The 144,179-nt window shown below is 39.6% G+C and overlaps 1 protein-coding gene and 1 long non-coding RNA gene across 2 annotated transcripts; one reads left to right on the top strand and one right to left on the bottom strand.

Annotated features, from left to right (window-relative positions):
• Window positions 1-61,679: 61,679 nt before the first annotated feature.
• ADRA1A (adrenoceptor alpha 1A) lies at window positions 61,680-105,231 on the bottom strand. Its single transcript, XM_063310870.1, has 4 exons — window positions 105,075-105,231; window positions 104,897-104,982; window positions 99,924-101,617; window positions 61,680-65,623 (listed from the first exon to the last, which is right to left on the bottom strand). Exons 3-4 carry the CDS (start codon window positions 100,810-100,812, stop codon window positions 65,112-65,114), a joined length of 1,401 nt encoding a protein of 466 aa, XP_063166940.1. The 5' UTR covers window positions 100,813-101,617; window positions 104,897-104,982; window positions 105,075-105,231; the 3' UTR covers window positions 61,680-65,111.
• Window positions 105,232-105,385: 154 nt separating this feature from the next.
• On the top strand, window positions 105,386-130,617 carry LOC134502660 (uncharacterized). Its single transcript, XR_010068474.1, has 3 exons — window positions 105,386-105,473; window positions 127,526-127,624; window positions 130,417-130,617. It is a non-coding gene; the product is annotated as an uncharacterized LOC134502660 (long non-coding RNA).
• Window positions 130,618-144,179: the final 13,562 nt, after the last annotated feature.

Raw genomic sequence — 144,179 nt, 5'->3', positions numbered from 1 at the left:
AAAACTGATTTGATTCCATTTAAAGAAAACAGAGTAAAATTAGGTGCACGCGAAACAATCGCACCTCTCATCTGTCACGTTACATGTTACAATTCAGTTGCAACTGCAACTTTCAGGGTGGTTCTGGGGGCCATCCAGGTTTTGGGGATCACTTGTATCAATTGATCCATTGGTTGTGCAAAGGTGGCTGAGAGAGATCAAGGTTGAAGATCTTCCCACAGCCTCTACAATTTCTTGGCCACACAAAAGCTTGAGGCTGCAGAAAGAGACAAGGGCCCTTTAACTCCAGTCTCAGTCGTGATCAGGGGCGGGACTAAAGAATCACCCGATCCTTCTATGCTATTTAAGGCTTTCTTTGATCACAAACAGATGTGGAATGGTAGCTTTTCTATTAATAGTTAAGTTAGCCTTCAAACTGCATTGAAATCTCCTGGGTCCTGATCATGCATCGTTTTTCTGTGAGTAATCCACACTTTATTGGTTCTTCAGTCTGGGCAGGACATTTACTTGGTGATGCACAGAAAGGTTTTTTTTTCTTCATATAGCAAGTGGCTGGATTGGTTTGTTTTAATAAGTATACCCCTGTTCTCCTCATAAGGTACTCAGGACAACCCACATTCAAAAATAAAACATAATTGAAACCAGTAGAAGTAGCTAAAGTGAATATTAATCCAACTCAAGCCTGACCGAAGAGGAAGATCATCTCTTGTTTCCTGAAAGCAGGACCGAGTATAATTGTTGTGTGAGTGTATTTTATAAGGTCTGTCTAACAGCATCCAGTCACATACATTGGATGATGGGAAAGTTATTGTTCGCTTCATTGTTCTACTGGTTCAACACACAGGGTAGCTGTGGTGAACCTTCAGCTCTCTTTGATGTCTATGTACTTCTCCAGGAGTTTCTCCTCTCCCCCAACCTCAGTTTCTCCATAATATGGGACTAACTTTGAATAAGCAAGATACGGTGGAAGAACACACCACCCAAGGGATGTGGATAATTTGAAAGGCTGATCGGTTTTGGGAGTTTTGCTAAGCTGGAGATGGCTTTCTAGGAGCAAAAAAGTTGTGAGAAGCTTGCCTGGTTTTTGTTGGACTGGCGGTGGATGTTAGAAGAAATGGGAAGGAAAAGTGGCTTTCTGAAGGAGGAGGGGATTTTGTGGGGGAAGGCTCAGTAAAAGCAGAAAAGGGGACTGTTGGATGGAAGAGATGGGAAACCAGGGCCCCAGGATGGTGAGGAAAGGCAGCTGAAGATAGTGTGGTCCAGCCCTTGGTATAAAGACATGAAGGAAAAATTAGCCTCATGAAAATGGCAAGATGGGTTAAACAAGCAGTGGGAGACCCTTTTCAGGCTCAGGAAGGGCAGTGAGAAGACCCACTTCGGAATGCAACATGCAGAGAAAATTTGAAAGTTGAAACTCAGAGAAAGGTGAAGGTGGTGTGTTATTTACTGAGATTTATAATGGAAAAGGTAACAGAGTTCTATTAGATGTCTCTGTAGCTCATAGCTCATCCTTGGGGGAAGATAAGGCAATTGAAGTGAATCTCTGTAGCTCAGGGTTGAATTGTGGAGTCCTTGGTGCTCTCTGAGCCTTGTTGTTTTCTTGCAGACGTTTCATTGCCAGACTAGGCAACATCTTCAGTGTGAAGAGAGAGTGGGCCTTGCTCTCAGTTTATATACAGTGGCTTGCCGTGCTTGTGTTGGTGTGGGTGTTGCTCTCCCCTTGGGAGTTCTTTGGGCTGTTGTTTGCTGCTTGGTTGATTAACTGAGTTAATAGTTCCTTGATTTGGGTGTATTGTGCTGTTTGATGGTTCATCTGGTGTTAATCCTAGTGTTGATTTTTGCATATCTGGGTGTTGATTGCTGGCCAGGGAGTGTACTGGTCTTTAGGCTTTTCTATTGTCTCTTTTGAATGGTATGTAGCTGTTGTTTACCTCTATGTGTCTGTTGATGGCTGCTTTGTCTGAGTGCCAGGCTTCCAGGAATCCTCTGGTGGTTTTGGATTTGGCTTGGTCTAGGATGCTCCCCATTTTCTCAGTTGAAACTGTGGTTGAGTCTGTCCATGTGTTAGATTAAGGAGTTCCCATCGTGTCTTCTGACTGCTAGCTGGTGTTCGTGGATGCGCTCTGCTAGTCTTCTGCCTGTCTGTCCTACATTGTGGCGGTCACAGTCTTTGCATTGTATGTTGTAAATAACTCCTGTTTTTTCGTCTTGGGCTATTGGGTCTCGAAGATAAGGCAATCACAGATAAAGGGTGGTTGGATTGGAGAAGTGGAGAATGGTCTCTCTCCATTGCCGAGCAATTTACCATTCAGGGTTGTAGGTAAGCAGAAGGTCTCCAGGAGGCAAACTGCTTACATTTCCACCATTAACCCCCGACCCCTCCATCATGGCACTAAATTCAGTGCCAATGTGAGGCTTAAGCTAGTTAGGCTTCACACAGGATTGTGATTGGAACATGGTGCAAGGTGCCTTCCACATCCAGGGCTGAGAAATGAGCAGTCTGTAGCCACTTAAAGGCAGGAGAAAGAGATGGAATAATAAAACTGCAGGGCTGTTGTAAATAGAGGTCTTGATGGTTGGATTTTGCAGCAGTTTTCCTTTGTTATTAGACTTCCTATACCTGCAATAAAAACAGCTTAACCATCCAACCCATATCATTGATTCTTTGCTGCTAGCTCTTCAGCTTCTAGAGTCAAAGATTTATTGCTGGTGAAGCTCTGACAGCCAGTATATTTTGGGGTTCTTCTTTTAAGAGGGAGAAAGATGAAAATAGGAGCATCGCCAATTTTGGGCCTGCAGCTGAGGGAGGAAATGGAGATGTTGGATTAGAGGGGGGAGACTTCACTTTTGGTATAGCCTCAACCACAGAAGCTGGATGGGTGGTTCTGGGTCAGTCTCAGCCCAACCTACTAGATAGGGTTGTAGTGGTTGGGAAAACAGGAGAGAGTTTTGGAATGAGAGGCACAAACTGATAAATAAAATTGCCCTGCTGAGAATCAGTCATTTGCCCCCAAATTTTAATGGTGCAAGCTTAGAGTCTTAGAGGCTTAAGGGCTGTAGTTGGGGTACTGGGGAACGATCTGTAACATCTGGGCTATAAGTTGTCCTCTCCCCCTTTATCACAGAATCACTGGACCAGAAACTTCCTCTTCATTAGAAATATTGGACAGATACATTCTTGATTGATTGATTGATTTGTGGCGGCTTCAACCAATTTCCTCCAACCACTCTCCTGTAGGCCCTTCAGCTTCACATAGCTCATTAGATTTGTTTCCTGTAAGAGTGTAGATCAGCTGTTCCCAACCTTTTTGGCACCAGGGACTGGTTTCGTGGAAGACAATTTTTCCACGGACCAGGGGGAGATGGTTTCAGGATGATTCAAGTGCTTCCTCTTTTTCCTGACCTTTTTTTTTGTGCCGTTTGGAGATAGCAGCCAATGGGCTTGCTTTCTCTGACAGAAGGCGGAGCTCAGGTAATGTGAGCGATGGGGAGCAGCTGTAAATACTCAGGTTGTAAATTCACTCACTTGTCCACTGCTCACCTCCTGCTGTGCGGCCCAGTTCTGAGTAGGCCACGGACTGGTGCTGGTCCGCAGCCCGGGGGTTGGGGACCCCTGCTGTAAATCAGATGTGGAGCGCTCTCTCCAACCAAGTGATTCATTTAGCTTGATGTAAATAACTCATTTAGCTGCTCTCCAAAAATAATCATTATTCTCGGTCCTGTTCAAATTCTGTGATCTGGAGCAACTCAGCAGTTGTTTTTTGGCCAGCATTCATACCTTGAGCAAATTCATTTCTGTCATTTCCATCTTTCCTGTCTTAAAGCAGTGGCTCTTCTCACTTCTGTTCTTAACCTGTACATGTAATCTCTTATAAATGCTGCTGTGCTCCTGTCAGGCTATTTTTATATTTTTAAGAGCATATGTCATCTTCCATTCTGCAAGGAAGACATATAGGATTTCTTGACTCTTTTGGGATAGGAAGAGGCCAGTGAAACTGGCTTAAGTGAAATATGAAATTGGGACATCTTATAAAAAGTCCACTTAAAAAAACCATACACCTTTTTTTCTGCAGCTCAGGTCAACATCTAAAATAGAGAAGAATTCCCACTGATTCCTTCAAATGCTCTATGTTCTCTGCCCCCATCCAGCAACAAAAGAAGGAAAAAGTAAACCGATGAAGCACAATATAATTCCACAATTACTTCAATGTGTGGGATTTATTTATTTAGAAGATTTGTATGGCCACCCATCTTGTGGCACGCAGCTCCAGGTTTCAGCTGTACTTTCCCAATGCCTGGGGGGAAAGCCAGCTCTTCACAGCTTTCTGGAAGGTTAAGAGGGTGGGGGCCTGATGGATCTCAAGGGGGAGGGTGTTCCATATATTTCCCCATATAGAATCTAATCAGCAAGGTCAATGGGGAAAAGGTTGAGTGTCCATAGCTGCAGCATTCTATCTTTGGCTGTTGTAGAAATTAAAAATACCACATGCTCAAGTTCTATGACCTGGTTGGTATAATGCCAACCATCATATGATTATTTAGTTGGGTCTTGTGTGGTTTAAACTATGGTTTAGAGTTTAGCAAGATCTTGAGATCCCAGCCCATTCATGTGCATTTGTCCGGATAAATTAGCTCTCCCAAACCACCAGACAAGTCTTGTTTGGAATAAACCCTTAGAATGAGACAATAATTGTTTTGGATCAGCCCATTTGATAGTAAATTGCCAAAAATTTCAGTAGTTGATGGTGACTGGAAATATATTTAAGAAGTGTATACACCATCCCAGAGCAGTTGGGCTCTAGACTGTACATGAATTTATTATTCATTTAAAATATATGGTTATAGGCCAAAAAAAAGACAAACATTTGAGAATGGAATACAGAATACAAATACCAGATTAAAAAAACCCCTATTCATACCTAAGACTAAGCATGACTAGAGTATGGTCAGGTCTTGTAGCTTTTAACTGTCATTGCTATGCACACAATGTGGCCACCATTCTGGAGACATCCTGGTTCTGATTATTTAGAAGATAGTGCCCACTTGCCATGTCAGATTGATCTGGGTAGTTTATAATAGGAGTGGAGATTAACTCTATCCTCCGAGGGTGGTAAATAGGACATTTCTGAAGTACATGTGCAACTGTCTCAATTTCAGAATCTGAACAGATGCGTAGGTGGTCTTTGGGAAGAATGCCATTAAATCTTCCCAATGATACCACTGATAAGGAGAACATCCAAACTTGCCAGTGTGAATAGCATCCTTTGTGATGGGACAAGTAGGCAGTAAAAATATTTGGGGATAGTGTGTGTGTGTTCATTCTATCAGAGACATAAAATATTCTGTCTGTTCATATACTGAAGTCAAAAGTTCTCTGTTTTCAGATCTCCCCAGGCTTCGCCCAGGCTTAGTGTAGATATGCAATATATAATAAAAAGAATACAGTAATAATGATACAAAACAACGGGTTCAACATTTTGTTAGCCTTTGACCAATATTAGATAGAAATAGCACAACCAGAGAAAATAAGAATAATGTTTAGAATAGAATATACAAATACTAGGTTTAACAGAAAGCCTTCACATAAAAAAAAGAAAAATTAATAAAATGTATAACTGTCAACAGCTGTACAACAAAAAAATGTTTTGACAGCAGCTAAAAAAATGCAGTCAAGTTTAGTGTCTCTATCCCAACAGGGAGATTATTGTCTGGTAGTGCCCTGCAAATCTTCCATGCTGCTGCACACAATTTTGCAATGCTATACTTTATGGAGGAGTTGCTGTCAGAAAGTAAGAAAAACAAATATAATTGGGTTGAGGCATTTTCATCAAAGTTGGGAGAACAAAAGCACTGCAAATATCTCTCTAGAACTGCTAGTGCAGAGGCTCATATGGTATGTGGTTGTCTCAATCTGTCTATCACAAGCATTCTAAGAGGGACCTTTTGTTATATCTTCCCTTTAAGACAGCCTTTCTCAACCTTTTGACCCTGGAGGAACCCTTGAAATATTTTTCAAGCTTTAGGGAACCCTTGCACATTCAGGCTCAAATATAGACCAGAAGTTACAAAATTACTATATTTGTTTCATGTGTAGGCCTGTATATATGCATCAACCATGTTTTTAAATTAAAAATAAGGAATGAAACCTACCTCTTTAATGTGAAGTTGCCTGAATTTGAAATAATTTTTTAAATAAATCATGATCTCCCAGGGAACCGCCCGGAGTCCCCCGTTGGGGGAGATGGGCGGTGATATAAATTTAAATAAATAAAAAAATAAAACCCCTAGTGTCCTCTTGTGGAACCCTAGGGTCTCATGAAACCCTGATCTATATGTTATACTTTTGGATAAGGGAAGATTAAGGGGCCTACTTATTCTCTGTTCATAGTATAGACACATATTACAGTCATTCAATGAGTTGCCGTGGTTGAAGGCATTGACCACCACCCCATATTGGTTCTCAACACACCTATATATAGGTACAGTGACCCTATTTTCTTGGAAAATACAGAGGACATACTTGAAAAGGGGGCAAATCTGAAAGGTTCATAAGGATATATATATATATCCTTATGAAAATATATATATAAATATATATATATTTTTAAAGTTTATAACTTTGCTTTAGCCTCATGTGGCGCAGAGTGGTAGGCGGCAGTATTGCAACTGAAACTCTCCCCACGACCTGAGTTTGATCCCAGCAGAAGCTGGATTCTTGGGTAGCCGGCTCAGGTCAACTCAGCCTTCCATCCTTCTGAGATCAGTAAAATGAGTACCCAGCTTGCTGGGGAAGGTGACAACTGGGGAAGGCAATGGCAAACCACCCTGCTACAGTCGTGACAGAGGCATCCCGCACAAGGGCCAGACCTTTCACCTTTCACACAACTTTGCTTTACAAAGGAAAATTCAAGAGCAAACCCAAGAAAAACTTTACAAAAATGCATATTCTAATAAAAAAATAGCTAAGATCCAGCAGGATGTGTAAATGTGTTTAAAGAAGACAATTCAATTGCCATGTTTCACATGATTTTGAAAGCCTATGCATTAAGTGGCACCATTTTTATTGTGAAAGTTAAATGGCCAAAATAAAAGACAAAAGAGGTTTTGAAGAATAAATCTAAAGGACAGCTTTCTGAAATAAAGGACTGTCCTTTATAATAAAGGACTCATGGTCACTGTATATATAGGTCCAAAAACCTGCTAGATCCTCTAAGCCAGTGTTTCTCAAGCTTGGCAGCTTGAGGATGTATGGACATCAACTCCCAGAATTCCCAGCCAGCATTGCTGGCTGAAGAATTCTGGGAGTTGACATCTACACATCTTCAGGCTGTCAAGGTTGAGAAATGCTGCTCTAAGCATTCAGTGCAAAAAGACATACTGTCCCACCATCAGTGCTGAAATAAGCAAGGAGCAATTGGCCAATCCATCAGCAGCTGACTCCTATAGAAATGAGATGGGGTATGTGTGTCTGTGCTTGAGCACACCTACACACCCACACCACCCTGTCCTTTTCATTGATCCTCAAATGGTTTTAGGCCATCTCAAATTGTACAGGAGGCCAGAGATGGCCTTGGAGAATGTATGCGGCAACTGTTGGTAAAAGAGAAACTCTGTCAGACTTTCAAGATTCTCTTGCGATACCCCTTATCAATAGGCTGACCATAAGTCCCATTCTGAATATAGTCAGCCTACTTACCAAAATATAGTCAACCTACTTATCAATAAAGTAGAGTTCTAGAATTTCTAGTGATGTCTGTTTCCTGATCTGGCCTCCCTTGGAAGGTTGACTCAAACACCCTTTTTAAAAAGAGTTGTGCCAGTTTGGTATTACGCTGCTTCTTGTCAGTGAAGTACAAGTGGTGGTGCTCAGAAGATTGTGTGTATTGCCTAAACAAGTAACAAGAAATTTCAGACCAGAGAAACCATGGAATAGTATAACCTCTACACTTTGGTAGGCTTTAGAGACAATACACATGAACTTTACTCAACCAGTTTTACTGACCCAAACTCAAAAGAATGACCCTCCCCCAGGAAAAAAAATGAATTGCAACCCTAGTGGTGCCTCAATAGTTAAAAGCAATGAAACTGGGAATAAATGAAAATAGAATTGATTCCATAAACAAACAACTATTAATAGACGCTAATGAATGTTTAAAGCAAGGGTGCAGTACAAAGTTCACTCACAAGAGGGCTCCAGAGCACACAAGTTTACAAGCGCTTTGGGCTACTTGAAGGCTGACATTCAAAAGGAGAGAACTGTTGCCTTGCTAAGCAAAGACTGGATGAAACTTGAGAACTATGGTTAGGTGTATATAGATGTATAAGTGTAACTGTTACCACAAATAAGGGAGATTAGATAGAACAGTTCTATTTGCCTGTTCTGAACAGCTCTTCCAGCTGCAAATAGAAGAGAGTATCTGTAGCTCAGGGTTGAACTGTGGAGTCCTTGGTGCTCTCTGAGCTTAGTTGTTTGCTTGCCGATGTTTTGTTGCCGGACTGGGCAACATCTTCAGTGCTAGAAGGGAGTGGGCCTTGCTCTCTCTTTATATACAGTAGCTTGCCCTGCCTATGTTCATGGGGGTGTTGTTCTCTCCTTGGTAGTCCCTTGATTGGGCTGTTTACTGCTTGATTGTTTGTCTGAGTTGGTAGTCCCCTGATCTGGGTATTGCTTGCTGCTTGATTGTTTGTCTGGTGTTAATCCTGCTCTTAATCTTTGCTTATTTGGGTGTTGATTGCTCGCAAGGAGGTGTCTTGGTCTTTTTGTTTTCTTTTTAGCTTTTTTTTTGTCTCTTTTGAATGATATGTAAAAGTTGTTAACCTGTATGTGCCTGTTAATGGCTGACTTTTCTGAGTGCCAAGCTTCTAGGGATTCCTTAGCATTTTTGGATTTAGCTTGGTCTAGGATGCTCAGTTTCCCAGTTGAAAGTATGGTTCTTCCAGCTGCTTTCCTATGCATGAGGCCCCAGTTGAATCCTACCTTACATGGTAATTGTCATGTTCATCGTTTCAATGTTCTGTATACATCGTAACGTTTCGCATGTCACTTTTCTAACCCGTGTTTGCGGGTTGGAAATTTCCAGCCGTGCCAGGCTGTAATCTTCTTACTGCAACTGTGGAATGTATGTTTGGGTTATTGCCTCTGTCCAAGGTTACTTTCCCAGGCCGATGTGGGTAACGGTTGCTAACACCTGGGAGGGGGTGGTTGCTAGGAGGGAGGAAGGGCAGGGCTGGTTTTGAAGCGAGGGTTTTTAGTTTGTATTTGGCGCGCTTTTGCTCATTCTCAGCTTTCTTCGTATTTGCATACTATTCTTTCAATAAATCAGTTTTCATTAAGAACCTGCTTGTGAGGCTGAGTATGTCAGAATAGGCAATCATTACAGTAATCTTCTGATGTTTTAGGTGACTATTGCAGTTTTTGATCTTTGGCCAGTCTATCAGTTTTATTGTTCTCTGTTTCTAATTTTTCCAGTTATGTTTGAAAACATCCATTTCAGATGGAGAGTATTTTCAAAGAAAGGAAGGAAACCTGCATGAAAATATATGTACATGTTTTTAGTACATCTCTCCTAATTTACACATATTTTGCCAGCAATATCCATTGCTTTAAAGAGGACTGTGCTGCAACATTTAGAGAACTGCTGATTCTAAGGATGAACTTTTCTAGTTTAAGCAGTGGTTCAAAAGTATGAAATTAGGTAAATGTGAGACAGATTAACTTCTTTCTGAAGTTGGGATTGATGTGCAAACTTCAGTTCCTCTAGATTTTGTGTACTTATATCTACTCCAGCTTCAGACAAATCTTCTATATTTGAACCACAAAAATCCAGATGACCACTAGATGGCAAAATTGTGATACAGAAAACTCTAATTTGATAGTCAACTAGACTTTTGCAGCTTGAATATGGTAGGCCTATCTAGAGAAAAAATTCAAACTAAAACAATTTGAGTGAGTTATATAGAGAGCTGTCTTAGACAGTTGAGGAAGTAATATAACATATAGCCAGTGTCCTGTATTACCAGGTTCTTGTTAGCAATCTATTATACCAACATTTCACCAGCCATATTGACTTCTAGTCCGTTTCTGAGTTCAGTTCAAAGTTGTGTTTAATCTTTTAAATTCTTTTTGTTTGGGACTTCTCGTAGATCGCTTCTGCCCCTCTGAATGTTACATTCCCAAAGGAATCAAGGCTTTTTTGGGGCTATGTTGCAATCTGAAGGATCTTCTCTGTAGAATGGTGTTGTGGACTTGCCTGATGATGGTAATGATAATGGCTGATTTTTTTTTATGGTATTCCAAACACTTTAGTATATTTCTGAGCATTTCTGTGTGCTGTTTTAAATAAAATGGTAAGTGCAAGAGTGGGGGTGAACCTGTAAGGTGAAGGGTTTGAGATCTCAAACCTTGTCTCCCAGAAGCTCTCTGGTCTACACACCCTAGCTCTGCCTCCTTCTGTGGAGTAAGGTCTGGTAGTTCTTGCTACTATCATGCATCTCCTGAGGAGTTGTGACCTGATGTCTTCCACCCAATCATGGCATGTATGTGAGAGAGGGTTTCTATATCCTGTGTAACTCCTTCTCTTGACCCTATAGCACTGAGATGTGTGGCTAGAGAAATTGCCTCCTCTTTCTCCTCTCATTTTGTGGATAGACCCATCTCACAAGAGATACATAAAATCAAAGCTTATTTTTAATATAAAAAAGCAAGGAAAAGATGGATATATAAATCACTTTTTTGGCTTTATTTATTTTATTTTATTTTCTATCCCACCTTTATTATTTTTATAAATAACTCAAGGCAGTGAACATACCTAATACTCCTTCCTCCTCCTGTTTTCCCCACAACAACAACCCTGTGAGGTGGTTTGGGATGAGAGAGAGGGACTGGCCCATGGTCACCCAGCTGGCATTCATGTCTAAGGTGGGACTAGAATTCACAGCCTCCTGGTTTCTAGCCCAGTACCTTAACCACTAGACCAACTGGCTTTATGTAAGTACATGCAAAACAATCAGAGGCAAAGGAGATAAAAATATGGAGCTGGATCATGACTAATCCTATGGAAAAATACAAAGGAAAATTTGTGGTTTGAGACAGATCACAAGATGATACCTTTATAACCTTCTGTAAAGAGCTTCCAAGTTGCATTAAAACACACAGGTACTGAGCTTGTACAGAGAACATAAAGACCAGAGACAAAATATTAGATCTTCAACAGAATCAAATGAAAAATAGTTTACGATCTGATTAAGCATTTTATATTTTAAAGAGAGCCATTTTCCTGAAATAGATCTCCATCTGTTTCAGTTCTTTATGGATTTCTCCTCTAGATCCCTGAAGATTCCAGTCAATTAACTCTCAGGCTGCTGGGAGATGGGTTGGACTCCAATTTTCTTAATCTTACTTTCCTCCTCTTCCTCTTCCTCTTTGTAGCAGAAATGGATGGGGGGGGGAGCATTAATTTCCATGCCTATGAGATCTAAAGCCAGTTTCAGTCTGAGATAGAGGAATTCGTATTGAAGCTCAGATGTTGCTGGCAGGTAGTGAGTGTGGGGTGGGGGCTTACCTTCTTTTTCATTACAGTAAGCCTGGGGATTTCATTGAAAGATGGGGTATCAATCCTCCAATAATAGAACAATTATTTTCCTGTTTGAGGAGAAATGAGACAAAGGAAAGGATGATGGCCACATACTTATCACATACATCTTACATGCCAGCTTTGTTTAACCAAGCAGCCCCAGACATGGAAGAACTGCAACTCCCAGAAATCGGAGCATTCCTTTTGACCATTGCCTCAAGGAATTCTGGGAGTTGCGGTCCCAGAATCCAGAGAGCATCAGGTTGGGAAGGCTGCATAGAAGGATGTGCTGCTGGTAGAATGATGGGGTGACTATTATTCTCTTGCAAGATGATGAATTTTGTTCAAAAGATGGATGGTTTAATGTCAAAAAAGTTGTTGACTAGCATTCTGAGTAATTCCCGTGGCAAGTTTATGGGCAAATTTATTTACTGAGATCTAAACGGAGCTGGTGTTTTGTGGGGTCCTGAAATCACTGGGTAATTGAGCCGTTTGGGAAGGAGAACACTTTCTTGATTGATGACATGGAGAGTTAAAGATGTCAGCCAATCCTCCTGGAATGGTTCCTGGGCTTCTGTTTCTCATAACTTATATCTTCTGTACCATATCACTTTGATGAGAATCTCCTTGTTGCAGTAAATCAGGCGTGCCTCAGTGAAAAAATAGGAAACTTTTCTTCTACCCTGCTTTTACAGCTAGAGAGACGCATTTCCCACCTGCTTTCTATTCTGCATATTCAAATTCTATACATGCTATGCAAATAATGATTGCTGGAAATATTTAAAATAATATAGATAGTAGAAGAAGTGTAGTAGAAGCAAGACTTGATCGTTGTTAGTAAAGTTTAATTGTAATTAAAGAGACCTAAGGCTAGCTCATCTTCCTGCTGGCTGTTGTCATATTAAGAATCATAATAATTTTAATATTACAATGGTCTTTCCTAATTACAAGTTTCAGTGGGACTTAAGGCTAGCATATAATCTACAAAAGCCCAAAGCATGTATGACACAAGATTGAAATGACATCCCAGGAAAGTTTGGGCAAGATGTAATTTTTATTTTCTTAACTCAGGAGAGTTGGAAGCGTTCTTAAATGAGGTCAGGAAAGGCTTCCATTGTTGCAAAGCTGGTGATTTTTCTGATTTTGCATCCATTTATCTGAAACTGGAAAGAATGCATTTTTTTTTTTTTGCAAAGATGAGGGTTGTGAGTTGTGTGTAAGCTTTGCCCTTGTTTTGCCATGCTGCCCACTCCCTTTTGCAGACAAATGGTGCCACAAACATTTCCCTGTTAGCCCAGCCTGTGGATAATGTGGGAATAAACTTTTCATGTATATGTGATTGGGCATAAAAACCTGCTTGTATAGAGCTATTTTTCTCCTTTAGCAAATGATGTTCCTACAGATCATTCTGGAGTAATAAAATAGCATTCAGGAAGACTAACAGGCTGATTTAAAAAGTGGTATTTTTATATAACACAGATCGCTATTTCTTTCTTTTTTTCTCTTTCTGATCCTAACTGAACAAATTTCTTTGCGGCTTCTGGAGTAGAGAATTGCCTTGCACCAGAATCCAGGACCACTCCCAAAAAGACCTACATGGAAGGGAAAAAAAAATCCTTTTTGTCTAGCAACTGCTTATGCTCGGATCAAGAGCTTGTACTGTTTGATTACTTGAGAAGGTGGAGAGCCAGTTTGGTCTAGTGGTTAAGGTGCTGGGCTAGAAACCAGGAGTCTGTGAGTTCTAGTCCCGCCTTAGGCATGAAAGCCGGCTGGGTGACCTTGGGCCAGTCACACTCTCTCAGCCCAAGAGCCAATCAGGCGTAATAGAGTTCTAGTCCTGCCTCAGGCATGAAAGCCGGCTGGGTGACCTTGGGCCAGTCCCTCTGTCTCAGCCCAAGAGCCAATCAGGCGTAATAGAGTTCTAGTCCTGCCTCAGGCATGAAAGCCGGCTGGGTGACCTTGGGCCAGTCCCCCTCTCTCAGCCCAAGAGCCAATCAGGCGTGGTAGGAGAGTTCTAGTCCTGCCTTAGGCATGAAAGCTGGCTGGGTGACCTTGAGCCAGTCCCTCCCTCTCAGCCCAACTCTGTGCAATGGAGACGAGCCTCCTCGTGGTGCACCCCGGACAACGTGACTTGCCATGGCTGAATAGTCTACGCATCTGGCTGCTGGACCTCACAAGGATTTCCGAGCAAGAAAAAGCAGCATGAACACCGAACTGCTATGCCATACGATTAAAAAAAAACAAAACTTGAGAAGGTAGATGTGGAAAATCATTACCTTACCTTTACTGTAGCAGAGATTGAGCATGTCTAGACCATGTACAAGATTGTTACCAGTTATGGTGCTGAGAAACTGAAGCCAACCCTCTCTTCTCGCCTGCCTGCCTTCCTTCTCCAAGAGGTTAAAGAAGAAGGGTTATCCACCAATCAGGGACCATGATAAGTGTGGTCTGGGTAGAACATAACTGTGGTCAAAGCAGTGAAACAGGTTGAAATCTGGGGAGGAATCTTTGAAGCAGGTTTCATTTCCAGTGTATTTATGCATGAAAACCAAGTACTTCATTTTTTTTCATCCTCCAACGTGATTCAGCATTATAGGAAATATTCAGGAAGTGTAAATTTATTTCTACATAGCAGCCCTGTAAATGAGTCAGTTCCTGACTTTCTTTATTCCCATTCAGCGTGGAGCAGAATCATTAGCCTCTCACATATCAGTAGACTCAAGTTGATTTATCTTCTCTTCATTACAGTTAGAAGCTAGCTTTAAGCATCTTCATGCTCTTTGAAATTTCAGGCAAATAGACTTTTTCAAATCCCTCAGAGACCAGAGGAATCATTTTGGCTGCTTTGAATTCAGTCGCTTATATTTCTATCTCACTGGAGAAGGAAAAAAAAGAAACCAAGAACCAGTTGGGGGGAGAATTGGGATTGTGGGTCAGGCAACCAGGATAATAAACCAGAACTGTGGTTGTTTTCTGTAATACAACTTTCCATCTCTTTGAAGCTTCCTGGTCTGCCAACACTTCTTCATCTCAAAGTCCTAGGAAGTCACTTTCTTCATGATGTCTTCCTTTGAGATTTAATGACAGTATGACAAACTGGGCAGGGGGCTACAGACCACAAGAGAGAAGCTTGTCCGATGAAACTCTACTGTGGTCTAAGCTCAGTAAAACAAAACGTATCCACGTTATTTTATATAAGATACATTTCATTATGCTTTAAGATGTCTATACAGGTAGTCCTCACTTAACAACCATCCGTTTAGTGTTGGTTCGGACTTACAACAGTGTTGAAAAAGAAGACTACTCGTTCTCATGCTTATGACCGTTGCGGCGTCCCCATGGTCACGTGATCACAATTTGGGCATTTGGCAACTGGTTTGCATTTACGACCATTGCAGTGTCCTATGGTCACCCGATCACCATTTTCAACCTTCCCAGCTGGCTTATGGCAAGGAAAGTCAATGGGGAACCACATGATTCCCTTAATGACCATATGGTTTGCTCAACGCCCATGGTGATTCACTTAATGGCTGCTGCAAACAAGGTTGTAAAATTGGGTCAGATTTGCTTAACGACAGCTTTGCTTAGCAACCAAAATTCCAGTCTCAATTGTGGTCATTAAGTGAGGACTACCTGCATCCTCTCATCACCATTGCCTTGCAGAAGCTTTAATGCAGAACTTTAATACAACTTCTATTCTCTCAGGGCTTCCTTGGTTTTGCAGTTGTTTCCTTCTTTGAAAACCAATTCCAAATGGGTATCTTTTCCTTCAAATGTTTTAAAAGGTAGAAAATAGGTTGGTTTGAATAGCATGCTGAAGTTCTAGGTGCACAATCCTGGGTGAGGGTTTATTCAACCAAGAATGAAAATCCTAACAAGTTAATCAGAGTTGGAAGGAGCCATTTAGATCAACTTCAAACTTCAGCTGAAACCTTTGTGATAGATTGTTATCCAGCCTCTGCTCAAATTTATCCAATAAAGATGAGCTTATCACCTCCCTTGGTGATAAGATGGTTCCACCGTCTAACTTTTCTTGTCATCAGGGCTTTCCCACTAACCTTCTGGGTTCTTCACTTTGGACATGGATATTTTATTTTTGGGGCAAGGTAGGTGAAGCTATCTACCTGCAAAAGAAAAAAAAAAAGCATATCAGTTGCATCTTCATTAATGGAACTGGGCTGGGAAAGCAGGGGGGAGAAATCTAGAACCCAATCAGGAGAAGAGAACCTGAATGCAATAGGACTAGTCTATTGCAGTTTGAAGTAAAAGAAGGAACACTTGTTCCCATCACAACTGCAGTTTTATAACATCCTTAGGTCCAGATTCTAAAATTATTAAGGGATATCACTGTGGCAATATTTCCATCAGAGAGCTTAGAAATCAATATTCTTCAGTCAACAATAGAACTTCATGTGGCGCAGAGTGGTAGGCGGCAGTATTGCAACCGAAACTCTCCCCACAACCCGAGTTTGATCCCAGAAGAAGCTGGATTCTCAGGTAGCCAGCTCAGGTCAACTCAGCCTCCCATCCTTCCGAGGTCGGTGAAATGAGCACCCAGCTTGCTGGGGAAGGTGACAACTGGGGAAGGCAATGGCAAACCACCCCGCTATAGTCTGCCAAGAAAACGTGAAACTGGCATCCCCCCAAGGGTCAGACATGACTTGGTGCTTGCACAGGGGACCTTTCACCTTTTTCAGTCAACAATATCAGTCTTCAGAGACTGTTAGTCTAGCTTAGTAGGAGAGTTTCACATGTTCCACTGGAAGTTTGCTTTATAAAATTGAATGATGACAATGGGGTAGTTTAAAAGGCTCATATTCCAGAAACAGGTTAGTTGTCCAGTCATCTGCATTATTCCAGGCTTCCCCAGCTGGATGCCTTTTAAATATGTTCACCTTTCTTATTCTATCATTTCCTTTCTGTTGTGACAACTGGATTTTTGAAGGTGATCCAATAACTCTTCTGCTGGGGCAGCCAGTTGCATTTCCAAGAACATCACACCTTTCTTGAATGCTCAGCAAAGTTTATTATTTGCTGATTGTAATGAATATTTAATGTTTCTTCTGGTCTGAAAAAGCTCCCAGAATGTCAAATGTTCCACCCGTTGGAATCAGCTGATTAGAATACAGAAGCATGCACATCTTTTCAGGGAATAACTTGTATCAGAGCAGTTGTTTTATGAATGAGGAAAAGCTAGATGAAACAAATGCGTTAGCTTTTACTTAGCTGAATACTATTGCGTGGTCCTGCAATAGGGTAACTTATTTATATCAGCCTGTTCCACTGATCACAAGCTGATTTGGTCAAATATGGAAATAGCAGAACAGAACAGGTGTTGTGAGCTGGAAATAGATAATTTTTTTTAGTGGTTTAACTAGTCAACTCTTCCTTTTATGAATGGATTTCTCGGCTGCTCCCCAGCATCAGTTCCCAGAACAGCTTGCAGATATACACTGCATATAGACACTACAATGCAAAAAAAAAAAGTGAAAAAAATCCCAAACAACAATAAACAAAAAATTAAATGCATATTTTTATTTAATTTAATTCAACCAATTTACACATCTGAATCAAGTGCACATGAAAAAGCCTGGGAAATTTCCTTTTCCTTTTTTTAAATAGTGGTCAGGTTTTTGTTTTTTGCTTTAAAGTTGAATTTAAAATCTTTTTCAACCTACTTTAGTGCTCACTCTACCAATGTTGTAAAATTTCCAAATCATGCTGAATGGAAAGCAGATTATTGGTCTTTGGCCTTGGTGCCCAGTTCAGTTTATTACCGTCATAGACCAATTCAGCAGCTCAGCTGGAGAAAGTTACAGGAGTTTATAGCCTTGGGTTAAATTGCCCATTTCCACTGTGAATTTTACTGTATGATGTTGTATCTTGTAGTAAGTGCAACCCACCAGTAGAGGGCACACCTCTCCGATTCATTCTTAGCGTGTCAAATCAACTACTGCAGCTTTCTGCCACATTTTCATTGACCACAGGCAGTTGGGACTTAGCTTATTCTTACAGTTCTTTAATGAAAAAACCCCCCACAAAAAACTCTGCTCTGCTGTGTGTAAATTTAGAACTTAGGTTTTTCTTCTTTGTAAACAGAAAGGATTTGAAATGTATACAAGGAAAGCTTAGCTACAGCATGTCTCTTGATTTTTTTTTTAAAGTGCTTTTCAGATGAAATGTTTGGAACACAACTTTTTATTTTAGTTTTTGCTAAGGTCAAGCCCTAAGAAATTACTGCCATAACCTACAACTGTTTTTTTTAGTTTGTTTAAAGAACGGATGTGAAAAAGTCTGCTCAATTTTTTTTTTCCTTTGTAGTAAAGGGTCTAGTTCAAAGTGGAACAGAATCAGAGGATGCTGTGACTAATGGGGCATCTGGCAACACAAACAGTTTGTGATTGAGTTGTTTTGACCGCAGGGAACTTCCATAGACTAAGAAAATATGGTGTCTCTGTGATTGCTTGAAATGCCATGATGTCAGAGAGGTAGATAAATTTAGGGCTGAAACGCTGAGTCCTGGGTGAAAGTTCCAAATACCAAAAACTCTTAAAGTAAACCATATATGTTTTTCTTATATTTTTGGGAGGGTGGTGGCATTAATACATGGTTTTTTTAAAGCGACCTAGGGATCCTTCTAAATTGGACATTAACTGTCCAATGACTCAAAACTATTGAATTTTATGGGGTGTGTATCTAGATGAGATCATTTTCCTTTTGTTTATTGCCATCACCTCTTCCTTGTTCTGTCCATGCCACCTCCATCAAACTGAAAAAGAGGAAAGAGAATGTCCATTAGTTTGTGGCTGGCTGTGTTCAGAACTCTCCATTCAAGAACCCATGGAGAAAATGCCAACAGAAAGCCACTGACAAGTTATTAGACCAGCCTTGCTACTTAAGATATATGGAAAGTGTCACAAGAAAAGAAACCCAAATGGGATGCATGATTTGGAATTTTGCAAAGGAGAAGTGCTGAGGATTCCATTTTGGTAGTTTTCGCTCCTTGGTTGGGCATTTTATTTTGAACGTTTCTTTGAGTTCTTGATTTGTTCCAGAAGGTCTGTATTTGTTTTCAACTCTGTCCCTGAATGCTCAAGGGATTGGGGAAAATAAACTTCAGCAGGTTCTCTACATCTTTTGTGAATCCAGCGTTTGCTTTTTGTTATTTGCTAGACAGCTCCCCACCTCTCTGTCCACAAAGGGTCTCTGCCACAAATACCGATGTTGATGCATTCCATATTACAGGTAGTACTTGACTTACAACCATTTGTTTAGTGACTGTTTGAAGTTATGATAGCCCTGATAAAAGTGACTTATGACCAGTCCTCGCACTTATGACCATCACAGTGTCCCCTTGATCACATGATTGAAATTCGGGCACTTGGCAACTGGCATGTATTTACGACAGTTGCAGTGTCCCAGGGTCATGTGATAGCCATTTGCGAGCTTCCCAGCCAGCTTCTGACAAAATCAAATGGGGAACTGTGTGATTGACTTAACGCCTGCAGGATTTGCTTAATGATCATGTGATTCACTTAGCAACCACCACAAAAATGTCATAAAATTGAGTGTGGTCACATGATGCCTCACTTAACAACCACACCACTTAATGACAAATTTTCAAGTCCCTATTTTGGTTGTAAGTCAAGGACTACCTGAAGCAAGTTCCTACTGTAGTATGGCCAGAAGATTAATTCTGGATCAATCTCTTGAATTTACTGCTGATTTTTTAAAAGTCATTTAAACTTTGCCCAAAGTGGTGCTTACAAATTTATTTTGTTAGAGGTAAATATTCCTTCTCTCTCTCTTTTTTTTCCCTGTTGCCTTCCCTCTGTTGAGTGAGATCCACATTCCATTTTTTCATTCTAGTTTATGTTGAAGGATGGCTAAATTTAAGACTGGAATTAAAGCATGGACTGCTGATTACAGAATTCAGTTTATCTTCCTATTCCCCTCCTGTTGTGTCAAGGATGGGCAACACATGGCTCTTCAGACTTGAATTTTAGCCCCATAATCCTGGCTACTCTGTCCACCCACCCACCCACCCATCCATCATACCATGAAAACTTCAGGGGCAGCCTTGCCATTACTTGGAGTGATGCACTAACTCAGGCAGCTGATTTTGGGAATTACAAAAGAGCAGCAAAATGTTAGTTGCTTAAAAACAACCTTCATTTGTAAAATTTTGGGAAAAAAAGGAAGGATATGGATAGAAACTGATCCAGGCTGATTGTCAGGAGCATGTGTCCCCTATTGCAGCAACTCCATTGGATATTAATCAAAGCCAACTTCAAAGAGTTGGATGTAACCTACAACTTGTGGCCACACGAATTGAAAGAGTGCATTTTCCATTTGAGCTGTGTAGTATTTTACAATACTTTGGAAACATTCTCCCACCACTATCTCTGGATTACATGAAGTGCTTCATACAAGGTCAGATCACTGTTCCATTTAGCCATTATTGCTGTCATTAATAGCTAATGATTCCTCAGTTCAAGAGAGGAGATCTTCCAGCTGTATCTGGAGATGTCAGGGATTGAACTAGGCACGTGTTCTATTTTCCCTAAACATTTCTTGGGAATGTTTAGGAAGAAACTAAAGAAAAATCCTACTCAGTGGCTTCTCTCAGGAGCCCCCTGCCCCAGGATGCTTTAGAAGGAGCATCGGAGAGTAGTTGAACATCTAAATTTAGAATGGAGGTTGCAGCCAACTCCTGCATCCCACCCGACAACTGAGTGAACAAAGAACAATGGCTTGAACATCAACAAAGGGTTGTGGGGGTGGGGTTGCCTCCCCCTCCACTTTTACTTCGTTTACCACCTTGCCCAATGAGAGTTGCCCTTGTTTTGTGACCTGAGTCAGTTTTTAAAAGGTACTGCTTTAGTTAGTATAGATTTTAAACTGGTCTACAAAGCAGGTCTTCAGCAAAGGATCGTTACCTTGTCGTGGTGCTGGAGCTTGAGCACCTCAACGATGCCATGAGCTAAACCGTGAAGGGCCACCCAAGACGGGAAGGTCATGACAGAGAGGTCAGACTAAATGCGATCCCTGGGGAAGGTAATGGCAACCCACCCCAGTATTCTTGCCGTGAAAACTAAATGGATCAGTACAACCAGAGATATGTCGGTATACCATCGGAAGATGAGACCCCCAGGTCAGAAGATGGTCAAAATGCTACTGGGGAGGAACAGAGGATGAGCTCAACTAGCCCCAGACGTGATGACGCAGCTAGCTCAAAGCCGAAAGGACGGCTAGCGGCCGACGGTGCTGGTGGTGAACGGCGAATCCGATGTTCTAAGGATCAACACACCACTGGAACCTGGAATGTAAGATCTATGAGCCAGGGCAAATTGGATGTGGTTATTGGTGAGATGTCAAGATTAAAGATAGACATTCTGGGCGTCAGTGAACTGAAATGGACTGGAATGGGCCACTTCACATCAAATGACCACCAGATCTACTACTGTGGACAAGAGGACCACAGAAGAAATGGAGTAGCCTTCATAATTAATAGTAAAGTGGCTAAAGCAGTGCTTGGATACAACCCAAAAAATGACAGAATGATCTCAATTCGAATTCAGGGCAAGCCATCTAACATCACAGTGATCCAAATATACGCCCCAACTGCAAATGCTGAAGAAGCTGAAGTAGAGCAGTTCTATGAGGATCTGCAGCACCTACTGGACAACACGCTTAAAAGAGATGTTATTTTCATCACAGGAGACTGGAATGCTAAGGTGGGCAGTCAAATGACACCTCAAATTACAGGTAAGTATGGCCTGGGAGAACAAAATGAAGCAGGACATAGGCTGATAGAATTTTGCCAAGACAATTCACTCTGCATAACAAACACTCTCTTCCAACAACCTAAGAGACGGCTTTATACATGGACTTCACCAGATGGACAACACCGAAATCAGATTGATTACATCCTTTGCAGCCAAAGGTGGCGGACATCTGTACAGTCAGTAAAAACAAGGCCTGGAGCTGACTGTAGTTCAGATCACGAACTTCTTCTTGCACAATTTAGGATCAGACTAAAGAGATTAGGGAAGACCCACAGATCAGCTAGATATGAGCTCACTAATATTCCTAAGGAATATGCAGTGGAGGTGAAGAATAGATTTAAGGGACTGGACTTAGTAGATAGGGTCCCGGAAGAACTATGGACAGAGGTTCGCAGCATTGTTCAGGAGGCGGCAACAAAATACATCCCAAAGAAAGAGAAAACCAAGAAGGCAAAATGGCTGTCTGCTGAGACACTAGAAGTAGCCCAAGAAAGAAGGAAAGCAAAAGGCAACAGTGATAGGGGGAGATATGCCCAATTAAATGCAAAATTCCAGAGGTTAGCCAGAAGAGATAAGGAATTATTTTTAAACAAACAATGCGCGGAAGTGGAAGAAGACAATAGAATAGGAAGGACAAGAGACCTCTTCCAGAAAATTAGAAACATTGGAGGTAAATTCCAGGCCAAAATGGGTATGATCAAAAACAAAGATGGCAAGGGCCTAACAGAAGAAGAAGAGATCAAGAAAAGGTGGCAAGAATATACAGAAGACCTGTATAGGAAGGATAACAATATCGGGGATAGCTTTGATGGTGTGGTCAGTGAGCTAGAGCCAGACATCCTGAAGAGTGAGGTTGAGTGGGCCTTAAGAAGCATTGCTAATAAGGCAGCAGGAGACGACGGCATCCCAGCTGAACTGTTCAAAATCTTGCAAGATGATGCTGTCAAGGTAATGCATGCTATATGCCAGCAAATTTGGAAAACACAAGAATGGCCATCAGATTGGAAAAAAATCAACTTATATCCCCATACCAAAAAAGGGAAACACTAAAGAATGTTCAAACTATCGAACAGTGGCACTCATTTCACATGCCAGTAAGGTAATGCTCAAGATCCTGCAAGGTAGACTTCAGCAGTTCATGGAGCAAGAACTGCCCGATGTACAAGCTGGGTTTAGAAAAGGCAGAGGAACTAGAGACCAAATTGCCAATATCCGCCGGATAATGGAAAAAGCCAGGGAGTTTCAGAAAAACATCAATTTCTGTTTTATTGACTATTCTAAAGCCTTTGACTGTGTGGACCATAACAAATTGTGGCAAGTTCTTAGTGGTATGGGGATACCAAGTCATCTTGTCTGCCTCCTGAAGAATCTGTATAACAACCAAGTAGCAACAGTAAGAACAGACCATGGAACAACGGACTGGTTTAAGATTGGGAAAGGAGTACGGCAGGGCTGTATACTCTCACCCTACCTATTCAACTTGTATGCAGAACACATCATGCGACAAGCTGGGCTTGAGGAATCCAAGGCTGGAGTTAAAATCGCTGGAAGAAACATTAACAATCTCAGATATGCAGATGATACCACTTTGATGGCTGAAAGCGAAGAACTGAGAAGCCTTATGATGAAGGTGAAAGAAGAAAGTGCAAAAGCTGGTTTGCAGCTAAACCTCAAAAAAACCAAGATTATGGCAACCAGCTTGATTGATAACTGGCAAATAGAGGGAGAAAATGTAGAAGCAGTGAAAGACTTTGTATTCCTAGGTGCAAAGATTACTGCAGATGCTGACTGCAGTCAGGAAATCAGAAGACGCTTAATCCTTGGGAGAAGAGCAATGACAAATCTCGATAAAATAGTTAAGAGCAGAGACATCACACTGACAACAAAGGCCCGCATAGTTAAAGCAATGGTGTTCCTTGTAGTAACATATGACTGCGAGAGCTGGACCATAAGGAAGGCTGAGAGAAGGACGATCGATGCTTTTGAACTGTGGTGTTGGAGGAAAATTCTGAGAGTGCCTTGGACTGCAAGAAGATCAAACCAGTCCATCCTCCAGGAAATAAAGCCAGACTGCTCACTTGGAATGATATTAAAGGCAAAACTGAAATACTTTGGCCACATAATGAGAAGACAGGACACCCTGGAGAAGATGCTGATGCTAGGGAGAGTGGAAGGCAAAAGGAAGAGGGGCCGACCAAGGGCAAGGTGGATGGATGATATTCTAGAGGTGACGGACTCGTCCCTGGGGGAGCTGGGGGTGTTGACGACCGACAAGAAGCTCTGGCGTGGGCTGGTCCATGAAGTCACGAAGAGTCGGAAGCGACTAAACGAATAAACAACAACAAACAAAGCAGGTATTTATCAAAGGCATTGTAATTCTCGAATAGTAACTGAAGCATATTTGTCATGTATAGTTCAATGCAACCTTATTTTTAAACACTGAAATGCCACTCAGAGGGTATTTTAACAGAGCCATGAAGCTCCTTACTTCATCCTGAGTAATAAGTTCGTTTTGTTTTTCCTAGAAATACTTGTGCATGAGAAGTGTGCAGTTCCCATATACTGTATGCGCTTTAAATAATCTCCCTGAGCTAAAAGGAATTCTAGGTATCCTAAGTATTTAGCTTTAGAAGAAGTAAATCTTAAACAGATGAGATGAAGGAGCCAGTGTTAATCTGCACGCATACGGTATTTGCGATTTTTGAACCCCCTTTTAGAGAGTTTTCAGGCAAAAAGTACTTTGCACAGGGACAAAGAAGTATCTTTCTGAGAGCCTGTTTGGTTAGAGGCTAAGGCACTGGGCTAGATGCTGGGTGATCATGTGAGTTCCAGTCCTGCCTTAGGCTTGAAGCCAGCTGGGTGACTTTGGGCCCGTCCCTTTCTTTCAGCACTAGGAAGAAGGCGGCAATGGCAAACCACTTCTAAAAATGTTGCATAGATAGATAGATAGATAGATAGATAGATAGATAGATAGATAGTATTTATTTTGGTCAGGGACCAGATAAAACTGAACATATATTTAGGTTATTAAATATAGCAAAGGAAAAAGAAAAACACAAAACAAAAAAACCATCCACATAGCAATAAAAAATTGAAAAGCTGAATATTTGTATGTACTCTGAGTTCTAATAGTCCGAAGTATTAAAGTAATTATTAAATGTATGATAGTAATGGGAGTCAGTCTTTCAATCCTACATAACAGAAGATAAGTGAATTAGGAATGAGGTTGTCAGTCATGTGCAATAGTCGTTTGTGCGCATTCACAGCAGACAAAACACTGTTATGGGAGATAACACTTTTCTTCTCTGATAAGAGGAAATTGACGTGAAGTTCCTCAGGATAATTTGGTGCCATAGCAAGAACGTTGCCAAGAAAAGTCCATGGACATGTCCAGGCAGTTGCAGGAGTCAAGACTGACTTGAAGGCACCAAATAAATAAATAAATAAATAAATAAATAAATGCTTTTTAAAAAATAAAAAAGCATAGCACATTTTTTATTTTAGTGTGCTACTAATTTTTGGAGACATTATGAAAAATGAGTGTAAACGTGGGGGAATGTGGCCATCACTGGCCATCAAAATAGTACTTATTTTGCCTAAGGAGGACCCTACTTTGCCTACTCCTGGTCCACTGATGCTAATGCTCTTTTGCTTAAGTAGAAACAAATATATCTGATCACTTGCTAAGTGTGATTTATCCCCAGACCAAAGTAGGCTATCGTGCATGGCTGGTATATTGCATTTGGTTTGGTGGGTCTGATGTTGATTTTGACTGGAGTACTCAAGAGTCATTGACGAAGATGCTGATGCTTGGAAAAACGAAAGGCAGTAAAAATGGAGGCTGACAGAAGAAAAGGTAGGTAGATACTTCACCGATGACAGAAGCAGGAGCTTATCAAAACTCAAAGAACAACTGAGAAACAATCCTGGCAACTTGATGTCCATTGGGTCATGAAGAAAGAAGTGACTGAACAACAAAAGTCAATCTGTGGCCACAAGGTTAATTTAAAATAACATGCTATCTGCCTTTTTCATCAGCCTACTTCATAAGGAGTGGAGAGAGAAGATGAGGGTCAAAATGTGAGAGCAGTATGTGAACTCTGGGCTTGCTTGAGCCTCACTGTTGAGGAAGTTTACAGTCCTCAAAAAAGAAATATTTGCCATCTCTGATTTAGAAGAAGGGTGGGGATCTCCCAAATCTTTGCAACTTGCTTCCTCTTTCTAGAAGCTGCTCCCCACCACCACTGTAGTCATATTCTAGGTCGGTGTTTTTCGAACTTGGCAACTTTAAGACTTCAACTCCCAGAATTCCCCAGCCAACATGCTTGAAGTCTACACATCTTAAAGTTGCCAAGTTCGAAAAACACTGACCTAGATTAATGCTTCTATTGGGTCTTGCTCTGTCCCTTGCTACATAAATGATGGAGCCAACCTTCCAGAAGTTGGGAAGGGAATGTGTCTGGATGCAGTTTTTTTTTTAAATTGTATCCTGAAACCCCTTTTAGCTCTTGTCCCATCTGCTGTGGCCCATGTCAGGCTGTGAGAGAGGTAATGCAAACTTTGACAAGAAGAAGAAGACATTCCCAAGCCCTGATTTAAACTGTAGGTCATAACAGTATTAAAATAGCAAGTACACAGAGTTTGAAATATTGCCACAAATAATGCAGACGGAATAAGGAGAGAGGTGAAATGTATTACATACTTGAATGGTAGGCTTACAGTGCACTCTTTTAATTGGCTACTGTAAATCCTTGCATTCCTTTATACAATAATAGTAATAACTGAAATAAAGGAAATTATAGTTATTGGCATTCATGCAGAAACTATAATTTCTGAGTTTCCCAAATGTGGTTTGATCACAACATTGAAAAAGTTGTTGAGAGGGATGTTAAAATTTTATGAGGTTTTCACATACAAATTGATGGCCATATAGAATGGAACACACCAGATATAACAATAGTTGAAAATAGTTATTTTTGGAGATGTGCTAAACCTAGGGACAGCAAAATGGATGGAAAAGAATGAGAGAAAAAAATTAAACTATAGAGATCTAACAGTTGAAATAGGTAGATTATGGAAATGATCTTGCAAAGTGACCTCATAGTTATTGGTGCCCATGGAATAACAAACAGATTAAACCAATTTTATGAGAACTAAGTCTTTCCGCTATATCAGCTGTGATTTTGTCAAAAACTCCACTTTGCTGGGCCCATGTTATAGCTTATGCCATGACTTCCTAGGTTCCTGGCTGGAACTTGAATTTCCAAACACTAGTCAAATGTGTGATTCTTTTCCTTTGTTCCTTGTACTATGTTATTCCTTGATGATTAAAAACAGATAATAAAAGTTAGCACAACTCAGTCAGATTTATTAATTCCTTTATGGTAGTTTATGAAAAGCATCATTCTGTTTACTTTAAGGCCAAGAGTAATTCATGACTGAAAGGTTGCCCAGTCATGCTTCCTGATGCAGAGAAATACATTATTAGTGTTCACTTTGATCCCATCATCTGTTCATGATGACTGGATGATCATAAATTCCTATTAGAAACCTATGTGAGTTGAGTTTCTACATCAATAACTTTTTTCTAAGAGCCCCGTGTTACATTTTCCCCACTCTCAGTATGCAGTAATTTGTCTCACGGAGCTTCCCTATCTGGGCTGTGGACAATTTAAAACCATACCCTTTTCCAGAGACTTCCTTTCCTAAGACTTCCAACCCAGCCTGTTTCTTCTCCCAAGGCCTGGCTTCTCTTTCCTTTCTTACCATGGATTTCTCTCACAGCTCTGATCTGCAGAGGAAACTGTAAAGCCCTTCTCACTCCAGTTAGCAGCTGAGCTAAGAACTTGTTTATTCTTACAGTGGTTTGAAATCAATTCCCTAGTGGTTTTTGGAGGATATTTTGAACTTACTGTTGCGTGTCTATATGGCATGTGCAGTGTTGTGTGCAGGGGTCACTCCTGGGAAGATCTGACACAGCATCCAAAGATGGGCCAGATACATCTCTATTTTTCATCTTGCTTGTTTCTGCTTAATTCCTCTGTGCTAATCTAGAGTCATGTTGTTTTTCAAAAAAACAAACTTTATTCAATATTGGATGTAAACTGCCTTTATCATTTGTCTTATGTGATTACACACTTACAGGACTGCTTTTCCCAGCTAGATTGAATCAGCCCCAATAAGTGGCACTAAGGGTCATCACCCCACATGAAATGAAGTAGGGGATCAGAGATGGCTTCCTCCATGGCTTTCCCCTCTCTGTGGAACTGCATGCTCCTTAATGTGCATGGAGCATCCAACCATATATCTTTTCAGAAGGCTTTGAAGACCATCCTCTTCCAACAAGCTTTAAACAAATAAGGGTGTGACTCTGGGTTGTCTTTATAATGGGATTTATTTTTAATTAGATTTGATTTACATGTTCTAAGTGGATTCTTGATAGTTTATGTGGGGATTATTTTAACATACATGGTTTTATATTATAAATGGTTTGAGTTTTGGAAGTGAATGGGATATGGATTGTTGTATAATAGATAATGTATAATGAAACAACGGAGAACAAAATAGATCTCATTGTGTTCAACTTACGTATTAGTGTATCTAACTTCATTAAGAGGATGCCTCTAGCTGTTGAGCCCATTTAATTCAGTCCATTTGGCACAATCCAATGACTCTAAAATATATATTAAAAAAAATCTTCAAATTAAGAACATTGGAAGATAATATTAGTGCCTCTCCCAGTTTGGAAGTGAAGTCTGATGTCTAACATTAAGGAATGGGAACTCCTATTTTGAGACAAGCTGATTGGCCGTCTGCCTAGTCTATGGGTCTGATTTAGAAATAAGGAAAACTCCAGATGCTGCAGTGGTTCATCTTGTTACCCCCTAGCCTGGCAATTATCCATATAATGCTTAGTCTGTCTTCTCTTGTCCATGAATGTTCTTGCTCCAAAAATATGGTTTGTTAGCCTTGAAGAGTCACAAGACTTTTGGAGGGCATTTCTTTCCTTGCAGAAAGCTAAACAGTACAGATCAGCTGAACGTGACAACCCAGCATTTTTTGGATCTTCCTTAAGTTCTCTGGAAAGGCTGTTTTACATGGCATTTTCTTTTTGGCCTATTGTATAAAAGAAAAGACATGTTATAATTTGTAGCAAGGGGAAAAAAAAGGGCCAAGCCCAGGGCAGATAGATAGATGTTTATGTTTCCATCAAAAATAGATAATTTGCTGTTTGTAATGAATGCAGTTCTCCATGGGCTTGGTGGTACTGCTGGAGGGAGGAGACAAAAGCAAAATTCCCCTTTTAAAAACCGCTATCCAGATTGGTATGAATGGAAAACTGTATAGATTAAGCAATTAAATCAGATACAGCTGCCATCCAGGGGCTAGTTTTGATAGTCGTCTTACGTTAATCTATGTAGCATTTTAAATCATGTCATTTGTATTGTGTTGACTCTGACCTTGCCATTTACTAAAGGACGGCTTTCATCTAAATGCAGGTCAGCCGGTCATCAGCTCTACAGAAAAGAATTCATAACTCTAAGAATGAAAGTAATTATCCATTGACCTCAATGCCTGGAAGATCATTGCAAATGATCCTCCATTGTTTAATATATGAAAACTATTTTGGAAGAAAGTGTTGGTTTAGGGATGGGGTAATTTTAAATAAATGTCATTTGTGACATGGGATTAGCAGTTGGGGTCTTCAAAGCTACAGCTAATATAAGAAGAAAGAGAAAGGTTAAGTCCTGGGTATGTATGAGAGCATCAATATCTTTTATGAACATTCACATATTCTGTAACATGTATTGTGACTTTTTATTTTGGATATGCATTACCAATCGAAGCGAATATTTGTAGCTCAGGATTGAACTGTGGAGTCCTTGGTGCTCTCTGAGCCTGGTTGTTTTCTTGCAGACATTTCATTGCCAGGCTAGGCAACATCTTCAGTGCTGAAGATGTTGCCTAGTCTGGCAATGAAACGTCTGCAAGAAGACAACAAGGCTCAGAGAGCACCATGGATATGTATTGTTTATTAGTGAACCATATCTTGAGGAAGTTAAGCAGTGTTGGAGGTGGCCAGGAATTAATGGGAGACCAACTGGAAATCACTGGATGGTAGGCTGGACTGGGAAGTTGAGAAACCTCCCTGGACTGGTGAAGAACTTTTCCCTTGTTGCCATTGAAACTATATAGATGTGTGATGTAATCACCAGGAATCCACCTGGACAAGAGGAAGACTTTATTGTTTCAATTTTAAATTCTCCAAAGGCTAGGAAAAAGAGCAAAGAAAAGAATCATAAGAGCAGCAGATTAGATGGCTGGAAACTGAAAAATAAACAGTGTTAGCCAATTGTTGATTTTTATTCAATCCATTTATTGTCTCAAAAGCAAATGCGACTCTAGGTGGCACACAAAATAATAAATATTGGGACAGTCACTCTTTCTCAGCCCTAGGAAGGAGGCAATGGCAAACCACTTCTGAAAAGCCTTGCCAAGAAAAAACTGCAGGGACTTGTCCAGGCAGTCTCTGAGAATAATTGGACACGATTGAATGGATAAAAATAAAATTATCTATCTATCTGACCATACCCTATGACAAGGAACAAACAATACCAGATATTTAATTATTTGAATTATGTTGACCCCATTCTTTGGTCAGAAAAGAATAAGTACATAAAAATCTCCAAAGCTGCTTACAGTTTAATTAAAAATAAAGCAATTGTAACCCTCAGGCTTAAGATATTAAAAGTACGGCCTCCAAGGGAAAAAGGATTAGGGACAGGCGGAAAAAAGACAGAGGTGTTGCCGCACCAGTGAAGTAAGTAAATTATGGAGTGCTAAGAGTCCTAAGTGTCTGCAGATAACTTGGGTGTGAATATTCTGAATGCGGATAAAAGGGAGGGATTATCTGAGAGCCGTGCTGCTGACTCAAGCACATCCTGTACTCTTTCTTGAAGGGACACTCTGCTTTCTCAACTGTCTTTCAGCCCCGTTTCGTTTCATATGTGGTCAATAAGGATAGCTGAACTGGCCAGGCAGTTACTGATGGATGGCAAACGTGTGCTGCATTGCAACATTATGAATCCGAATTCGTAGCGTGGAAGCATTTGTTCAGATAACACAGCAGTATTGATTTTATCCAGGCAGGCAACGATCTTTTAAACATTTGACTGTGACTTAGATGAAATTAGGAACTTAAGTATAATTAGATGTTCTGCTATTCAAAGCAGTTTCTAGGAAAATGGCCATTTGGTGGCAAATCGTTTTTTTGGCCACAAAAATGGGCCTGACTTGCTCACCACGTGCTGGCTTGAGGCTGTAGACTGGAAGACAAATTCTCTACTCATTGATAGGGGAGTATAGAAGGCTAATAGACTTCACATACATCAAAGGAATGGTATGCCTGTATCTTCCTTGGTATGCAAGTTAATTGCTCATGAGCATTGCTTCCTGAAAACTAAGGCAAAAATAGCTTTGTGATTCAAACATTGCTCCTGCATCTATTTATATTTTGCTATGCAGTTTTGTTATCTGCCCTGAGTGCTTGCTAGGGTAGAAAGTTATAGATCAAAGAAATAATGATGGAATCAATAAATAAAAAGGCTGGGAAATGTGAATCGGAGGGACAGTCCATGTGTGGAAATAGAAGTTCCCAGGTTCAGTTCTCTGTATCTTCAGGTAATCTTGCCTGAGATCCTGGAGGGTTGTTACCAAATTCTCAGCCTCCTTTGGGGTGGGGAAAATTTCCAGCAATTCCTTTTCCACCAAAATGAAAGCATATAGTTAAAATAATGCAGAGGAAATGCTTGGGGTGAAACAGAAGAGTAAAGATCTTGGTGGATTTTATATTTCTCTTGGGCTAAATGGTGAACAAGGGTATGGTGAAATACAAAATGGTTCATATGCAAACCATGCCTTGCATATTGCAGCAGATTTGCTTTCTTCAACCACAGGGAAGAATCAGGATTTAGAATGTGATTCTTATGAGGCTTCTGGAATCCAATTAATGCTCCCAAGGGCATCAATGACAATACATTTTCAAGAGATTTATAGCTAAGTATTCCCTTGATAATGTCTGAAGGCATGCTATAAATGAAAGAACAGATGCTTAAGCCTTATACTTCCTTTTAACTGCATGAATTTTGAGTTGTATGTCAGGTAAATATGCTGTAGCATACTCTCAGATAGTAAACTGAGTGCAAAATTGTTGAAAAATTATAAAGTAGCACTACTAATAAAATGTTTCTGGCAAAGCCCCCTTTTTTGTATCTTGAATTAGTGTTCATGTGCGGTGCTATCATTTCTTATGTTCTTTTTAGCTGGCACATTTGGGGCTTTCATAAGCTTCCCATGAAGTTTATGAGCTGTTAAGTAACTGTTCTGATTGCTTCCCCACTATTCATACATATATTGATTCTTTGGATACTTTATGAGGTCTTCATTGGGTATCTTGGTATCTTGATTATCTTCCTAACAAACTTCTTTGCAATGAGCTAGGCACATAGCAGGGCAATACAGTATGAAGAGGTCACTCTTTACTGTATTTTTTTCCTTGTCCAGTGGTAGCAGGGCCAGGCAACTTGGTGCCCTCTAAAAATTTTGGATTTCAAACATTGGCTCCAGCTGGCATAGCCAATGGGAAGGAATTATGGGATATGCAGTCCCATCTGGAAAGAACCCCTCCCCTGAATAACAGCATAGGGATTAAGGAAGATGGTCAAGTCATTGCTGCTGGACTGAACAGGAGGATTCTGACTTGAGCCAAAGGCATAGGCCATACAGAGATCTTATTACACTTTCGTCTTCGTCTTCGTCTTCGTCTTCTTCTGAAAAAGGAGATTTCAGGTCCTCACAGTGAAATCCAAAATGTAAAAACCCAAGATGTGTTCTTGATTTGTTTGCTTGCTTCATGCTGACTTCTTTTCTAGAAGCACCAATTGCTTTCATTTCATTTCTACCTTTTCATTTGTTCTAGCTTAATGTTCGCTTGTTTCCATACCTATCTCATTTTTGTATCAATTACAGTAGAGACCCAGCAATTTTTTTTCTGATGCTTGTAATGGCATTTTCCACCTAAATGTTTAGCTAGCTCCAATAAAGCAGCTGAGCTGGCATGTTTCAGACATGCCTGACAAAAGATGTTCTCACGGCTTTATGATTGGAGTTAAATAGTATCCATCTATCCATTCTAGTAATGCTTTTGGTTCCACTACTGTGTAATTTCAAAAGAGGGCTACCTATTCCAGTCACTGCATTTGAAGCTTAAATAAGCAAATCAATCAATGAAATGGAAGTTGCAATGGATGCCAATACTAAGAAGGGCTACAGAAATTATGAAGAAGCACCTTCTGCTCTGCAGGCGGGCAAATCTATCGTGATTTTGAAAATTGCGCTAGAAATGTCAAGTGCCTGCCAGGTTCCCAATCTGTGGCTATTAGAACAAGAGTTTATGAAGCCTTTATGAAGTGCCAAAGGTTTTAGCAAAAAGCCAAAGAGGTGACCAAGTATACATGTGCGCGCATACACACACACACACACATGGAGAATTGGAAAGTTATCTTATACCCAAAGGGAAGACAACCCCGAATTCCAGACAACCTCCCACCCACCCAGTAGAAAGAGTAGGAAGAAAAAAAAAGTTATAAACACAGACACACATCTACTATAATGCCCACATTTCTTACCTTGTCAACCTAGGGTTGCCATCTCCAGCTGAAATCAGTCCTGGGCATTTCCTCTTCTAAATAAATGGGTGCAAGTGACACAGGTGTGAATAGGTGTATGCACAGTATGTGTTTATACTAAGTCATACTCCAAAAAAAGGGCAGGTTTTGCCCCCCCCCCCAAAAAAACTAGAGTTCATTTGTGTTTGATCTTTACTTAATAAAATAGAACAAAAATAGCAAAAAAGGAGGAAAAGAAAAAAGGAAAGGAAGGGAAAGGGAAAGCAGCACAAACCCATATATGTAAAGCTTTGTCATGGATATATGTATATAAATTTCTTTACAGAATAGTTGCAGTAAAGGATGACCATATTTAATTGTAATCATTTGTATATACTCTACATCTGTAAGTACCTTGTTCATAAATTGCAAGTAACATCAGGTCTTCAATCCCCTGAATAATTGGAGACATACATTCATATTCCCAACATTGAAGCCATTCAGTGTTGGGAATATAAATTCAAATTTATATTGCCAACATTGAAGACAGTCTTAGCAATAAGAATGGCACAGAGGATCCATTTCTGTTATCTGGCCATCAATTTCCATGTAACATGCTCAAAAGAATATGAGAACACTCCAAACATTAAACCTTGTCTCAAAGTCAAATATACAGATTAAAGCTGCCGGTAAAACAAGATATCCTAGTTAGAAAAATAATCTCAATCTGTATATACTGTTGGCAGAGTGCTAGGAAAGCATTTGGCTCAGGAGAGATCATAAAAGTCACACACCAGGCATTTGTATAAAAATAATTTTATTTACAGAAAGCAAACATATTTAAAAGCTTCTGCATTCTTACAGGCTCTCAGTGAGAGCTGCTTAACTCTCTACATGCCTACACAGAAGGGAAACTGAAACTAAAACAAGTCCAGGCAAGTTCTTCTCTTAGGCAATGCAACCATTAACACGTGAAAAGGGGACAATTAAATTCGACCTCTTCACCCGGCCAATGTGATTAATTACCATAGTAACCTTAATCTGTAGTAGAAAACATATTAACATATACTAACCATCCTTTCTCCACATACATGACAATCTCACACAAAAGCATACAGGTATGAACACACAAACTACTCCTTCCTTCCCATTCTAATAGCAATTCTGCCCCTCCACCCCCAGCAGCAACGGAGACTGGATAAAGTCAGGGATAACTGCTTTGGAAAAAGAAATGAAAGATGGGAATAAAACAGAATGGGAATGAGATGAGAGGAAGACTAACTGGATAGGGAAAGAAGGAAAAGATTAGGCATTCTAAAAAGAGTTAAATTCACCAGGCAGACAGCAGCAGTTTCTAAAGAGGTCCATGCTGTTCAACAGCTTGTCTGCAACCATTTGTGCATCATATCATCCCTTTTTTTAAACATCATCTATTCTTGCCAGCAACATATGAAACGTATAGGGCTGCCCAATGTATAGAAATGTGAATGTGAATCTGAGTAGTGCACAGCAATAAATATTGTGGTGCCTGGCCCCTGGTATGAGGTTCTCCCTGAGATCTATGTGGGTCCCTCCCTGATGGCATTCTGGAAAGCTTTAAAGACCTGGCTGCTGTCCTGGGCCTTGGGCCATGCTGTTGAGGCCGCTGTTGGATATGTTTGTGTGGGTGGGTGCTGAAACTAAATGTGCCATCTTGCACTCCATTTTTTCCACCTATTTTTTAAATCTATATTGTATTTTTTACTTTTATTGTGAGCCGGGCAGTGTCTAAATGGAATAAAATAAAATAAATAAACTGTAGTAGGAGAGCCATGTTAGTCTATGGTAGCCAAAATTTAAAAGTCTGATAGCACATTTCAGAATAACAAATGTTATTAAAAGACATAAGCTTTTATGTGCTACCGCTATAATCAGACTCTTTCTCCTTTCATTATCTTTCAATTACATGTCCTTACTCACTAATGATAAAGTCCCAAATTCTGTAAAGTTGGGGAAATGATATTTTGGAAAGATTTAATCATCCTACCTTTTAATTTGACCTACTATGACTAGTAGTCAAATTCGAATCCGCATGATGGGGTGAGCTCCCATTGCTAGTCCCAGCTCCTGCCAACCTAGCAGTTCAAAAACATGCAAATGTGAGTAGATTAATAGGTACCGCTTTGGCGGGCAGGTGACGGTGTTCCGTGTAGTCATGCCGGCCCCATGACCATGGAAGTGTCTACGGACAAACGCCGGCTCTTTGGCTTTGAAACGGAGATGAGCCCCCTAGAGTCGGATACGACTGGACTTAATGTCAAGGGAAACTTTTACCTTTACCTATGACTAGTAGATCTACTCTTTCATTGACATATTTAAGAGAAATTTCTCTTAAATCAAAGGGGATTGTGTTGGATTTCCTTAGCAATTTTCCATTTCCATAAAACTTACTTTAATAGCGTTATGATAATTTTCCAGCAGCATTAACACCTTACAGGCATAGGCATCATTTAAGATTATGTCCAGAGTTTGTTTGTTTATCACTTTTGTACAGCTGCCCATCTCACATAGAGACTCTAGGTGCATACATAATATATTACGTTTAATATGCTTGGTTCCATGATGGAGTGCTCTAGAGCATAGCTGTCAATCCACTTAACTTGGTTGGTGATGACTACAGTTCTACACCCCCACTTTAAACTATAAGGAGCAAGAAAAAAACCTTTATTGGACAGCCACTTTGTTCTTCTTACAATTAACTGACCCAACTATTTGTCTGATGCATTATAAAAACAAGTGGAATGGCAGTTGCTGGTTAACCTGTAGCCATAAAATCCTTATCTCCCAGGACCAAACAACTGAAGATTCAGTAGATACCCAATGATGCTGGGTGGATGTGTTGACAAGTTTCTTAATAAAGTCTTACATTTCATGGAGCTTTAATTCTTATTTCTGTTTTTGTTCTAGTTTGCAATTACTGGTTTGAAAGTTGTTTTGTGCTGATGGCAAAAAAAAAAAAGAACAATCAGCATGGATATCTAAACAAAAAGATATTGCAAAATGAAAAAGCTCTGTAAACTTGTTCAACCATGGAAAAGAATCTATATTCTTTCAAGTTATGTTCCTGAATTTCTGCGCAGATACTATATACATTATCTGATGTTCTTCTTCTGAATTCATTGTACATGCTTATTTCTTCTTTAGTAGCTTTTATTGTCTTGAGACTATGCAGTGTGGTCCTGGGATTAAAGATTATTGCTTTTATTACTGAGTGTAAATCAGGAATAAATAACCTTAAAATTGTTCAGTGAAATCAGACCAATATGATAATTAACTATGACTGCTAAATGAATATATACTGTATTCAAAATGCATTAAATTTCCCATACTCTTATACTTCACACAGAATAGAAACTAATATGGTTTGAGTAAATGGAAATCTTCTTGATCCTTCCATGCAAATATATCTGAATTTGTAGCTGAGTAAGCCTTTTCCCAGGAAGGAGGCGGTGGCGCTGTGGGTAAAACCGCTGAGCTGCTGAGCTTGCCGATAGGAAGGTCGGCAGTTTGAATCCGTGTGACAGGGTGAGCTCCCATTGCTAGTCCCAGCTCCTCCCAACCTAGCAGTTTGAAAACATGCAAATGTGAGTAGATTAATAGGCACCGCTTTGGTGGGCAGGTGACGGCGTTCCATGTAGTCATGCCGGCTACATGACCATGGAAGTGTCTATGGACAAACGCTGGCTCTTCAGCTTTGAAATGGAGATGAGCACTGCCCCCTAGAGTTGGACACAACTGGACTTAATGTCAAGGGAAACCTTTATCTTTACCTAAGCGTTTTCCCACATGATTCTGTATATAGATCATTGCTGGGTTGCCTTATACGTTGTACTACTAAAAGAACTGATGGGACGGTGGCAATGGATTCTCTTTACCCAAAAGTGAAGATATTTCTACCCTTTAAATATGTTTAAATAGAGAAAAAACATGTATAATTATAAAATAGAAGGTTCTGGTTGAGTTCCTTAGTTATTTTAAGACCGCCTGTTGTTGGGTTTGATGATAATTCAATTGGCTTGTTCTGTTCCATATCAGCTTCATAGGGGGAAATTTATAGCTAAAAATACCATTAAAAATAATTAAGTAATATGAAATAAATGCTGTTTGATGGTTCATACTTTCAAAGACTTTAAATCTTTACAAAATTAAAAATAATATTGGGAAGACAAGAAATGGTGGTTACAGAGGTTTGAAATAGTTTATTTGTTCTATTTCTCTAGAAAAACACAGAAAGCAAATCTTTTGACTCATATCCTACTAAATTCAAGAAATTGGGACCTATCTTCTGCCTCTCACCCATATGGAGGATAAAAAGAGACAGAACCACTGTTCTCTCTGCTAATCTGGCATGTTTGGCTCTTATATGAGGGAAAGGATAGTATTTCTTTTTTTTTCAAACTTTATTAATTTTCAAGGTATAAATAAAAACTAAAAGCATGAAACATAAATCTACAAAGAAAGAAGAAAAAACTAAAAAGGTGTGAAAATCTAAGAGAAACTACATAGAGAGAGACTTTTGACTTTCTACAACAAAGATATACCAAAAAACCCATATCAATCGCTTACTCCCAGTTAAACCATAATAAACATTTCTATAGATTATTTCAATTTATAACAAAAACTCATCAAACTAATTTTTTCCTCCCCCACTTTTTAAAAAGAAAAGTCATAAAACAACCCCTTCCAACCTAGTTTCCCCCCACAAATGAGTAAATAATGTCTCTCCTCCATTTAACTTTACGCCTTTCTGTCTACTGTAATAAAAAAATGAAAATAAAGTACATTAACGTAAACTGTCTACATTTTAATCTTAATATACATGCAGAAAAGTAACTTTGTTAATATCTCTTTAACAAACATAAGAATAGTGTCCAAAAAAGCCAAAAACATCAATCTAAATCCTTAAAAGACTATCCAAGCAAAGATACTTAACCATTAATCCCACTTCAAAGTCGACCAGAGCATTTACATCTCTCCACACAATACAGAGAGCTTTGGAAAGGACAGTATTTTAACATATTGAAATAAGTCACATTTGAATTGCCCATTTCACTTAATGCATGCTGTTCAAAGTGGCTGAAATCAGGAGCAACATGCTACATTTGTAAAAAGAAGGGGTGGGGCTACGTTTGTATAGTTGTCACTGTGATCTTGTGTTTTTTTTGCCTCCCCTCCCAACAGATCCCCCCCCCCCGCTTTGACCAGTGTAGATTTATTTTTGGTGAGGTAAACATATTTGTATTGTGCATATATATATTGTATCATTTCCTTATTGTGCTGAGGGAGGAATAAAGTGGAGCACTGGATTGTAGTGTTAATTCTAAGTCCATTGAGTGATGGGCTGTGCTAAGATCTATTTTCTGGAACAGGTCTTCAGACATATTTTAAATGGAGAAATGTCCAGAGATGTCTTATATGATGTATTGGTGAATTCCGATGCATTCCCCTAATTCCCATAGGACCGTTGCTGATTTGGCTTGACACTGTTCACGCTGAATTCTCTGTGGTGGTCCTTGTTTTACAGATTTCATCTGCCCAACTCATAGTAACATGGAAAGCCTGTTCGGTGTAGTGGTTAGGGTACCAGGGTAAAACCCGGGAAATCTGAGTTCTTAGGTATGAAAGTCAGCTGGGTGACTTTGGGCAAATTCCTCTCTCTCAGCCCTAGGAAGAAGGCAGTGGCAAACCACTTTCAAAAACATTGCCAAGAAAACAGCAGGGCAGTCATCTGGAGAAACACACAGCGAAGAAATGCTGCTGCTTTGGATTCAAAGGGTTGCTTGAGCTGTCATTCCCCACTGGACTGTAGAACGGTGCGCAGAATTGCTGTATATACTGTACTTCTCTGAAGAAACTCTCTGTATTTCCAAGTCTGTCTTAACTCTGTATAAAGAGGACTTCATGTGAATGGAGGCTGCCTGATGACCAAAAATCCTTCAAGTTGATAAGTATTATTGCCGATCCCAGTTCAAGGGTGCCTGACTTTTGAATCATAACTCCATTGAATTATTCCTTCGAATTGCTCCCTCCCAGAGAAACTCTTTTAATAAAAGGAGAAATGGATCCCCATCGGCAGCTTGCCTTTTAATAGGAATTTATCGCATGCTGTGAAGTAAACAATTCATGCAATTTATTTAGTGAAATAGCTTTATTAATGCTTCCCAAGGCACTTTAAATGATAGGAAGAAGAATGGCAAATGCTTGGCATTTATGATAAAGCAGAGGCCCATTTAGCTACTTATCTTAGAAACCAAGATCAACTAGAAATATTTGCAGAAAAGTAATCCACAAAGTAGAAAGGCAAAATTAATGTTTTGGGCTGAATTGAAGGTATTCACTTCTCTGTGGTTTGTCTATTGAACTTGGCAAACTGATGCTGCATTTTAGTTCAGAAACTGATCATAAGAAATGTCCGTTTCAGGAGACTGAAGCAGGTCAAATGGGTTCTTAGGTAATGTGAAAACATAAAGAATAGTTGGATTCTTGCAAGTCCTTCTCTCTTGTGCAGTCAGGTTCAATTAGATACTTCCATGCTGGCTGGGGAATTGAAGTCCTCACATCTTAAAGTTGCCAGGTTTGGAAAACACTGGTCTGCATGGTATGGTGATAGGTTGACCCACGGAAAGGGTCATATTGAAGTAGCTGTCACCTATCTAAATATATTCAGACCATCAATAAATATGTGATTTATTTAAAACTGGCGTTATAATCATAAGATCCTTACAGTTCAGAATAAACATGTTTCCAGCTGGTACCCAATAAATAAAGCTGAACTGGCACTGGGATACCTTTTCATCCCCAATGCTTAGTGGCATCACTTATTTTATTTCACTCAGTGATCAGATCAGCTTCAGAAGCATTTAGGTCATAGTACAGTAGTGAGAATCTTTACCCTTGGGTGAATTTGTTATTGTTTGCATCCCAGATGAAATTCAGCTAGTGTACTCTTGATTAATTCTTTGGAACCAGATTTCTAAATCTGATAGTATGTTCTGGCTTTTCCTGGTATCCTGGGTGCCAATTCTTAGCTAAAATCATGTTCTGATCCACACCCCTTTAGATACCTTGATTCCTGAGGTTGAATGTGTGCCAAACTACCTAAAAGAGACCAAAAAAGTACAAGGATTTTAAAAAATATCATTAGATATTATTTTATTTCAGTCTATCATATTCACAAGAGTTTAAAAATATGACATATTGGCTGCATTTTTTAATTACTTTGGGTAGCTAGGAACTTTTGACACATTTAAGCCTGGTATCCAACCCTACAGTTTATGGATTCTTCTCAAACGGGGATGTGCCATCATCTTATCTCTCTTCAATTATAATTCTGAAATTTCATCAGGGCTTTTACCCTCACCTTGGCCAGGCTGGATGTACTACCCTCTGCAGTTCTGAGAATGTCCTAACAGTCAGGAACCACGCTGAGACAAGGAATAGGTCTCTAGTGTTTGTTACTGCTACATAAGACAGAAAATCCTAACAAACTGAAGAAGCGTGAGAAAACCCAGACAGATAAACCCCAAAAGTCAAGGCGGGTCTGATCTGTGTCTCTTTGAATGGCTGCTTAACTCCTCAGTACTACGCATGCGTTTTCCCCCCTGGATAGAGGCCCCCTCCTGCTCGCCATCAGTACTCATGACAGTGGAGATGGTATAACAACATTCCTTTTCAGCATGCTTGTGTCCATGTGGAGATGGCTCTGTGAAATCCCTAATCCCTCTTCTCTTTGTAGGGAATCTTGGAAGATATATATTTATCCCATTTTAAAGAACCACCCTGGTAGAGGGCACAATGTCTATCTGTCATTGTTTCTATCTGACCAAGACCCTGAAAGAACTGATCTTTCCAGGTTGCCTGATTTTGTGCTACCATTTGTTGTATGTGTCCTACCTATGGTTGAAGTTTAGCACACTTTTTCATGATTGCCACTGCTATATGTATTACAGTTACTCTAATAGTGCATTTAATATAATTTTATTGCATTTTATGTCTCTTTAAAAGTTTTATTAATTTATTAATTATTAATTTAGAGAGCCAGTTTGGTTAAGGCAACCGGGCTTGAAACTGGGAGACCGTGAGTTCTAGTCCTGCCTTAGGCATGGAGCCAGCTGGGTGACCTTGGGCCGGTCCCCCTCTCTCAGCCCTAGGAAGGTGGCAATAGCAAACCATTTCCAAAAATCTTGCCAAGAAAACTGCAAGGACTTGTCCAGGCAATCACCAAGAATCGGATATGATTGAACGGATTAAAAAATAATAATTCAGGCTTATTATTGCTGTGCTTTCTGGCCTAAAGGCCATAATACAAGCTTTGATTTTTTTTGACACATGTATATAGAAAAAATATTTATACTCTATCTTTACAGTATTATTGTTTAATCAGCAGTAGATTTGCCTTTTCTATATAGTGATTGGGGGGACAATACTTCCCCCATCTTTTCCGGCAGATGTATTTACAAGGCTAACCATGCAAATGTTAAGTTAGTTAAATGCAGTTGTTAAAGCCACTCTTCTTGAACATAGCCTTTTTGCCATCAGTTGCAGTGACACGAGGGAATCCATTTTTGGAATGACACTGAGGACTACACAGATGCAACATTGTCATGGGCATGGTGAATCTGGGACCTCAGTTTGTCTATATCTGATGTAATTCAGTTGATTAATGTACTCATCTGCACTGTTCTGAATGTATGAGAACTGTGATTAGGAACAAGCTTTTGCAGACAAGGACTGTATACTTTTATACAAACTGAACAAGCTAAGAACAACTGAGAACGTGTGCGGGGCACAGCAGTTCATATCTCTCTAGAGAGAACACATTGCAACCCAAGTCTTTTAAGGAAGGAATTATTTGTCCATAACCTCATCTCAGCTGATTCCATAGCTACCCCTGTGTCAATTAATGCAACGAACCAATTACAGCACAGTTCCTACTGCGTATAAAAATATCTCTAATCCCCCTGATCTGGCAGAAGATCTAAATATTGCAAAATCCCATTCCAGCAAATGATTTGTGCCTCTTACTATACAAATTATTTACTTAATTTTGGTGGTGAAGGTCAGCTCAGTGTCCATAATGTAACAGCAAGAAAATGAAATGTGGAAACATTCAGTTTTCTTCTTGAAGAAGGACAACAAGAGACTGTTTTAAATAAGGATGGCTGAATTCCCACAGGGTCAGATTTTGATTGACTCCAGAGAAACATGATCAGGAAGGTCCAAAAATAGGACCAAGAAAAGTGGGCTTTGCAGATGTTATTGTATATCTCCACACCCAAAGATTTCTCCAGATAGCTGGGAGGAAGAATCATATCATTCAGTTTAGATATCTGAATTGTGAGTTTCAGGAATGGGGCAAAAAATAAAGGTTTTTTTCCTCCTTTAAAGCACTTGTTTTACCTCTTTACCATCATCCAGATCTCAAAAAATTGGCCTATGCTCTACAAAGTTTAAAGCATTCGTTTTGCCACCTTCATAAGCCACTCTAAAAAGAAGCCCCATCAATTCTGCCTTGTCCCTTTCCAGCAGTATCATGTCATTATTGGCCACATGCTCCCCCACCCCAGGGCCATTGGAGCCAATTTATTTTCTGAAAAAATGGAGCTCCAAATAAACTGCCAACCCTCCACTATTCCTGGAGCTGAGTACTTGAGTCTTTACAGCTGAGCCACAATCCAGTGGTAAAGTCTCAGGTTCATTTCCAACTAACTGAAGATAGTGCTTGAAGAACGTCTTCCTAAAATGCTGGAGGACATGACAGCATTGGGTTAAAGGGACCAATAGCCTACCCTTTGTCTAATCCAGCTTCCTAAATTCCCTTCTTCACTAAATTATTAGATATTTAAGTAGGGGTGTCAGCAGGGTGTGGTTAAAAAGAAAGTCAAGATAGTGTCCATGATGGTGTTTTTGTTGTGCATTGCACACACAATTGCACCCTTTAGGTGCACTGTTATGGCTGCCATCTTGATTCTTTGACCATATCTGGACAAAGAACACTTAAGGGAACAGGGCTGTCCCCTTAAATCCAGGACACCCCTTTAAGAGGATTCTTTCCCTTGTAGGCTGCATGGGTGTCAGTCAGACTCCTTGTCTCACATGACTTTACTTTTTAAAGTTTTTTTAAATGGAAAAAAGAATTAAATGAGACGTTTACATTGCTGCGAAGTAAGGAGACAGTCTGTAGCATCAACTACATATCCAGGAATGTTTATAGGATTTCTTGGAAAATACAAAGAATGGGAAATTGGGGCTTTGTTTAGAAGTAAACTCACTTACCAAGGGGTAGAGGGGAAAGATGAAGGTAAGCTGAAGTGATCCTTGGGGGTTAAAGGAGATGGCTGTGAGGAAGCCATTTGCTTTCTAGTAAAATGTTTTGATGTTTTGGGACTAGCCATGCCCATCATGCCAGCCATGTTACAGTAGTGACTACAACCTGCCCTCAGAATTTCAAGTGTGGTACTGGTCCCCAACAAATTTGTTAAGTCTTGTCCTACACCCTTAGTTTCACAAATTTTGTTAGGGATGAACAAATTTCTTCTTTCTGCTTTCTCCCAAATTCATAAAATTATTTACATTTACCCACCCCCTATCCTGTGGATTGTGATCAAAACTTGAAGCAAACAAAAATTCCAGTGGGGCAGAAGAAGTCCTCATGCACAACTTGGAAGTTAAATTTGATATAGCATAGCTTCTTCAAAGAGAAACAGTTTGCTTGTATAGGCTAAGCTTAAGTCAGAACGGCAGACTGGGAATAAAATACTAACCATGAGCTTGACAGAAATCAAGGAACGTTCCTCTATTCCAGGGTTTCCCAAACTGTAACGTGTACCTCCATTGGGGAAGAGCAGACACAGTCCAGAGGATGTGCGAAGAACCTTTTAGTTACATTGCTATAATAAATCCACCTTTCCCAAAGTTTCATTGTATTGTTTTCATTGTTCATTTGTGTTCATTTTGGTGTTTGGATTTTTAGGGGAGGTGAGTACATTAAGATTACACTAAAGAGAGGGGTGATGGCACAGAATTTAGGAACCCTGGCTCTAGTGCCTTTCCCTGGCACCTGATAGTACCAACTCCATGGGTGTCCACAGGGCGTGGGGAACAAAATCAACATGGTGGCCACAATGGTATGAATGAAGCTCTGCCTATTTTTTATGTGTGCTTCTCAGTCATCATACTTTTGGGGCTGCCATCTTGACTCTTTTTACCATAATCTGCAGACACTCTTGACCAGCTCAATAGAAAAGGAAAGGGTAATAGAGCCATAAAACCATTGTGTGATTTTATGAACTGACTTGACCTTCGGAGAGTGACAGTGGGAAGTTTCTGCATAGAAATGCCAGGGTTTGGGAGTAGAATGTTGCTTATGTAACTTTTATTTCCTAAAATGCTAAAGATACTAGGCAGAAAGATATTTTATATTTTAGAAGCAAAAATATGTTATCTTAAGTTATGGGTTCATAAATTTCTAGCAAAGATGATATACTAATTGCTAAGCAAACGAGGTAGAAAAGTATAAAAATAGCACATGGGTGCATGTTATCTCAGCTCTCTGGAAAGGAGAATTCAGTTTCTTTCTTAACCATAGATTTATGAGCCCTGAGGTAAAAATATATCAGTGATGTGTGACTGTGTGAATATAAGATCACATTACACTAACCATGTATCGCTGGTTACATTTTTGTTTAACTAAAATGAAATAGAATTTTTGACTCAGAGAATGATTTAAGAAAAAGTACTGTTTATTTTAGACCGTAAGAGATTAGTTTCAAGGGAATATATATATTTTAAAATCCAAATTGCTTCACCAACTGCTCAGTAGCTGAATGAACAGAGACATACATGGGGTTTCTTTAAATATGGAACACTTCCTTACATAACCCTTCCTAATTCCTTTATTTTGTTTTCAATTAAGATTTTGGCATTCTGTGTCTTAAACTGCTCTCAGCTAAGGACCTGAGTGACAGATTCATGCAGCTAGATAGTACAATTAACTTGCAGAGTTAAAGTTTCTGAGCTTCTAATATGGGCTTTTGTATTTTTTTGACAGCCCATAATTACCTATATTGTGCTAGTTTGAAATGTCTGTATAGCTCTCATTTGGGTGCCATTGAGATCTCAAATCCTCTCCTGCTCCCTCACCCACCCACATGCCAGATCTTTTTTTTTCCCCTAGGAACAAATAACATAAGTAATATAATCAACAACATGGAAGCTTCATTAACAGCAAATAAAGTTAATCTGAAGGTTAAACAACTTTTCCTTTGAATTCCCCTTTCCTTTCTTGTTCTTAATGTCCTTTTTGTAAAAAAATGACTGGATTCTTTCTAAACATCAGGGGATTTTAGGCAACAGTAAACCTGTTCAGAAAGGAGATTACAATATCTATTTTTTTACTATTGTAATCAATATTCTTAACAAAAATTATATGAAAGAAAGAAAGACATACTGACTCAAAGCGGACATCTTTAAACCATTTTTATTTACAGTTATTCTGAAATTCCTATGGTTTATTCACACAAGATTGGGCATATCAGGTCTCAAAGAGATAAAAATGAAGTGCCCTGAATCACAGCTAGCAACAACAACCAACAAACCACTAAAATATTTATGGACACATTGGATGGTTTTCCAAATACATATTTCTGTAGTTGTTTATTAGTCAGATCATTGGCATTCCTTATGCAAAATTTTTTGTTCCAAGTAATGACCAACTTGATTTAGTTCAAGACATTTCTGATACAGCAAACTGTTAAAAATGTTGATCAAGAGAAAATGCAGTAATACATATGATGCACTCAGACATTCCTTCTTTAGATGCAACTGATAGAAACGGGTATTGCACAAACCAATTTTTGTGTTGATTTGTTTTAGGACACTCAGGCTGGAACTAGAAAGTATCTACAATTCCCAAATCACCACGTTATTGTTTCATTAATGTAGAGAAGAATAATTATTGAGAAGAAAAGTCTTTTTCGACCTTCTCACCACAATGTTTCCCCTGCCATTTCCCCCCCACCCCCATTCCCTTGAGATGTTTAAACCTACCATGGATGAGAATTGAATAGAAAGGAAGAATTGAAGGAAGGAAGTGAACAGGGTGGGATGAAAAACAAGAATGTACAGATCAGAGAATTGTCATTCCATTAGTTCAGACTTTGAAAGATCGAGATATTTGCTAGCCAGTTTAGGGGCAAGGGAGAATTGATTTCTTTCTGAGAATGAATGAGATGGCCAGAGTTCATCTTTCCTTCCTTCCTTCCTTCCTTCCTTCCTTCTTCACTATTTTCAATTTTTTTTTCCAGGAAAAATTAAAAACTACCTGCTGTTTAATTCACATCCAAGTTAAAGTCTACCAGTTCTTGAGCCAGCAGAAGACTAATAGTGCTGTCCTTATTTACAGCGTACAGGTCATGTTAAGGTTGTGGAATGGTACATTATTCCAGCTTTATTTCCCTCCCCTCCCCTCCCCTCCCCTCCCCTCCCATCAAACTTCTGCAACTCACGCTCTTTAACATGAGTGAGATGGGGATGGATGGATTAGCCATCTATGAAAACTATCTGTATGTTTGCACAAGTGCTTTGCAGAGGTGCAAAGAAGATGGGTTCAAAGGACAGAGATTTAGTATAATGCTAGATGTACATTCAAAAGCAACTGAGAAGTGGGGAAAGTGTTGGGCCATGAAGCAGCAAAGAAAGAACCGGCATTCTCTCCTGGTCAGCTTCTGGTTAGGATGACCCAGATCTCCTGGCTGGGGACACCTCATAGACCTGACTGTAATGATTGCCTATCCTAAAACACCATCAGACTCATAAACAGGTTCATAAAGATATCTGATTTATTAAAGAATAGTATGCAGGATCACAAAGAAAGCTGAGAATGGGAAAAGTGCACCAAATGCAAACTAAAAAACCCTCAGTACAAACGAGATCCCTCCCCCCATAGAATCTCCCCAGGCTCACAATCCCAGGTGCTCCTAATGCTCCTGATGGTCTGCAGGAAAAGTCCTTGAATAGACCACATAACCCAAACACATTCCACAGATACAGAGCTTGGCACAAGGTTTCACAGCAGCTCCCTCCCAACAGAAATGCACGTCAGCACCATGGCATGTGAAATGTTACGATGTACAGCGCACATTGAAACAGTGAACATGACATACCGCTCCCCCAAAAGAAAGAAAAATCTAAGTGGCAGGCTTCAAAGGGTAAGCTAAGTGGAAATGATTAAATCAGGAGCATTAACGTGGCGAGCAGGCACCCATTCAGGATGAGGAAAGTGTTTCCAATGGATCAGGTACTGGAGGGTGCCTCGAAGCTTGTGAGAATCAATGACCTCCTTGACTTCAAAAGGTTGCTGCCTGTCAATCATGATCGGAGCAGGAGGAGGAGGTTGGGGATGCCAGTGGGAAGAGTGGTGGACAGGCTTGAGAAGGCTGCAATGGAAAACAGGGTGCAAACGTTTCAAATTGTGAGGCAAGTCCAACTTAACAGTTATTGGATTGACAATACCAACAACAGGGAAAGGACCAATGAACTTGGGAGCAAGCTTTTTCGAGGGCTGTGGGGACTTTATGAATTTGGTAGAAAGATAAACCTGATCCCCAATTTTGAAATCGTGTTGCACAGAACGGCGTTTATCGGCTTGGAATTTGTAAGCAGACTGGGCATCAGCCAAAGCCTGCTGAATCACCGGCCAGGAATCAGCCAGCTGAACAGCCCAGTCAGAGGCAGAACAGGACTGGGGAGGGGTTTGTGGTAGCTCAGGAATGGGAACAAAGTCATGACCAGAAACCACCTGAAAAGGGGTATACCCAGTGCTCTGATGGACAGCATTGTTGTAAGCCACCTCAGCAAAAGGCAACAAGTCAACCCGGTTGTCCTGATGGTAATTTATGTATGCCCTTAGGAATTGTTCAAGGGTAGAGTTCAAAACCTCCGTAGATCCGTCAGTCTCAGGATGCGACGAGGTGGACAGCGCCTGTTTGGTGCCAATCAAGTTTAAAAATGATTTCCAAAACTGGGAAGTGAACTGTGTCCCGCGATCGGTGACCAAACAGGAGGGGCTACCGTGGAGACGGTAGATGTGGATGAGAAAGAGGTGGGCTGATTGCGGGGCTGACGGGATGGACGCACATGGAATGAAATGGGCTTGTTTGGAGAAAAAATCCTTTACAACCCAAATGACAGTTTTCTTCTGACTGGGAGGCAGGTCCACAATAAAATCCATAGAAATCTCCTCCCAGGGACGGGATGGGCTGGCCACTGGCTGCAGAAGCCCCTGTGGTTTACCCCCTTTCCGCTTTGACATGGCACAAACAGGACAGGAAGCAACATAGTCTTTTACATCACGTCTTAAGGTGGGCCACCAAAATTGACGGCGAACCAAATGCAAGGTTTAGAGTAAGAATCTAGTTTGACAGAATTATTTTCTTGCTCAAAGACAGTGCTTAAGGACTGGAGGGGAGGAAGCACACCCACCCCTGCCTAGAATGGCCAATAGGTGCTGGGCTGATCCAACCTGCCCCTAGGGGTCACCTGATTGTGCCACTAAGAGAATGGTTGGTGAAGCAAGTGTATCAGATTGCACTTACAACAAAATTGCCATGACATGTTACCTGCTTAAAAGGGGCGTATGCTCTGTTAATTCCAGAACAGTGAAGGTTCTCTTTGCACTGTCTCAGGTATGGGTTGGGGATGAGATGAATGCAATGTCAAGAGCTATGCTTGTGCTATTGTTAGATGCAGTGGGGAAACACCCTTAATTTGTGCTAATGCCCATCCTAACATTGATTTGCTGGGAATGAAATACCAGAATCTTCCCCCAGCAAGATCTATCCTGCAACTCATTTACTTCTCTAGTTGTGAGAGACTGTAGGGAGGGTGGGAAAGAAATGGAGGAGATAGCAATAGATGAGTCAGTTGACAGCTTACCTCATCAATGACACCTCAACCCAGATAGAGAGAAATCTGGGAAAAAGCATCTCAAAGTATTTGAGACACCTTAATGAAACCTACGTGTTACTGTTTCTTTGGCCTTGCCCAGCAGCATGCTAAGTAAAGATCCCTGTCTAGTCTATGCTTTTTCCTTACAAATGTCCTTGGCCCATATGCATATCTGGCAACAAATAAAGACCCTTGATCCAGTTGCATCCATTTCCATGGGAACCTCAGTGCTTCTCATGGATATGCCTGATATTCAAGCAATATAGTACTTACACTGATGAAACATTTTTTTCTAAACTGTAGACTGTACATTCATACTCTGGATGAAATGTCTGACACATTGATTTTCAGAGCAAGGAAATCACATGTTTTGGCAACAGGGCAAATCATGGAAAGAATGGATGTCTGCTTGTATTCAATTTTAACAAACTACAGCATATGCAGGGCCATAGGTTTATTGACTTGGGATGAAAACCAGAGACATGCTCAGCAGTTGTGATCTCTTGAATCAGCTGAGTTAGGCTCAGAAAAGCAAAGACTTGCTGGATGGATTTGTGAACATAACACAGATGGCTCCTTGGCAAAAATTAATGGCTGTATCTAAATCTACCACTGGATCAATAGCAGAACATTTTGACATTCAGCTCAAGATGCCATTGCTATGGAAAATTCTGAGCCAAATGGAAAATCTCTCTGCATTTGCAGTCAGAAAACCTGGCTTCGTTTGTTCCAGCATTTAACAGATTAAAATATGGATATCCTTGTTAGATGCAAGAACACAGGAAAAAGAAAGATAAATGGTTACCCAAATGAAACATGCTTCTTCTCAGATCAAGTATTAGCTGAAAGCAAATATTTCCCTCTGCCATTATGACACACAGTGAAACCATTTCTTCTGTCCCTTAGTTTAATAGCTCCACAATAGCCTGTTCTATACTGCATTAATAGGAAGTTGGCTTTTTTCTTTAACGAGAGAGAGAGAGATGCTTTAAAAAACCTAGAAAATATTCAGAACTATAGTTAGCAACTGAGTGAAATTACCCTCATCAGCATGTAAAATGATTATGTCTTATTTTCACATCAATTTAGGCCCAACTGGGTTAAATGGACCAACACTGTAATTCAAGATAAGATAGCATCCTATAAGAATCTGGGAAAGGAAATTGCCTGCTCCCTCACTTGGTTTTAGACTCCAGGTAGCAGAGGGTGGAGGAAGGAAGTAGGGAATGTTCCCTGTGGACATCTTCCTGCCTATGTCAAATTGGAAGTGGCATTGATCTTCTCATTTACAAAGAAATATAAATTTAGTCACTGATTTTACTGCAGAAAAGGTGATCCTGTGGCAGACTGTGTTTCGCCCATATCTTTGTGCACCTCAGACACTTTATAGCACTGTCTGTTCATCAGCAATGCCTCTTCTTTTCCAGCACAAAGCATTTGCAATGCAGCTTTGCAGGTAATTCCTTCCTTCCAACTTCTTATGTCGTAGGAAGTAGGGCAGTGATTTAATTACATTTGGAAATCTATGCGCATAGTTGTCCCAATGAAGACAAAAGCATTCAGCCAATGTCTAGGACTTTGCCTTTGTCTTCTTTTGCTAATAAGATACTTAAGATGCTTGTGCTGAAGAGGGAGATCCATTTATTTAATGTGTCTGGGCTAGTGGAGGAAGGGTGTGTGCGTGTATGTATGTATGCTTAGCCATATGCACACTATAAATCCACCCACACACCCATCAAATCCATCCATATATCCATTCATCCATCCAGTGGGTGGTGGTTTTGATTGCTTCAACAAGGTACTTTGCATCTGAAAGGCAACATGATGTATCTCATTGATGCAAGGAGGTGACATGACTTGTCTTAGCAAGGTACATTCTATGATCTCACAGCCTTGACCAGTACCTGCAAAAGCTTTTTCCAGCCTTTGTTAGTGCTGGATGATGCAAGCTGATCATGCAAAGTGAAGCAGCATAGCCACTTAACTTTTCTTGTCAAAGTGAAGTGCTGCCCTGAAGATCTGTGTGTCTCCAAAATCCAATACTTTTTTTTATTGAGACTGCAGTGGAAGAGAAAGATCAGAATTCTGGCCTGGTTTAGTATAACTGCCCATCAATAGTTTGGCCCCAGTTTAAGGAATCTGAGCTTTCTGAATTCTAAGAAGGGCACATTTGCTTGACTGTTTTAATTGGCCCATCCTATCCCAACTTTTCACCATTTTTCCTTTGTACATAGTTCTCACTTCCCAATACTATCTACATGCATTTTAAATCACATATTTTGAGAAAAAATGCATTTAGAAATGTATATTGTTAGGAATAATAGGGTTAAGAATATATGTTGAAACAGACTTTCATTTTTTATACCCCACTCCCAAATTCTGCAAAAATAGCATGAAACCAACTTAGGAGCAAAGATAAAAATTAGCATGAACCACCAATAGATTGAATTGTCTTGCTAGTTTTAGACTAGCTTATTTTGCTTCTGAAATGGGTAGTTACAAATTATTAATTGTCCTATTGGTGCTGCATCCAGCTCAGGGTTTTAGTATTTATTGGAAATGCAAGGTAATATCTCTGGGCCTATATTAAACCTGTGGTGGGCTGCTTCAGGTATAGCATAATACTGTAATTTGACACCTTAAACACCCTTAAATGGATTTGTTCCCAAACCATTATTTTTCTTCCTGTCTTGAGAAAAAAATCACTTTGCCTTTTCAGTCATTACAGGAAATTGTACTTCTGCCAAGGTGGGTTGGTAATAACACTCAGATTCCAGTTTTCAGTCCTGGTTTGTCTGTATAAGCTATTCTTTGACTATTTGAGAAAACCATAGCTTGCACAAACCAGGGAGAGGGCATTTGCATCTCATGGGAACAGAAGAGGGGAGTAGGAAGGTAGGAGATTGAACCTAGGGATCCATCTCAGCCCAAGGGACAGTATATCTGGTGGACAGATGGAAAATATAGGTCATATTGGGCAAAGATAGCATGTGGCTTAAATGACTGAAATTCCTTGTTTAAGGCAGAATGAAGAACTGTTTTCAGCCCAAAGTCCATACTGGGCTTTGGAGTGCATGCCAGAAACTACAGAACAAAAAGTCCAGAAATCAAGTTAGGACAGGACAGGACAGGATAGGACAAAGATGAATCTATTGGTCGTTGACTCTTCAACTGAAATTAAATTGAAACAGTTGAGAAGATGATTTCTTCCATACTTTATAATTAATGAATTTTATCGCAAGAATATACAGAAGACCTGTATAGGAAGGATAACAATATCGGGGATAGCTTTGACGGTGTGGTCAGTGAGCTAGAGCCAGACATCCTGAAGAGTGAGGTTGAGTGGGCCTTAAGAAGCATTGCTAATAACAAGGCAGCAGGAGACGACGGCATCCCAGCTGAACTGTTCAAAATCTTGCAAGATGATGCTGTCAAGGTAATGCATGCTATATGCCAGCAAATTTGGAAAACACAAGAATGGCCATCAGATTGGAAAAAATCAACTTATATCCTCATACCAAAAAAGGGAAACACTAAAGAATGTTCAAACTATCGAACAGTGGCACTCATTTCACATGCCAGTAAGGTAATGCTCAAGATCCTGCAAGGTAGACTTCAGCAGTTCATGGAGCGAGAATTGCCAGATGTACAGGCTGGGTTTAGAAAAGGCAGAGGAACTAGAGACCAAATTGCCAATATCCGCTGGATAATGGAAAAAGCCAGGGAGTTTCAGAAAAACATCTATTTCTGTTTTATTGACTATTCTAAAGCCTTTGACTGTGTGGACCATAACAAACTGTGGCAAGTTCTTAGTGGTATGGGGATACCAAGTCATCTTGTATGCCTCCTGAAGAATCTGTATAACGACCAAGTAGCAACAGTAAGAACAGACCACGGAACAACGGACTGGTTTAAGATTGGGAAAGGAGTACGGCAGGGCTGTATACTCTCACCCTACCTATTCAACTTGTATGCAGAACACATCATGCGACAAGCTGGTCTTGAGGAATCCAAGGCTGGAGTTAAAATCTCTGGAAGAAACATTAACAATCTCAGATATGCAGATGATACCACTTTGATGGCTGAAAGTGAAGAGGAACTGAGGAGCCTTATGATGAAAGAAGAAAGTGCAAAAGCTGGCTTGCAGCTAAACCTCAAAAAAACCAAGATTATGGCAACCAGCTTGATTGATAACTGGCAAATAGAGGGAGAAAATGTAGAAGCAGTGAAAGACTTTGTATTCCTAGGTGCAAAGATTACTGCAGATGCTGACTGCAGTCAGGAAATCAGAAGACGCTTAATCCTTGGGAGAAGAGCAATGACAAATCTCGATAAAATAGTTAAGAGCAGAGACATCACACTGACAACAAAGGCCCGCATAGTTAAAGCAATGGTGTTCCCTGTAATAACATATGGCTGCGAGAGCTGGACCATAAGGAAGGCTGAGCGAAGGAAGATCGATGCTTTTGAACTGTGGTGTTGGAGGAAAATTCTGAGAGTGCCTTGGACTGCAAGAAGATCCAACCAGTCCATCCTCCAGGAAATAAAGCCAGACTGCTCACTTGAGGGAATGATATTAAAGGCCAAACTGAAATACTTTGGCCACATAATGAGAAGACAGGACACCCTGGAGAAGATGCTGATGCTAGGGAGAGTGGAAGGCAAAAGGAAGAGGGGCCGACCAAGGGCAAGATGGATGGATGATATTCTAGAGGTGACGGACTCGTCCCTGGGGGAGCTGGGGATGTTGACGACCGACAGGAAGCTCTGGCGTGGGCTGGTCCATGAAGTCACGAAGAGTCGGAAGCGACTAAACGAATAAACAACAAAACAACATCGCATTATAAGTTATAACGAGGTGGTCCTATTTGTAAGGACTCCAAGCAATCTTCAAGTCTTTCAGCAGACTCACTTGAAACAATATCCCTGAAAAAAAGTCTTGTGCTTTTAGTGTTTCCGCTAATGGTTCAGCAGGATTTGTAAGCAGCACTCTGCAAATTAGAGGTGGCTTCCCTTAGGTTGTTAAATCAATTGGATTTGTAAAGAGTGCTTATACTGAAGATACTCAGCTCACAAAGCTTAGTGCTTCGAGGGTATGAAAGGGCAAGATTATTCTTCTGTTTATTTGCTAAAACTGATGATTGGGTCACGAAAGGTTATCAGGAATCACAAATGGATGCCATGTTGTACTGCTCTGAGAACCTCTTGTTGGTTCTTATGAAAACATTTGGGCCGGAAATGGAGATGAACGATGTTCCTTTTGGCACTAATGCAAAAGTTACAGACACAGATTCTTAACATAGCTTCTTGGTGGAATGGCATGTGATCCTATTTTTTTAAAAAAGACATGTTCAAGTAGAAATGCATCCATTTAGGAAGAATAAAAGAACTTTGGGTGCACAGAGAACAATGCATTGGAGAAATTCCTTGTATTTGAGCCATTAACTGTGGCATGGCAGGGATTTTTCTAAAATCATCCCTGCACTTTTCTGCAGAATTTTATAGAGCCTGAAAAGATGATAACATTTTGGGTATTTTTGGTGGTAGAAGGAATCTCAAAGGTGGGCAAATTCTTCTTCTCCTTTCTCCTTTTTGCTACCTTGTGAGGGAAATTAGGGAAAGGCATTGTGATTAATCAAAAGTGACATAGTGAATTTCATGACTGAGTGATGAGCAGTCCAACTCTCTAACTGGGGTAGGAGCAGGTCAAGAAAAGTCAAGATGGTGACTATGACTATGTAATTGAAGCTGTGTCCTCTTTTTTACATTGGTGATCACTTCCATCTTAAATTTCTTGACACCACTTTGAAGACTCTGAACTGGGCTTGCATAAATTGTCCCATATTAGGGTTGTGCAAATCTTCGCTACATCGATTCAAATTTCTTCAAAAGATCTTCAATAATTTAATGTACTGAATTGATTCATTTCAGGAAATCAAACCAATTTGAAACAGGTCTAATCATGCATACCTCACTCGATCCCTAAACCATCCTCCAGATCATTTTCCAAAGTGGTTGCAAAACTATAATTTATACAGTACTTATAAAAACAGTCTTTAATTAAATTTAATGTATGTTTAATTAAAGTTCAAATTAATTTAAATTTTCATCTTGGGACACTTTTTCTTTTGGGGAATGTGCCTTTTGAAGGACAAATGTTACCCTTATGCCATAATTAGATTGTATGTCCCCGTTATAGCTTTATATGAGAGTTTTAAGCCTTCCATGTCTCTAACTGATGTCATGCAGAAAAATTACCTTGCATTTTTTTAATCCATTCTCATTCTGTTTGAAAGAAGACAACTAACTTTTGAAATTTCTTTCAAAATAGATGATAATGTTAAAGAAATTCTCAGGGCAGGAATGTAGGATTCTTGCACCTATTTATGTAGCCCTTTTCATTGTACAATCTTTCTGACTTCCTGTGCTTCCCTTAAATCCCCAAGAAAACTTTGTGGGATAATTTTTTCCAGGCTGGAAAAGTGCGGGTAGGCAAGAGGTACAGAGAGATGGACAGATTTAGATCCCATTTCCAACAATAAAGTCAGTTCAAAAACTCCATCCTCCCCAAAGTTGAAATTAGTTCTCAAGCACCCTGAAAATAAGATATATAAAAAAGGAGCCATTTTGTGGGGAGGTTAGGAAAGAATACTTCTGAGAAGTTGGAGGCAGATTCTAGCACATTAAGTGACATGATTCTTGAAAGGAATAAACCATAAGATCATGAAATGGATCAATTTGTAAAGTTTCTCTTTCTTACTGGGTTACCCAGGAAGATATTTCTCTTGTCCTCCTCTCAATTTTGGTGATTTTAGCCTCTCAATCACCATCATCTGTTCAATAACAATAATAATCCTGATTATTGTGAAAATAAAGATTTCCTTGGATTGAGCTCAGCTCCTGATGTTGGTACATCTATGTAGTTTTCCTGGGAGCAGCAAGAAAGAGGTTTGGCACTGCCTTCTCCTGGGATCTCCTGGAACCTCCCCCACATCTTACCTTTGGTAAATTGAAACTTTACAGAGCTGTTTCTTATTCTCCAATCAGATAGTACCTTTAAAAAACAGGACAAGAGCTGGCTTTTTAATTTTATAGACATCACAGCAGCTTGGACTTTTTTTTTCTTTCCCTCACACAGTCCCTGAAATAGCTCTTTGTAAACATTGGTCCAGATGTCTATCAATTTGATTAGCATGTTTTGTCCACTGCACACAGCCAAGGAACAAAACCATTTACAGGCTGTTCCTTCCTACAGGGAGAATGAAATAAGGAACACATTTTGTAAGTATGAATGCAAATTGTTGATTGCCAAGGTGTGCCACTAGATGCTTCCTGATGGACCAGGTTGAGGACAGATCCTCCTGGAGAAAATCTATGTCACTGTGAAGAGTTGGCATTAACTTGCTGCCACATATTCATCAATTAAGGTAGCTTGAGAAGCAGATATCTCTATGTGGTTTGCTTAACCAGCTGTGCAGATTGTTTTCTTCCCAAAAGAATGTTCTCATTTTTTTCCACCCTGCTTGACAGTGGCTCCAGGATTCTGAGACAGAAGAAGACACCACCTACCTAAATCTGGAAAATTGAGGTCTTCTGCATGCAAAGCATGTCTTCTACATTGATCTATCATCAGATACCTACCTCTTTGCAGGGAGTTGACAGAGAGTTTGCAGAGCTTGACTGTAGCCACAAGTTTTTCTGGGAACAGCTATTTCTACGCAAGGTGAACCTAAAAATTGAGCAACTACTGAGATCTTTGGGCAATCTCTTTATCATTGTCTCCTCTGCTTTGCCAGCATTTATCCTATGCTTCCTGCAGAAATTCAACTTAAGGGTTGAATTGAATTAAAGCACTGGTATTTAAATGATGTGCTTGGCTACAATCTGACAATTGGGTAGTGCAGACTAAAAAAAGTAATTTTGATTTAATGTAAATGAAAACCTAATTAAAATTGAATCAGAACAATTAAATTCAGTTAATAGAGTGAAATCCTACTAGTGGTGGCATCTAGGCCACCATGGCTGATCTTGAAATAACTAGTCAGGACCAGATCTGGTCAAACCAGGAGAAAAGGCTATCAAGGAAACCCTGGGCTGTACGCTAGATTGAGAAAAAAAGTGCTGGGAGAAGGCAACAGCAAACCTTTTCCATAGTGCTGCCAAGAAAACTATACAAACATGTCCATGTAGTCACCATGAGTTGAACTTGAGGGAATCTTTACCGTAATATGATAACTTCTCATGCATTTTATAATTGTACTCATCTCACATTACAGCTGAGCTGCAGATGGAGAGTCTCTGGGGACTCCCCTTAAGTGAAGATACAGGTATTAAATGTACGACTTTTACTTAGTGCTTGTCCAATGAACAAAGTAGCAAGACTGACTGTTACAAGCTCTTGGACGCATCCACAATTTCTTAGCTGTGACAAGAGGGCTGCAATCTCAGCCTCTTGGGCTGCCTGCCCCAGAAATACATAAGAAGCTATACTGTATTATTACACTGAATCTACAAGTTATGTCTTACCATTTCTCCAAGAAAATTTCTCTCTGCTGCTCAGATTTATTTTTAATGCAGAATCTCTCTGTTTCAAGTTGAGATTTTTTGCCTTCTATGCTACAATGATATTATATAATTCTTTTAGGAACCTATGTTTTAATCACTCAGAAACACTTTTTGCAGACAATGCTGTGTTAGGAACTGTGCCTGTTTCCCCAATCCACAATCTTAGCAACTTCTTTGGACTTTTGGCACTGAAGCTATGTGGATAATGCAATTTTGCAGGTATATAGTTCATGTGGAATGCATGGACACATATTACTTTTATGAGTATATGTGTTGTTCAAACAGATTAATATGCTGAGATCAAGTGTGGCACACTGGATTTGTGCCCAGTTTTCTTTCCTTCTCAGTATTCACCTGATCACAGGAAGTAGTCTTTAACCCAGTGTTTCTCAGCCTTGGCAGCTTGAAGATGTGTGGTTTAAATAATGATTTCCAGCTTGGAAAAGCCTTTGATTGCAAATCTCTTTTTGAAGCTGTTTGGCAGCCTGAGCATCAGCAAAAATGTTCTTCCCACACCAGAACCTCAAATTAATCTGACCTTGACTTTCACACCTCAGACAATAGTGCAGGCAAGACTTTTCCTATTTTTAGCCCATTCAAACATACTGTCATCTCTTTGATAACATTTCACTTTAGGGAAAAGGTCTTTAGTTTAGGATTAACTTCTGATGTGCTGAACCGTGTGATGGAATCTTGGTAGGGTTCATTAAAAAAAACTACTTGCTCTCTTATTCTCTGTCGGTGATAGGATATGATAGGGCAGAATAGAAAAAACCAGGATACAGGAAATATAAAGCAATTCAAATGGCCTTCAGTTATGTTTTGAATATATCATACTAGATAGCCCCACCTAGTCAACTGGTGCTGGTTTACAAAAAAGCTAAGAGGGTCTGGTCCCAGTTAGTGCTTGGATGGGGCACTACTTGGAAAACTAGGGCTGTAGGCTAGACTGAGAAATTGGAGGGGGGGGGGACCTTTCGTGGAAGAAGGCAATGGAAACCTACTCCTGTACTGTTGCCAAAAAAGCAAAAAACAAAACAAAAAATGGACATGCAGTTACCAGGAGTTGAGCTTAAGCAAGCCTTTACCATTATTAATAGCTATTGCACATTGTCATATTCACACACACACACACCCACAGGCAATATGGCCCCCGCAGCAGTGCTGAACTTTATCTTCCCTTAGCCTCCACCATTAAGGGCAATGGCAAGGAACTGTGAGAGTGGTAGCCCAAGTATCTTCAGAGGATCAAATGGCCTATTCATGTTGTGCATACTCAGACAGACACACACCCGGGCCCCCATGTTTAATAGAATAATGATAGGGAACTTCTCTATTGAGAATTGCATTCCCTTGGGATAATATGTCTGGAGGCTGCATATTGTTATTCAGCTAGACTGAACCAAACCAAGAGAGGGTGCAGAGACAAAGTCAGCAGGGCCATCTATTTCTTTTCTTTATCTGCTGCCCCCTTTTCCAGAGCTGGCCCTACTATTATGTAGAATGAAATAAAACCCCTTGGGTAACAGTTCATGACAAGCAGCAAATGGGAGTCACTGCGTACGGTCCTCCTGACCTTCACTCAGACTAGTCACTAGACTAGAGATCTGCTAAATAATTTGCTGCCCAGTAGCTGCCTTCTGTGCATTGCCCTAGATGATCCTTCAATAAATACTCTGAAAAGATGTTGGGGAATTGCCTACCAGGCAACTGCTTTGATCTAAGAATGCATTACTTAAAATCCCAGCTTCACGCTGTCCTGGGTGCAGCTTGAAAGAACTTGAAAAGAAACTACTTCATGCTTTATTTCTGCTTCTAGAAAAATTCATCTCAGGAGAAGTGAGTTCTAGTTGTGAAAGGCAATTTTGATCTCCCCCTCCCTCATGGTGTTATTTCTGCAGGTTTGTTTAATTTAATTGCGATATTTAATCACGAGGCCCTTGGACTGTTGGAAATGGATATTCCCCTGTGGGTAGCTGACCTTGAACATTACTGCCTTTCAGTCCCTAATTAAAAACAGTTTGTGTAAGGTCAAACAAGACCAGCATGATAGTGTTTCTGAGCACTAAAAATATTGTAGAGATGCTAAATAAAGCCAGAGGACTGCAAGAGATTCCATGGTATAAAAATAAATAAGCTGAATTATACATGGGAAAAACATAGGAAATGTACTTATCCTGGGTCAGGCCACTGGACTGTTTAATCCAGCACTATCTATGCTGACAGGCAGCAGCTCTTCAAGATTTCTGGTAGAAATGTTTCCAGCCCAATCTGGAGATGCCAAAGGCAGAATCTGAGCCCCCTTTCATGCAAATTTTGGGTTTTAATATTAAGCTAGTGGCCACCCCTCTATTCACTACAGTTATGCTGTCATAAAAGGTCTACCTAAGCAAACTATTTCCTTCTTTTCCCATTTGAGGATTCCCAGAATTCTGAGAATTTTGGTAGGTGATTTCCTTCCATGTTGTAATATTTTAGATGGGGAACATGTGTCCCTCCAGATGTAGCTGAACTACAGCTAACAGTAGTCCTCAGCAGTGGTCATTCAGTAACATCTGAAGACTGTCGTTTTTCACTCCTGATTTAACCTGACATGAACTAAGGGGATCTCATGGATTAGGGCTACCAAATCTGGATGACCACTAGACAGCTATAAGGAGATACTGAACAATCACACTGGACTATCATCAACTGGATTTTTTTTCAGCATAGGTGTAGTGGCCAGATGTATCTTCTCATTGTCCTCTGGATATTTGATCTTCAGATCCCATTGAACCCTATTAGAATGACTACTGGTAAGGAATTATTAGAAGATATGTAGTAAGTGCAATAATTTATTCCATCTAGCATAGCATTAGCTGCACCAAGTTTTCTTTCCTTTTCCAAATGCTGAGGATTAAACCAAGGGATTTCTCCATGAAAAAATGTACTCCACCATTATATCATGATTCCTTCAAAATAAATAGTTCTTAGTCAAGCACTGAAGTTTCTCACAATTTTTTTTTTTACTGTGCACACAACATAGTAGCTTCCATCATGAAAATGCCAGCCAGGAAAAAAATACAAATGTTCAGCCTCTATTGCAATATTTTGAGTAGATCAATTTCTATTTTCAATGCACAAATGCAATGTTACGTACACAGCCACAGGACATTCTAAAAACAAGATTGGTAGACTCTGATTCCCAATTCATATTCTGGAGAGAAATTAACATTTTGGATTATTGTTGCTACTAAACATTTGGAAGCCAAGGTAAGGTGAACAGGCCATACCTACAGTCAACATTTTGCACTTCGGTCTTCTATAAAATGCAGAAGCATTTCCACCCTACTCGCTGGCAAATTAGCACTGCAGGCAAGCAAGAAAGATGTGGAGGAAGATTGTATACCAAATCCTTCCAGCATGAAAACAATAGCACCAGGTGATTTTGTAATGACCTGAGTGGAAAAAAATAAAATGGAAAATCTAGGATCTAGAAGAAAGTAGCAGCTTTTAATACTCAGCATGTTCTGAGTATTTTCTGCTTGCTTTGGAGGACATCAGTATAAACAGAAGAACCATGCAGACAAATTAAAGGAAACAAATAAAAATAAAAAGGAACGTAACTTTCCATGGGCAAACATCCCATGTGAACGTTACCACTTGGTCAATTCCAGTTTGGTCCTGGGAAATTTCTACAATAGCTACTTCCTGAGAGCTACTTAAGATATGATCTTCCTCCTTTTTATTTGATATGGCTGGTTGACAGAATGTCTCCTTTTTTATTTTGTGCCATGCATCCAATCACTCTAGAGAGTTTGTGTGTACACAAACTCAGAAATGGAAAAATGGGGCTGTAGCAGAAAGGACCATAGGATAACTCCTATTGCACTTGTGAAAATGTTGAGTAACTCATTCCATTTAACTCCTTTGAGGCTATAGCAATAGAAAATTTCTGAGAAATGAGAATGTTCTTTGATTTCCCAAGATCTTTGATTGACACTGATCAATACTAAATTGAGGGGACCAGAAAAAAAAGTAATGACTTGGCAATCCCGAGTAATAGGGCTTGAAATGGATACAACAGCCTCAATCCTGCATCTACACAGATAATACACATGGGATCACTTATATATGCTTTATTTTTGCTTGAATAATCCTGGCAGTTGAATATATGTGTGAACAATTTCATTAAAAATAGTTGGCTGGATTCAGATTAAATTAGATTGCAATCCCCAATCCTATGTCACTTGTGATACTGTCCTAAAGTTCTAAGACTCCAGAAATATTCTCTTCTGAGATCAGAAAAGGGCTCTAACTTAGAACATTAGATTTCAAAATAGCTTTTGAAGCCAGCTAATCTCTGACATCAGGATACTTGGATCTTGGAAAGCTTTAAAGCAGGGGAAATGTGGGGCAAAAGGAAATGAAATGATCCAAAGGATCTCAAGGCTTTCTTCATTCCTCCAGGATTCCAAACATGGGAAATGTTGAGATGAGCTCCAGAGGTGTAAATTAATTATTTCCTATTGTTTGCAGTGGGGAGAAAATAGATGTGTGGCTTCTTTAATCCCACTGGGAAGGCGACAGAAAAACCCACATATCTGTCTGTCCTCACTTCTACCCTGCTGCTCCGTTATTAGCCAAGCATAAATTCAGGGCTTCCAACAATGGAACAATGATCTATACATTATCCCTTTAGACTGCTGGTCAGAATTGCCATGTTAGTCTTGCCTTCTTCCCATCTGTGGCAAAACCCATGGCACTCAAATTAGTAACGGTTAAAATTTCTAATGGTTATTTAGAAATAACCTTATTTTTATGAATTTATGTGACTAGGCCCACACACTGCCCTAAACCATGGTTGTATTTGCCCAACACATTAAGTTGAAGCCAAGACCCCACACCATGGCTTAATGTAGTGTCTGTATGTAGTCTGTCACTAAATTTGCCTAGATCCAATCCACTCTATTTAAGATTTCTAATGGTCCCATTATCTGCTTGCTCATCACTTGATTTTCCAGGGAGACAAAGTGTGAAATATAAATGCATGAACCTGCCAAGAATTCTACATAAACTGAGGATCTTTTCATTAACTCAGTGTTTAGGAATATTCTATACAACTCTTTATGAATGAGGATAATTTCTCAGTGCTGAAACAAAAAGAAGACAGTTGGGTTTTATTGTACTGAGCTCAATTCACAAACTGAAGACTTTCAGAACTTTGCATTGTCATGATTTCCTGTTTGTTTAGAACTATAAACAAAATTCAAATGATCAGGATTAACGAGAAAGTACTACATTTCATTTTTTAAAATATATTCAAGAGGAAAACATCTCATTGGCATGAGTAACTGATAGATGAATGATTTCATCCAATTTGTAGGGGATTGATTTATGGTTTGGTGATCTCAAGGAAAGCAATTTAATTTAGCCAAAGACAGTTGAAAGAAAGCTCTGTGGCCGAGCTATGCTGCAAATTTAAACAAATTTAATAGCAGTCTTCTTTTCCCAAAGATAGAGTCTAAGATGGAGAGAGACAATTTTGAACACTCATAGAATTATAATTCTTAGCATTCTTGATGAGAAGACATAAATTAAATTGGCATCAACCCAATAAAACTATAGTATAGCTGCACCTGGTGGGGAAAGACAGACATATTTCAGATTTTAAAAAGTAACTGATAGCCTCAAAAGCTTCTGCAATAATCAAAGTATTAGTCTTTAAGAGGCCACAAGATTCTTAGTTGGTATACTTCTTTTAAAAAATCTAACTGCTAATAAATATCGGCTCGATTTAGGCTGATTTTATAGACACTGAAAATGACCACTTTTCCATAGAAGTGTTCTGAGCACCTGGTTGCCAATTTATAGGCGAGATTCATTGTTGCCTGAGTTACACAAATTTGAGGAACTGCTCTGCTTGATAGGCTCTGAAAATGGTGAGGGTAACCTGTTAGTAGGGATTCATCAGTTTTCCACAAGGCTCTGCTCCTTCTGTGCCCTAGTGGTAAACATTTCAAATGTATAGTTATATATTTCAAGTAGGGGGAATTAAATCATTTGAATTCTGTGAGGGTAGAGAGGCAGCAGGGATGTAGCCCATCAAGAGCAGTGGTATCCTAACAGTGGGCAGTTGCATGGTATCCTTATCTTTCTCTTTAGACCTGATTTTCCTGCAAGACAGCTGTCCAGATCTCAGAACTACACAAAGATGTCTTTGTTTTCTAGTTCTTCTTTCATTGTAAGGAACTGTTTCTTAAAAATGCATAGAGGGCTGGGTCTGAGACTGACTATATGGCACCGGGAAGTGTGGAAGCTGCATCTCTTGATGATGTGTGTTTGACTTTAGTAACAACAACAGCTGAGCTGGTTGTGAGATTTGCTGCCTGTATGACATTTCCACATGCAGTTCCATTGTCTTAATCTATAGGGCTGTGGCATTCACATCACTACACCATGGTTACACAAGGGATGCCATTTCGCTATGGAGATAGTATTTCTGCTTTTTCTTCTGTAAAAAGAGCTTGAGATTCAAAATGATTTGTGATATTCTCTAGAACAGTGAATGAGTAAACAGAAGCCCTGGGGTTTCTTACTGCCCCAGAGGCCTCCTCCCACCTTTTTTTTTTTTTGCAGCCCTTGGAATCTGATCATACTTGCCAAAAATTGGTGGCATGCTTTCTTGACATTTTGGGATGGAAACCATCACATGCACAGAGTATAATCCATAAAAGACTTAATTTATAAAATAAAAATCTTCCAACTTCTCTGGATACAAAACAAGAAAAATCAGAATATTCTGGCTCTGCCTTCTTTGCATCATCATCCACCCATGGTGCCTCTCATCCACCCACAAAACACTGTGTGCCCCTAGATCTCAAGGGTTTGCTCACCCCACCCTGAAAGACTGGAGTTGTGGCTTAGACATAAGCTTCCTATTGTATTAGCTGAGTCTTTGTGGCACTCACAATTTCACAGGACCACAACATTCCATTTATAAAAAGACAAGAGTCAAGTTAAAACCCTTCCTGCCATATCCCTCCCTGCTCCCAAATTTCTCTATTAGCTTACACTGCAGCCTTGTAGAGATTATCTTCACAGTGCAGAGTTATTCTGCAATACAAAGTTGACAGCTAAAAAAAGTACTTGCAATGAAAGCTGGAACATGTATTAATGGTTCTCTACTGTAGGATATATTACAAGAGTGTTTTTACTCCACTGATCATGATGGAAGGAAGGGCTAGATAATTTGAATTAAAATAACAGGATACAACAAAACCTTTAAAAGAGTAAGAAATCGAATCTGAATAACTCGAAGAAGCCCAGACCCACATGGACCCCGCTTCTACTTCCCACAGAATCCAGTGGGACGGCAATCACCCTGGATGAAAATCTTCCCACGGTTTCCATCTCTACAGAGGCTCACCTGCTTTGAACTTTAGTTGCCCTTCTGTTTTGACCCGTTAAAAACCCAGACCTTTTGTGATCCAACTGCCAGCACAGAAAACTCTGAAAACCCTCTGGAAAACTGGAGCACTCCCATCAGAATGTCTTTAAACATCCTCTCCATTTTCACTGATGGAGACAGTATGTATTTTAATGGTGGGTACTTGCTGGTCCTTTGGTTTTATCCCTGATGTGTTTGCACAGCAGCACTCTCTCAGGAAACCTTTGCTCTTAACTTTGGCTGTAGAACAGCTGGACTTCTCTTCCTTGCTCTTGGTCGACACGCTTTGCACGGCTGAAAAAAGTTTCCACTCACACACGCCATCCGATTTGGAAATCTTATAGAAGTTTTCTCCAGAGCCAACAGGTATGCGGACAATATCTTTTGGAGCTTCAGCAAAGTGGTTGCTTGGGTGATTGAGGGTGAAGCTAAGGGAATACTTGTTGGATGAATACCTCCTTGGGAGACACTGGGCTCTTAGAACATTTTGGAATGCTTTTTTAAATTCTTGACTTGAACAAGGGTAAATGATGGGGTTGATGCAGCTGTTTAGATACCCAAGCCAAAAGGCAATTTTAAAAATGGTATCTGAGGGCTTGCTGTCAGGAAAGAAAGAACCTGGAATGGAAAGAAAAGCAAACAAGAATTTTAATGGATTTATAGAAACACAACTCCGGAGGATTAAGTGGTAAGAAATCAGAGGAACTGAAGGTGGGGGGTGGAGAGGATTTCAAAGTTTCTTTTTCCTTTTTTGTATCATTTTATTAAAATTTTTTTAAAAAGAAGATATAAACTAATACAAACTAATATCAAGTGAGAAAAATAAAAGAAGAAAGAAATCATAGAGAAAGCTAAAAGTGCAAGGAAGGAAAAAAAGCAAAAGAAAAATAGAAAAGAAAGAAAGAAGATACAAAGAAGTGGCTTCCAATGGATTTCAAAGTTTCTAAATAAGTCATCATCTCATAATTCAATTAATCCCAGAGCAAAAAATGTATTTCAGAACATAGTGTAAAAAAATCCAGCTAAATGTATCTGTGTTTTAAGTCATTTGTTTTGTCAGAAGTTGAAACACTGAAATCCATAAGACACTGAAATGCTTAATACTGTCTGAAACTTTTTTTTTTATTCTAACTTTTTATGTATTTAGATGCATTATGAATTAACTATGCAGTGGCCTGTACATAGAAGCAAAATACATATAACCGTATTTAATGAGACTGTCTAGGAACTGGGCACTAGGTGTAGACAATCATTATGCCTTTGTTGTGCCCAATTAAGCTTATGGTGAAGTAAAAAAAAAAATCTTCTGTGTTATAACATTGCCAACTTTGGCTGTAGAACCTCTGGTCCTCTCTCTATCTGAATCATGCTCAAGGTACACTACAAGTCTTACAAACCAATCAATCATTCTACTTCAGACAGCCAAGGCATCCTATAGAGTTCTTAGGCAGGAATACTAAGCAGAGCTACTTGGAAGTCAGCCCTTGGCTATATGGGAATCATTTCTGTGCAAACTTGCATAGTACTGTGTTGTAGAGACAACCCATATTGCAGGAGAATACTTTCCCTTTAAAATCCACCCAGTGCTACCCTCCCTGTGCAATGCATCAACACACCTATCAGCAGGACATCCAAGAGATCTGGGAGGAGAGAGTGAATATGAGTTCAAAAGAAGCTGTATTGCTAGAAGTAATTTTATGTCAAGTGCATGGTGCAAGACCTGCTTATCAGCTCCTACCCATCGCAGGCAGTTTGTGCTTCATCCACTGCATGAATCATCTGCAGCATCTGGTCTATGAGATTGGGGTGATAGTGGATCAGGCTTTGCAGGTGATCCATTTGGTCACAGCATGAAAGGGGACAGCATGAAATAATATGGCACTATCAACCTGGCTAAGATTGCTTATGTTGGGATGCTGGTGGGAGGGGAAAAGTAGTCACCAATCACCACAACTTAACGTGTCCTGCAGTAAATGGTTAGTACCATCCAGAACTTTGTTACTGAGTCTGTTAAGGTGAAGCAAATATTTCAGAAGTGCCTCACAGACTGGAGGAAAACATGTTAAAATGGCCTCCTGGATCATCCATACTAGATGTGTCCTAAGTTGTGGACTTAAAAAACATTTATCAGACATAATATACAAGCACAGCAATATACTTGCAGAGCACAGCAATAGGGGCCAGATAGATCTGGTACTGTGATTGTTTTGCTCAACATTGAGTTTTAATGGCTCTTTGTATCTCAAATACACAGAAGTGATATTGAAATCAATAGCTGAATTATTATACCTTTTATTAGTTCAAAGCTAGATCAAAAAGTGAGATGGGGAAAACAGAATAACCAGGTTCTAGATAGGTCAGATGGTCTGAACTTGTTAAAGGTAGAGTATCTTCATGACTCAGAAACTGAGATATTAGCTATTTACAGCTGTTTCTGCAGGAGAAGTAGTTAATGCTTATACTTACTTTAATTAAATACAAAGTTAAGCATTTTGTAGTGCAGCCTTTAAAAGGTTTTGTCTTCAGTGCAGGTTAATTGACTATTCAGTTTGAGCATCAATGGTAAAATTCTCTATGATGGCATTCCCAAAGCCTCTTTGCTTCAAGTTTAAATCAGCATGTAGGACACTTTAGAGAGCAGCTAATGGAATTTAGTAATCATTTCTAATTTCAGTCCCCTTTTCCTTTTTAAAAGACTCTGAGGAACATCTGTGTAGTTACTCAAACCCATTTTCATCTTCCAATTCTATGTTGTACAAACTCTGCTTCCCACTCAGTTTCTTTCTATGAAACTCGCGGAAACTGGTTGCTGGTAAATTACCAAGGAGAATAGAAAAATGGTAAATTAATTTCATCTACAAAACACTGGATTGCTTTCCTTTATTAAACAAGCCAATAGGTGATATTTCAAGTAGAACTTGGGCAGTGATAATGGGATTTAGGGAATTGCTATTCAGCAACATCTGGAGAAGCTCAGGTAGCTGAATTAGGGGTTTAAAGAGTAAAATCACCATTCTTAATTGTGTCCAGAAACAGATGGGAAATCAATGAAGATATTTTGGAGAATAGATCCCCTGCTGTGTTGGAGTCATCAACTGGATGCTATATTTTGTATCAGAGTAAGTTTCATTTTTGTTTTTTCAAATCCCACAAATTATTTATTTTGTTATGTATGTGTCTGAGGTATTCTTACTCAGCTTTATGCAAAAGCCTTCAGGCAACCACTTTAATAACACAATTAAAACAAGACTAGAACAGAAAAATACTATTAAAAAATAGCAGAATCACAACTGGGATGCTTCACAGCAATCCATTAACGGTTTAATGATATGCTTAAACAGGTCAAAGACCTAATTCAGGCAACATGTTTGCTTGGTTTTAACCTTGATAACTTTTTTTGTGGCTTAGTATGGTGTGTGAACCCAAACTGTTTGGTTAAGTTATGATTTAATGCTGTTTGTAAAGCCAGAAAAAATGTGCTAATTCAGTAACCAAGTTAACCGTTGCATTAACCCAGCAATTGTCACAAAACATGGTCTATGCATGAGAAGGACTAATTCCAAAGCAGACAAACCATATTATAGCTTTACACGAGGCTATGCACTCAGGGTCATACGTGTGTTAAAGGACTATCATTAGTGGTGGGTGTGGGTATCTGAAAGAGAAACTGAAAATATAGAAACCAGATATCCAATATTAGAAACTAGAAATGCAATAGAAGATAGTTCAGGCAACGTGCTGGTTCAATATAAAGCTAACTCATTAAGGTCAACACCAAGATAAAAGGGAAATGCTTATTGCTTACTGTATCTGTGCAATCTAGAAACTTTTTAGCCATCAATGCTAAGAGCAAAACCTGGGTCTTCACCTAAGCAAAGTATGATATTCTCCTTGGGGGATTTATCCCCCCACTTTTAAAATGCTGTTATATTTTCTTGTTTCTGCCTAAGTTTGCAATGAATGCTCAAGGGCAGCTTCTAACTTCAGCACTGAATGAAGTCAAAGGCATTCTCTTGTTGAAGTAATTATACTGTGGAAAGCAAAATGGCACAGAGCCAAAGCAGTCTTTCAAGTTCTCTAGCAGCAAGGGGTGGGTGGGGTAGGGAAAATAGCTAGAGGTAAAGTAACTTCAATCAGAAAAATTGTTTCAGCTTGTTCTTGATGCAAAATTAGAAAGATGCCCTCCCTTAATAACCATGCCATTCTACTGCAGTTTAAGTAAAGACTAAGATGACAGATGTATCAAACAGTTTGATTACACCTTTGAAAAAGAGGGAGAGCACTATGGATGATTTGCATCTTCTAAAACAAGATTATTGTAGCATTCTCCAAATTGGGATCTTTCATATGCTATGGATTAAAACTCCCACTGTCCTTTAATGTCTTCAGAGAGGCAGAGGCAAGTAATGACATGGGTGTGAGCTGTGCTACTACTGTCATACCAATGCCATGACTTACATATCTGTGTCTGATATGATACATGATAATATGAAATGTATCATATAAAATGATACATATGTATCATATATATATATGTATTAATATGTATCGTTTATATTATATCATTAATATGTATATGCATCATTTATGTGTGTGTGTGTGTATATATACACACCATATATATGATACAAATGTATCATATCATATATAAAATGATACATATGAAAGATACATGTACATAATTGTGGTGTTTGCATTATGAAGTCAGCACTCGTGTGCCATTTTGACATCATTATGGTTTCTTCCAGATGCCATTGTCACCATCGACAAAAAGGGATGGTGGTTATTGTAACCTGGAGGGCATTACATCAGGGAAAGATGGAGTATGCTTACAGATAAAGCAGACAGGATATATGAACTTCTTAGTGTTTTCCTATTTCAGATAATCCACTGTTTAATTATTATAACTGGATTATATTTGAGAAGGATCATCCAATCAATATTTCCCTTTTTAAAAATCTGTTTAGTTGCTACCCCAGTTATACTTTGTACAATTCCTGTCTCTGTCTTGGCCTTTCCTGATGCATTGATCAATTTGCCAGATGGTTTCTCTTATTCAGAAGTGTATCTTAGTCCTATGCGAATCAGACAATAAAAAATCTGATTTGAATCAATTCAGAAGACTAACCCAGTTTCATTTGGACATTCCAGCTGGGTAAATTTAGATTTCCAGATCAGTTTGGGAACAGATGCTTCTGTACACACAGAATCTCATCCAAATTGTCCAGTTCAGTGTAAAAGCATTTGACATTTGAAACAATGTAATCTTCAGATTAAATCTCTGAATTTAATATTTACAAAACTCTAGTGTATCCTTCAACAGGAATTACTTAATATAATTAGTCATTATATTAAACTGTAATCCTTGGGATATGGCTATATGCCATATTAAATTATTTTGTCCAATTTTTTCAGCACTGTATACTTTGAATGCCAGACATTTTGCAAATAAGTCTAGGCCTGCCATTTAAACAGAATATTTTGTATATAGAAATACAGGGGGTAAAATGTTCTTCAACTCAGCATGAGCTAGCCCTCTTTTTGAGAATTCAGGCAAAGCTCTTTTAATATCACCTGCACTGAAGATGCCAGTAGGTGAATCTAGAATTTTTAAAATGCAATGCATGCAATCTAACACTTCTTGATTGAATGGGTACTTATATTGGTAATCAGAAACCTTAATTATCATATTGTTCAATAAGAAACAAACTTCTCCTGAACAGCAGATAAAGAGTTCAAGGTCCAGAAAATCCATGCATTTTCCATTCTTCATGTCAACCCTCACTTTCAAAAAGCTGTTGGGTAGTTATCAGTAACACTCATTTGTGTTTGCTGTGCTGCTTCACTTTTTAAAACTGATCCTTAAAAAAAAGTGAGAAACAGGCATATTGCAAAGTGATCCACAAGCCTCCAATGTTGCCTTCCTTTTAAAAAAATGATTAGACGTCACATGGGGGCATCCTTAGAAAATAAAATAAAAACCATGGGTGGATACCTGCTGGTTTGTTTGCCTAGGCTAACCTGCCTAAGAAAAGAAGAGTTGAAGAACTTTGGAGGGAGGGGATGGACTAGAGAAAGAGGTTGGGAGGAATCTCAACAGGCTGTCTTCTGAAAAATGGGTGATTTATGACTGGCAATGCTTACCGCAGTAGCCATTTTGTGAATCAGTGAGCTTTCCCCCGAGGGGCCAATGTTTGACACACCTCTGGTATGCTCAGAAAGACCTGACATCCCCTACCCCAGTAGTTAAATCAATGTTCTTATTTCTAGCAGAAACCTACAGAATAAAATATAAAGTTTTCTCTGGACAGATAAGGCTCCAAACTACAGACAGCATTCCATGAAAAGAAATGAACAGCTCCTCACACATGGAAACCAAGAAGATAGTTTCACTCAATAACAAATGTTGTCTTAATAGATGACTTAAAAAGAATAACAAAACCCGACAGAACAGCCAAGACAGAAACACATACTGCTTTTCTATGGGCAGGGATATTTTTGTTTTTCCTAGGAGGAACATTTTAGTATGCTAATTGCCTCTGCCCCCACAGTCTGCAGTTTAGGAGTGAGATAATCCTGGGAAAGTGTATCGTTGATTTCTCTTCATTGTATAATCTGGCCCTTGAATCTTGGGTGTTTGTAAAATCAGGGGGAGTGGTCAACTAATTCTCTCCTTCAGAGTTGGGAAAATTCTTGGTCAGAAAAGGAAGATGAATGTGAATTTTAAAAACACAACTGTAAAATAAATGACATAAATCATTTGGAGCGTATCCTAATGGGATTTCTATGAGTTGGCAGAATCAGCTTTGAGGAAACTCAGTATTGTTTTCATTTTCCTTGTTGGTGGGTCAGCAGATGGCCCTGACTTCTTTAAAACAATGACACCTTGCAAGATATTTGGTCTTCCAGGAACTAAGGCCCTCTATCTCTCTTACAATGAGCCAATATGCAGGCATTCTGACCTCTGAAGAATTATACTCTTCAAACAGTTGGATTTGGCCCAGGGGATCAGTTGGAGATCAGGTGTCAACTTCAAAGCATGTAGTCAGTCATTAAAAGGACAATGCTTCCTGACTTCACAAAGTGGAATGAAGTTCAGTTGTAATAACCTTTCCTAACCTTATGCCTTCCAGATATATTGGGTTTCCACAAACTCTGAATAAGCATTCTTGTTGGCCAAGATCCTAAGAAATTATGGCAGTTAAGTTTAACATGACTTATGTTGGAGACAGGTTTATAATGATGCTTGGTGACACCCTGTTCTATTATGTCCAAGGCTTCATTTTCCATTTCATAGTTTCCAGGTGGAACTATGGGATAAACAAACTTACCCCAGCATATTTATTAAGTAATGCCTGGAGAAGATGAGTCTCTCCAGATTTCAAACTATCTCTTTAGCATCCCTACTTGTAGAGAGCCATGGAGATGACCTTGGAGAAATGATGGAGAAATGGTTACAAAACAGAAGCATGCTTTAAGCACAGGAAACAGGGAAAGCACTAGAAATAAGCTCAAATTAGCTCTACCCTAATACCCTGGTGTATGAGAGGGAGGGAAGGGAAGACACAGCTAGGCTTTCAAGATTCTGTTACCATAGCCTATATCAATAAAGTATAGTTCAAATCAAATTTTGTAATCTGTTTCCCCACCCGCCTTATCTTGTAGGGCTGATACTACCCATGGCCCATGTTGGTGAAGGTTGCTAGCTTGGTGGTAAGTTCAACATCATTTGGAAGGCCATGGGTTCCCTCATCCTTTCAGCAAATGACCATTTTTGTTCAGTTATAAAACAGCTGGAGTAATTTCCATGTTATCTTGTTTTCTAAGTGAAAAAAAAAAATCTGTCAACACCTCTCTTTATATTGAAATATATTTACTAAATTGCCTTAAACAAGAAATCCTATGGGAAAGAACATTTGGGCTAGGATTCAGCAGTAAACATCCCTTTCTTGTTTTCTTGCCATGTTGTAAGCTAGTAAGGACAGAGATGGATGCTATAAATGGGGTCCAAAGATTTTAATATCCCAGTGAATTCTGGGGCAGCTGTTTGGTCTATAAAAAGCTCAGCCAGACCCCACGCCTATCCTTTTGCTGATAATTTATCTTAAGTACTCAGGGTAGCTGACCTTGAATATTTGCATATTATACAGATGTGGTCATTTTCTTATACATTAAAGGGGTCAATTTTGCTAACATAGGAAATACAGTTACTACACTGGGTTTCAGTGATGATGTAGAATTTATTTCCAGCTTTTTATTGCAGGTTTCCTATCATCATGCTTTATAAGACTTTTTCTCCTGGGATTGTTATCATATATTGGCAAACTTTGGTTTGGTGGTGGTGGTTGTTGACTGCATGTTTGTTTGCTCTAATTTCTCATCAATTTATAAAACACAGATGAAAGTTTGTACAGATTCTTGTGCTTCCTGTAATGGGCATTCTGTATACTTTTGCTTGCATGTACTTTTTCCTAATACCCTGGATTTTTGTTGCATACTTTGGCTTAGAATCTCACATTGTGCGAAGATTCAGTGGGGTGATTTTACAAAAATAGATTTGGTTGAATCACCCTGTTGAAGCAGAGAAACCAAGCAGTTTGATAGTTTTGTTTACTGGATTGGAGCAGCTCTGTTGTTTCAGTTTGTCACTTCACTGGTTTTTCAGTGGTCTTTCATGCATGTGCAGTGGCCAACTGAGGTAGACCAGCCCTGCCTTAACATTTTATATATTTATTTACTAGGCTTATGGGCCATTGCAGTCACTAACAACACTGAGGGGTCTACATCTTGATATACATTAATCAAGTTAAACACATAAATGTATATCGTGTGTGTATATGTCTGATTCTCAGAGACTGACTGGAGAAGTGCCTGCAGTTTTCTTGGCAAGGTTTTTCAGAATTGGTTTGCCATTGCTTCCTTCCTAGAGCTGGGAGAAAGTGATTGGCCCAAGGTCACCCAGCTGGGTTTGTGCCTAAGGTGGGACTAGAACTCATGGTCTCCCAGTTTCTAGCCTGAAGCCTTCACCACTATACCAAACTGGCTCTCCAATATAATATACCAAGTGACAAATCAAATACCAGAGTGAACAACATTGGAAGACCCCAGGGCTGGTTGAAATAACCAGGTTTAAACAGCCTTTCTGAAAACTAGTAGGGTAGAAGCCATGTCACTTTCTGGGGGGATGCTAGATGGAGGACAGTGATAGAAAAGGAGAGCCTTAGTCTCTGAGTGAGAGGACACAAAAGTTGCACAGGCTACCAGATCTTATTGGATGGGCTGATTCTACTTGGCATTGAAGGTCTCAGGATCACAAAGTCATTTTACCCTTCATACTTTGCTGTGAGCATCAAGAGACTTAGTTTTGGTTGCTCAATGTGAAGCACCCCTGCTACTAAAGATATACTTTGTGGGGGGCATGTTTTTCCTGAGTACATTTTTGTGCCTATTTTTTATCTGGCATATGGACAAAATCTTGAAAAATGTAGGTTCCATTTTGTCAGTAAGTTGAGAAATGGCAAAACTTGCATAAAGCTGTATACAAATTCACATAGAACATATTTCTCACCCATCTCTAATAAGCAGTATATACGTTTCATTAAAAATATTAAAATTGCCCAGTTTAGTACATTCAGCATTGTTAACCAGGTAGGTAGTTTGATGTACATAAAGTGTGTTAATCGATTTTTGAAGTTTCTGCTTTTCTGGTATTAGTGCACTAAGCCTCAAACAACTTTCATCCTAGATAGTGGTTGTCCTTTTTTAAAACGGCTCTATTCATGCCAGCTGCTCTTATGAGAATGTCCCAATGTTCCTGCCATGACTTGTGGATTGCTTCTGGGTGCCAGCTTGGAACTGGGCCTTCTCTGTCTCTATTGGTCTTCAACACAACACTGTTTGAAGTGTGTTGGACATTGATGGGGCCTTGATTTGGTGCTTTCTAAAAAGAAACAAAAACCTCAATTTTTATGTTGATCTTCTACAGCCCCTAACAACTGCTGGCTAAGTTCACACAACTTGCTTCATTTGCTTATGGAATGAACCCCCTTTCTGGATTTGTCCAATACATTGAATCATAAACTAACCAGATGGACTGACTTCATGCAGTACAGTATGCTAAGTTGCAAAAATAACAACACAACATAATGTAAATTGAGATTAAAAACAGCCAGGATTAGCTTGTTGTTGAATGCAGCCCTAAAAATTTAATTAGCTTTTATTTTTCAGACCTTGGAGGATTCTAGGGGAAGTGCCTGGCATTGTCAAGAAAGGGGAGGGCAACAATTTCTGGCTGTTTTTTTTTTGTCTGGGTGGGGGGCTGTCTTATGGGGAAAAAGGGTCCACAAAGACCCTTAGCACATCCATTCCCCTCTTTCTAGCAATAAAAAGGGGGAAAGGGAAAACGGTTCCACCAGTGGTGTTTTCATCGAATTTTAATGTCATAATAGATATCCTCTGTGAGCTAGAAAATGGGGTGGGAAGGCCATGTGGACAATGGATAATGGAAAATGCACCACTTCTCTAAGATCTGTAATTTGAGGGAGAAAGGGATGTGTTTTATCTTCTCACTCAACACTTGGTAGTCTCCCAGTTCTTGCTTTTACATTTCCTGGGTTCAAGCAAGATGAGTCAATAGTGTTTGACATATTGGGATTGGGGTGGAAAAAGGGGCACACGCCCTTGATGAGGAACACAGAGATTTTGCAGACAGTTCTGTGGATAAAATATATCCTGATTTTCTTAGAACACAAGTGAGTAAATGTGATTCAATCTCTAGTCTTTCTGGTGTGTTGAGGAACTGGCAGGAGATATTAAAAAAAAAGGATGAAAGGTTATCTATCATTTTATGTAATTAACACACATTTATGCCACTCCATCATGTCTGTATATCAACAGCTTTAAAAAAAGAACCAGCAGTAGATATATTTATGTGTGCTGTTTTAGTAGATCTTGCCAAAAAAAGAAAAAAACATCTCTTTATACATTCAGAAGATTGTAAGAGTATTAGTTTTATAACTGTTATTTTCAGTGTAATAGTTAAAGTTGCCACGTTCTGGCTTGGTATCATGCAAAATCCATTTCTGTAGAACTACATCAAACTGGCACTTTTAGAAGGCAAACGAGCCAAGGATCAGCTATTCACTCTAGAACTACGTAAAAATGATGTTCTTCTGCAGTATAAAAAATGCTCCATGTGGATAATAAACTATAACCCAGTTATTAGAAAAAAATGGTTTTGTTATTTTGAGCAAACTATACACACAGATGCACACAAACACACAGTTTTGTACTCATATTCTCTTCTCCCTTTTCTTTCACTTCCTTGTTTTCTGATTCTACTTAGCTGTGTGATCCACATCATCTGGACAATGGTCTCCACAAACTATTATTTGCTACAGACCAGAACTGCATAACCAGCTCTCACTGAGCACAATAGCCACCACATCTGATTGAGGCCACCATCTCTTCCTTGACATAGAAATGAAAGGCCCCCAGAAATCTCATAATCCTATGGATCACAGGCAGTAAATTAACAGATATTAAGTTCAGAATGAGAACCAGTTTGGTGTAGTAGTTAAGGCATCAGGCTAGAAACCAGAAAACTGGGTTCTAGTCCCACCTCAGACACGAAGCCAAGTGGGTGACCTTGAGCCAGTCCCTCTCTCTCAGCCCCAGGAAGGAGGCAAGGGCAAACCACTTCTGAAAAACCTTGCCAAGAAAACTGCAGGGACTAGTCAAGGCAGTTGCCAAGAGTCAAAACTGACTTGAAGGCAGAAAAAAGAGTTCAGGATATGTTTTTATTGCAAGATCTAATAAGGAGAGGTTGCTTCCTAAAAGGTGGTGTCCATCTTAGTTTCCATCATTTGCTTTTAAGGATGTGGAAATGTTTTGAATTCGTGGCTACAGTATTATCTTATTGCTTATGTGCTTTTGACTTTTGCCATTACATATTTTAAAAACTAATGTTCACCAACAATGAAACAGTCATCTATTTAATATGGCTTCTTTTCACCATGCCTGAGGCTTACAGACTAAAGATTTCAAAATAGGTTGACTAAATCTTTTTTGGCTCCCAGACTTTGCATTTGTGGCTAAGCCCAGATAGATCTGCCTATTATTTGCTTTCTGTTCTTTATCTGTGTGAAAGAAATTCTTGATAAAATGATTTGTTCTTCATGAGCTGAATTCACTAAGAAAAAACATTTTTTCTTGTTAGGAGATCATGAAACTAGGATTCCTCCATGGATAGCTGCCCTAAAGATTGAGGCTAACTACTTGAAACCAATAGCACGTGATTGTTAGGAAGTTGTCCCACTTTCTATTATGGAATTTTGTATTCATCTCTTGTTGGTCATGTGGAGTGTGTTGTTATAGATTGATCTGAGTATTTCAGCTTAAGGCCTATGATTCTGCATGCTGTATTTAAATTAGTGATTATTGGTGTAATTTTGATTAGCTGTGTTGAATTGACCGCATTTGTGGAAAAAACAATAGAAGTAAGCAAAATGGTTGTGCTAATTCTGAACAGCAATCATTGGTCTGACATGTGTAGACTGAAGAAATTCAGATCAATATATATCATTCTCTACACTGATGATCTGTTAAATTTGGTTAATTCAATGGGGTTACTTTCATTGTTATTTTTTATTGGACAAGAGGTTTTGATGGTTGTTATCACATAACTGTATAATTCTCTGTTTCTTTTTCTCTCTTTCTTCATGATAGAATTTCACTAGAATTACAGAGTTTCTCAGCTCAAGAGAGGCTTATCTTTAATCATGATTGCAGTAGAGAGGCAGCAATGCAAATCCTGCTGATTACAATAGCTCTATCTGAAACATGACTAAAACCGGGTCCAAGCCAACAAAAATAGTGATGGTTAAAGGTCATGTATCAATCACGTGTAGGGTTTGTATTTGGTGTGAGGAAGGTTAAGATAACCAGAAGAATGATGTTGAAGGAAAAACAATAGAGGATGATGGAGGGCTAGATTCGGCCAGTACTAAAAAAAGCTTTTAACACATTAGTGTTCATTCTCTGTAGCAACAAATTACACTTAATTTATATCTAACAATCTTCAGCAAAGGATCGTTACCTTGTCGTGGTGCTGGAGCTTGAGCCATGAGCTAAACCGTGAAGGGCCACCCAAGACGGGAAGGTCATGACAGAGAGGTCAGACTAAATGCGATCCCTGGGGAAGGTAATGGCAACCCACCTCAGTATTCTTGCCGTGAAAACTAAATGGATCAGTACAACCAGAGATATGTCGGTATACCATCGGAAGATGAGACCCCCAGGTCGGAAGATGGTCAAAATGCTACTGGGGAGGAACAGAGGATGAGCTCAACTAACCCCAGACGTGATGACGCAGCTAGCTCAAAGCCGAAAGGACGGCTAGCGGCCGACGGTGCTGGTGGTGAATGGCGAATCCGATGTTCTAAGGATCAACACACCATCGGAACCTGGAATGTAAGATCTATGAGCCAGGGCAAATTGGATGTGGTTATTGGTGAGATGTCAAGATTAAAGATAGACATTCTGGGCGTCAGTGAACTGAAATGGACTGGAATGGGCCACTTCACATCAAATGACCACCAGATCTACTACTGCGGACAAGAGGACCACAGAAGAAATGGAGTAGCCTTCATAATTAATAGTAAAGTGGCTAAAGCAGTGCTTGGATACAACCCAAAAAACGACAGAATGATCTCAATTCGAATTCAGGGCAAGCCATCTAACATCACAGTGATCCAAATATACGCCCCAACCACAATCTCAGGAAAATTCTGAGAGTGCCTTGGACTGCAAGAAGATCAAACCAGTCCATCCTCCAGGAAATAAAGCCAGACTGCTCACTTGAGGGAATGATATTAAAGGCCAAACTGAAATACTTTGGCCACATAATGAGAAGACAGGACACCCTGGAGAAGATGCTGATGCTAGGGAGAGTGGAAGGCAAAAGGAAGAGTGGCCGACCAAGGGCAAGATGGATGGATGATATTCTAGAGGTGACGGACTCGTCCCTGGGGGAGCTGGGGGTGTTGACGACCGACAGGAAGCTCTGGCGTGGGCTGGTCCATGAAGTCACGAAGAGTCGGAAGCGACTAAACGAATAAACAACAACAAACAATCTGGGGATAATAGAAGAGAATATCTGTAGCTTAGGGTTGAACTGCAGAGACCTTGGTGCTCTCTGAGCTTGGTTGTTTGCTTGCAGATGTTTCGTTACCTGACTAGGTAATGTCATCAGTGCTAGTGGGTGTGGGGTTTGCTCCCTGTTTATAACACCCAGATAAGCAGGGATTAACTTCAGACAAACAATCAAGCAGAAAACAGAATCAAGCAGAACAACAACAAACAAATAATAAACAGAAAACAATACCCTAATCAAGGAACTATGAAGGAGAAAACCACTCCCCACCAACACGAGCAGGGCAAGCTACTATATATAAACAGGGAGTAAATTCTAGCATTGATGATGTTACCTAGTTGGGAAATGAAACCTCTGCAAGCAAACAACCAAGCACCAAGGACTCCACAATCTGGGGATATTCTTTCTTTCACCTTAGATGAGTTCAGGTGGAGCCAGTTTGGTCCACTGGTTAAGGCAACGGGCTAGAAACCAGGAGATGGAGAGTTCTAGTCCTGCCTTAGGCACGAAAGCCAGCTGGGTGACTTTGGGCCAGTCACTCTCTCTCAGCTCAACTCACCTCACAGGGTTGTTGTTGTGGGGAAAAGAGGAGGAAGAAGGACTGTTAGGGATGTTTGCCACCTTGAGTTATTTATAAAAATAATAAAGGTGGGGTGGACAATAAATAAATAATAAATGTCACCCTTATAGGCATTGTTTGAAAACAACATTCATTGAGCAATGTTTTCCCCCTGGCTTTCCTCCTTCAAGTGTCTTACACTGGAGGTAAACAAGAGGCAACTCAGGAAATGATTTATTAAACCATACAGAGTTAGGGGTGGGAGAAAATTTCCCCAGTAATTCAACTTTGCTGCAACTTCTGGCAAACTTTATGTGGAATCCTGAGATAATGGCAAGTTTGTTAAAAATAGTAATGGCTCATCACCCACTTTTGGGTGCAATAGTGGAAGGAAGTTTCAAATGCTTGCATACTAGAATAAGCTCTTGTGTTGTTCATTGTGTGTTCAATTTTTCGATTTTGAAAGTGCACACTTTTAGTAGGGAAAAAAAAGAAATGAACATATAAAGAATTCTACCTCCCATTTGTAATCTGGCTTTTCTTGTGTGTGCCTCCCATTCTTGTTTGGATGATCTGGTGTCTTTGATAACATGAGAAAAACAAGTTTGTGTGTTTGTGTATCTCAACTTTCTGGAGCAGTGGAGAATTCTATAAAATAGTGCCTTATGATTTGCTGCATCCTGAGTCCAAATTTTGTCACTGGTTTGAATGTGTTAATCACTATCAATTATTCACAGCAAATAGATTTTTTACATTAATCAGTATCAGCTTATACCTACCATAAATTGTTTTCCAAGGGTGATAATTTAGTTCCAAAGTGCTCCTCCTCCTTCTACAACTTCTACCAACTGAAACCATGTCCAATGGTGAAGGATACCATGAGTTGTAGTTTAACAATATTTTGACAATTACTAGTTTCCAACTGCTTTTTAATATATTTAACTCAAGACTTAGTTCATACAAGTAGCAAATCCATGCTTATCCTGGAGAAGAGAAATGGCCACCTGGGATGATTGTCTCAGTTTTCCTAATGGTGGGGTTAGGAATTCTAATAAAGGATCTATGTCTCAATCCTTGTAAGGTGTCTTTGCTGGAAAGCAAGCATCTGTCACTGATCCCACTAGCTTATTCCTGCAGAAGAACAGTTGACAAATGAGCCTTCAGTAAAATTACTGTATGTGTCACATCCTAATCCTTAAGTTTTAGAAAAAGTCATCAGCACAATTCAATAGACTTTTGTTCAGAATGAAATTAGCCAGAAATTAACCACTTACTTGTTATTGGCATACCCGAATTACAATTTATTTTAGGGGTTAAATATAGGCTTGAAGCTGTTCTGTTTCTAAAGGGGTGGGGAAAGATTCCTCTGTTTCCCCTCCCCTCTAATTCAGTTAAAGACTTTTGTTTTTGTATGTGTGGATTTTGCTACTCTATATTGGCAGCCTTCAGCAAAGGATCGTTACCTTGTCGTGGTGCTGGAGCTTGAGCACCTCAATGATGCCATGAGCTAAACCGTGAAGGGCCACCCAAGACGGGAAGGTCATGACAGAGAGGTCAGACTAAATGCGATCCCTGGGGAAGGTAATGGCAACCCACCTCAGTATTCTTGCCGTGAAAACTAAATGGATCAGTACAACCAGAGATATGTCGGTATACCATCGGAAGATGAGACCCCCAGGTCGGAAGATGGTCAAAATGCTACTGGGGAGGAACAGAGGATGAGCTCAACTAGCCCCAGACGTGATGACGCAGCTAGCTCAAAGCCGAAAGGACGGCTAGCGGCCGACGGTGCTGGTGGTGAACGGCGAATCCGATGTTCTAAGGATCAACACACCATCGGAACCTGGAATGTAAGATCTATGAGCCAGGGCAAATTGGATGTGGTTATTGGTGAGATGTCAAGATTAAAGATAGACATTCTGGGCGTCAGTGAACTGAAATGGACTGGAATGGGCCACTTCACATCAAATGACCACCAGATCTACTACTGCGGACAAGAGGACCACAGAAGAAATGGAGTAGCCTTCATAATTAATAGTAAAGTGGCTAAAGCAGTGCTTGGATACAACCCAAAAAATGATAGAATGATCTCAATTCGAATTCAGGGCAAGCCATCTAACATCACAGTGATCCAAATATACGCCCCAACCACAAATGCTGAAGAAGCTGAAGTAGAGCAGTTCTATGAGGATCTGCAGCACCTACTGGACAACACGCCTAAAAGAGATGTTATTTTTATCACAGGAGACTGGAATGCTAAGGTGGGCAGTCAAATGACACCTGGAATTACAGGTAAGTATGGCCTGGGAGAACAAAACGAAGCAGGACACAGGCTGATAGAATTTTGCCAAGACAATTCACTCTGCATAACAAACACTCTCTTCCAACAACCTAAGAGACGGCTTTATACATGGACTTCACCAGATGGACAACACCGAAATCAGATTGATTACATCCTTTGCAGCCAAAGGTGGCGGACATCTGTACAGTCGGTAAAAACAAGGCCTGGAGCTGACTGTAGTTCAGATCACGAACTTCTTCTTGCACAATTTAGGATCAGACTAAAGAGATTAGGGAAGACCCACAGATCAGCTAGATATGAGCTCACTAATATTCCTAAGGAATATGCAGTGGAGGTGAAGAATAGATTTAAGGGACTGGACTTAGTAGATAGGGTCCCGGAAGAACTCTGGACAGAAGTTGGCAGCATTGTTCAGGAGGCGGCAACAAAATACATCCCAAAGAAAGAGAAAACCAAGAAGGCAAAATGGCTGTCTGCTGAGACACTAGAAGTAGCCCAAGAAAGAAGGAAAGCAAAAGGCAACAGTGATAGGGGGAGATATGCCCAATTAAATGCAAAATTCCAGAGGTTAGCCAGAAGAGATAAGGAATTATTTTTAAACAAGCAATGCGCGGAAGTGGAAGAAGACAATAGAATAGGAAGGACAAGAGACCTCTTCCAGAAAATTAGAAACATTGGAGGTAAATTCCAGGCAAAAATGGGTATGATCAAAAACAAAGATGGCAAGGACCTAACAGAAGAAGAAGAGATCAAGAAAAGGTGGCAAGAATATACAGAAAACCTGTATAGGAAGGATAACAATATCGGGGATAGCTTTGACAGTGTGGTCGGTGAGCTAGAGCCAGACATCCTAAAGAGTGAGGTTGAGTGGGCCTTAAGAAGCATTGCTAATAAAAAGGCAACAGGAGACGACGGCATCCCAGCTGAACTGTTCAAAATCTTGCAAGATGATGCTGTCAAGGTAATGCATGCTATATGCCAGCAAATTTGGAAAACACAAGAATGGCCATCAGACTGGAAAAAATCAACTTATATCCCCATACCAAAAAAGGGAAACACTAAAGAATGTTCAAACTATCGAACAGTGGCACTCATTTCACATGCCAGTAAGGTAATGCTCAAGATCCTGCAAGGTAGACTTCAGCAGTTCATGGAGCGAGAATTGCCAGACATACAAGCTGGGTTTAGAAAAGGCAGAGGAACTAGAGACCAAATTGCCAATATCCGCTGGATAATGGAAAAAGCCAGGGAGTTTCAGAAAAACATCTATTTCTGTTTTATTGACTATTCTAAAGCCTTTGACTGTGTGGACCATAACAAATTGTGGCAAGTTCTTAGTGGTATGGGGATACCAAGTCATCTTGTATGCCTCCTGAAGAATCTGTATAACGACCAAGTAGCAACAGTAAGAACAGACCACGGAACAACAAACTGGTTTAAGATTGGGAAAGGAGTACGGCAGGGCTGTATACTCTCACCCTGCCTATTCAACTTGTATGCAGAACACATCATGCGACAAGCTGGCCTTGAGGAATCCAAGGATGGAGTTAAAATCTCTGGAAGAAACATTAACAATCTCAGATATGCAGATGATACCACTTTGAGGCTGAAAGTGAAGAGGAACTGAGGAGCCTTATGATGAAGGTGAAAGAAGAAAGTGCAAACGCTGGCTTGCAGCTAAACCTCAAAAAAACCAAGATTATGGCAACCAGCTTGATTGATAACTGGCAAATAGAGGGAGAAAACGTAGAAGCAGTGAAAGACTTTGTATTCCTAGGTGCAAAGATTACTGCAGATGCTGACTGCAGTCAGGAAATCAGAAGACGCTTAATCCTTGGGAGAAGAGCAATGACAAATCTCGATAAAATAGTTAAGAGCAGAGACATCACACTGACAACAAAGGCCCGCATAGTTAAAGCAATGGTGTTCCCTGTAGTAACATATGGCTGCGAGAGCTGGACCATAAGGAAGGCTGAGCGAAGGAAGATCGATGCTTTTGAACTGTGGTGTTGGAGGAAAATTCTGAGAGTGCCTTGGACTGCAAGAAGATCCAACCAGTCCATCCTCCAGGAAATAAAGCCAGACTGCTCACTTGAGGGAATGATATTAAAGGCAAAACTGAAATACTTTGGCCACATCATGAGAAGACAGGACACCCTGGAGAAGATGCTGATGCTAGGGAGAGTGGAAGGCAAAAGGAAGAGGGGCCGACCAAGGGCAAGATGGATGGATGATATTCTAGAGGTGACGGACTCGTCCCTGGGGGAGCTGGGGGTGTTGACGACCGACAGGAAGCTCTGGCGTGGGCTGGTCCATGAAGTCACGAAGAGTCGGAAGCGACTAAACGAATAAACAACAACATATTGGCAGCTGTAACATTTTCATCTGCCTCCTGCTGATTAAAAGCCAATTTGTTGGCAGAGGCACCTCTTGATTCTGCTTGATTTAGTTTCTTGCTCTTTGTTTTTGTGAATCTGTATTTTGGACTACATTTCTCCAAATGCATTGGCGGTTTGGCCTAAGTCTACTTTTTTTGCAAATAGTTTCCCCCGCTGCAGTAATTTTTGTACACTATTTTCATGAAAATGGGAATTTCTGAGCAGAGGTTTCCTTATAAAAATGTGGCAACCCACATTGAAGAACAGTGAATATTAGATAAAAATGGAACATAAAATTTTTCTCCATCATCTCTGGGGATGGTGGCTCTTTTGTCATTTTGGTAACCCCTTTTCTTCCTTTCTTCCAACACTCTAATTTTGATGGGAGGGAGGGAATAAGACCACAGAGTTATTAATACATTTTTGTAATCTCCATAGGTTTTGTCCTTCCTTCACGTTGTGTTTTAATGTGTGTTTCAATACCTGACTCCCTGATCATTTGTTACTTGTCTGATGGATTGTTATTAGCACTTCTTGCTTCTGATGTTGAATTTATTGACTGCTGCTATTATGATGGCTATTAACCACTAGGAAGATCCTTCAGTGCAAGGAAAAGCAGGAGAGAGAATTGTAAACTGAGGTAGGGAAAACTGCACTTGAATTAACGTACCAAATTTTATATTTTTGAACCAACCTAGATGGAAATTTAGCGCTCTTTTGAAGTTTGCACATCAGTGAATTTTGCAATGAAGCCCATGTATATCTGTATGACACGTCCTTATAAAATGTGCACATTCATTACAGTAATATTGAAAGTGCTTTGGGAAAATGATTCGCACAAACAATGTGCGTTGGGTATAACTGCAGATATTTAAGAATGTGTATTTGGAGAAATGTGCACGTCAGTACAGATACATTATAAGCTGAATAGTCTTCTCCAGCATCCTTGGGGGGCAGTCACAAAAGCCAAGATGGCAGTTGCATCTGTGCAATTTAATCCCTGTTCTTTTTTTACATTCAACACATTTTAAAAGGGGCAGGCTTTGATCACGCAGTTGTGACCACTATCTTGACCTTTTGATCTCCACTGGTCACCACAACTCCTAGAACAGGGGAAACCAGTCCATTGTGAGCAGGCTCCCTGTGGTCCTTAGTTCCCAGAACATCTTGGGATTCAGCAGCAAGAATTTTTTCAGGGGTGTCGTATTTGCTTATTTTTTAACCAAAATGAGGCTGGAAATGAATACCTCTCTGATGCAAAACCCATCACTTTCTATCCTTTATTCCCTAACATAAGACAGGGCTGAAAACATTTAGCCTCATTCAGCTAGTTGATATTTTTATGTCATAAAACTTAAAGGAGTCTTTATTGCTCCCCCAGAAGCAATTATATTAATAATCAAGTACATCCTTGGATGCAGGAAAGCTGACTGCCTTGAACTAGAGGGTCAAAGAGATATTTATCATGACATGCTTTCTGATACATTTTATCTGGAAAACACAGGTTGGATCCCAAATCCTTCTGCAGACAAAACCTATTTCTTTCCTACAGCAGAACTAATGGTTATTTCAGTTAATGCTTTGCTTTGGACACATTGCGATTCCATTTTCATGCTAATTTCTTAGCGCAAAAAGCTGAGATTTATTGATTGATTGATTTAATTAATTTCTCTAGCTGCCCATCTCAGCAAGTGACTCTGGGTGGCTTACAATCATGAAAACTATAAAACATTTAAAATAATTTAAACAATTAAAAGTACAAAATAAATATATATGGTTGTAAACAATGCATGGATGTTAATATAGCCAAGAAACGGGGCTCTTAACACACTTGGGGCCCCAGGCCTGGGCACTTAGCCAGGTCTTCATGGCCTTATGGAAGGCCAACAATATTTTTTTCTGCATGCACAGGGACTCTGCCACTCCCACCTTAAAGCCACATATGCTTCAATAAGTAAGGAACTCTCCAGTTAACTATCATTCCTAATTTGGTCTGAAATGGAATACAGGTAGTCCTCGATTAATGATGGTAGTTGGGGCTGGAATTTCCATCACTAAGCTGTAAAGTGTGATGTCATGTGACTGCATTGCTTAGTGATGGCACTCCCAGCACACCCCGTTGCTGCTGTTAAGTGAGGATCCCAGGTCATTAAGCAAGTCCCAGGTGGCTTGCAAGCAGGCCAGCAGGCAGGTAAGGCAAGGTGTGTGATGCAAGTGCAGCGGGGCTGGGGGTGGCTGCTGCTGGGCAGGGGAGGGTACAAGTGACTTACTGGAGTGACTTGCATTGACTTTGCTTGTGGGAAGCCAGCAGAGAAGGTTGCAAATGGTGATCATGTGACCTGGGGACTCTGCAATCATCATAGGTTCAAGCTGGTTGCCAAGTGCCCAGATCCTGATCATGTGACTGCAGGGGCACTGTGATAGCCAGAACTTTGAGGACCAGTTGTAAGTCTTTTCCAGCACCATCGTAACTTTGAGCAAATGGTCGTGAGGACTACCTGTAAGGTAACCTGCTTTGTCTATGTTGATGAGGGGCTAGTGGGAAATATCTTAATATCTTAAATTTGGTGGCATGATTGCTTGGAGCTGTTCTTTAAAAGCCCCCCCCCCCGCCCAATCTGTTTGCTGTTGCAATGATCTGTTAAGTATCAACTCTTCAAAAACCTGAATAATGGCATTTTCTAAACAAAGTAGGTTATATATGTCAGAAAACACGAAAGTCTCATCTACCAAAAGAAGTGCAATTCTTATAAAATCATCTTGTTGTTTTCAAACAATATTCCTAGAGACCATTCTGAAATTGCTTGAGTTTGTGAGGCTCAAATGAAAACTTCGTTGAAAGTTTGTTAATCTCTCTCTTTTTAAAAAAAACAAAAACAAATAGATTGAGTTGAGTACAGTGCCAACCTAACAAGTAACTGTATTACTGAGATTAAAAACAAAAGTCTTGAAGTCCAAAGGTCAGGCCAGCCCAATATGGACACACACCATTGCAAATCATTCCATTTCCAAACAAATAACCATTTTTAGCACTAACACAATTTATTTCCATGCCTACTTGAAATCTGAGAATCAAGCAACATACAATATCTGGAAGCAAAATAATGACATTATGCCAAGATCTTCTATGGGTTGCTGTAAGTAGTTGCCACTGAATGCCAAATTAAAAGAACCTTATCTGAACTACATACATTGATTTAACTTCATGCATAATTGGTTTGTCCTGTGGCTTTACCTTTTGGTTGGTTCCATAATGCACCATACAAGAAAAATGAAGACTAGCCAACTCTAACTGCTCTGTTATGGAGATAAAGTGATAGAAGAGAGAAAGATCCTCTCCATGGATATTTTGGAGGATTCCTGCTTGGATTTGGGATCTCCTAAATCTCTTTAAAAGCCTGTCCCCACTACTGAGCTGGAATACTCTCTACCTATCTGTATGTCAGCAAAAAACTTTCCTGGCTTGAAATTTGCTGTCCTTGTGGATGATCCTTATCCTTCCTGTAATACTTCTGTTTCAAGCTACTGGAGTCCTCTAGTTTCCCTCCAAGGTAATAGGTAAGAAAGCCTAGAGGATTTTGAACACCTTGAGGCTTTCCTTGGAAGGTGTTAGAATAATGAGGAAACACTGCTTTAACACTGCTACAATTGAGGATGATCTGTCTCACCCATGGATTTTGGACAAGATAAAGGTAACATCATGGGTCAATGGTGAAAAAAAGATAGGTAGCCAGGATATGTGTCATGTTCTCCATTTCAATGTCCTGTATACATCGTAACGTTTCACATGTCACTCTTCTAATCCGCGTTTCCCTGTTGCAATAGTATGGAGAGTTTTGTCTCTCAGCCATTCTGTATTCTTTCATTTCTATTCAGCATGTACCTTGCCATTCCCTCTCCCTCTAGCCATGTTCAATGGCTGCATTGCTACATTTCTTTTCCTAAATCCTCTCTTAGGTCACTGCTTGCTAAAAATTGCTTGCCCTAATACAGTTGAGACAAATGATGTCCTTAGTGGAACCAGCAAGATGTTCATGGTTAAAAATGAACAACTGCACAATCGTATTCACGAAGCTGGCTAGCTCCTTAGCAGTTGTCTTATACCCTTTCATGAACCCATTGCCGTAATAGATTCCTGGCTTCTTAAAATAGTGTTGTTTATATGGTAGCTGTAGCAAGAAACGGGAACTTCCATGCGTGAATCAAACATCATAGACAGAACATTCAGATCACACAGCAACACTTCCAATTAGTCTGGAGTCTTATAAGTCTCCCTAGAGAACATGATATGCACGATAAGATGCTCTCTTTGTTCCACAGGATTACCAGAGATCAGTGTGGTGGGAACATGAGAGTAGATCACCTCAGTGGCTACTCACAGGGTTTGGAACACTCTGTCATGGAAATTCAAGTAGTTTTCCCTTTGCTCTTCTACCAACAGGTAAAAACACTTTTCTGCACAGGGTTTTGATTAACAAATCTGTAGGCATGTTGAAGTTATTTTCTATTGGAACTTCCTGACTTCCTGCATCTCAGTTCAGTCCTGAGGGGACTCATTTGTGAAGTTTTCTCAGATCAGGGAGAGGGCAAACAAAACTGAGCAAAGCTACAGCACAGCGTTCTCTGCCGTCCTGCAAGTAAGCTCAGAACAACAGCAAAATGGTATTTTAAAGCATCCAGACTTGGAAGAATAGAAACAACTTTCACTGGAGAAGAAAACTTAAAAGAAATTGGAAGATGGGTTTTGCAGAATATTTGCATTCATATGCTTTTGGGCATATATAAGCACTGATGGAGGGGGATCAGGTGGGTAATAGGCCAGTGGCTCCATCTAGTTTTCCATTAAATTACAGCATCCACTGGGGAGAAAAAATGTATGAAGTACCAGTGATGTCCACAGAGGGTCAAAAAGTCAAAATTGTGGTTGCAACTATGCAACCAAAGACCCACTCCTTGGTATGTGTATAGACAAAGGGGCAGGGGTTTGAACATGCAATTTTGACTGCCAACTTTTTGACATTCCCCTCCACCCACCTGTGGTTGCCCTGGTAAACCCATTATTATAATAAACTAAACCTTCTCCAACTTGGGCTTCCTCCAGAGGTGTAGAATCTGGAGCTACCAAAATTTGAAACATCTGGAGGGTGTCCAAATTATTAGCTTTTGATTCAACTTTCCCCAAGTGGCTAGTTTTTCCACACCTACTAAGAGAAACATCTGTATGTCTCTCTCTGTATTATATATAGCTATACTAATTATGAGAGGATCTAAAAGAAAAATAAAGGTATGTATGTTACAGACAGTGCACATATTTACACACTGAATTGTAGTTTAATTTTTTTAAGTCTCAACCTCATGAAGTGTCACAAATGTTTTGGCACTTTCTCATTTCAAGCTGTGGGAAATAAGGCAACTAAATCAAAATGTTCTCATAACAGCCTTCCCCAACCTGTACAGATGTATTGTGGTTCAACACATCTGGATGATCAGATCAGAGAAGCCTGATTGACAGGACAGCACTGGTTGAACTGGAAGGCTATTATGCTGTCCTAAAATTGCTCACTGATCACATCATTATATCGTTATCCCTTCTTCCCTCCTGTCCATGCCCTTTATGGTCCACCACATCCAACAATAGTCAAGATGCTGATGGCATTCATGATTATGGTATATCATAATTATTTAGTTGGCAAGAATAAGCAAAAAGAAAGAATGCAGCTGAATGATCACCACACCTATCAGGAGCATTTAGACATGATACACCATCTGGAATATGTGATTTTCTACTTAGAATAGTATAGCAAATGGTCCTTTTTCTGGTCTGGAGGTTAAAAAGACTCAGAAAACACAAGTTGGGCACAATGGCTCTCCAAAACAAAACAAAACCCAAAGCATAAGATGACTATGAATCTCTTTGAGATTTATGGTATTGCATTCCTCCCCTTTCCCCCACAAACTGCTTTGAGTTTCACTATAAGAAAGATGGATTGAGTTTGCTCCCAAAGCAAGGCATTTTCACTGTTGTGGGACAGATCCTCTATTTTTATTTCATTTCAATTTACTTTTGCAAATGAACCTTGTCATAAAACTTCATGAAAATGGATGGAAGAATGATTAGAATCCAGATGCTGCCAAGCATATCGGCAGACGTAGAGGATTCCAGAGACAGCATCTTGAGAGGCATGATGAAACTACATACCAACATCTGCCTGTCATGACTTCCTCCCATGAAATCTTGGGAAACTCTAAGAGCTGGCAGAAAAGTCCTAACTGGGATGGAGGGAAGAAACTGTCAACTTCTTAAGCCCTGGTCAAGATAGAAGATGTAGGATGGCAAGGTATTTAGAAGCATTGGGTGATGCTGGCAAAGACCAAGGGGGATATGGTTTCTGGGCTTTTTAAAGCATAAGGTATTTGTACTTTGGAATCTCTTCCCTTCCTGTTGAATCCAGTGGAAGAACATAATTATTAGGGGAGTACAAACTAGCCAACTTCCTATATGAATTTGTGATTTTATCTGTAGACCAATTCACTTTGAATTTGGATTGATTCAAAGAGTCAGACTGCTTTAAATTTACAATTTGTGCCATTGAATCAAAAAGATTTGAAGACTTGATAAAAAGCATGGAGGCTTATGCTCAGTAGTCCATCAGATCTCTGAACTAGAGTGTATAAGATGCTTCTTCATTGAAACTGGAGGATGAACAAGTTAAGGAATGCTTGGTAAAATGGGCTACTAACTTTGGAGACAATATTATGATGGACCAATGGGAAAAAAATGTGGACAAAAATTTTAAAATTTACATTGAGCTATAATTTAAAAGAAAATTTTACAAAATGATGTATAGATGGTATTTAACACTGGATAAATTATCAAAAATGTTCAAAAATACAACAAATGTATGTTGGAAATGTTCACAAGGAGTAGGAACTTTTTACCATTTATGGTGGACAGGTGAAAACAAAAAAATACTGGGAACAGATATGTAAAGTTATTCAGAAAATTATTAAAGTAAACCTAACAAAAAAGCCAGGATTGTTTCTATTAGGGTTAATGGAGGAAGATTTGGAGAAAAAATATGGAAATTTACTGTTATATATGATCACGGCTGCTAGAATACTCTGCACACAGTGATGGAAGGACACACAGATACCAACAGTACAAGAACGGATAATCAAATTAATGGATCTAGCACAAATGGCAAAATTAATGGAACTGATAAGAGATAAAACTATTACTAGTTTTACGGAAATATGGCGGCCATTTTTAGAATATCTGCTGATGACAGAAAAAGATGAAGCTATGATTATGGGATTTATATAATAGTGAGTTTACTGGTTCGAAATAATGAAAATATGGATGAACTAATAGTAAGAGAATATATTATATTAAGTATTAGTATATCTATAATTGAAGTAGCCGGAAGTCATTTACATACATACATACATGTATACATGGTACCAGTCGAAGCAAATATTTGTAGCTCAGGGTTGAACTGTGGAGTCCTTGGTGCTCTCTGAGCCTTGTTGTTTTCTTGCAGACGTTTCATTGCCAGACTAGGCAACATCTTCAGTGCAAAGAGGGAGAGGGCCGTGCAAGGCCCACTCCCTCTTTGCACTGAAGATGTTGCCTAGTCTGGCAATGAAACGTCTGCAAGAAAACAACAAGCCTCAGAGAGCACCAAGGACTCCATATATATACATAGATAGATAGATAGATAGATAGATAGATAGATAGATAGATAGATAGATATTCTTTAAAAAAAAATTTTTCTTTTTGTGTATCTTTTTGTTTTTGGTGTATTGTAATATATGCATTGTATGTGTATATGTAGTTCATTATACTCATTTTTTTTCTTTATTATTTCTTTTCCATGTAATTTTATTTGGAAATAAATAAAGCTTTTTTTTTTTTTAAAAAGATCTCTGAACTGATTCAAAGACATCTGATTCAGTTCAGCATGCCAAATGGCTTTGATGATGGAATTGGAAGGATGATTCAACCAGATTACCTTTAAACTGACTCTTTGCATAGACCTGTTAATAAATATACCTGATGGGATTGACCCAGAACCCACACTGGGGAAAGAAAAGAGTTAGATCCAAAGCCACATCAAACACCCTGTGGAATGCTTCATTTTGGGACTTGCTTCCAGCCAGGAACTCTTTCAGCAATAAGTTTATACCCACTTATTTCTCTTAGCAGTGCAGCTAGAGATCCAGAATACCCAGCCAAAGGCACCATTCCCTGTGCTGAAGGGGGTGGGTATTTGTTTATCACCTTTTGCAATTCCAAAAATCTTAAGGTTCCATCAACCTCACTAATACCTTTCTTTTGTGTGGTGGTGGTGCATCCAGAGAATGAGCTTCTATTGTGTGCAAAACTTTGTTTTGATGGAGGTGCAAATAAAGTGTTTCTGAAAGCACCTCTGCTTCTGATTAGGTGAGGGGCTTCACTCTTTTACTCCGAAATCCTAGGTAGGGCCGGGAAAGGATTTGGGGATAAGGGTGACAGGTGAGTGGATGCATGTGCATTTGCTACACTAAATCTAAATGAAGGCTTCTGTATCTTTTCATAGTTTTCCATACCCCTTTCAAAAAAAGAAAAAAAAATGTCTGTGTTTCTTGGCTATCTGCTGTCAATTTTTTGCAGCATAGTAACTGGGGGCATTTTGGATTACATAGGCCATACCCCCATTTAGTGCTATAGGATTAAATGGATCAGTCTATCTCAGTCTGAGGCAGACTCAAGAGATTATAAATCTTGGGTTTCACCACTTTATTTAAGGTTTCCAATGAGGATGGGAGAAACCCAGGTTCAAGTCTATCTTCAACTATGGAAGCTTAGTGGGTGATGTGGGGCCAGTCATTCAATCTCAGCCCAACCTACCCTACAGGATGGTGTTTTGGGAAAAAAATGGGAGGAGGGAGTACTAGGTATGGTGCCTTGAGATGGGATATAAATGTGAAACAGAAGTAAGCTGTCATCTTATCAACATAAATAATCAGCCCCAAATTTCATATCAATGGAATAGGCAGATCTGTCCTTAGTTTTAAGGAAGAACTCCCTCTTAGGATGCTAGGTAACCTGTAGCAATAATCTTAATAAAAAATCCATACTGCCACCATATGATGGACTCTTCCAAATTCCATGTGAATCACTTCAGACGATGTCAGAACATTTGAACTTTCTACTCCTAAATTTGTTAGAGCTTTAACAATCAACTTAATGCCCTATTACTTTATAAATAAGGCTGTAATGCTGGGAAAGGTAGAAGGAAAGAGAAGAAGAGGATGACCAGCAGCAAGGTGGATAGACTTAGTTACAGTGGCACTGGAGGCAACTCTAGAAGACCTAAAAGACTAGGTTAGGGACAGATTGTCATGGAGAATATCTATGTGATTGTTAAGAATTGACAATGACTTGATGGCACTTAATCCATATTTGTAGCCCACCTTTCCTCCAAGGTTAGGGTTAGAGTTCTTCCCATCACCTTGTCACTCCAGTTTTATCATCATAACAACCTGTGAGATCAGCTTGGCTGAGAATCCTTCACTCTAACCACTGGGCAAAGCTGATTTTGCATTGCTTGCATTTCTATCCCCCTTTTCTGCCCCACCTCTTATGCCTCCTTTCCATTCATAACTCAGAAGGTAATTCACATCCCAAGGACCCAAGAAGTAAAAAAAAAAAAATGGAATGTGCTAATTATTCATTTGCAGAAGCCAAAACAAATACAGTGGGAGCAAAAGAACCAAGTCATCTACCTATTTAGCTTTGGCCAACACTAGCCTTCTTAAGGAGAAAGTAGCATTTTGAATTAACACCTACTAAGATGCCAGGAAGGAACAGATATAGTTTTTTCCTGCATGAATGTAGTCCATTCCTAGGTTTAAAAGTTCCAGTTCGTAATGTGCCCCTTCCTGTATATCGTCACAATGTATTTGAGATTGAGAAATGAGGAGAGATCCTGATCTGCTGAGACAAAGGGCAGTTAAAACAAGAAGGGAGACAAGTAGGATCCATGCTATTATGATATACCATGAAAAATCTGAGCCCCCAAAATTGTGCATTGTCCCCAGGGCAAATACTGGAAACAGCTTTCCTAGCCCTTCCAAAATTGGTCAGCAAACTGTCTTTCCCCCCCCCCCCCAGTGTAACTGAGTAGGGAAAATGATTTAACACATGGGGACTGATCGTATTCCCTGTGTTTATTTATTAATTTAATTGCCACCTCACTTGGGATGGGAGGGGGGATAGACATTCTTGGAGGTGGCTGGTACTGTGATCGTGTCAAGTACAGAACCCTATTGCCATCTTGAATTTTACATTTTATATCTGGTATTTTTATATTTTTACTGGTATTTATGTATATTTATATTGTATTGATTTTAGATTGTACTCTTTCTACTGACTGTTATTTTATTATCTGTAAGCCACCCAGAGTTGTCGTGTACAAGATGGGCGGCCGAGAAATTTGACAAATAAATAAATAAATGTAAATACAATTAAACCCAGTAGTGGATGAGTTCACATTAGATGCTTAAACCGGCTACTGAATTAACCAATTTTTTGAGTTGTACAATACTCTGAATCATAAGCAATTTGTGCCACATGCTAAGCCACAAAAAATTAACGGAGATTAAAATTAAGCAAGTTTAGCATGTTGTGTAAATGGCAACTGTTAGATCTGTAACTGACCTGGATAAGTCTTGGCTCTACTTCCTGGCCCAACTCTTTCCAATTTTGGAAGAGGGTTCCTGGCGTGCTACTCCAAAGCTGATGTGGCTTTCAGTTAAAAAAAAAAAGAATCCCGCACATTGCCGTAGAGAGATCTTAGAAAATCAGTCAGTTTATTCCAAAATAGGGAATTGAAGGAATGCAGTTCAGTTTTGTCCTCCTTGTAAATATCTCTGAATTTTACTTAATGAGCAACCTACAGGATCTCCTTAAGGGAATCATCCCATTAGTTTGTGTCTCAGATCAACATAAACCAGTGGTGGTTTCTAATGGAAGAGGCTTGGTCTACTGCCTTTGTGGTATATGGTCTTCTTTATTATGTAAGGGCCAGATTTGGGAAGACAAACAATGTGGTTCTAAAGTAATGCGGATTATGCAAAGATACCGATGCATTCTGTAGGCAAATGTCCTTATAAGGGCTCCTAGATATGAGGGTTTTTAAGTTTCAGAATGAGAAGCATTGCTCTTAAGAACTTGTATAGCAACAGTTTTTACTCAGGTGTTCTATTAAAAGAGGATGAAGGAGAATACCATGTCTCTAATCCTTTTTGAGTATGTTTATGATTTCTTGGCAACCAGCATTCCAATATTATGACAGCTGGAGCATATAGAATTAGCCTCATGAAGACTTCCTTTTGTTGAAGCTTAGCCATGTTACCCTCAGGATATTTGCCAGACCCCACTGACTGCTCTAAAGGGGAGTGAAATTTGATTATGGCTCTTGGGTTCCTAGAATGTGAAAGAAAAATGAAAAGTGAAGGCTAGTTTTCATACCGAAAGAAGAGACAGTCCCATGTCATGGTTAAGTTATGGAAATCCCTGGATATCCTTATGGTTATCTTCTACTTATCTTCATCAACCATCCTAGTCAGTTGACTGACTGGAAAGAAAGTACATAGAAGAATCTCTAACATAAGCACCACTGAAATGAACTCCATGCCTGGAGAAAGTGGTGGTCTGCTTCAATGTAATTTGTTTAAGAAACCACTATTGGGTAGGTTCACAGAACATGTTGTGCCAAATTCAGAACCGGAACATGAAAGCAAATTTAGACAGGGTCTCAGAGATTTGAGTCAAATAGAAAAGCTGTAAGTAAATGGATTAACAGTGGGTTCCTATCAATTTAATTACTATAAATAATGCCATTACATTTTAGGAGTATTGTAAATTTACTTTTAAGCTCATCTTACTGAACATAAACAGGATGTTCTCTGAAATAAATTTAAATAAAGAACAATCTTTCCATGTTAGTATACTTTTTTGAGGGTAGCAGGTTCACTGGCAGTATTTTCATTTTTATTTGCCTTTTTTGATGATTAAGCAATCACTTTAAAAGAAAACAAATCAAGCCTAGCTCATAATTGTTACAAATAAACATACCAACCATAACATTTATTTGTACCAGCTGTTCACACAATCCCAATATTGTGCTTATTAAACTGCTACCCTTTGGATTTAATAATTCCATTATTTGATGATGTGTACATAAAGGAAAAATTTAAGATAAGTTAATTGATTTTGTAGGACAAAAAAAAAATAGAATACTATTCCTTTGTTGAACTGAATTATAGGCTTCTCAAAGGTTTTTAAGTGAAACATTAACATAAGACCTACTGGTGAACAGATAACCAACAGAAAGGAATTCCATGAGGTTGCTGAACAACTGAATAATAATTAAAAAAGGAATGATCTTGAGAATCCATCCTGTCTTTTGGAAAAAAAAAATGAATGAACGAATGAATGAAATTATAAATTGAAGGACATACCTGACGTTAAATAATATCTTAACTACTTAATTACTTAAACTGGCTTCTCTCACAAGTGCTTGAAATAAAATGATGGATAGAAATGATAATCTAGCATTTTTACCATAACCTCCTTTTTTTCAAATTGAGTTTGCTATTTGAAAGGTAATAAAACAATAATAAAAGCTATATGGATTACAAAACATTTTGTTCATATTGAACAGAATCCTGCCATTCCAACTAATCCTTTCTTCTAAAAGCATTTTCCTCATTTATTACTGTCCACTCTCTCAGTATGCAACCCCAAACTAGGTAAGATGCATTTAATAAAGTTAAGCAAAAATGAGTAGATTAACCTCTTTTAAATTAATTGAGTCTGGCTGCTTCTGACTAACTTTGTTAAATCATTCTTGGCATTTGCACTGCCCAGAATAAGATGCCAGCATTTCAAAACTGCTTAATCCATCCAACCCATCTGGGAAAGCTTGACCACACCTCAGGACATGCTGGCAATTTTAAACCTCTAACGAGTTTGAACTAGAACTAATTTAATATCCAGGATTTGTAAAGGATTCTTCATTCAAAGTATTTCCAAAATAGGAAGAAGAATTGTACGTAGTTCTTAGCCAACCTTTTAGTTTGTAGAAATCTGTATTTTATAGGTCTGGGTTATAACTGACGTAGCAGAAATTGTTTAAAAGAGGGAGAAAATAGTTCACAGTTTTGCTTAGGAAAAAATTAAAACATGAGGAATAATGATGCGAATCCGAACTATTTGATATGACTTGTTCAACAAACTGATTTTGTCTCCAGGATAAAAAGCACTGTCAAGATTATCCATCACAGTTGTATGTGTGTGATTTGCTGAATTCATATAGCTGCTTCCATCCACTTCAGGCTGCAGCATCCTTGAGAAACATCTCTATTCATCTTTCTTATGAAATGCATACACTATACGTCTGGAAACAGGAAGTTTCATAATTCCAAGTGGCACTTCATTAAGGAGGAACTTAAAATAATCACACGGAGTAAAGCATCACCAAGCCATACAGCCTACCCAAATGACATGGTCACAGTCCTTTGGTTTTATAGTGAAATTTGTTCCCAAAAGTGACTTGGGTGTTATTGGAACTGATTTTCATACCAATTTAAAAAACGGATCTAGGGAACATTACAAAGAAAAGGTGTTTTTTTAAACAAAAAAAATCTGGGCATAGACATAGGCTTCTGTATATAAATTACCTCTTCTATATCTATGAATTATCGTAAAGATTCCACTCATTCTGAAATTCTAGGTAGACTTGTGGCTATAAGCCCTAATCAATACATCTATGAGCTGAGAAGCAATTTTCACCTCCTTTTGTTGCAGTAGACTCACATGGATAATTGTCATTGTTCACAGTTGTTATTGTTCTGCTCTCTCTCACCCCCACAAGCTCTGGCAATAATCAAGCAGTCGAAGACTAACTGGCCCCAAACCACCAATTTTTAGAATTATGTTCCTTTTTCATGAATCCAATGTTACATGTTCCCAATAGAATCCATTCCTATGTTCAGCGTTTTTCCTCAACTGCTTAGCATTTAAGTCAGCAAACATGCACTTGTGAATATACCCTAAATTAAGCTGTACCCAAGCAGTATGATTGCCATCCAAATGTCTAAGTTATGGAAGATGAAAGGGATTTGAGTTGTTTGAAGGGGACCAAGCAGGACACCTCAAACTACTATTTCCAGCAGTTTTTTTAAAAAAAATCAACATGCCTCCTAAAATGGGAATAATATCTATTGAACGCAGGCTTGAACTGTTTCCAGATGCATTTTTTGTTGTGCAATTACCCAGCTTTCTTTTCTGAAATGCACACATTACGCACACATTATTTTTTCTGAGATGTACACATTATGATCTTTCATGTTTTTTTAAATCACTCTTTTTTCTTACAATCCAAAATCTGGAAGGGTGGAATAATTGAAATGTTGCCCTATAGTTAGTCCTGCACTGGATTGGACTGTCAGTGACATTCTCCACAATTGTCTCCAGCAACAAGTGCTAAAATAGTTTTGATAAACTTTGATAAATAGGTTTCATAAATTTGAGAGAAGGATAAACTTTTGAAAATCACAGAAATGATAACCGTCTACAAATGACAGTAAGACAGTTTCAGTGAAATCTAAAGGTCTGTCGTGAGAGTAAATGTTCTGAAGATTAGCTGTGTGTGTGTGTGTTTACTTAAATGTAACCCTGGACTTTGTGAAAGATTAACCCCAAATAGACGTGGCGATAGTTGTGTATATCAGTGTTTGGAGATAAATCTGGATGTTTGGGTGATCTGCAGGAGACTGGAAGTCAAAAATTCTTGCCATCTACTTAACCATCAAAACAGCTGATTTGTCCTTCCCTGCCTATAAACTGAGTTGCTGAAAAAAGTGTTTGAGAAGAAGCAAGGGGAGGGTTTTTTCGTGAAAGGAACTGTGAGCTTGGCTCTGGTGCTGATCACAAATTCCTACCCTGATTATGTACTTAGAGGCATTCTGTTTATTAATTAAGGCCATATATTCACACAAGCTCTGGATGATTGGCCTCAATATTCTAGTTTAAAAAGTAGATCTCACAAACCCGAAGATTTGGCAGAATGATGGCCAGTGAGCCACATTCATTTGATCATCCATTATGCATTAAAAGAGGTATGATATCTGATTTTCCTATCAAAAAAATACCAAGGTGAGTGAAGCAGAACCATCCCCTGCCTTACATCCCTATGATCAGTGCCCCAAATCCCATCATCTTTTAGCCCGCCCCAGGAATTACCTAGCTGCTTAAATCAGTAACTGTACATCCTCAATAGAAAAGGAATAGGACATAGGAGTACAAAAATGCCATCACTCTTCCTAAATTACTCAATCACTATATATCACTCAATTCAGAGAAACATTCCTTATTTACATCAGATGAAGAACTCAGCCAGAATCTCAGATATTCAGAGAAGTACCCAGATCACACACCACCACATTCTCATTGGCCAGTGAATTTATGTTTTACTTACCAATTGGCATGATTAAAAAGAAAGGAAGCCAACACAGGATGAAACATCCCACAACTATTCCCAAGCTTTTAGCTGCTTTCTTCTCCCGAGAGAACTTTAGGAGCCTCACAGAGAAATTGGATTTGTGCTTGGTGCTAGTGGTAGCTCCCGCAGCTTCAGTGGTGTTCTTGCGGTGGATGCGAAGAGTCACTTCTTCTGAATGGGACTTCTCAGTCTTCAGGCCACATGACAATCCTTTGCTTTCCCTTTTGGCTACCACATACACCCGGCAATACATCACCAATATGATGATCAGGGGTAGATAGAAGGACCCAAGGGCAGAAAACAATACATAACTTGGGTCAGTGTTGATCTGACAGATTTTTTCATCTTCTGGAGCTGGTTGTCTCCAGCCAAAGAGGGGGCCTATGGATATCACAAGCGATAATGCCCACACACAGAGCAGAGCCAAGAGACCCCTCTTTTCTGTCACTATGGCTGGATATCTCAGTGGGTAGCTCACTCCAATATATCGGTCTATAGAGATGACACAAAGGCTCATGATGGAAGCTGTGCAGCACAGAACATCAATAGCTGCCCAGACATTGCAGAAGATCCTCCCAAAAACCCAGTAGCCCAGGATCTCAAAAATAGCAGAAAAGGGGAGGACAATAGAAGTCAAGAGGAGATCGGCCACAGCCAAGTTGATAATGTAGTAATGGGTTACGCTTTGCAGATGTTTGTGACAGGCTACTGAAAGGATAACCACAATGTTGCCCAGGACCCCAAAAACAATCAGCCCTCCCAGGATGACTCCTAATAATATGGCCTTGGAAATATTGACTTGCTCTGCAGTCTGGGTGCAATTTAAGCAGTCAGGGGTAGAGACGTTCTCAGAGGTCAATCCCATTATCAAAACTGGTTAATGTTCATCCAGTGTGTTTGTGATTCTCTCTGCCCTTTCTTTGAAAGAGCCAGGAGCAAATATTTGATTGTGTTGGGAGAAGCTTTATTTCCACATTGTAGATAGAACCTAATTGGAAATACTAGTCTTGCTTTATAAATGCAGAGGAGAGAACAAAACCCTAGACTAAGGAACATATTTGAAAATCCACATTTCTTCTTTCACATTTGCTCCAAGTAAAAACATAGGCATTTCTCGCTTTCATCAATGGTGCCAAAGCAATTCTAAAGGTTCTCTTTAGGACCATCTCTTTGAAGTTTACCATACCTTGCTGGATGTCTGATGATGAAAGCATATTAAATAGTGAGCTAGAGACCTTTTTCTTAGTTTCAGTTTACTTTTTAAAATAATAGCCATGGAGCCACACCTTGCTGTTTGCTACTAAGCAAGGAAGATTGGATTTGTAGAAAGGCCATCAACTTCCAAACTGTGTTTCTTTAAGAATTCTTGCTGGAAAGATGCAGCACAAATAATAGCAGTAGATTCTTTGCTCTTACTCACTTGACTTTGAAAATCTTCCCAGGTGAAAGAAGAGTTCTGTCTGTCACTCTGGCGGACTCTTCTCAACATCTAGTCTTTTCATCCATGACAAGCATTATGATCCCGAGTTACTGAAGAAGCCATAAGAACTGTAAGGTGGTGACACCTTGATGCACCGTATGATCCTTTTAACAAATATTGGTTATAGACCTGCTAGGAACTTGGGGGAGGTCAAGATCTGTACTCTTTTGCTGGACAGATGGGCTGTCTCCTAAAGAAGTCAAAAGGAGAAAACACATTTCAAAACCCAGGATTCTTGCCAGCAAATATCCTGATGGCAACATTTTTCCAAAATGAGGAATCAAACTTTACTGAGTTTTCATCATCACCTACATTTACTGGAACGCTGCTTGCTCAACAGGTGATGCTTCCCAACCCCTGTGTAAACCAGACTGCTTCTTACTGTTTTTCATCAAATCATACCTCTGAACCTTGAGCAGTAAAAAATTTGCTCCCTGAAAAATAGGTCATTGATTTACCCTGCAGCAGCCACAGAAAAAAAGACAATACTGTGCCTTTCAGAACAAGCGGGTGTATATGCGCTTGCTTTCTGTTAACTCTGTTGCAAGCAAAACAGTCTGAGGCTTTATGCCAAGAAGAAATTGTGGACATTTTCATGCTAGGCTCACAGTAGTTTGCAACGTAAGAGAATTGATATTGCAGTGGTTCCTCTTCCACCTCTTGCTCTACATTATGAATGAGCTTTATGTTAACTGAAAGAGAAAACTGATTGCAATTTAAGATGCATGGCTGAGGTTATGATGCTTAATATGTTGGGAATTCTCCTTACAGCCTAGTTGTTATTTGGTTTGATCAAAACAGCCTGATTGGTGTCCGGGAATGTTCTTTTCATGGCACCTGAATTTAGCTCTGGGCTCAGTTAAAAAATACCTTTGGCATAGCCGAACCTTAGCTTTATAGTAATACACATGCAGGCGATCCCAGGGCCAGTTATTGGGAACAAGTAAGAGATGTCCATAAAGACCAGCTGCCTATCTAAATCTTCAGAGAATGGCTATGAGTTAGAAGAAACAATGTTGGACTGGTTGGACAAATAGTTTGATCTGGCAAAATAAAACTTCTCATGTTCCAAGATTAGAAAGCTGGGCATTCAAAGATCTGGCAGTAGGCTCATCGCCCATCTTTCAAGAAATTAAAGTCATGAATATAAGAAATTGTTCTGAGCAAATGCATGTTTTCAAACAAGCAATTGCATGCCATGTCCCAGGCTATGCTTGCCATTAACCCGCAATGGGAAATGTGTCCTTGGTGAAATCAGTGCATGCAGTTCTCTCTGTGGAGGATGGACTAATATCTCCACAGACTCAGTTTTGGATGCTCCAAATAAGCAAGCAGAGGAGCCAGTTGGATAATTCACTCATTCAGTTCCCACAGATTTTAAAAGTCCCCCAAGGCATTCTAAACCCAAGCGCTTATCCCGTTCTGTAACCATGAAATGTCCTTTTTCTTCCCAGATTCTCAACTTTCCTAGCCTCAGTGCTTTTACCCCAGGGTTCAGCTAATCCTCCTCTGCGATTCCAGATATTTTTGGATTCCAACTTCCATTAGTGCTAGTCAGAATGCTTAGAGGTCTTGGGGGATTATAGTACAACAGCACCTGGAAGTCACTAAGTCCTTTCTCCATCTTTTATTTTAGAGATGGGCAACCATATTATGGCTGATGGGGGAAAGGACACATTTGTTATTATTAGATTATATTATAGATTATTATATTATTCCTTGGCTGTCAAGTGCTTCTGGAGTCTGAAGTTGATGCCATCAGAGACATGGGGGCCAACATTTTCAAATTGGTTTTTGGGTTGTGATTTTGAGGAGCTAATTCTTAATATTAATAGGTGTGTTAAGCCTATTATGGATTTCTTTTCACTTCCCAGAAAAAATCAGTAGGCGATCATACCAATGTAGTTGGGTGGTTTGCTGCCAAATTTCAGTGCAGTAATCTGGGGAAATTCCAGGGACTGCAAAAAGTTTAGGGTTCATCGATAGCCCATAGTCAAGAAGATGTCAACACAAATTTATTAGGCAGAGAACAAAGCTGGTTGAAAATGCAAAGAAGGCTAAATAAGCTTGCTCTAGTGAAACAAAACAAAACAAAACAAAAGGTATAGGAATATCCCAGACCATTGGCAGACAGGACATCAGCAAAGTGTCTTTCCAGCTACATCTGGAGAATCTAAGAACTGCACCTAGGACTTTAAACATGTGCTGTGTTCCTGAGCTATGATTTCTTCGAAGGGTTGTTCCCAGTTAAGAATAGCAAAGACAATAACATCATAAAACAGGAACTCTTTTCTATAGGATTAATAATGGCAGAAAAAGAAGAAATCAGGCATCAGTTTGATCATGTCTCCCATAAGTAGAATATGAATACATACACACACACACACACACACAAATCCATGGGATGCTGCTTTAGAAGTGATATTCTAAACCTCTTAGATTCTGTTCCTTTAGGGCTCAGGGGTTTCTCTCCTACAACAGGGGTCAAATTAACAGCAAAGCTCAGAACATCGTGTTACTGCCAATTGCTTCTGGTTGTGAACGGTCATTGCACTTATCTCTTTGGATACAAATGCGTTTTGCATACAAATGGTATAGAGTACAGATCTGTTGGCCACCTTGTGTTTTCTGGCCCTTTGGACCCACTATTTACACTGTTATCCATGTGTGCATGTTTGTGGATGGAAGCTTGGTCAACTAAGGACAACAATCCATGCAATGGATGAAGTAAACTCCATGCATTAAAAAAGCAAAACACCCTCATAGTCTTTAATAGGACCCACACTTCCTGCAGGTAGAAACTATTCTGGATTTCCCCAAGATTGTCCTTACTCATGACAGAGAATAGGCGACAATTTTAGATTTTAAGTGTGCATTTTTTTTAAAAAAAAACTTTGCCCAGTCATTTTTCCTTTTTTTTAAAGAATGAAAGGTATTCATTCTTTAAAAAGCTGACTCTTATATTGCAGTGGTGAAAATAGGTGAAAATCCAGACATACCTTTAGTGGGAGAACATTTCATAGCCAATGGGAAATTGAAGCAATAAAGTGTGGCCCCACTATCACCAAAAATAGGGCTGGGGGAATGCAAGCCAGTATAAAATTCTAGGAAACGACAGATATTAATAAGCAGACATGCAAATAGAAACATTGCAGCACATTTCTAGGCAGATTTCCTTCATTATTTCTTCGCTGTTGTCTTTTGTGGACCCGAGGAATTAAATATGAGAAATCCACAAAATGTATGATGGAGACATATCCCAAGCAGGGAGAGAAGCCGGAGGAAGGAAGGAAGGAAGGAAGGAAGGAAGGAAGGAAGGAAGGAAGGAAGGAAGGAAGGAAGGAAGGAGGAAGAAGGAAGGAAGGAAGGAAGGAAGGAAGGAAGGAAGGAAGGAAGGAAGGAAGGGATAGTTATATCATCTCCAGCTAAGGACTTCTTTTGAATAGGTATCCCAAGATCTCCCTCTTACCTCCTTCAAGCTGAAAGCCTCCTGTTGCAGGCTGGTTGAAAGAGGACGAATCACAGGCAGTCACCAGAATAGCACAGTGGGACACTCTGCTTGCAAATAACAACAATAATGAAATAAATAAATCAAAAATAAATCAGCATCCTCCTTTTTCCCCCCATGTAGTATTTTGATGACTCACAATTACATTAATTCCCTCTGTCCCAATGGCTAAGAGCAGCTGGGTGCCGGCTTTATGACACCACCCCCTTCCTGGGTGAATAATGCTCCGTTGCTCTACTGTCAAGGAGAAGCAGTAACTTTACTGTGCTGTAGGAGCTGATGCAGGCAGCACTAAGGTCCCTGTTGTGATTTACCGTACTCTCTTGCTGGTTACCGTATTTCAGCACAAGAAAGGGCACTTGTGACAGTGGTCAACATTTTTTTCTGTTGACTCCTCTCTCTCTTTCTCTCCCTCCCTCCTTCCATCTGTCTCTCTGTGTAAGTCTGCCTGTCAGCTGTGAGCAAATGCTGGTTGCTCAATCTGCTTTTAAGAAGGGAAAAAAGGGAATGAAGTGGAAAAGAATGCTAGAACAAGCTGGTGAGGAGTTAGTTAGCATCTACACACCATATATTCATGCTAGAATGTCTGGATGTCTGCACATTCTGAATTACAAATAAATGCAGTTGTTAAGAGTATGGGGGAGAAAGGAATAACAAGATCTTAAAGAAAAGCATGTATATGGGTGGGGGGTGTATTTGTTGAATGTCAACCTCCATTTACTTTGACAATGAGATTCACACCAAGAAGCAACCCAAATATTCTTGTTGAAACAAACAGGCAACAACAGGCTTTGGTTTAGCAAAGTGCCAAGGTTGTGTGGAACCTTCTCCCAGTCTCCTACCTACTGGAATCTTCTGTCCAAGCCTTGTGTCCAGACTGAGGTCCTTGGGCATATGGGAGGGCATGCCAGAGAAAGCAGAGGCATGCTGTCTGGAATAGCTTGCCAAAGTTTGGGATAAGCCAGGCTGGAGGATGTGAGTAGCACCCTCTTCCCTCCATGGTGCATGCCAAAGCATTTGATGCGTGACTAGCACCTCCTCCAGAGAAAAGCAAAGCTAAGCACCCTGGTCATTTCAGATGGCTTTTGGATGAGCAGGACAACATTATTAATGGGGCAATTTTGAGGGAGAGTTTTATCTGAACCTTTGTGAAGCACCCCTTTGAAAATTTGCACAGTCCTACTAATAGGCATTTCTCTCTCCCTTTCTCTTTGTGGCCAAATCTTTAGGTTTTTTTGGTCGGACATCTATTTTGAAAAAAGAGAGTTTGTGTGGCTTCCTTCAGTGTGCTTGTTACTGTTCTGATTAGATGGTGCTGTTGTGTGATTGTTTAAAAAGATACATATGCTGCTGTCTTTCAAACACTTTTGGAGCAGCTTGCACTGAAGATCAGAAAACACTTGAAATCAGCACTGGGAAAAATCTGAAACTGATAGGATTACATTGCTAATGGTACCTAAGTGCCCTTCTTCTACCATGTTGGAACCAATGGAGCTCTTGAATAGAGAAAGTGTAAAGCTTCCTTCCCAAATCCCTTGTTCTGCATAATTCCCTTTTTCTCAGTGGGTAGAAATAAAAACTCCATTGACAACCCTTCCCTCCTCTGTGTGGCGGTTTTATGATTTATTAAATAAATTTATAGGGCCACCCATATAACTCTAGGTGCCAAATGGAGATAAAACAGAATATAGTTATTCAAATCAATTAAATTAACCCTCCCCCTCAAACTCCAAGTTAAAACCCCTATAAAGATCTCATTATCAACCTATTGCCCACATCCACATCAGAGCTCCATTAACATTTGGGCCCCAGTGCCTGGTGGAAAAAATCAGGTCCTTGGGGCCATCCATATCACTGGGGGGAGGTAGTTCAGTGAGGTAGGTTCTACGACAGAGAACACAGGTACACTTGCTAGGACCCATCAGATGACATTTCTTCATTGAGAGGACCTGGAGGCAGGTCCTTTAAATACAGAGTCTAAAATTACCTATTATAAAATTACCTAAGAAGCCTTGTGTGGCGCAGAGTGGTAGGCAGCAGTACTGCAACTGAAGGTCTCCCCACGACCCAAGTTCGATCCCAGCGGAAGCTGGATTCTCGGGTAGCCAGCTCAGGTCGACTCAGCCTTCCATCCTTTTGAGGTTGGTAAAATGAGTACCCAGCTTGCTGGAGAAGGTGACGACTGGGGGATGCAATGGCAAACTACCCCGCTCTATAACCTGCCAAGAAAACGTCATGAAAGCAGCATCCCCCCAGAGGGTCAGGCATGACTCAGTGCTTGCACAGGGGACCTTTCACCTTTCACAAAATTACCTAACTGGCCACTATGGGCAAAATGCATTCAGTAAGTGTATCAAAGCACCCCAGGAAAGAATATATACATTATATAAATATTTATTTATATAAAACAACAGTTTTTAAACATTTTGACATTTCAAGAAATCATCTTGCTTTGAATCTTTTTTTTTTTTTTGGTTTAAAACCAGCATAGTGGCAGCTGGTGTTCCCCAAAAGTGGGAGTGCTCCCCATATCTTCCATCTGATTCTGTCAATTATGCCCACTCAACAGTTCCTCTGATGGCCTAAAAAAAAAAGCAAAAAAAAAGAAAAAGCAGTCTGATTACCGAGATACAGATAATAAAAGTAATTCTCCCGTTTTAATGACTGTGGTTCTGAGTGTGGCAGAATGCTTAAAAAGGATTAAAGATAAGGCAGTCATTATAGATTTAAAGGTTTTTTTTAAAGAAAACTATATCTAAATTCATTCCATTTATGCATTTTTGATGCTTATAAAACTTACCATTAACCTGTATTCATTTGCCCTCAGAAGGAATTCCTACTGTGTTCAAGGGGGCTTATTCCTTTTGTGTAGGACTGAAGCCATAAATGTCAGGGTGGGGTGGGGGTGGAAACAGGAACAAAAAAATGCCATTAGCCCCCCTCCCCCTTTTGGCATCCTCCCTAATCTCTAGGGATGATGCAGCCAAAATGTGGGTATTTTCTTTTATTTTGAAGCGCTGAAAGAAGTTTAGGGGCAGACGCTTAAATCAACATTTCACCTCTTAAAAAGCCTGAACTAACCACAAGCCTGGAATCATAAACTCCACCCACTTTGGGAGTGTAGCCCTTGGTATGTTGTGCAAAGCCTAGTGTGGCTCTCAAGCCAAAAGAACACGGGGACCCCTGTGCTAAGGCATATAGTGGTTTACAGATGCTTGTGAGAGTTGTGCATGTAAAACTCCCCTTTTTTAATTCCCAAGACACCACATTGGAATCTCTGCACTAGTGATCTCATGTAGCAAAGGGTCTCGGAAAGAGGTGTGGCACAAAATATTGCATGGATCAGTGGGAAAGTTGAATCCCCCCCCCCTCCTCCATAGAGGTGGTATGGAGAAACCCAACCTAAGAAGTTAGCCTTTTGGGTTTCTCTTAAATATTCCAACTTTCAATGATCTGTTAAATATTTTACTTTATGAGTTATACTGTGCTGATCATGTGGATTTAAATATAGCAAGTTACAAGAGTGATATAGAAAAAGTTGGTATACTGGTCATGCAAATGAAACTGGTTGATGTCTTAATACTTAAAGGGGACTTACAAGTATCAAACCAGAAGAGTGATTTAGATAACCTTTTCTTACTGGATGTACAAATGACATCTGTTAAAGTCTTGAAGAATTCTCTGAGAATGAAAAGAAATCAAGTCCTAGGACATTATTTGAAGGGATTAAAAACCAAGATTGTTAAAAGTACAGGGAAGGAATACAGAATTGGCTTATTTGATCAAGGTTAAAATAGATGTAGTTATTTCTGGTAACCTTTAATGGAGTTTTGCTGATAAGGAATGAATGACGAGGCTTTTGGATTTTGTTCATAGTTAAGAGATGAGATATGGGCTGAAGAGAGTATTTGTTGTATTTTAAGAGATGGTGATAAGTTACTAAAATTGATTATACTTGCTGTGATGAAGGGGGAAGTTACTTCTTTGTATACTTTCTTTTTTCCCTTTTCCCTTTTCCCTTTTCTACACTTCTTCTTTTTTCTTTTTATTGTTATATTTTTGTAGTTTGTATTTTTTTAAATTGTACTCTTTAATAATAATAAAAAATTAAAAAGGAAGAGTGCTGAATTTAGTGGGAGAAGGGCCTAAATTAGAAAGGCTGGAGTGAAACAGTTTAATATATTGATTATCTGGTAACAGATGAACCAGCCTGATGAATTGGGGACAGCTTGGGCTGCCAAAAAGGCCTTCACAAATTTCAGGGGAGATGGGTCTTTAATAAAAGAGAAGCTAAAACACAGATAGCCAAACTCTTTTGCTGTCAGAAGCCATGCTGCTCCTGAGTCCTCCTCCTCCTCATGATGTGGTGACCTTATTGAAGGAAGCAGGGCAAATCATTCAAACTCAGAATGTGCGACTGGGAAGAGAACTTGGAGATATCTAGTCCAACCCTCTGCCCAGGGCAGGAATCTGGGCCTCTCAGTCTGGGTCCCTCATTTTCTTCTGGGTGCTGTGGGTTTTCTAAAACCCATGTTTAACCAGATCAGTTGAAGACTTAGTGACTTAGTGAATTAGATGGTCTCCCTTTCTCCTGGTCATTTAATGTACTTAATTTAGCTCATTTGGTGATCTCTGACTGTTGAGGGAAGTTGCATCAACCATCCATATTCTTTTCCATCGACCTTTTTATTCACTACTAGACAACCTGTGACCTGTTGGGTCATCCTTTGAGAGAAAGGTAGTGCAGTCTGATGTGACCAGAATGAACATTAAATTTTAGCCTGACCATATTTTTTTTTACCCCAATGCTGGACGGTCCCGTGATCATCTAAGCAGAGCTTATATCATAAATAGAGAAATAATTGTAGTGGCAAATGAGCTTCAATAGTAAGTCAATATTTACTTACCTAAACAGATAAACAAAGGGATGCGGTGGCGCTGCGGGTTAAACCGCTGAGCTGCTGAGCTTGCTGATTGGAAGGTCGGTGGTTCGAATCCGCGTGACGGGGTGAGCTCCCGTTGCTAGTCCCAGCTCCTGCCAACCTAGCAGTTTGAAAACATGCAAATGTGAGTAGATTAATAGGTACCGCTTTGGCGGGCAGGTAACAGCGTTCCATGTAGCCATGCCGGCCACATGACCATGGAACTGTCTATGGACAAACGCCGGCTCTTGGCTTTGAAACGGAGATGAGCACCGCCCCCTAGAGTCGGACACAACTGGACTTAATGTCAAGGGAAATCTTTACCTTTTTAAACAGATAAACAGAAAGACCACGGGCAGGCAAAAAAGCAGTGGGAGTGGGAGGGACTTCCAACTTCCTGCTGGCTTCCCCATTGACTTTGCTTGTGGGAAGCTGGCAGGGAGTGTCGGAAATCATGATCACTTGACGGTGGGGATGTTGCAACAGCCACCATTTTGCGAATAAAACTGGTCTGAAAATTGTAGAAATTTCAATTCCACAGGGGTAATGGGTCCTGGATTTTTTATGCATTCTTTAAATTAGCTGATTTTAGGTACCTTGATTAAAAAAATGTGTTATAATGCACCATTTGGGCTAACTTGAGGGTACAAACAGACAAACAGATAAACACAATGAGAGCTTTAGTAGTATCTAGATAGATAGCACAAAGACTGTGATCTCTCCTTTCTTGCCAATGAGTTGTGTAGAAGATAATGATCTCATTTTCTGCTTTTTAGTCGGTAAGTCAGTAATGGTATCTAGGAGCATCACAAACTTTTGTGAATTGCTACTTCAATTTGTCTGAAGGTCCTATAATTCACTGTGTAGTACAGCTTCTCATACCTGAAATACTGGGTAGAATTGTAACCATTTTCATGCATAGCTTCATGCATGCATGCATGCATTCATGCATTCATGCATCCATCCATCCATCCATCCATCCATCCATTTTTAAGGGTTATTTCTCAACCATCTTAATGGTTTAGCCAACATTAAAGCAGCATTGTAATATCTCAGTATCTCAGCATTCAGTAATCTTGGACTGTATTTATTTAATAGTTAAGTAATATTATAATTTTAGCTTTTCTAAGTTTCTTCATTTTCTCCTGCATCCTAGTGTTTCCATCCTTATAGAGTTTTAGTCTACCTTCTTTATTCTGTATTTTGCCTCAGTCTTTAAAAAAAAAAACAACTTTCCCCCCATGCTGTGTAATTCTTGTCATGGAAGTGGATTTAATATTGGTCACTGACTTGAATAAAATCACCGCCACCACCACCACCACCACCATCTCATTTGGTTAGTTTGTAATTCAGTGCTTTGTGCAAGCTCAGAAAATTCAGCAACTGCATTAAGTGGGTTGCATGCACCCAACCAATTTGCTCTTTTCTGTAAAAAGATCGGACAAATCTTAGTGCACATTATTGGCAGGGTAATCTGAAGATTAGGGTGCATATGTCTGGTCATGGGCTATGGGTTGTTGTTAATGCCTACCTGCAAGTTGCCTCCCCCTTCAGTCAATTTTTGATTGCATAAGCAGAGGTAGAGATAAGCCATGTTAGCGATTATATCAAGGTAGAGGGTAGAGTGAAATAAAAAGAAGCAGAGCAAAACAAAAAGTTCACTCATACACAGTGCAGTACAACTGTCAGGACAAAATAAACTGAGTGCTAGGTAAACAAAGAAATTAGTCCCATGGCACTGGCTGTACACTTGCATCCACAAAACAGTATGGCTGAATGTGGGAATGTGGATTCTTTTCTTCCATTCCATTTCAGCACAGCAGGCATAGAAGTGGGTTTCTAAGAAGTAACCCCTAGATGGATCTTTGTGTGGAACATCTAGGCAGATAGCTTGAAATGATTCTTCTTATGGTGGGAGTACATATTCTGCCACTTGGTAAGGCTGAAAGGTTGGTGGCCCTGTCATCACTAAGGGGTCCGTATGTAGGGGCTTGTGTGTTGGGTCAGCAGCTAATCTTGGTGCTTTCATTGCTGCTCTGGGAACCCATGTGCATCTGGCTCCATTCAAATGCTGGTTTTGGCCTATGAAGCCCTGTGTGGCTCAGTTCCCATGCAGATCCAGGACTGTCTCTCCTGCCCAGATTTAGATCTTCTGGGTGCCCATCCCCACAGCAGTGTCAAAAAAATCAAGACAGCAATTGCCGCAGCATGATTGAAGCCCCACCGCTTCTGTACATGCATCCATCAAGATAGCATGCATGTGCAAAGGAGCATAGCTTCAGCCGCATTCTACAATTGATATTTTTGACCCGTCCTTGCAGATAATAATCCCAAGAGGGATGTAGGGAGTCCCTGTCCTCCACAAGGTGAAACTAAGGGGCCTGGAGGCATTTCTTTTTAGTGGTGGCCCACCTGTCTATACTTTCAAAAGTCAATTAAGATCATATTGTTCCAATGAAACAATATGCCTTTATAAGCTGACATCTAAAGGTTAGTTTTTAGGGTTCTTTTACTGGGCTTGATTTGTCATGGGCTTTTATTTGTTTGTCTTGCAAACTGTCCAATGTCTTTGGCGAAGGTGGTAGATAAATCTGCATCTAAATATACAATTATTTAAACTAGATGCACTGCATGAATACGTGACTCAGAATGGAGTTCGTGAGCTGCATTTTCCATTTTCAACTGCATCAGTGCCATTTTCTGTATGCCTCGGGGAAGAAGGTGCATAGATGCGTATGATGTGTTGTTTTACAAAAGTGTGACATCCTTGCCTTCTAAAGGCACTCCAAGTTTGTATTGTGGATCCTTAGCTCTGCTGGCTCATTATCCTGTGACCTTGGAGCTGTCTCTTTTGACCACCCATGTTCAACCACATATAAAATGAAGGTAAATTCACAGTGATGCCAAATGGCAAACTGTATGAGAAATAGCTAAGGGAAGGTTGGAAGGAATTATGATTAGCATCCCAGCTGCACATTGTTTTCAATCTGCAAAACCACCTCTCAATTTAAATGTGACCAGGCAGATCTGGAGAATAAATATAAAGAGAGAGAGAAAATGAGAGAGAGAGAGAGAGAGAGAGGAAGAGAGAACCAATGTTCCATTGATCAGCCTTCTAAATTATTAGACTTCTTTCCCTGAATTCACTTTTAGAAGTAATTGTAGGAAACTGCAATATAATGTTATGTTGAAAATCACATTTATCAGTAAGACAGTAGGGGGAAGGGGGAAAAAACAGCAAAGGCAATGGATTAATGAGATATTATTTTATATAATCAGTTGCTAGAGTGCTGAATGTACTCTTCACAGTCTGGAACATTTATAATGTAGCCTAATTTTAATTTTCTCAAGAATTGAGCTTCCTGACAAGAAAACCAAGAACATGGATAAAGGATGGCTGGATGTTGGGTTGAATCCAAGCTAAGTTAATTAAACTTTGTTTATTTGTTTAGTCGCTTCCGACTCTTCGTGACTTCATGGACCAGCACATGCCAGAGCTTCCTGTCGGTCGTCAACACCCCCAGCTCCCCCAGGGACAACTCCGTCACCTCTAGAATATCATCCATCCACCTTGCCCTTGGTTGGCCCCTCTTCCTTTTGCCCTCCACTCTCCACATCAGCATCTTCTCCAGGGTGTCCTGTCTTCTCATTATGTGGCCAAAGTATTTCAGTTTGGCCTTTAATATCATTCCCTCAAGTGAGCAGTCTGGCTTAATTTCCTGGAGGATGGACTGGTTTGATCTTCTGGCAGTCCAAGGCACTCTCAGAATTTTCCTCCAACACCACAGTTCCAAAGCATCGATCTTCCTTCTCTCGGCCTTCCTTATGGTCCAGCTCTCGCAGCCATATGTTACTACGGGGAACACCATTGCTTTAACTATGTGGGCCTGTTGTCAGTGTGACGTCTCTGCTCTTAACTCTTTTATCGAGATTGGTCATTGCTCTTCTCCCAAGGATTAAGCGTCTTCTGATTTCCTGACTGCAGTCAGCATCTGCAGTAATCTTTGCACCTAGGAATACAAAGTCTTTCACTGCTTCTACATTTTCTCCATTTGCCAGTTATCAATCAAGCTGGTTGCCATAATCTTGGTTTTTTTGAGGTTTAGCTGCAAACCAGCTTTTGCACTTTCTTCTTTCACCTTCATCATAAGGCTCCTCAGTTCCTCTTCACTTTCAGCCATCAAAGTGGTATCATCTGCATATCTGAGATTGTTAATGTTTCTTCCAGAGATTTTAACTCCAGCCTTGGATTCCTCAAGCCCAGCTTGTCGCATGATGTGTTCTGCATACAAGCTGAATAGGTAGGGTGAGAGTATACAGCCCTGCCGTACTCCTCTCCCAATCATAAACCAGTCCGTTGTTCTGTGGTCTGTTCTTACCGTTGCTACTTGGTTGTTATACAGATTCTTCAGGAGGCAGACAAGATGACTTGGTATCCCCATACCACTAAGAACTTGCCACAATTTGTTATGGTCCACACAGTCAAAGGCTTTAGAATAGTCAATAAAACAGAAATAGATGTTTTTCTGAAACTCCCTGGCTTTTTCCATTATCCAGTGGATATTGGCAATTTGGTCCCTAGTTCCTCTGCCTTTTCTAAACCCAGCTTGTACATCTGGCAATTCTCGCTCCATGAACTGCTGAAGTCTACCTTGCAGGATCTTGAGCATTACCTTACTGGCGTGTGAAATGAGTGCCACTGTTCGATAGTTTGAACATTCTTTAGTGTTTCCCCTTTTTGGTATAGGGATATAAGTTGATTTTTTCCAATCTGATGGCCATTCTTGTGTTTTCCAAATTTGCTGGCATATAACATGCATTACCTTGACAGCATCATCTCGCAAGATCTTGAACAGTTCAGCTGGGATGCCATCGTCTCCTGCTGCCTTGCTATTAGTAATGCTTCTTAAGGCCCATTCAACCTCACTCTTCAGGATGTCTGGCTCTAGCTCACTGACCACACCGTCAAAGCTATCCCCGATATTGTTATCCTTCCTATACAGGTCTTCTGTATATTCGTGCCACCTTTTCTTGATCTCTTCTTCTTCTGTTAGGTCCTTGCCATCTTTGTTTTTGATCATACCCATGTTTGCCTGGAATTTACCTCCGATGTTTCTAATTTTCTGGAAGAGGTCTCTTGTCCTTCCTATTCTATTGTCTTCTTCCACTTCTGAGCATTGCTTGTTTAAAAATAATTCCTTGTCTCTTCTGGCTAACTTCTGGAATTTTGCATTTAATTGGGCATATATCCTCCTGTTGCTGTTGCCTTTTGCTTTCCTTCTTTCTTGGGCTACTTCTAGTGTCTCAGCAGACAGCCATTTTGCCTTCTTGGTTTTCTCTTTCTTTGGGATGTATTTTGTTGCCGCCTCCTGAACAATGCTGCCAACTTCTGTCCATAGTTCTTCCGGGACCCTATCTACTAAGTCCAGTCCCTTAAATCTATTCTTCACCTCCACTGCATATTCCTTAGGAATATTAGTGAGCTCATATCTAGCTGATCTGTGGGTCTTCCCTAATCTCTTTAGTCTGATCCTAAATTGTGCAAGAAGAAGTTTGTGATCGGAACTACAGTCAGCTCCAGGTCTTGTTTTTACTGACTGTATGGATGTCCGCCACCTTTGGCTGCAAAGGATGTAGTCAATCTGATTTTGGTGTTGTCCATCTGGTGAAGTCCATGTATAAAGCCATCTCTTAGGTTGTTGGAAGAGAGTGTTTGTTATGCAGAGTGAGTTGTCTTGGCAAAATTCTATCAGCCTATGTCCTGCTTCATTTTGTTCTCCCAGGCCATACTTACCTGTAATTCCAGGTGTCATTTGACTGCCCACCTTAGCATTCCAGTCTCCCGTGATGAAAATAACATCTCTTTTAGGCGTGTTGTCCAGTAGGTGCTGCAGATCCTCACAGAACTGCTCTACTTCAGCTTCTTCAGCATCTGTGGTTGGGGCATATATTTGGATCACTGTGATGTTCGATGGCTTGCCCTGAATTCGAATTGAGATCATTCTATCGTTTTTTGATTGTATCCAAGCACTGCTTTAGCCACTTTACTATTAATTATGAAGCCTACTCCATTTCTTCTGTGGTCCTCTTGTCCACAGTAGTAGATCTGGTGGTCATTTGATGTGAAGTGGCCCATTCCAGTCCATTTCAGTTCACTAACACCCAAAATGTCTATCTTTAATCTTGACATCTCACCAATAACCACACCCAATTTGCCCTGGCTCATAGATCTTACATTCCAGGTTCCAATGGTGTGTTGATCCTTAGAACATCGGATTTGCAATTCACCACCAGCACCGTCGGCCGCTAGCCGTCCTTTCGGCTTTGAGCTAGCTGCGTCATCACGTCTGTGGCTAGTTGAGCTCATCCTCTGTTCCTCCCCAGTAGCATTCTGACCATCTTCCAACCTGGGGGTCTCATCTTCTGATGGTATACCGACATATCTCTGGTTGTTCTGATCCATTTAGTTTTCATGGCAAGAATACTGGGGTGGGTTGCCATTACCTTCCCCAGGGATCGCATTTAGTCTGACCTCTCTGTCATGTCCTTCCCGTCTTGGGTGGCCCTTCACGGTTTAGCTCATGGCATCATTGAGGTGCCAAAGCTCCAGCACCACGACAAGGTAATGATCCTTTGCTGAAGTAGTTAAACTTACTGCCACTGACATCATTTTGTCAAGTTAGCCAAGATTTAAATCCCAGTGATTTTAATGGCAACTAATTTCACCTAACTTAGTCCAAATCTAATTTACTATCTCCTATCTCCATGCAATGTTAGCATGTTTGAAGTAACATGATAAGTAAGTCAGTAAGTAGAATCAGAAGTAATTCTATCAACCATACCATTTCTTTTCATAAGTACATTTAATCATGAATACAGGCAAAAATAGCATTGACATTTTAAGCCCTAAATAGCTGAGGTCCCAAGAAACCACCTGCATATTTTTACTTCTCTTCTCTTCTCTTCTCTTCTCTTCTCTTCTCTTCTCTTCTCTTCTCTTCTCTTCTCTTCTCTTCTCTTCTCTTCTCTCTCTTCATGAAATTTATCTACTTTCAGAATCCTGACAGACTCCAGTTTACAGGCAGTTATTAACAATACACAAAACAACAATAACTAATAATACACTTTTTTTTTAATCCATTCATTCACGTCTAATTCTCAGAGACTGCCTGGACAAGTCCCTGAAGTTTTCTTGGCAAGATTTCAGAAGTGGTTTGTCACTGCCTCCTTCCTAGGGCTGCGTGAGAATGACTGGCCCAGGGTCACCCAGCTGGCTTTGTGCCTAAGGTGGGATTAGAATGCATGATCTTCCAGTTTCTAACCTAATGCCTTAACCACGACACCAAACTGCTATGTAATTACTTAATTTAGTTCATTTATTTTCCATCCTTCCTTTATTATTTTTATAAATAACTCAAGGTGGCAAACATACCTAACACTCCTTCCTCCTCCTCCCATTTTCCCCACTACAACAACCCTGTGAGGTGAGTTGGGCTAAGAGAGTGTGTCTGGCTCAAGGTCACCCAGCCGGCTTTCATGCCTAAGATGGGACTAGAACTCCCAGTCTCCTGGTTTCTAGCCCATTGCCTTAACCACTAGACCAAACTGGCTCTCAAACTCATCAAACTGGCAAATTACATTAATTTATTAAAACTGATGTAACTGATATCGGCTCCAAAGGTAGTTCCCAAAGGTGTTTCAGAACAGCCAGGTTTTTACTAGTCTCCAAGATCCATGATCATCCTGCCCCAGAGAGGGACTTGTGCTGAATCTTTTGAGGATCAGGCAGGCAGCCTGCCTTGTTCCTGGCCTGTACATTGTCAATTTCTTTGGAGAAGAAGGAGAGCTCGAAGCCATACCCCATGGTTTGTGGCCTCTCTGTTGGGGAGATAGGTGTCAAACCTCATATGTTTCTCTGCTTTATTGGATTTATGGGACCCAGCATCCTTATGAGCACAGATCTAGATTCTTTTCTTTCTTCTGGACTGTACCAGGGGACCAGAGGTGGTGAGGCTAGTCACAAGTGAGGAGTTGTTTCAGGAGCTCCTAGCTGGTTGTCATCTTGGCTCCTCCACTTGGAAGGCTACGAAGGTATATGTCTTTCCTCTAAGAAAACCAGAAGGCTGTACTTAACTTTTGTACTGAACCACTACACCAAACTGGAGAGCCAGTTTGGTGTAGTGGTGAAGGCATCAGGCTAGAAATGGGAGACTGTGAGTTCTAGCCCTGCCTTAGGCATGAGGCCAGCTGGGTGATCTTGGGCCAGTCACTCTCTCTCAGCCCTGGGAAGGAGGCAATGGCAGACTACTCCTGAAAAACCTGCCAAGAAAACTGCAGGGACTTCTCCAGGCAGTCTCCAAGAATCGGGCATGATTGAATGGATTAAAGAAAAAAGAAAACCCTTTTCCCTGAGGATGTTTTCTAACAGAGAAACAGTCCTGGGTACAGCAGAGTTTTGAGGAGTTTGGTCTGAGTCCTTTGGCCAGTTCAAGGAAGGTAAGGCAAAGGAGAGAGAAGAATCTCAAAAGGTTTCCTCCATCACATTTAACTGAATGTATTAACTGAAATCAGGATGGACTTCGGTGAAAGAAACGAATATAAGCTTTTCCTTTACTTCATTTTTCATCTTCTGTGAAAGGTGGTTGAAAGACTTGAGCAGATCCTCTCCTGAATACTGAAGATGCCATAACAAAATCCAGAGAAATAAAGACTAGTTGAGAGAAGGTTTTTATTTTATTTTCAGCAGACGTTCTGCACAATAATTTCCCAGGAGGGTCAAAAGCCCAGCCAATATTTTTTTTTCTTTCTTTCAAAAGAAATGTAACAAGTAGTGATGTTCCAGGTTATAGATGGAGGGGTGATATTGGAGTTTTATGGCCAATACTCGCTTCATACAAAGTGTTCTATCTGAAATGATAGGAAGCTCTTGAGAGAATAATTTGCAATTGCTGACAGTATTGCTATTTCACAACCTCTGGAATATATTGAGACTGACACCTGTCAGAGCTCCATTAAAAAAATTTCCATGGCTGTTAAAAATGTTACCATTAGCAACCTGCAAAATAGTTCCAATCAGGGACGAGTTAATCTTTCTCATTTTCTGAGGTTTGCCTATTACTGAAATTTTCCTGCATTTTCCTTACTAATTGTAATTCAGTTTTTTTTAAAAAAAAAACCATTGTAAAAATGTATATGCCTTCCTTAAAGCTGAATTTTCCCAGAGCTGCTTACAATGTATCTGCCGTTTAAATTTGGTTTAGACATTTGTTCAAAGGGGAAGATAATTTGGGAGAGATTCTGTTGGGTAGAATGCAAGAACGTTTAGAACTTATTTAGTTATGAGGTGTGTGAATGCCCATACAATCCTTTCCCTGGGCATCTGCAGCCTCCCTGGCTTCCCTCGTTCCATTAAATCTGAAGAGAAGACTCCTTTTCCCAAGGAGTTTCTTGGCTCTGCTGCCACTGTGGATGTTAAGATTCTTACCCTTGATAAAAGGTGGGAGATTTTTTTTTCTTCCCAGTAAGAAATAGAGACAGCATGGACACAATTTTTCTGCCCATAAATTTGATGAGGAACTTTGAAAGACCACTTTTGTTGAGCTGTAGATATTGCTCTTCCTTCTTGTTCCTTTCACTCAGCTCACCCAGAAAAGGCAGTCCAATAAGCAGCTAACAAGTTGGGAGAGCAGGATGGTCAAAAATAATGAGAAACCTCCCTCTTTTGTCTCAACAAAGACCTTATAATGTTGACCCTTCTTCAGAGGTCACACACTACAGCTGCAGACATCCCATTTTGCATTTTGTTTTGTTTTGCACAGGTTAAAGGGCAACAGGGGTGCCTTCAGGGGCTTCAGATGCTCATTTTGCCTTTTAAATCAATCCCAATTTAAATAGATTTCCTTATATACAAATGGCTTATGGCCCTGCCCACTTTGGGACTGTGGCCACGGGATGCTGCCAATTTGTTACAAGGGGCTGCTCAGTTGTGGATCACTGCCGTGGGGAGGAAAGTGAAGAAAGATTTTACTTAGTGATCCAGAAAAGAAAGACATTGTCTTTCTCTTGTTTTCTTTTCTCTGCTCTTTGTCTGGAACCAAGAGAGACAAGAGTGATTAATGCTGCCAGACAATAATGTTCAAGCTCACTTTTTCTTCCTCAAGGGTTTTTCTACTTGGCATCCTTATGTGAGACTGAGGTCCTGCTCTGGTGCGGCCTCCCTTACTTCCTTTGCTCCCTTGGACATGAGAAGGCCACTGTAAGCAGATCCTTTCTTGACACATCTATTTGCTGTGACTCTTGATGGTCACATTACATTTGATCAAATTATTTTGGGGGGACAAGGGCCTCTGATCATTCCATTAATTGTACACAGCCCACTTCAGTACCCTCTTGAGTGCAACCTTGAGTCAAGGCACAAAGCCTGAAGAACTAAAAGAAGTTGCCCAACTGCAAGCATGCATCTTTGCAGTTTGTCCATACACAGCCTTTCTCTATCCTGTTTTTTCTTTCCCCGTTTTTTGATAACCTGTTCTCCAATCTGATGCTCCTTAATGTGTTGAAACTAAAGTTTCCAATAGCCAGCATGGCTGGGATTTCTATGGCCTGCAGTTCCTATCCGTGAGAATACCAGGTTGAAGGAGAATTGGTTTATCGGCTTAGAGTAGGATGGGCAATCCACAGGCCATCTATAGCCACATTTTGCAGCCCCCAGGTTATCCCTGGATCATATTGTTAGTCTCCCTCCCCCATTTTTTCCCCTTGGACATTCTCTACTCTGGTCTTACTTAAAACGTAGCATGCAGAAGTAACTATATGGTTATAGTTACTTGCATGTCTTCTCCTGAATAGCACTGGATAACTTTTGTTAGGATGAGACCTGATTTTGTTAGATTGTAATCCTCATCACATCTGCCCACTCATCACCATTCTTGAAATGGTAAGGACCAAGTTCATTTTAACCCTCTTCCAAATCTCTGTGTCAGCCACATTATTCCATATACCATTTTAAATGAGGAACAAGAAACATTTGTACAAGTCTGGACAATTTATTGGAATTGGTCAAGATATATCATTTTCCATTGTGTTGTTTATTCATTTAGTCGCTTCCGACTCTTCGTGACTTCATGGACCAGCCCACGCCAGAGCTTCCTGTCGGTCGTCAACACCCCCAGCTCCCTCAGGGACGATTCCGTCACCTCTAGAATATCATCCATCCACCTTGCCCTTGGTCGGCCCCTCTTCCTTTTGCCTTCCACTCTCCCTAGCATCAGCATCTTCTCCAGGGTGTCCTGTCTTCTCATTATGTGGCCAAAGTATTTCAGTTTGGCCTTTAATATCATTCCCTCAAGTGAGCAGTCTGGCTTTATTTCCTGGAGGATGGACTGGTTTGATCTTCTTGCAGTCCAAGGCACTCTCAGAATTTTCCTCCAACACCACAGTTCAAAAGCATCGATCTTCCTTCGCTCAGCCTTCCTTATGGTCCAGCTCTCGCAGCCATATGTTACTACGGGGAACACCATTGCTTTAACTATGCGGACCTTTGTTGTCAGTGTGATGTCTCTGCTCTTAACTATTTTATCGAGATTTGTCATTGCTCTTCTTCCAAGGATTAAGCGTCTTCTGATTTCCTGACTGCAGTCAGCATCTGCAGTAATCTTCGCACCTAGGAATACAAAGTCTTTCACTGCTTCTACATTTTCTCCCTCTATTTGCCAGTTATCAATCAAGCTGGTTGCCATAATCTTGGTTTTTTTGAGGTTTAGCTGCAAACCAGCTTTTGCACTTTCTTCTTTCACCTTCATCATAAGGCTCCTCAGTTCCTCTTCGCTTTCAGCCATCAAAGTGGTATCATCTGCATATCTGAGATTGTTAATGTTTCTTCCAGAGATTTTAACTCCAGCCTTGGATTCCTCAAGGCCAGCTTGTCGCATGATGTGTTCTGCGTACAAGTTGAATAGGTAGGGTGAGAGGATACAGCCCTGCCGTACTCCTTTCCCAATCTTAAACCAGTCTGTTGTTCCGTGGTCTGTTCTTACTGTTGCTACTTGGTCGTTATACAGATTCTTCAGGAGGCATACAAGATGACTTGGTATCCCCATACCACTAAGAACTTGCCACAATTTGTTATGGTCCACACAGTCAAAGGCTTTAGAATAGTCAATAAAACAGAAATAGATGTTTTTCTGAAACTCCCTGGCTTTTTCCATTATCCAGCAGATATTGGCAATTTGGTCTCTAGTTCCTCTGCCTTTTCTAAACCCAGCTTGTACATCTGGCAATTCTCGCTCCATGAACTGCTGAAGTCTACCTTGCAGGATCTTGAGCATTACCTTACTGGCATGTGAAATGAGTGCCACTGTTCGATAGTTTGAACATTCTTTAGTGTTTCCCTTTTTTGGTATGGGGATATAAGTTGATTTTTTCCAGTCTGATGGCCATTCTTGTGTTTTCCAAATTTGCTGGCATATAGCATGCATTACCTTGACAGCATCATCTTGCAAGATTTTGAACAGTTCAGCTGGGATGCCGTTGTCTCCTGTTGCCTTGTTATTAGCAATGCTTCTTAAGGCCCATTCAACCTCACTCTTCAGGATGTCTGGCTCTAGCTCACTGACCACACCGTCAAAGCTATCCCCGATATTGTTATCCTTCCTATACAGGTCTTCTGTATATTCTTGCCACCTTTTCTTGATCTCTTCTTCTTCTGTTAGGTCCTTGCCATCTTTGTTTTTGATCATACCCATTTTTGCCTGGAATTTACCTCCAATGTTTCTAATTTTCTGGAAGAGGTCTCTTGTCCTTCCTATTCTATTGTCTTCTTCCACTTCCGCGCATTGCTTGTTTAAAAATAATTCCTTATCTCTTCTGGCTAACCTCTGGAATTTTGCATTTAATTGGGCATATCTCCCCCTATCACTGTTGCCTTTTGCTTTCCTTCTTTCTTGGGCTACTTCTAGTGTCTCAGCAGACAGCCATTTTGCCTTCTTGGTTTTCTCTTTCTTTGGGATGTATTTTGTTGCTGCCTCCTGAACAATGCTGCCAACTTCTGTCCAGAGTTCTTCCGGGACCCTATCTACTAGGTCCAGTCCCTTAAATCTATTCTTCACCTCCACTGCATATTCCTTAGGAATATTAGTGAGCTCATATCTAGCTGATCTGTGGGTCTTCCGTAATCTCTTGAGTCTGATCCTAAATTGTGCAAGAAGAAGTTCGTGATCTGAACTACAGTCAGCTCCAGGCCTTGTTTTTACCGACTGTACAGATGTCCGCCACCTTTGGCTGCAAAGGATGTAATCAATCTGATTTCGGTGTTGTCCATCTGGTGAAGTCCATGTATAAAGCCGTCTCTTAGGTTGTTGGAAGAGAGTGTTTGTTATGCAGAGTGAATTGTCTTGGCAAAATTCTATCAGCCTATGTCCTGCTTCATTTTGTTCTCCCAGGCCATACTTACCTGTAATTCGAGGTGTCATTTGACTGCCCACCTTAGCATTCCAGTCTCCTGTGATGAAAATAACATCTCTTTTAGGCGTGTTGTCCAGTAGGTGCTGCAGATCCTCATAAAACTGCTCTACTTCAGCTTCTTCAGCAATCATTTTCCATTACTTGCTGACTATACATTTTGTTTAAGTCTTTGGCTGGGTTTTCTTTCTTGAGTAGATGGGGATTTGAATCAAATGCCATCAGGATGGCTGCCTGGCTTTGAGCATTGGCTTCTGATGTGCTGAGATGATGGCCTTATCTGAGCAAGGGATAATCTTGAGAATCTCCTGGACTATGATGTTTTGAGAATACCTTTAGGTGAAAGATACAGATGTCGCATCACAGATGAAGCACTTTTTTTTTTTTATTACTGGTAGGATTCATCACAAGCCAGGCAGGTTCTCTATTCTGATCTATCTTGGTCAAAAAGGTTAATATGTAGGCAGACTTCCTCCATGAGATTTTTTTCTGTTTGTATACAGCTGGGGTAGGACAAAGCATGGAGGATTCCCACAGAGAAAACTCCACAGGGTAGTTCTCATTGAAGACTGTGTAGGAGGAAAGCCATGTTAGTCTGTGGTAGCAAAAAAATCAGCTCACAAAAGCTTATGCCCTTGAATCAAATGTGCTAGCTGGAAAAGGTGCTACCAGGCTCCTGATTTCTTGCTCCAAGGGACAGGGGTTGCCTATATCTGCTTGCACAGCAGGGTTAGTTGATTGTGGTGGAAAACATGGTCACAGTTGGCCAAGATTTATGCTTTGCTGATCTGTCTTGAAAACAGGATTGCTGATTTTTTTTTTAAATGGTGTGTGTGAATATTATCTGGCTGAAAGGATCTGCTAAGTGCCCTAAGGAAACTACTTAGTCCTTTCACAGAGATAAATGGCAAAGATAAACCACATTTACACACCATTCAAAAGAGACAATAAAAAAGCTAAGAAGGAAACAAAAAGACCAGAACCCATCCTCTCCAACAGGCAACACCCAGATAAGCAGGGATTAACACCAGACAAACAATCAAGCAGGAAACAATACCCTAACCAAGGAACTACCAACTCAGACAAACAATCAAGCGGCAAGCGGCCTAATCGGGGGCCTACCAAGGAGAAAACCACACCCCCACTAACACTGGCAGGGCAAACTACAATTTTCCTTGTATATAAACAGGGTGCAAACCCCACACTCACTCGCACCGATGATGATACCTAGTTGGGTAATGAAATGTCTGCAAGCAAACACCCAAGCTCAGAGAGCACCACGGACTCCACAGTTCAACCTGAGCCTCATATATTCTCTTCTATTGGATAAATACCATTGTCAACATTTAACTGACAAACATAAGAGTATACGTGATTAAGGTAGTTAATAGTAAGTGAAGTCTCCTTTGACTTGAGCTTGACTCCAAATGTCTTCAAAGACACCTTCATGTAGTTTTCTTGACAGGAATATGGAAGTGGTTTGCTTTTAGCTTTCCCCAGGATGCTTATTTTAACTTTGTCTTACCTCCCTTGGATTATCTAGTGGTCTCCCATTTGACTGTTAACCAGTTCCTGCCCTGCTTGAAGTTCAGAATCAGTGAACTTCAGCCAGCTACTGCCTTCTAGCTGGACAAGGAAATTTAAGGCATGGGAGGAATTGAGGAATGGTACTTTGAAGCCACAGGAATATGATAGCCTTTGCAGACATGTGTGAATCCTCATAACTGTATGAGAATGCTGGGGGACAGTGAATGAGAGTGAGTTTTTTTAAAAAAACAATACTTGTCTGTCAAATCTGTAGGAATTTAGGATTGTCCAATGAAACACCTCTATTTTGGCTAGCAGCTACCTTGAATATGAAAGAGAATATTTGGAGGTATATGTTAGTCATGCTGCTAGTTTTCTTGAATAAAGTGAGATTTGCATCTGAATAAAAATGCTCCTCTTACACCTCCCCTGTTTACAGGTAATGCTACCCACTATTGAATAATGTATGTATGATTACGACAAAAGCTTGTCTTCAAGCATCATTTGCCTTTTCCAGGATCTTGATATTTAACTTGTAAAGTCTGCAGGGAGAAACAATTAAGCTTAATACATCATGAATCAAGTTTTTAAATGTATCCTCAACACCTTCCTTAAATAGAGATGAATCAGAGAGAATATTTTATGAGCATACTGGAAACAAATAGTGTAGGTTAAGATAATAAAGACAATTATGGGCTCTAGGTGAATGTTTTTTTATTTATTTCCATGTTGATCATGAAGGACAACTTTGGTGAATTTCCTGACTTGACTATTATAAGTGAGATCATATCTACTCTAACATGGCATAGAAAAACGTGATTTTGGACAGAGAGCTTAGACATTCAAAATAATTGGGGGGGGGGGCTTTGGACTATAATTCATGGAATGTCTGGCAGGTCAAAAAACTCAAGATGGCAGTCACAGCCTTGTGATGAAACTCTGCTCCTTTTTTACATGCATCATGGTGAACATAAAAAGGGGGGCATGGCTGTGATTTCATAGTTTTGGCCACCATCTTGCAGACACCCCTGCTTAACTTGAAAGTCTATCCCACTAATCACAGTGCAACATAATTCTTCATAAGATTACATAGGATGCCCATGTCCTCATATGGTGTCCTTTTTATGATGCCCCAAGATGTGCTCTGATCTCCTCAATTATTTCTAAATTTGTGGGTCACACTGATAGATTTTACGTTTATTTCTTTTTAAGGGATGATGATTCTACACTCACACACACCAGGTGGCCAAGTATTTTTATGAAGCTATACAATTACGCAAAACTTTTAATTCGATATATTGTTTTACTGTTTCATTGTGTTCCTTTTACCTGACAATGAACTGTTGAATTAAATTATTTTCTTTTATTCTGAAGGCTGGTCAAAGACTGTAATAAAGATATTCATTCATTCAATCTGGAAGCCTTTCCCAAATCTGTAATTTCTTTGCAGTTTTGTGCATGTACCTATGTAAGAGGAACTTAGAATAAGGGAAGCAGGACTAAACAAAAGCATTTCATGGAAGCTACAAGAAAAGCCTTACTTTCAAGTGAGGGAACAGTTGGGAATGAGGCAAATATTTTGCCCTCCCAGTGTAGTGGCAGAATACATTGCCTTTGCTCACAAGTGGCTTATTGATGTCACATAGTGAGAGGTGAATACCAGGTCCGTATGCTGATGAAGCAATTGAATTAAAACCCAGGTAAATATGGCAAAGGGGCTATAATCAAGCAAGTCCTAAAAGAAGAGCAAGGTGAAGGAGACTTGTGAAAGTGTCAAACGAATTCACACACCCATCATACACCCTCCCCACAACTCATCAGTGTGTATATATTTGGCACAGGCCTATTTAACATCTGAAATCAGCAATGAGGTTTTATTAACAAAGTCCAGTCATCATATTCTCAGACTACCCTTTAAAATTTCCTCCCTCCCTCCCTCCCTCCCTCAAATTCTTTGCTTTTTTAATTGTTCTTTAACAATTCTTGTGAGCTATTAAGGCTTGTCAAGAAGTCCACATAACATTGTTATTCACTTCTAAGCCTCCCATGTCTTCTCAGCGATTCTTACATAATCTTTATTAACTGGGAAGGTCATCTTTCTAAATGTAGAAGATGTCCACAAGTATTTTTTTTTTTTGAAAAAAGAGTTGGTTGTATATAAGCAATATTTGGTGTGTATGTGTTCTCTGGGTCCTGCATTTGATCTATTCAGTGCCATCTCTTGGTGCCATTTCAATATCTTCCTTAAAAAAATATTCTGTGAGTTCTGTGTATTCTACAAATAAAGGTTGGGGAGATGTGAAAAATAGAAAACCATAATTTACCAAGATTGCTAGATAAAATAGAGGGATAGAAAACTGACACACTGTTTAGATGGAAATCAATTGATTTTCTTGCTTAGCTTTGGTGGACTGATTAGAAGAAGGGAGAACAGGGATCTTTTCTCAGAGGAGGAAAAGAAGGAAGGAAGGAAGGAAGGAAGGGCTAAAGGAAAATGTAGTGAATCCCCCAACTTTTCTATGAATTCCCACTTTCAGAAATATTTTGGATCCCACCAATTCAAATGTGGATACTGTCCATGCTGTTCCTTCTTTCCCCTCTTATATATCTGAGCAGAGATATTGAATGTTGAATTTGCTGGCTGCATGCAAAGTAACAATTTGTTGCCTGTGCTTCTTTTCAGTATCAAAGGAATGACAAAAGAACATATAGAATAAATCATTGCTGTCCTCCTCTAAATTCAATTGGCAGGTTTCTGTGGCCCATCCCAGTCCTCAACAATGTAAGTACTTCCCTAAATGCACTAAGGAATGTTCAAGAGATCTTATTTTTTTCTGGGAAGCCATAGTTCATTTATTTTTTGCAAAAGTCAGTGCTTTCAGTTTGAGGTTAATACTTATCTTTAGTGTTGCTATGGCAGCAAAGTTTATTGTTCTTTACTTGCAACTTTATAACTTTGCCATCCAGTCTTCCTCGTGATGAACAACATATACGTATCATCTTGCCATTCTTCTAAATGTTCACCTCCCGGTTGGGTCTGAGTCACCATTTTGGACTGCCCGTTTTCTTTTCTAAATTATTTCTTTCCTAAACCAGATCTCACTTTTCATGTAAAAAGATGTCCGTGCCATTTTTGACATAGTAAGGACCAAATTCATTTTAACCCCCTTCCAAATCTCTGTGTCAGCAACATTATTCCATATAACATTTTAAAAGAGGTACAAGAAAAATTTGTATAAGTCTGGACAATTTATTGGAGTTTGTCAAGAGATATTGTTTTCCATTACTTACTGACTGTATATTTTGTTTAAATCTTTCTAAAGCAGCGAAGTCTGTGATCCAATCCTTGAAATGCCTGAGAAGAGAGCAATCTCCTGCCTTGCGTGAAAGAGATTACCTTATGACAATCAAGCCTCCTTAAGGAGGGCATTCAGTAGAGGTCATGCCACAAATGAGAATGTTCTTACTTTTGTGACCATTTTTTTGTGACCAGTTTATTTTGTGACCAGTTCATTCAGTACGAATACAGGGAAAAGACTTCAGATAGAGACCTAAGACATATAGGATAAATGTTCCCTGAGATACTCTGGTCTCAGCCTTTATTTATTTATTTATTTATTATCCTGCCTTTATTATTTTTATAAATAACTCAAGGTGGCGAACATACCTAGTACTCCTTCCTCCTCCTAATTTCCCCACAACAAAAGCCCTGTGAGGTGAGTTCGGCTGAGAGAGAGGGACTGGCCCAAGGTCACCCAGCCGGCTTTCATGCCTAAGGCGGGACTAGAACTCTCATACCACCCTGATTGGCTCTTGGGCTGAGAGAGAGGGACTGGCCCAAGGTCACCCAGCCGGCTTTCATGCCTAAGGCGGGACTAGAACTCTCAGCCTCCTGGTTTCTAGCCCTTTGCCTAGACCAGACTGGCTCTCTATATGAAGCAAATGTGCATAATCTGTGGCTTTCTAAATGTTGTTGAATGATACCTCCCATTGTTGGTCATGCTGAATGGGGCCTCCTGGCTATTGCACTAGAACAAATGTAATCCCAACTCTGATTTAGGATTTTTGAAGGGCAGCATTTAATAGGGCCTGGAAATGGATTGGGATCCATAAAGACATAAGGGTTAAACTTGCATACTCCCCCTTATTATTATCAGTATTCTGAAGAATGCTCAGCTAATGCTGGTAATTTAGGGTCAGTTCCACTTTATCTCAAAATCTAGGAATTGCCTATGTGGTTCTGAGCAAATCTTTTTATTTTTTGGCAGACTAAAAGTTATGAGATCAAATAATTCTATTTTTTTCAGCTGTTTCGACAATTCTATGGTTATAGTTCATAATGCTTCAAAAATTACATGGAAAAACTTGCAAGTTAATTCCATAATCTCTGTATTTTAATTGTTAAGTCCAGTCCTGATATCTTACAATATTTCCAGATGGTGAAAATGATTCCTTCCCCTTCCCCTTCTCCCTCTGTAACTGTTTCCAAGTCCGCTTTTATCTTTGGCCATTAGGCCAATCATTAATCTCTGTCTATGTTGAATCCCTTCTGAAAATTAGAGAACTAGGATGAAGAAACTGGATTTATTGTAGTAGTCCATATTTATGGAACAGATTGTTGCCCATGGTTTGGATGAGCCCTTTACTTCTTGCCTTTAAGAAGGCAGAGAAGATCATATATTTTTTTTTGGTCATATCTTTAGGAAATACTGTTTAAATTGGCCTTTTTGTTGTACTTTCGATTCCTTTAATCTGTTTTGTTTTGTTTGTTTTGTTTTTTTGTGATACAATATTATAAGTAGGCTTGAATCATTATATTTGATAGGAAAGCTTTAGATAGTGTTTGGAAGGATTTTGGGCATAGATTTCACACCAATGTATTGCCCATCTTAATCTGCCATTCAAAACATCTGCATTTTTGTGCCTAATAAGAGGATAAGCCCTGATCATTCAGCTGGTTGGCCATACTTAAGTTATTTTATCTATAGCTGAAATGTTAGAGTTTTTGGTTCATCCATTAACTCACTTGGGGGATTCATGTCAGCTCCTTTTGGCTGTGTTAGAATAATGTTACTTTTCTAGCATTCTAGTAAGACTTCCTGAAGAATTATTCCGATGGTGAATAATTGGAATGCACTATAGAAATTTTTTTTATCCAGGTCCAGACTGAAAAATCAAATATCACATGCTCATGTGCATGACTGAATTGTTATGATGTCCTCTGTTCTATCTGTCATTCTAATATAATAATAGCTTTGTGGAAAATATGGATGGTCAAGGGATATTATGGCATTTCAGCCAAGCAGAGTTGTAGTGTGGGTGTTTAAATAGGGCATTTGATTCAACAGAAAGAGGCCGGATGAATCATTGGCTTTTTTCACAAGTAGTGCTTTGCAAAATCCTTCTGGTTTATTGACAGCAGGGGACAGAAATGGCAAAACTTCTTTTCCTCTTTCTTCACTGTCAAAATTTAAATCAGCCAGCTGATTGATAGGGTTGCATTCTAGCATAGGTGATGCTAAATTACTCTGTGGAATTACCATTCACTCTTTTTTATTATTATTATTTCAACAGGGGATTGCCCTGTATATCAACCCTGTCAATACGATGATCTATTATTTATTCCTTCACCTGGAAGTGGCTTATAGTTCAACAGAAACAAGCCAGACTTGTTTCAGACATTCAACTGAAAAAAATATACAGCATGAAAGGAAAATTAAGGAAAACAAAGAACACAATGAGAGGAAATGTAACCATCTTAGATTATGAACTCAAACACGCTTGGTCATTTGTCAGGGATCCATAAAAATTAGTGCGGTTTAAATAAATAAATAAATTTCTTATCTACTCCTTTGACGGTCTCCGTCTCCTCTTTCTCCTTCTCTGTTGAATAATTAAGCACCCCTCTGCCACTGTTATCCCTAGTCAGAACTTGGTTGCTGCAGAACCGTATTTTCCAAAGAAAATGAAAAAAAGCTCAGTTTCAAATGTACATGTCCATGGAATTATATTACTTTAACTCTTTTGTTTACCAAAGGAAACTTTTTTGGGGGGGAAAAAAAAGTCAACTTTTTTTTTTTTTTTAGAAGTTTGGATTGAAAGTAATATAACATCTGCTTACTACTATTGTTAAAAAAAAGCAGGTGTGGTAAAACAGAAGACTATAACATCATGAGACAGATGGTTTTAAAGTATAAGAACAGAAAGGACAATTCTGTTTCAGTTTCACATCACGGTCAATCAGATAGTTTATCAAGAAGGTTGCAGACATGGACATGCTCCTCTTCACTATTGTTTCCTAGCATATATATGGATGGATGGATAGCGATAGCGATAGCGATAAGGATAAGGATATAGGGACATGGTGGCACTGCAGGTTAAACTGCTGAGCTGCTGAGCTTGCCAATTGGAAGGTCGGCGGTTCGAATCTGCGTGACGTGGTGAGCTCCCATTGCTAGTCCCAGCTCCTGCCAACCTAGCAGTTTGAAAACATGCAAATGTGAGTAGATTAATAGGTACCGCTTCGGTGGGCAGGTAATGGCGTTCCGTGTAGTCATGCCGGCCACATGACCACGGAAGTGTCTACGGACAAACGCCAGCTCTTCAGCTTTGAAACGGAGATGAGCACCGCCCCCTAGAGCTGGACACAACTGGACTTAATGTCAAGGGAAACCTTTACCTTTACTTATGGATATGGATATAGATATACATGATACAGATATAGATATAGATATAGATATAGACAGATATAGATATAGACAGATATAGATGATATAGATATAGATATAGATATAGATGATATAGATATAGATACAGATACAGATACAGATACAGATACAGATACAGATACATATTGGTTTTCCATTGCCTTCTTCCTAGTGTATGATATACTGCCCATTATTCCAAAGATAATATGCAGCCATTGAGGCAAATAGCCACTGATTGGCTGGTTCTCCATAATTTCCAAAGTCCTCTTTTCAAAGCAGATAAAGTGGTGACCATTACCACCTCTGATGACCATGAATTCCACCACCTAACTGAGGGTTGGAGAAAGAAATACTTTACTTTTAATGGTGACCCCAAATTACAACATTGTGGAAAAAAGAAAAACCACCCAACTCATCATCTACATTTTTCTACCCTGTGCAAGATGTACCTTCTCTTTTATGCTCTCCCAATGGACTTGAATCAGATCCTCAATCCAATCCCAAACACATTTATTAAGAACTTAATCTGATTCAATAATGGGATTATTCTACCAAACATCATCACATTGTTAGTGTTGGGGATTTGGGGATTTCAGACTTAAAAAGCAAAGTCCTTTTTCAGCCAACAGTGACTTGGTATAGAGACATATTTGTGTTGCTTATTGGGCAACAAGACAAAAGTGATTGGCTAATGCCTTCTTCAGTTTTTTAATTTCCCTGGTCTAGCCTGCAACATTGGAATTTCCTGGTTTGCAGACTTAGGTGTTTGTAAAGTGACATCATTGCCAAGTCTTGGAGTAATATTTTACCATAGGGGGAGTTATATGGCAACATAATTTTTTAAAAAAATATGCAGACCATACATAGTTATAGATTTCACACTTCAAAAGAAAGTATTTAGCTTGAACACTGAAGACAAAATGGACATATTAGGAAATGTTGCATACACATTTGCACATATTGGGGGAGATACATAGAAAAATAGATGCACATTTTGTTTTTGTTAATTTCATGGACAGATGGAATAGATTTAGGACTGAATACATGCAAAACTGACACAGACAGTTTTGTAACTTGGGTTTGTTGAGTTTTTAGAGTCATGCTGTTTTCTATTGATTGCATAGTACAAATGAAAAGCATTGGTACAAATGCAGCAAAGGCGAAATTAATGACATGCTGGAATATGCTTTGAATTTCTCAACTTTTTCTTCCCTATGAAAGGGCCTTCTGTTTTTCTCTTTATTTTAAGGCTGCTTGATATTTTCTGTTGAACTTCTCTTGGTAGAATTTTTGAGCTTAGTTTATTGCTAAAAAGTGGTGGAGGATGTTAGTGGTGGACTTTTCTGTTACACATCTTTCCATCATTCTGAAGCCTGTCACCCTTTACAGGCTAAAAAAACCCATAAGAGAAGTGCATTCATGATATCAATGTTAGGATTTTATTGAAGTGTGGGCACCCAGATCAAGGAAAAAAACAATAAAGACTTTTTAAAAAAGCTTGGAAGCCTTCTGTGGACTTTTTGCTGAAAGAAGAAAAGACAGGACTGATGATTTATGGATTTGGGGATAAGGGTCAAAGAGGGAGGGGAAGGAGTAAGATGTCAATTGGTCACCTTGATCACCTTGATTGACCAGACTGTCACTGGACAGAGTCCTGCTGGTTGCAACTCACTTTCCATTCATCTCGAATCCTGGCTTTTCTTCTCCAGGTTCAGCCAAAGTCTTTGACTATTGGATCTTCCCATCTCTTTGGAGTTTGGCCGATAGGTCTTTTTACTTCTCTTGGATACCATTCAGCAACTGCTGTTGTCCAACAGCCATCCGACATGAGCACGACATGTCCTGCCCAGTGTAGCTTCCATTTTCGATATTCGATGATGACATCATTTATTCCACTTCTTGTTCTAATCTGGCTGCTTGGGATGTGGTCTTGGAGAGAGACTTTCAGCATGGATCTTTCCATAGCCCTTACTGCTCTTGAAAGCTCTTCCTCTTCTGCTTTTGTTAGTGACCATGTTTCATTTCCATATAGCACTGCCGATAAGACAGTTCAATTAAAAAGATTAGCACACAGTTTTCCGTCGATCTTCTCATTCCATAAGACTTCCCTAATGGAGTTGTTTCTAGCCCATCCAGTTTTCTTCCTTCTGACCAGTTCTTCTCTTTGATCATTGTTCATTTGGATTAGCTGTCCCAAGATGTCAATTACTCGATAGAAAGAAGGACAGAAGTTATCCCTCCCTCCCTCCCTTTCCCCCTTTCCCCTTCTATTTTATTGAAAAATTTGATAGATAGATTAGATTAGATTAGATAGATTAGATAGAAATAAATAAATAAATAAAGGGACCCAAGGAGGCTGCAGACCTTTGGTCATTTCATAACTGAATAAATGCAAGACCACCACACTCCACCCAAGACAATTTCACAGTTTCTCTTCTCTTTTGCATGAAAATGTAAAAGCAAATCCTCTTTCCTGAAACTGATTCAGGTTTTTTTAAAAAATGCTATTTTCACTAGTTGACACGTGGCTTACAGTCATTTTTGTTTTTATCCAATATGCAAACACACACAAGTGCTTTAACCTTCTGCTGATATTCTGTAATTGATTTTGCTGAGAGAAACACCACTTTTGATGTCTCATGATCACAGTCTTTTGGCTATCACACATGAACTTTTCCTGGACCTTACAGCCAAATATTGCAACATCCTCATGATGATCTGAGCTATGTAGTAACTTATAGCTCCATCTCTTTTTCTCCTCTCTTCTCCTCTGTTTATTTGCTTAGTAGATTTCTTTTTCTAATCATGCCTGAACCACCCTTTCTCTTCTTTAATAATTGTACATTATTATTTCATGAAAAGCAAAACAACAAAAACAGGCTTTCCCATCTGAGCGGCATTCAAATACTCCTCTTAAAATGCCATCAGGGACAGGAAATACTCATTAAATTCACAATGGCAACATATTTTGACTTATGAAGAGCTTCAGTGTTATAGTCTGAAGTATTTTTTCTGTTGCATTTCAGAGAATTTCCCCCAAGAGTCTTACAAAGTAGGAATACTTTCTCCATTAGATCACACAAGTAACTGCATTTTTGGATTTGGCAAGGAAAATGGCCCTAATCCAGATGAGAGGGAAGAAACCATTAACTTCCTCAACATTTTTTCTGACCCCTGCCACCTGCTTCCTTAGCAGAACAGTTATCTTTTAGAACACTTCCTTAAGTCTGCCATGTTACCTCAGAGCATGTCCCATTGGATGTAATGAGTCTTACTTGTGAATAAAGATGCATGGAAGAGGGAAGTATGGACATGACAAGATATGAACGTCCACAGTCTTTCCACTTCACAATGGTACGTGTGCATTAATCATTCTTAGCTCTTTACTTAGAAGGTTAAGAATAGATTTATGTAATATTTTACAGCAGGAAAAAAATAAGAATGAGTGTTCCTATCATTCTTCTATGATCAATATTTCTGTTGAACATGCCCCAAGATGACCAAATCTCTCTTGCATGAGGTTGCTCAGATTTATACATGATGAATCAAGAACTAGAATAAGAAAGAATGGTGCTATTTCAAGCAGTACATCAAATAAAAGAAAAAAGTGTTAACCTTTATTTTTAAAAAAATCTTATGCACTGTCAGATTAAAAATAATATCACCCTGAAACATAAAAGAGATTTATCATATAGATATAGATATATGTAAATTAAATAATAAAAGAAGCTAGATGGATCTATTGGTACCCCTCATGAAACTGCATATGGGTAAATGTGATTGCCGTGCTGTGTGGGATAATAAGATCTAGCTAATGGCATTTGAGGAATGGAGAGAGAGAGTGTTGGGCAACCAGTCTTGATTTTTTTCAACTATGTGTACTAAAAAACTCCAGAATTTTGTTATTTTTGGGGGGGGACCATCCCCCCCAGCTATTCTGCTTCTAAGAACTCTCCTCTATTTTTTCAGACTTGATTTTAAACTGTTGTGGAAGTTTCCCAGAAGATCCTTGCAATCACAGCCACTAGCTATAAACCTGTCATAACTGCTATGATCCCCATGCATTCTTGAAACATATTTTAGCATAATAATTTATTTTTAAAATCCCCTGAAAATAAATCTGAATAGGACAGGAGATTGCAAAATGAATTTCACCAGAAATATATTGACTTGGGAGTCATATATATACTTCCTTTGAAGAAGGGCTACAGATCACTTACAAAGCACATGTTCGCCATGACAAAGGTTTTGGGTTCAATGTCCAGCATCACCAGATAGGCTCCAAGGGTTACTGAAATCCTCAAAAGCTGCTGTTAATCAGTGTAGAAAATTTTCCAATGCATGGCCTGTAAGTGCTAGAAAAGATACAGAATGATATGGGTTTAGAGTAGTTCCTGAAGAAGGAAAGACTGGCAGACTTATGGACCTTTAAAAGCTTTTAGCAGAGTCAGGCAAGAGGAGGCATGATAGAGATTTAAAGAATCCTGCATGGAGTACAATATGTACAGATATAAGTTTAGTCTAACATTTTTCTCAATGTTAGAACACAGGCTCGTCCATAGAAACAAAAGACAGGAAAAATGAAAGGAAGGAGTATTCATTTTTTGTGTAATACATAATTAAAGCAATGGAATTTGCTATTGTTGGAATTGTTAATGACCACCATTCTAGGTGATTTAAAAGGGGGCTAGACAAAACCATAGAAAAATGGACTATCAATGGCTACACACTATGTTCTTTATCATAGACAGCATATACCTGCTTGCAAGGAAGTGATCATGGAAGGTGTCTATCACCATCATGTTTAAGATCTGTTTGGCCATTGTGTGATGCTGAACATTGGCTTAGATGACATTCTGACATGATCTAATGGTGTTCTTATGACTAATTCAGTTTGTATGTTCATTTTCTCTGGAATAACCTTCCTAACCTAGTTGGCATTGCATTTTGTCTCCCATAATTCCCAACCAGCCACCAGGTGGTCTATAAGGTCTTGCAGGTAGAAAATGCTTATAAGAACCTTCAAATATTTACAAAGTCCCAGAAGAGTGTCCTCTGAGACCAAGTCTCTTGTTACGATATCCGATGACTGAAAGATCAGCTGTGATCACTCACTGAACCAGTGTGTTCAAGTATGACAAGTTCTTCATAGAAACATAGATTTGTGGAAGTTGGAAGGAAACTTGAAAGCCTTCAGTCTTCTTGGAGCCTCTAGACTTAAATATGTAAGATAATTAGCCAAGTGTCACACAACTGAACCCTATGTTCACTACAAACAAGTTTGTTTTCCTAATGTACTAGGTACAGAAATAGATACATCAGTCATTAAACTATTCTAGGTTCAGGCCAAATCCCTTTCACTGTTTCCTTTATATCAAACTACATCTCCCAGGGACCAGTGCTTTCTCTTCTGTTGTTTCCAGACATGGCTGCATGTACGAATATCATCAGAGGAAAGGAATGATCACGGAACACAGATGGCAGAGATTGGGATTGGTGTAGAGAACCAAAAATGGATGAACCTTGTCAGACACAATGCTCCCTATGGCATTGTTTCAGTGAAAATAAATCAGCCATGCATTGTAATCTCAGCTAGAATTATGATAAGCTGCTTTACTTTATCTAAGTTTCAAGCTTCAGCCTTGCTTATGAAAATGCAGTTTCAGAGCACTAAATCAGGAACAAGAATGTTTTGGTGGTTGATCACAGGAATTGCCATAATGACCTCCTGATAATGAATGTGTGGTTTGAAGGTGTCTTTTCTTTTCTTTTTCTTTTCCAGGTGAGGGTTTTAAAAACATTTACTTCTAGGAAATCCACCTGAAGAGTTCTACATAGCTTTTCTGTGGACAAAGAGCAGTGAGAAATTGCACTTTGATGAATTGGCCATTTGCCAATCCAGTTTGCTGGATAATATGGAGCAGGACAGTGAAATGCCACAAGTTTGCCTTAGATCCTGTATTTTAATTTCCACGTGATGGAAAGTCTACAGTCCTCTTCATTATATAGCATTTTCTATATTCCTCCTTGATCTTGCTATTTCTAGTGCTTGCCCCAAGAAACTGGAGCTACTTAACAGGAGAAATAGGGTAACTTAACGATTGGAATGGGAAAGGTTTTTATGCTTCTCTGTTATTTTGGCCAAACAAAAAGTTTTGACTTCCTGTATAATGTGTGCATTCTCCTCCAGCATTTCCCAATGAAGGCATGGGGGAGAAGTATAAAAAAGGGGGAAAAAAAGAAAAAAGAAACACACTTGAAGTTTTAAGAGCAAGGATCATTTTATGAACTCCATTCATTTCTGTACATGTTATTGAAAGCTCTTAACTTATTCTGTCTACTCAGTTGTCTTTGGTGTATGGAAAAGTGGAAGGAGGAAAGAACCTTCTTTCAGACTAACAATTTGGCCTTTCTATAATATTTTTTAAAACAGCTGAGCCTTGAAAATTGGCCATAGGTACACCAAACACTGGTAAAACACTGAGGCACACAGAGCAGTAACTTCTACATTGAACATATTATTAAGTAGTTTAATTTGAAATGTTACATGATACCTTGGTAAAAGTTACAGACTATTTATGCTTGATGTAAAATGGTACATATCATGAAGGATGAATGACTGTTCATCAGTTTTTGGCTTCCTTCCTAACTATAGATTGTTTTACATTGGAAAGACCAAAAGCATGTTTGGAAGATATAGGGATTCATTTATTTTATCTAAAAGCAAAGTGGCTGATTTATTTCTAGAGAAGGTTGTTGACAGAACTGTTAACTCACCCACAAATTCCTTCTTAAAGAAAATCCGAGGATGAAAACTGCTGTCAGGCCCCCCTAGAAACATCACATGAAGAAAATGGACTATCTCAAAAAAAATAAAAATAAAAATAAAAATCAAACACTGGACGAGTTGCTGAGTAAAAAAGATAGAAAGCAAAGGAAAAAAAAATCCGGTGATTGCAATTCTGCATGACTTGCTTTCTACTAATTACATTTTAATCTGGCGGTATCTATGGACCTGTATTCTATTTCCAGCAATCAAACCCATCTGGAGCATGGCTAGGATTTGGCTCCGAGGTATAGCTATCAATCTAATCCATAGTCAAGTCCTGAGAACAGAGAAAACCAGATTCAACTTGATTTGAAAACAAAAATCACCAAGCTCACCACTTTTTGCTATAACCAATTTTCAGCAGGCAAACTGGTAATTGTAAAGATAAAAGACTTGGCTAAGAAACCAAGTTCAAAGCAGAAGTGGGATCGGACTTTCAAATGCCAAGTCATACATCTCTTCCCAATCCCACCACTGGCAGAATAAAAGCTATTTCAAAGAATCAGTTAATCATTAGGAGGACCTCTACTTGCTGTTAGCACATATAAATGCAGCATAACACAGGACACATGACCACCTTTGGAAGTAATCAATGAAATCTGTATAGAGATATTATATATTGGATGTTTATATGGATATTATAGTTGTTACGTGCTGGATTAGAACTTGAGGAAACCTGGATTTTACTAGCCTTTTTTTTAAAATGTGGAATGACTGCTATTATAATATATGGAATCATAGTTATTTAGAAGAACTGGGTCAGTTATTCCCTCTTTATGGAGTCCTGAACTCCATAAAGGGGATATAAAATGCAAATATAATAAATACACTCTATTTGTCACTAAGCATATCAATCTACTACATGGGTAGATGAAACCTGCATTTTCCCTCTGAGATGGGCTATGTTTATGAAGAACTGATGTTCATGAAGAAATCTTGGTGGAGGGAGAATATATACTTTTTCTGAGGGTCTTGATAGCTTTTATGACCTTTCTCTAAAGTTTGATATATTTATGGCCTGGCAGGCACACTTTAGATCAATGTCATACCTCCTTTTAGTACAAATGGGTCTGACCCTTAAGAACATGGCATCCAAGTTCACTGTATTTTCTAGTTAAATAATTAAATCTTCTTCCTACAGCCACAGTACTCAATTTGGTTTGTTTGGAAAGTGATGACAAATAAGCTTTAAATATAAAATAAAGGCATGCCTTAAACAAAAAAACAAACAAACAAAAAACAGGAAGGCTACCATTTAATTATCCCGGTCCTTGTTCCCATGTATCTGGGAAAGAGCAAACTCCTCTTTTCTTCCCATGAATTTTGCCTAAGTTTTCCAGGGAAACTTTCAGCCGTATCTGTTGTCCATGCAATCTAAGAAAAAAAATATATTGAACTTTCTATTAATTATTTTTTCTAACCTCCCACTGACTTGTTAAAAAAAAAAATCTAGCCATTTTTGCTAATGAAGAAGTGGAAGAAGAAGAATGAGAGCCATTTAATAATTTATTTTCTGTCAAACCAGCCAATAAAGGCATCCTGGTGTGATTTTCTCAATCTGGAGGAGAGAAAAAATGGAGAAACAATGCCGTTTTTTCCCCATGCAACAGCATTCAAGAAAAACTAGTGGCTATGTTATAACATTTCAGTTTAGTACTGTATATACTTTTAAAAACAAGCTGTTTATTTCCAAGACATTAAGTTTCTTGGTTCAACTGTCTTCAGAGATCTGAAGGATGATCGTGGAGTATTGTCTTTTGTGCTAAAAGATAGATCTAGAATACGGATGTACAGCTTCCATTAACTCCGAGGTCATTTAGCACAGATTCCAAAAGTGGTTAGGCTGCCGTTCATTTTTGGTGCAGATTAAGTATTCTCAAGTGTTCTTAAGGCATTAAGCCACTACAAAACTTAAGGTACTAAATTTGTTCCTTGTAGTTCACTCTATCCCCCTCCCCTGGGCCCTTTTTAAAATCCTAATGCACTCAGAGGGAGTTGGTTGACCATTTGGCTACACTCATTGCATTCCTAGTCTGGAACCAGTGGGTGGAACTATCAGGTAAGCAGATGTTAATTTTCTTAGGAGAAACTTCCAAACTTCTTTGTAAAATTGAAGTTTTTTATACAGGGAAAAATAGGACATTGACTCTCATCTCTTGACTTCCTTGTAACTAACTGGGCAGGTTCACAAAACACATCTAACCCTAAACCTAGCTTAACAAAACAATAGTTGTACTCATATAGCACGTTACTGTTTGCCCAAACAAATAAACTGTGTTATAGTTTAACATGCTGGGATGGTTCAGAGAAAATGCTATGACAATTGTTGGGTTTGTACAATATACTGATGAACTAACCATTCCTATTTCAGCCCAGCTGAACTATTAAGTGCACATTCCACCCATGAAAGTTTCACCACCCTTTTCTTCCACTTTGAAATAAATTTTGAAAATTCTCATTAGTTAAAACTTCAGGTACCTTCAGGGAATGCCAATTCCAATCAGTATCAAACTGTCCAATTTAGATCTACCAGGGAGAAACTGCTGTAAATCCCACCATTTTGGAAGGTCCTGGGGGCTGAAGCAAGGCAGTGCTGATTTTGTGTAACAGCTCCAACATTGTGGAACAGCCTTTCCATGGAGATAAGAGTGACTCCCTCTTATTGATCTTTCAGAAGAAGACCAAACTGTTTTGGTGTGCTTCCCCCTGATGTGACTATGACCTTCTTATCTGTAGCTTACATGGCATGCTTTTTATTTTTGTATTGCTTTAGTAGTTATTTTATTGTTTGTGTGGATGTTTTAACTTCTATTTGTTCTATGTAAGCCTCCAAGAGTCTTTATTGACTATGACAGCATAGGAATACATTCAATCAATAAATGAATAAGTGAGTGGTGATACACGAAAACCGCAGGAGTCTTCTGCATGACCCCAATTAAAGGCAAAGAGATGCTTGAAGTGGTTTGCCATTGCCTTCTTTCAAAATGTTTTTTCAGTTCCCAGCCCAACCTACAGCTCTGGAATGTCCTGATTTTCTCCCCTGCCTGAACTTGCTTGGCTTTTTAACAATCGGCGAAGAGTGGCTATGTGTTGCCACATGGTCATACATTAGACTGACATGGTAGATTTCCATATTGCAGCCTGTTCATAACATTTGAGAACGGACAGTATAATACAAATGGAAAAAGAAATAGTCTTCCTTCTCTTCACAGTGGTACTGGTGCTTGGCTATATTAGGCAGGTTACCACTATGTTATTGATACTCCTAGAGGGACTAGACCTGAACGTTTTGAAGGTCTCAAGATAACCATCATGCTGGTCCCTGAAGCCTGAATTGAAGCTGACCCTAAATTTTATATGGGTGAGAGACCAAACTGGGATCATATGAGCATTGTCTTGACTTTTGGATTAAAACAACAAAATAAGTCTATAACAGATAAAGTGATCTTTGCTAGAGGCTTCTGTGTGCAAGAGAAACCACAATGATTATGCTTTAAACGAGGTGAGAATTGTTATCAAGGTTGGGGAGATGCCTGTCTAAAATGTCAGAACCTCCAAATGTAGGTGTTATCACACCTATATTGTAGTTCTGTCCATATTTACTCAGCTCGCCTACGTTCCAAAGTCTTAAATTTGATATAAACATCTATAGGGCTGCAGCCGTAACTTGAATTTGCTCTCCAGTGTGCAGGTTCACTCTGGCTACAAAACCTTATCTTTTAGAGAGGAAAAAAATCCTACCAGGGTTCCAGTTTATGTAGTAATTTTGCCTAGCTCTCATTTTCTGTATGTCCTAATGTGCTTTTCATAGGGACAAGTATACTATCTAGCAGGCTGCAGAGATTTGTAAGCTAATTCCAAGCAGATGGGCCTGATTGTTAGTTCTCTCTGTTTGTGCCAACTCCTCCATGCTTCTTGCCATTAAAAAAGCTAGACGTACTGGAAAATATCCCCCTTTTCTACCCAAGGCCATCCAAAGTACTGTTGTTTGGCACAAATCCTCAAGGGTTCCTGCGGCTTAAAAAGATGCTTTGTAACAATTGGGCCCCATCATTGCTGCTTCATAAACAGAGCCAGATGAAGGTGGGGGAATTAAAGGTGACTTTCACCCCTCCCTTTGCAGACTTCTATGGTTAATTTTCATGTTTGTTTGTTTTAAATTCTGTTTGTGTACATACAAATTCATCACTGAAAATGGGCAAGTAGTCTGCAGTATCTCATCCCTCTTCTCACCCATGGACTGCTCTTCTGAACCAGCCTCAAAATGGCGTCTTCTCCCTTTGGGCTGGATATATTCTAAATGCCCAATCCTTTTCTCTTTAGCAAAAACTGTAATAAGAAAGTAGTAGACACCAGCCAGCAGTGGCTGTTAATACTCCTTTAAAAACAAGATCTACCTTACAGAACAGTTAGAATAACTTTTTTGAGGAGCCCTGACCCATTTCCATGGCTGATGGCTATCAATTTCTGCCTACCTGCTTGGATTCTGGGCTAGAGATAATTAGCAATTCATTTGACCCAACGCGGGAGTATTTTTGCTGTAACTGCCTTTGTGATCTTTGTCTTACTTGGAAATGTAAGCAATGGAGAATGACAATAGATTGGCAAAGGAATCTTTTTAAAGTATAAACCTGCTTGAGCCAATTATTACTGATTTCAAAAATGTGACCCTTGTGATAGAGAGACTTCAGATTTACACTGGGAAGAGATAGTTATATGCTGGGTCCCTCTGTCTCTTTTAAAACCACCAACCAGTTTTTTTTTCTCACCAGAACAACCCCACTTCTTCCCACGGCTGCAAGCTGAAATCCTTCTGTGGGTGGGTAAGGAAGAAGCATTAAGCACCTTTTTTTAAAAAAAAAAGCTGCTTTGGCAGCTGAGCTGGACTACTGCTGTTTCTGTACTGGAGTTTTAATTTCATTTTTAATTATGCTTCTCATGAATTTGGTTTTTATTATTTTAGCTCTTATTAGCTGCCAGAAGAACAGTTCTTTGGCAAAAAGGAAGGCTGGAGATATAAAAAATAATATTGCAATTATGGTAACATATCTTGTGATTTAAGATCATAAATAGCCAAAGGGAATGCATATGTTATTTACAAGTAATATTGAACTGATATTCCTCTTTCTGTTCTTTCATTTCTATCTGGATGCTTTCTGTGTTTCATTCTTCTTAAATGTTGGATTTCCTGATGTGAAGTTGGCCCTTTGTTTTTAGCTTATAAGCACCCTGTTTTTCTGCTGTGCCTCACTGATGTATGTTGATAACACCCTGTACGGGAAGTAAACTTAATGTGACTCTGTAGAACTGATCAATATTCTATTGGGCAGTTCTTTAGTTCATTATTTTAGTGACACCAATACTCATTGGCTGTGTTCATGTAAAAGGCTTAGACAGGTCTGGCCAGGACTTAGCACGTGTATGCACATGGCAGTGCTAAGCTTGGGTAGAGTTAATGTCAGTTAGGTTTTCTGTGGCCTAGTGTGTACTCTAAACCAAGCTTATTTCCTTATTATGTGGTTCAAGGGATTGTTTGAATCCAGAACAGGGAAAATTCAGAAAACAGGTTAAATGTGTAATGAGAATGTAGTTGTAGATAAAGTTAACACTCCCCAAAGACCTTTTATCATTTGTTGTTGGTTTTTCCTTACATATTGAGTGTGGATGTAAGAGAGAGACAGGGAAAGCAAACAAGAGAGGAATTAAAAAGATGATGGAAATATCAAGCTATTTCCTATTAAAATAAGAGGATTTAAATGGATTGCAATGCATTCCATCAAAACTGAGAGAGAAATCCAAAC

Source organism: Candoia aspera, chromosome 9 (genome assembly GCF_035149785.1).
Source record: "Candoia aspera isolate rCanAsp1 chromosome 9, rCanAsp1.hap2, whole genome shotgun sequence".
NCBI classification, from domain to species: Eukaryota; Metazoa; Chordata; class Lepidosauria; order Squamata; family Boidae; genus Candoia; species Candoia aspera.
This window is presented reverse-complemented; position numbering and strand designations above follow the sequence as displayed.

Excerpts from the sequence above, each read along its gene's own strand:
- ADRA1A (XM_063310870.1), bottom strand. The coding sequence starts at position 100,812 with ATGGGATTGACCTCTGAGAACGTCTCTACCCCTGACTGCTTAAATTGC. Across the intron at positions 65,624-99,923 it reads CTTTTTAATCATGCCAATTG|GTTCTTTCTTTCCTGACAGC; the intron begins GTAAGTAAAACA and ends TTTCCATTCCAG.